General features: G+C 39.9%; 5 protein-coding genes across 9 annotated transcripts; 2 read left to right on the top strand and 3 right to left on the bottom strand.

Annotated features, from left to right (window-relative positions):
- Positions 1-2,681: 2,681 nt before the first annotated feature.
- On the bottom strand, positions 2,682-10,807 carry abi3b (ABI family, member 3b). Of its 4 annotated transcripts, none has more exons than XM_085284095.1 (9): positions 10,684-10,807; positions 7,424-8,719; positions 7,122-7,289; positions 6,760-6,939; positions 6,556-6,623; positions 5,321-6,182; positions 4,205-4,241; positions 3,886-4,117; positions 2,682-3,751 (listed from the first exon to the last, which is right to left on the bottom strand). In XM_085284095.1, exons 2-6 carry the CDS (start codon positions 7,565-7,567, stop codon positions 5,810-5,812), a joined length of 933 nt encoding a protein of 310 aa, XP_085140221.1. In that variant the 5' UTR covers positions 7,568-8,719; positions 10,684-10,807; the 3' UTR covers positions 2,682-3,751; positions 3,886-4,117; positions 4,205-4,241; positions 5,321-5,809. The 4 variants fall into 4 exon arrangements, with proteins under 4 accessions (XP_085140221.1, XP_085140222.1, XP_085140220.1 ...); XM_085284096.1 differs by lacking the exon at positions 10,684-10,807 and having other exon boundaries at positions 7,424-8,077; positions 8,665-8,953; XM_085284094.1 differs by lacking the exon at positions 10,684-10,807 and having other exon boundaries at positions 7,424-8,953.
- A 7,676-nt stretch (positions 10,808-18,483) lies between these two features.
- ace (angiotensin I converting enzyme (peptidyl-dipeptidase A) 1) lies at positions 18,484-34,388 on the top strand. 2 transcript variants are annotated; one of them, XM_085284091.1, is made up of 26 exons: positions 18,484-18,829; positions 18,929-19,164; positions 22,359-22,529; positions 22,619-22,706; positions 23,526-23,669; positions 23,792-23,983; positions 24,369-24,466; positions 24,626-24,795; positions 24,881-25,104; positions 25,381-25,525; positions 25,795-25,893; positions 26,887-27,009; positions 27,110-27,315; positions 27,452-27,588; positions 27,913-28,071; positions 28,447-28,534; positions 28,699-28,842; positions 30,149-30,340; positions 30,745-30,842; positions 30,968-31,140; positions 31,757-31,980; positions 32,072-32,216; positions 32,317-32,415; positions 32,618-32,740; positions 32,900-33,084; positions 33,806-34,388. In XM_085284091.1, the coding sequence occupies exons 1-26, from the start codon at positions 18,805-18,807 to the stop codon at positions 34,006-34,008; spliced, it is 3,891 nt and encodes a 1,296-aa protein (XP_085140217.1). In that variant the 5' UTR covers positions 18,484-18,804; the 3' UTR covers positions 34,009-34,388. The 2 variants fall into 2 exon arrangements, with proteins under 2 accessions (XP_085140217.1, XP_085140218.1); XM_085284092.1 differs by having other exon boundaries at positions 18,485-19,164.
- Positions 34,389-35,760: 1,372 nt separating this feature from the next.
- Positions 35,761-64,809, bottom strand: itga3b (integrin, alpha 3b). The gene is made up of 26 exons (XM_085284093.1): positions 64,487-64,809; positions 48,344-48,471; positions 46,960-47,042; positions 45,836-46,076; positions 45,568-45,660; positions 45,219-45,423; positions 44,635-44,828; positions 44,239-44,327; positions 44,022-44,155; positions 43,421-43,507; positions 43,257-43,324; positions 42,947-43,089; positions 42,636-42,782; positions 42,407-42,507; positions 41,846-42,014; positions 41,591-41,665; positions 41,417-41,496; positions 41,152-41,229; positions 40,647-40,761; positions 40,198-40,374; positions 38,232-38,366; positions 37,846-37,959; positions 37,326-37,424; positions 37,123-37,248; positions 36,891-37,043; positions 35,761-35,900 (listed from the first exon to the last, which is right to left on the bottom strand). Exons 1-25 carry the CDS (start codon positions 64,660-64,662, stop codon positions 36,933-36,935), a joined length of 3,168 nt encoding a protein of 1,055 aa, XP_085140219.1. The 5' UTR covers positions 64,663-64,809; the 3' UTR covers positions 35,761-35,900; positions 36,891-36,932.
- An 18,806-nt stretch (positions 64,810-83,615) lies between these two features.
- dlx3b (distal-less homeobox 3b) lies at positions 83,616-86,410 on the top strand. The gene is made up of 3 exons (XM_085284089.1): positions 83,616-84,121; positions 84,964-85,148; positions 85,430-86,410. Exons 1-3 carry the CDS (start codon positions 83,779-83,781, stop codon positions 85,745-85,747), a joined length of 846 nt encoding a protein of 281 aa, XP_085140215.1. The 5' UTR covers positions 83,616-83,778; the 3' UTR covers positions 85,748-86,410.
- A 5,271-nt stretch (positions 86,411-91,681) lies between these two features.
- dlx4b (distal-less homeobox 4b) lies at positions 91,682-95,419 on the bottom strand. Its single transcript, XM_085284088.1, has 3 exons — positions 94,733-95,419; positions 93,581-93,774; positions 91,682-92,173 (listed from the first exon to the last, which is right to left on the bottom strand). The coding sequence occupies exons 1-3, from the start codon at positions 95,052-95,054 to the stop codon at positions 91,916-91,918; spliced, it is 774 nt and encodes a 257-aa protein (XP_085140214.1). The 5' UTR covers positions 95,055-95,419; the 3' UTR covers positions 91,682-91,915.
- Between the last annotated feature and the right edge of the window lie 5,695 nt (positions 95,420-101,114).

Raw genomic sequence — 101,114 nt, 5'->3', positions numbered from 1 at the left:
GTATAAACTCTAAGCCACCATGCAAAGAAAACCAAAAAAACACTTTAGTTCTCTCAGTAGTTACTTCAATTTGACCTCAGGTTATGACAAAATTATTATTAAAAAAAATAGCTGTAGAGAAATTAACATGATGTAAAAACAAAATACAAATAATGTCAGGCAGCACGGTGGCACGGTGGTTAGCACTGTTGCCTCACAGCAAGAAGGTCCTGAGTTCAATTCCAACATCAGGCCGGGGTCTTTCTGTGTGGAGTGTGCATGTTCTCCCCGTGTTTGCGTGGGTTCCCTCCGGGTACTCCGGCTTCCTCCCACCGTCCAAAGACATGCAGCTTGTGGGGATAGGTTAATTGGAAAATCCAAATTGTCACTAGGTGTGAATGTTCGAATGAATGTGAGTGCGAATGGTTGTCTGTCCCTATGTGTTAGCCCTGCGACAGACTGGCGACCTGTCCAGGGTGTACCCTGCCTCTCGCCCTATGACAGCTGGGATAGGCTCCAGCGCCCCCCGCGACCCTGAAAAGGATAAGCGGAAGCGAATGGATGGATGGATGGAGATGTATAAACACATAGTAAATGAAAAAAGCTCCACACCACAATCCACTCATGTCAAATACAGACTTTCATTAACTGTGATAAATCCTTGAAATAACAATCATTCATGATTTAATCTGTATTTACTTGGTAAAAGAAATACATAAATAAAAAAATGTATAATGTCCGTGCTACTCTACATGATAATAAAACAATAGGAAGGTCTTCCTAACATAAATCATAGAGATAAAGCTAACAAAAAGCATAGCATCATAACGTAATGATGTGTCTCCCTTTACATAATGCTTTATGTGAGCATATAGGAACAGTTACTATATGAGACTTGAAGTACTGACTTTAAGTTGAAGGTCTACCTGTAGTCACTCTATTATTGATGTGTTTGTCAGCAGCCTATAGAAGAAGCAGACAGTATCTCCCTTTGTGCTGCACTGAGTTTTAACAGATCGCACCTGTCATCCCATAAAAATGACACTTAGTACAACTGTAGGTAAAAAAATAAAAACAAAGTTGATTTTACAGAATTTTTACATATGACACACCAATATGAAAACTTGATTTTAAGCCTCATTCTAATATTATAGTAGCATGAGCTTACCGTATTTCAAAATGCAAACATACAGAAAGTGTCATGACCTGTCGCTTGTTATAAAAGATAATATGTCACTTAGGGAGGTGCAGTGTGAAGAGCTTTTACTGCAATATGGTCTTTCTTAAAGACACAGCAACACAGGACTGAATAAAACCATTGTAAATTAAAGCTTTTAACCGCCATTTATAAACCTGTCATATCTTATACAGGAATACATATTTTTAATGGTGCAATGCATCGTGGTCATAGTGTTTCCCTTCACATAGCTATCACAGATAATCTAAGATATCCTCATACAATTCATTTATGGTTTCTCATCATTTTTATGCAATAAATAAATAAATAAATAAATGTTAGAAAGACTGTTACTTCTAACACAATACATTTTGCAGTATTGAGAGGAAAATTCTGTTTGCATATATGATGTTTACCATTTACTAATATCATTCTAACGCCAAAAAACCCACACATGAACAGGTGAGTCTGTAATACTTTGAGTCCTCCATGTCTTATCACTTAAAAGAGTCTAAAAAACAATTTTTTTGTAGATATGTGATATTTACAAATTTGGAAGCACTCAAAATATTTAGATGATTGAAATACCTGAAAATTGTAACTGACCAATATCCTTGCCAGACTGATTGCCCAATCCCTCTGTTGGAATATATTAGTTTTATTTGTAGTGTTTACATGTTAACACCTGTTAAATGACATTATCTGGTTTTCTTTTAATCCCTTTTTCTTGTGGCGGTTGAACTATTAAATGCAAGAGATGTGGACTGTGACATACCAAGTGATGGCCCGTCGTGGCAGATGAACAGGAGCCATTTATCTTAAATATGTCATCTAGGAAGTGACATTCAAAATTTTCTGGGGGAGCAACAGATGTTTAAAAACCCCATTAACCAGAAATCAGTGATGTGAACAACATAAACCTCGCTCAGCAGTAGAATGACAGTTAGTGGTGCCGCGCTAAAATCTCTGGCTTTAGAGACAGCTCCTGCTTATAAAGAAATGTAATCACAATAATGATAATAAAAATTGTAAAATACTATCCAAGAGTAACAAAGTGCATCACTCAAATGCACAATATTGAAAAAATACAAAAGCTTGAAGACCAAAAAAAATTATTTTAACTAAAAATATAAATTAGGGAAATATTTCACATATTCTGAGAATATCTCATTCTAGATTATAATAATAATAATAATAATAACGTAAATGCATGAGTTTGTTGTGCATTTTTTAATGGGAGCTGTTTTGTCTCTGTCTAAATTTGCTTGGTCGTAACATGTAGGACTTATTCGACTGTAGACCCCTGAGTAACCTGATAAATTACTGCTGAGTGGAGAGCAAAGTGATCACCATCAGAAACAAAAAGCTTAAAATTAGTCAGAAACATTTAAACCACTGTACACCCTGATAGAACAAAGAATGTGTATTAAATATCACTGTATTAAAAGCTGAACGTCAGGTACAAAGGTGGAGCCATGTCAGCTGTTAATAAGATAATTATTAACTTAATTATTAAGATGATGTGTTTTTTTTTCTCAAAGATTTATTTATTGCTTTTCCAACAACATTTTAACCAACAGGAAGACAGACTTCAAATAAAATAGAGGAGGAAATTAATAAAAAGAATTGAGTGTATAATAATGTATGTACATCGTGTATGAACAGTGTTGGGGAAACACATAGATATAGTTACACATACTCTCCCATGTAGATCATTCAGATATTATTCCAGAAAAAAAAATTATATATAGATAAGTAAAATAAAATAAAACAAAGCAAAACACCCCCCCCCAAAAGAAATAAATAAATAAAATAAACAGAAAAAACAAGGGGAAGAGACAGTGCTCCATAACACAGTGAGACAATAGGTTTAAGTGCATTATTCCAGGGCTTCGGGCTGAAGTTTAGTCCAAGGGTGTCAAGTTAGTTAGAGAGGCAACAACCTAACGGTTGCAACAATAAGCTGTGTCCTCTTCAGTTCCAGTCCATTTAATAAGATGATGTGTAACTCAAATAGAAACACTCTCAGTACTGTGATGCTGTCTGTGAATATTGCTCTGTCATAATGCCTTGACTTTTATATATGTACGTATATAAATTAAACAGTCATCCTTGGTCTTCCTTTGAAAAACATCAGGTCAGTTTTTTTAAATGTGAATTTGTTGTGAAGCAGGATTATTACAATTAAACAGCAAAAACAAAAAAAAAACTACAAGAAAACTTTTCACCAAAACATATTTTACGTGTAAGTGCATTAGTGCATTTGAGCAAATTCGAAATGAACTATGTCAATACAGGATTCTTTCTCCCACAATGTGGAATTACAACATTTAATCTAAAACAGATACCGAATGTCCCGAATGAAACTTATGACCACATACATGCTCATATTTTGGAAAGGATGGAAGAAGGCATAAATGGTTATGGGCTGAGTTAAGGTGATGATGGTGAACTGATGTAGGGTGGTGGTGCTGGTAGTAGTAGTGATGGTAGTGATGGTAGTGGTGGTGGCGGCGCTGGTGACTGGTTGAGGCAGGGTGGTGGGTTGATGTAGGGTGGTGGTGAAGGTGGGTTGATGTAGGGTGGTGGTTCAAGCTGAAAAACAGGACACATTTGATGAAGGAGCGTGCTTATTACTGGATTAAGAATAGACTCAGTGAGCAACATGAGCATCATCATTGTCATCATCATCATCATCATCATGATGTCATAAATGCATGAATACTTACTATGTATGGAGGAGGAGGACTGTCATTTCTTAAGTTGTACACAGGAGGCTGAAAATACAGTTCGTAAATGTGAATTACTTCCTCCTCGTCCCGCTGCTGCTCGTCCAGTATAGGGATCGTGTACACAGCGGGAGAATTATTGTGACTAGGTGAGCAGTATTGTCCTGGTTCTCTATTATAAGTTAGGCAACAAAATATGCACACAAGGACGAGGACAATCAACCCAGGAACCCTGGGAAGAGAAAGGCAACGTAATCATTAACTAACATTAATAAAATGAGGTGTTTGTATCAATCTTGCCCTGGAAAGAAATACTTACAAAAAAATAAGAAAGTCCATCAGATTTTTCTTTAAACCTAAGTAAGGTTTAAGAAAAAAGAGCACTTGTCAAAAAATAAATACATTTTCAATCTCATTTTTAACTTTATGAACTTAACTCTTCTTTATGGATGTTATGCAATCAGGTGTTCACTATCTAAGTGTTACTAAGGAGAGGTTCAAAGGTAGATTTTTATCTTCTTCTACTGTCAGACTACAACAAAAAAGAAACCTGGAAATACTTTATATAATATGGCCTACAACTTAAGGTATAATTTCCCTGTAACTACAAGGAATTTAATGTATTTTACTTAAAATTACAATGAAATACATTTACCTACAAATACTTAAAGCTGGGTACAGGAAGCACTCATTTCCTGTATTTAGAAAGTTATGTTTAAACAGTGATGACTTGGCTCTATCATTATATGGTCACATAGGCATGTAAAAGAACAGCTGACTTAGAGAACATCCATCATGCACATCAACATATTGAGTATTAAATAAAAATGTAAAAAGGCAATTCAACGCCCCATGAAATAAGGCGTGAGTATAGTGTTTGCTATTCCACAAAATGACAATGAAATTTTACACTACTTTAAATTACTTATGCAGTACATACATTTATTTACCGTAACATTTATTTACCATATAATTTCTTTGTTTCCTGTAAAAACCTGAGTTGTTGCCCGCCTATTTTATTCTGTTATTCCTACCTTTAAGCATTTGAAGCTTGATATAATTACATTATGATTTAAAATAAAAAAACACTGATTTAGTTACAGGAGAATTACACCTTAGTCACAGCACATATTATAAACTCTTGGCGATGGTTGTTTAAGGTAAAGCTAATCAACATTTACGTTAAAACTTCATTTAACACAAACGTTTAATTGTTGCTAACACACTTTATATCACACCTCGGTACAAAATTAAACCTCAACAAAATTTGGATCAAACAAAGTGGAGGACAATTACAAAACATTTATTTTTCATTTTGAATGACATGTAATGACACAGGCTGAGTGTGGCTTCTCCTCGTGATATGGGCCTCGCTAAACAAAATCCATTACTAATAGATTCATCAAATTATTTCCATTTTTAAAATAAAGCTTACCTTCAGCTATATGTAGGTTAAGCAGAATGTTGACTTATATCAATGTACAGCCTTGTTTAAGAAGCAGAAATCACCTAGATTGGAGCTATTGACGCAACTTATCATCAGTTATGCTCTTGCTACACAGTATATTGACAGCTGCGCTGGGCTAAAGTCCACTGCCATTAAAGGTAACAATATGCAGGTGTAATAAGGAAAGGAAATCACATTTTGGGGTGGGGGGGATAAGCAGACAAGGGAGAGCAAGAATCCCTGTTTCAGCTTGTTTTTAAGGAATGCAGTCGAGGTGTTGTTGAGACATGTTGGAGGAATCTGTAGAGCGGCTGTCTGTACCAACAGAACTGCCATTCAACAGGCCGTAAACCACTGCAAGCTCTCAAGCTAAAAAACGAAACAAAATGAATGTTGATCTCACGTCCTTGTTCACAGTCTGAGTAACTGCAAGTAATATGAGAAGTTATTCTACCAAGTACAAGACACACTGTAATGTTACAGTCTTAGGGGAGGTGGGGGCGGCGGTGGCGGCACATTAACAGAGGTGCCAGTGTTGAGATGTGGTGCTGACAGAAGAGGAGGCGGAGGAGGAAGAGGGGAACCTGCAGATACGGGACGAGGTGGCGACGGGAAGGTGCTTGACGGGCTTATAGCTGGTGGAGGGGGAGGTGAAGGGGGAGGCGGGGGGAGATCTGTGAGCGAGGGGAAGGTGGGCGGAGGGGGGAGGTCAGTGTCCATGGAGAAAGAGGGAGGCGGCGGGGGAGCAGGCAGGTCGGGGTCCAAACAGGCTGAAGAGGCCGGAGGAGGAGGAGGCAGGCTGTTGTTGGTGGGGACTGAGGGTGGTGGCACAGCGATGCCGTGACTGGAGCTGTAGACAAGACATAAACACCATGAGCACTACTGATAACCTGACAGCGAAACTGTGTTTTATAATGGAACAGTCCACATTTGTGAAATAAAGACATTTAGAAGAAGTTGGAAACATGAACGCCACTCATGACCATGAAGGAGACTAGTGCTGGTGCACTGGTGCTCACAGAGACCACTCACACTCACACCCAGGACCTCACAGTGAACCCAGGACATTACTGCTGTGATGTGACAGTGCTAACGACCCCACAAACATACCACCTTTTTCCATATCATAATAGTTAATTTTCATTAAGTTAAGGGTGTTAATTAAAACAATTATGTCAGTGTTTCCATAAAAAACTAGCCACAAAGAGGAAGGGTCTACGTACAAAGAGGTGTCTGCAGCGCTCTGTATGCTGTCTGCAGTTCCTGCTCTCTTTCTGGGCGCTTCAGTGACCTGTGGAGTGAAGAAAAATGAAGGCCACAGAACTTCTCCACATATAACATGTACCATACCGGGAAAACAGAGATGATTTTTCTATAAAGCTTTCATCTAATAAGAAGGAAGACAAGCCTATCAGATTTTTCTTTACCTGAAAACTGTGTCCTATGTTGTCCAGTGTGAAGTACGAGATTGGCTCCCTTGAGTAGGCTTCCTTAGGCTCCTTGCCTGAAGCTGGTGGGGTCATAGGCTTGGAAAAAGTCTTATTTTTGGGGGTAGTGAACACACCGATCTCTCTCCTGGCCACCTTTTCACAGTGGATAGCTGCATCCTGCAAAGCACAGTGGAAACAGCTTCAGTCAGAAAGATGCAAAAACTCTCAATCACATCACTTGTTCCTCTGAGAACCTCTGACAAAGTTACTCTGTGGCTTTAAGCAGAAATGTTACATTGTAAATGACCAGTTTCACATACATGCAGCTAGCACTGTACTAAAAATATATGGCTATTTACCAGTGACAGCAGGTTGATGGAGGACTCCATGTCTTTAATCTGCCTGGCCTGTAAGTCCAGCAGTCTCAGCACAGAGCTGGCCACATTGTTAATCTGATAGGTCACACTGGCCAGCGACTGGTTCACCAAAACCTTGATCTCTTCAACCGCCTTGGATTGATCTTCTGCCTGAATTGTTTAAAAATTAATTAAAATGAAGATGATGATGATGATTATAAAAGATCTAAACATGCAAACCTATGAAAACTGTTTTGTTTATATAGCCCTTGTGGCCCTTTTTTGGGAGTGGGGGCATTACTCACCTGAACATAATTGTTATCGCAGTAATCTGCCACTCGGTGGAGGTTGCTGCAGTTATCAACAAGGTCCTTCCTGGCAGCCGGCGCCTCTTGTAATATCTGAGTAATAAGTTCCGAACAATTCTTTTCCTCCGTCATTTCTCCCATGGGTGTCGCTGAAAAAAAGCCTCGTAAAACCTTTAAGTGTACTTGTTAGTATCTGATGAAGATGGAAAAAGTTTTCTGGAAAGAGGCAGCCGAGGCTGGGGAATGTGAGGTCGGTGGGGAACGCGGAAAAATACTGCAGGGTACAGAATTTAGAGCAGCTGGTCCCAGGGCAGGGCTAACAAGTGAGGTCTCGACTAGGACTGCTTAAGCAACATCTGTCTCGCGAGAAACAAACAAACAAACAAAAAAACACACCATTTTTTACATTTATTTTTTGGTGGGGTTAATGTTTTACACGTCCCATAGTTTGCTTGATAAAATAATTTAAAATAATTTTGCAGGTTTTAAGGAGCCCGGATGAAAGTCACTTGTATTATTCGTTAAGTCCACTAGAGGTCAGTGTAGTCTAAATAAAATAACTCAAGGTCTGTCGACGGCGGTTGCCCTCTGCAGTGATAACAACGGTGGGGGTGAGGATGATGATCGTCGCTCCACACGTTTGGATGCAATCTGTGGAAAGCAGGTATTTTTTTAATGATAAATTCAGGTAAGTATAACCAGAGAGATGATGACTTTTGTAATTAGGTTCTTACATAATTGCCAAACGCTTCGCCAAGTTTAAATACATTGCATTGTTTTACATATCCTGTATAAACACATTCAATTCCCCAACATCCTTCTTTGAGTTCTGGGTAAAAGTTCACAAGTCCCTGACTCCAGGTTTCCAACAACTTTGCGTTGGTTTACATGCTTATGCCCTTTTTGGGGCCATGCGATAAACCACAAGAAGAACTGACCTTAACTCCAGTTATTTTGAGTTTGATTACAGCCTTTTATCTAAACAGTAAAGAGAGAGAGTATGAATCATCATAATACTGCAAGATATATGTAAAAACCTTATGTTGTCTTGTTCTGAACACCCATTCACTTCAAATTATTTCTGACACGTCACTTGAAATATTTCCTACTACTGGATTCACTGCTTTAACATTTGTAGACGATCCCTAGAGGCATCATAAGAATCCCCTGACTTTCCCCTAGTGGTACCATGAGTTTGACATTTGGACTGTATTTGAATCTTAATCACGATTACCTACCATGGCGCTTGATACAGTTCCCTGGAGTTCATTGAGGAAAGCTGCAGACCAGCTACTGAGTTAATAAAAACAAAAAAATTACAGTTAACAAGAAACATCAAGAGGCTGTGGAAAGGTGCGTCTGTACCAGGAGCATTTGCTTTACTGCCACCAACACAGGGATGGTTCTAATTTGACAAAACAGCTCTGTGATAATCGAGCTTTCTTGCTGCTAAGGTCTTGTGAGGAGACCCTGACAGACGTAGTTAGAAACCCTTTTGGATGTGGTTCCATGCAGCTTCAAGCCCTAATCACACTTTTATCCTGAAGTAGGAGCCATCGCAAAATAAATGTATTCTTTCTTTATCATTATTTTAACTGGCATCTGCTTTTTTCAGTCTTTCACAGCACATGAGATTATAAATTGAACTATAAACATTTACGGTACTGAAGTTAAAATGATTAATTGTCCCAGAGATATCTTCTTCTTTTTTTTTTATCTGGTTATAAATTTCTTTATCTTTTAACTTGAGCCTAGAATTCAAGTCATGCTTATGTTTGGCTAGTATAATAGATTTTTGCCACAGTGTGTACAGTTATCAGTTTAGCTGATATTACAGAGTTATTAGGAGCAGTGGTGACTGTTAAGACGTTTTTGATAACTTTATTTCTTTATTGGATATTTGTTTCACAAGACTAATACTCAGCGCAATATCAAAGCTATCATATGATTAATGAACTCCATCTTTATCATTTAATTTATTTTAATTTGTCAGACATTTGATCTTATTCCTATCCTTAGCTTGACTTGAGTCTTAAAGGCTATATTTTAATTGATATGTAAATTCCCTCCAAATTTGTTTGATTTTCTGTGTTTCTGCACTCTTTGAAAGGACTTAAAAAAGTAACACAGAAACGTGTTGTCACATGTGCAACACCTTTTGCGTGAATTTTGACGCAACATGTGTAAAAAATGCTTAAAATTACCTTCAAACAACTTTCAAAATAAACACGTGTGTGACAAATCTGACACAACGTGTGTTGTCCCTGAGCTGATGCAACACGTGTTAGCACTTAATGTGTTGTTGTTAATACATCTGTAAGAGTGCAGGACGGGCTTTTTGAGGCTGGCTTTCATAAGCACTATACAAAGAACATTTCTTCCTCTTCTTTTTATTTGGTTATTATATTTGGCAGCGTTTGTGTGCATGCGTGCCATCATTCTGTCTGTAACCACAATAACTTTGAATGATGTTTTGAATGAATTCTGATAAAACGTTTAGGGAAGTAGAGTTAACCATCAAATAAAATTTGCCTTACATCCAGTAAAGTCTACAAGGTCAGCTCATGTATTGGTGGGAAATTGACAAAAAGCCTCAGAAGTTTAGTGTTCATTGGGAATATATAGAAAGCACTGTATGCAGATTTAAAATATGTCCCATTTGACCTCTGACCTGTCTTTAGAAGCCAATAGAATGACCTGAACATAAAGGCATTTGAGGGAATTCTGAAAATCACATTACAATAACAGGTTACAGTCAGGCATAACATTTCAAATATGTGTGCAGTGTTTCTGAATAAGTCTAATTTTTAATAAAATAAAATAGACTGATGATCAAAACCTTTTTTTGCTTGCTAGCATTACTAAACATTTAAACCCATTTACTAAACAGTGAAATGAATGCTACAAATGCATTATATGAACAAAAATACAAATAATAAAAAATAATTATACTTAAAATAATGTCAGGTATAATACAATTGGTTTCAACAGGGCAAATAACAAAGGTCAGATTTTTTAGGCTTTATCTTCAGTTGAGCAGATCTTTCATTTCTTTTGTTTTATTTTTATTGATCGTTTGATGAATGCCAACACCAGTTCTGCAAATTGTGCCTTGTGCTGCAGCAGCACTTTATCTAAGCTCCCCAGTCATGACAAGCAGTAGTGATCCAACACACTATGCCAAGACAAGAAGTTGTGGGCTCACAACATAACATACTACAGAGCAGCCGAGGAAAGGGAAAACACTCTATACTTACCTTTCTGCACTCTCACTGACCTCAGACATTATGTCAACTTAAATGCACAACTGTGGTGTTTTAACCTGTTCATTAATGGTTGTGACTGTGCTTCTTTAGTCCTCTCGGTACTGGAAAAAGAAAAGGTATGTGTGAAGAGTGTTAAGTAATGAACAAGTTTGCTACTTTAGCTTTGACCATCTGATAAGATCTGAACTGTTGCTTTTATCAGTGAACCCCAACCCACTGCAAATGAGTAGTATTCAAATCTAAGTCCAACGTCCATATCGGTCAGGACAGCACAAACTGCTGTTTTATGGTCTTGTTTACACCGTGAAACTATTCAAGTGTGAAGCTGTTTATTTTTTAAAATGGAATTGCTTGTAGTCCCTCAAAATACATCCCATTCACTAGAGGGCATGGAAAAATATATTCTTGGTCATTTTAATTAAATATCAAAGAACCTGGTAGAAGCAAGCCAGGTTCAAATGTGTAGAGCAATGCTGGGACTAATATAACATCAACAAACCCGAAGAAGAAGTCATATAGTTTAGGTTTGTAATAATTGCAAGAAAAGTGAAATCGAGCCTCTTGAACTGAACAAATCTACGGTCCCTGGCGCTGGTTCATGCTGCATACTTATTTGAACAGAAGCAAAAATTTTAAAAATAAATGTTCTGTTGACATTCTATGCCTGGGTGTATTCATGAGGGTTGAAGAAACAGTTTCCATAACATTTAAAAATATTTTCAATTTGACGTTGTTTATATGGAGCAATGTTCTCCTCCGGTGCCTTTTTTTGGGCTATTTTTACTTCTGTTGGCATGTTATCGCTACCAGCTGTTGAAACCATTGCCTGGATGTGGTTCATGTTGCACTCAAGGATTTTTTTTTGTGCAACATTGCTCCGATTAATGCCCTGCTTTGATACTTCTATGAATCTTAATGAAAGGTTATTTTGGCTGGGCCCTTGTTTCCCATGGGGCTGCAGCAGTAGATAGACAACCATGTCTGATTTTTATAACAGATGCTCTTCATGACGCAGCGCTCCTATTTATCTCTGCTTGGGACTGGTACTAGGAGTAAACTAGCCTGAAATCCCCCTGATGCTTTTTTTTGAGTCATGAACTGGAGATCTCCCATTATTCACTTCTTCTGCTTCACTCTCCATGTGTTTATACACTACTTTGCATTTAATCATTAGTTATTAATAATCCCTGGCTCTCTTCCACAGTGTGTTTTCTGTCCTATCTCCCTCCCCTCTTCCCTTCACCAATCATTGCAGATGGCTTCAGCAGAAACTCGAGCCTGATTATGCTGAAGGCTTCTTCCTGTTAAAAGGGAGTTTTACCTCCCCGCTGTTGCCAAGTGCTCGCTGATAGTGAGTTGTTTGATAGTTGGGGTTCTCTCTGTATTATTGTGGGGTCTTTACCTTACAATAAAACGTAATTACTGTTGATTACTGTTGTTTTGATTTGGTGCTATAGAAATAAAATGTAATTGAATGCGTTAACCACTACATCACTGTGAAAATTTGCTGACCATTAAAAAAAAAAAAGAGTTCCTTTTAATGCCAGGATTACACCTACCAAGTTTGGATCAACTGTCTTTGAGACAGATGAAAGAATAACAGACGTATAGAGATTCCTTTATTCATCAATAAGAATAAGTCAGACAAATGTTGATTCATCTGGAATAATAATAATAATACAGATGCCTAAATATAGTTTAGGTTGTTGTAATTGTAAGTGAAGAAACTCCATCCTTGTTTGGCTTAATGTCATCCTATACGCTGCCATACCTGCCTGCATACACTGATACACACATACAGCCCAGCAGCTGACATTTCCAACATATAGCTGCAGGGCCGGCCCGTGGCATAGGCCGTATAGGCAAATGCTAAGGGCGCCGTCCATCAGGGGGCGCCACGCCAGTGCCATAAATGTTGAAAAAAAAAAAAAAAAGTTGGTACTATTATTTCTAAATACAAAAAATAATCCCACGTTAATTAAAATGCAAAGTAAAGCTTATTTAATAGAAACATTATTTGTTACAACATTATGCCCCCCCTCCCCGCACGGTGCGCCCCCTCCCTTCCCGTATCATGGTTCCTTTTGGACGTCACCACATCAAAAAATCAACACAAGATGTCAAAAAGGCCAAAACTGTCAGGTGCCCAGGGAAGAAAAAAGAGAAAAGAAGAGGAGGAGAAACGAGAAAAAGACAGAGGTAGGTAACGTTAGCCTACATGAAATTATTTGTCTGAATGTGATAGTAACCTAAATTTTTAGGATTAAGCTAATGTTACATGATTCGCTAATTGCTAATCAATAAATAGCTAGTTAACTGTTTTAACATCAGTTAATATTGTGGAGGGGGCTAAATTGTTATGGAAAATAATAATGTAACGTTAGGTAATTACAGTACACCCACCTTTCCCACCATTCCTCATTTGTATTCATCTTTTAAGCAGGTGTTTTTTGTTTACATTGTTATTGCCTTCTGGTTAGCTAACGTTTACCCTGCAGGTAATAGTCACTTTTCCACCCCTGTATATATTATAGTTGTAAGCCTAGTTGTTAAAGTGCACATCATTAATGTTAATTAAGCAATATCACATGAGAGGGAATGCTGTTTTTTAATATGAGCACTGCTGTGATTCGGTCAAAGATAATCATAACATAACATTCTCATATGATATTATACTGTTACTTTGCATTCTGCTATTCAGCATTTCACTGTAATGATGACAATAAATTGAATCTAATCTAATTTGCATAAGAGTTAACATCATACATATATCTCTTTGGTTTTTCATTTATATTATATCATTTCATTTTATTCCTGGAATCATATGTTTTTATTATTAGAATTTAATACTCAGTGGTGTCACATACTCCTCTCTTCAGATGCACTGTTGAAGTTTCTAAATCCCACCCCTGGGCCATCTACCACATCTACCGCTGCTGCCTCCACTTCAGCAGCACAACCCACCAGTGATGCAGCATCAGCAGCACAACCCAGCCATGATGCAGCAGCATCAAGCGGTCTTCCTGTTGCCTTATTTATATTGTATTTTTAATTTATTTTATCCAACTTGTTGACACGTTTTATTGTGTTTATGTATGTAAAATTTATTGTATTTCATATATTCATTTTTTATTTTTTGTATTCATTTATTTATTCATATCTTTTTTTATCTTGTTAATTATTCTGATTGTGAATTTGCTTTCTTTAAGTAAAAAAAAAAAAGGTCAAAGACAAAGCTATTCGGTTTCTTGTGAGTACATACACTACACTGCCGATGTAGGGGGGCGCCACCTAAAATCTTGCCTAGGGCGCCAGATTGGTTAGGGCCGGGCCTGTATAGCTGTATGTGAAGATTGGATATTCTGGGCTATCACAGTTTCTCCACACTTCACAGACTTCCATTAAACGAAAAGCCAAATTTAATTATAGTTCTAGGGAGTGCAGGAAGATTGCATTAAAGGGACACATATCACACAGAGACACACACAAAAAAGGCAGCAGTTAACACTCTTTCATTGTCTCTCTGGGTACGCGCAACTGACAACTCAATTCCAGTTAGTCTTCAGGCACCTGCTGCCCTAGTCTTAAACAGTTTTTAGCCTATGAGCCACTGGCTTACAAAAACTCAGAACTTTGCGTTTGATGAATTTCTTTTCTTATCACAGCTGTGTCATTATTTCAGGATACAATAGCTTTCTTTACACTTTATATAGATTGTGGTTTTCTTAAGTACAGTCAGTGTCACAACAAGATGCTATCAGAAACACGTGTGAGGACATGAAAAGTCTCTCACCGTCATACCTGATTAGATTTCCATCAGGAAATCTAATCAGGTATGACGGTGCTAGGAAGTGTTCAGTAAATAAGTGTTCAGGGTCGTTGCACGTGCTCAGCATATGGCGCACGTTTTCAAAGAGGTCAGCAAGTCCAAGCGCAGGAACATTAAAAGCTCTTTCAAGATATCAGCTATGTGGTGTGGTAGATATCTATGACTTCTAGTTGCCTTAGTGAGATCGATGGAGATTCACATGCAGGACAGTACAACCTAAACTGCTGTCACACAGTTGCCCACTTAGCTCCAAAGACAGAATGGCTCTGATTTAACAGTCGGTTCGGCTTTAATTTTCTGTTACAGGGATCATCACTGCGGTTGTCATTTCAATGTTAATTACCTTCACTGGCTAAAGTCATAATAAGCTAGCCAACGTGTTATAGCTCACACAAAGTGCTCAAGAGTTCATTTACCTCGTAAATAAAATGTCAGCATCAACTCAATTACAGCTGTTATCTGCTTCAGAGGGAAGATGTTATCAGCAGGAGTGCAATAATTTCCACCAGCAAAGCCATCTGGCGAGACATTAATTTTATATCCCCCCCCAATCCTCCAACCCCCTTAACATAAAAGGATTAGACATTTTAAAGCCCTAATCTATTAATTTACTGTAGTCATGTTAAAATCAAGGTTAATGACTTTGCTAACTGTCTTTAACAGCTGTTATAAATCAAAGTACATGATGCCGTAGGTTAGTATGAAGAAGTATAAGCTGCAAGCATAAATGACTCTTAAACAAGCAACTGATGCCTTGACCTATAGAAAAATATGATTGATCGAGGTGCCTTATTTAAAACAAAACAGTAAACTAGTGTCTTAAGAAAATGTTGTTCTTCACTCGATCCCTTCCATCTGCAATACAAGATCAGGCGGTTTAGATCAGATGTTTCATGGCCCCATTTAGTCACTGCACTCACTACCTGTGCTACCCAAGTGGCTTAAAGACATAATCCCTCATTTTGTCACAGGACTCTAGAGTGCATATGATAAAACAACAACATCAACAACAACAAATCAAAAACAAAACAAGCAAACAAAAAAAAAAAATCTGATTTCCTTCCTTAAATGTCAGGTTTTCAAACTTAACGCACATTCACATGTGGGCTCAACATCAGCAGCAGCGATGCTTACATCTTAGCTTAAGAAACGCTTTGAAAAGACATCAGATCTTATTGGATATCTATATTGATATGAACTGGATCTCTTCCCAGCTCCTGGACAGTCTGAGGTGCAACCTGGTGGCCATCATTTACCCAGAACGATAATGTTAAAGGCAGCATGTTCTCCACAGCTTCTCCAGAGCCTTTTACATCTGTCATATGTCCTCAAGGTGAACCCGCTCTCATCTGTGAAAATCACAGGGTGACAGTGGTGGACCTGCCAGTTCTGTTTCCTATGACAAATGCCAATAGCGGTGAGCACAGGTCCCTCAGACCACGTTAAAATCTGTTTCTGATTGTTTGGTCAGAGACACTCACATCAGTGGCCTGCTGGAAGCTATTTTTAAGGGCTCTGTCTGTGTCATACAAAATCCCTGTTATTTATGTTCCTCTTTGCACAAAGAAGCAGATACGCATCCTGCTGATGAGTTGAGGACCTTCTTCAGGCCTGTCCAGCTATCCTAGAATCTCCTCCATGCTCTTGAGGCAGTGCTGGGAGACGTAACAAACCTTTTAGCAATGGAACATACTGATGTGCCATCCTGGAGGGGCTGGACTACCTGTGCAACCTCTGTGGGTTCCAGGTATCACCTCATGCTACCAGTAGTAATGCTGACCCATTGCTGTTTTGGGGTTTTTCTCATAGTTATCACTCTGTTGTTAATTTTTATTTACACCAAAGCAACTGAAACAGTTTAAAACCCCCTTGCTGCTTAACTGACCAGATCAATAACCCACAAGTTGAACTGACTTGATACTATACTCTGATTAAAACCGTCCCATTCATTTTTTCCCCCCGTAGCCAACACATATGATATAAAAGTAAGAAGCAGCAACATGCCCTTTTTAACACTATGATTAATTTTCTTCCAAGATCTCATTTAAAGTGTAACTAAAGTCCGGTGAATGATCTGCTGCTTGGTAGCAATAAAGCCAGCTGACATATTTCAGTACTGTCTCAATGTAGCTTCATGTCACATAAAAGTGTGAATGTAACAGCAACATAATTGACCTTTTAAGGGGACTGTTTTGTTTGTGCATACCTGGTGACACAATGAATGCACCTGCTGGTGCAATACGGTGAGTCACATAGCTACAAGCCTGTAACTCTGCGCAGTATAGGAGGGTGACTGCAGTATGCTTGAAACCATGTTGGAGAGCAGTGAATGCAAACATTTATACAAAGCTAAAATGATTCAGTTAGAACAGTTTATTACTTTTGTTTGTTTAAAATTTGAGGTCAGTTTAAAGCTAAAACTGGTGACAATAAATGAAACCGCAAACCAGTGCTTGGAGAAAGTTAAAGAATATGGTGAACAAAGTGGAACATTGGACTCCTGAAGAGACAGCTATCCAAAGCTCTATGAGGTTTTAATCATGAGGTGATGGAAAACATGACTGTTAATGAGTGTCGGCTTATGTTCGTGCAGCTGTTAACTGTTAACATACCTGATTCATACCCCCATCCTCTCCACACCCTCTCACCCAGCATTACCTCTTTGGCTTCTTCAGCCTTGTGTCATGATCCTGTGTTTTGTCATTGTAGTTTTCAGTTTGGATTTTACATTTGCTTAAATTATGTTTTCATTTTGATCTTGTTAGTTATTAAGTTTTTCCTGCCCATCTGTTTCCCCCCCATGCCTAATCTGCATTTCTATGTTATCTCCCGTGTTTAGTCAGTTTTGTCTTTGTAGTTGCTTTTTTCTGTCAAGTTCATGTGTCTTTGTTTCAGTCTCAGTGTGCTGGTCACTTCCTGTTTTATTTTGATAGTCACGTGTGTGCAGTTAGATTATGTTCAGCTGTGTTCCCCAGGTGTTTCCTCTTTGCCACGATTCCCTTTTGTATATAGATAGTCTGTATCAATCTCTTTCTAGTGTCATAATCTCCTTCATCCCTCTACTGTGTGTTCTGTCAGTTTGTATTCCTGAGTTCCTGTTTTTGTCAGTCTCCTGCATGTTGGATCCTACCCCGTCTTCTTCACACAGCATTAAATGACACTTTGAAGGTCTAATAAAGGCAGTGAAAATACATGTATGTATGTATTGGGCTGTAAACAGGGTTAAGAATGCCAAACATAGTTTTTGTCTTGTTTCTTAGGTATTTATAAGCTGTAGATGATTTCACATTACTCTGCTCATTGAATGCTGTGTGTACTGTAATTTTATTCAAATGGCTTTGTCAGGGAATTACTGGGAAGTGAAATACTGTAGCAGCTTGGCTTGGGATGAAGAAAAACTCAGTGAATTTGGTTTGTCTACTCAATTATGGCAGGAACACGTGCACATGGTTCTTATTTTAGAGAAAAGAAATGTCTCAGAATATTTCCCCTTTACTGAATAAGCTTCCACTATTATGGTTTTGCACAAATTGCTCTGACAGTTGCTGTGCAACAGCCAGTGAAATAAGGCTTGTTACATGCTACATTATAGTGGGACTGTACACTTAACTGCAGTTGTGTCGCATAGCCTGAGTGGTGTAAACATCCTCATTCTAGGTAATCTAAACAGTGGCGTTATGAATGTGTGGGAACCAAGAACATAATGATCATGATGCACACTGACCACAATATTCAACTGAAGTTGCTCACCATTTATTTGTTACTTGCTTCCTTTTTCTGCTGATCTCTCAGTCCTTTTCTCCAGAGTCCTGCCATCCCCCCACCCCCCAGCTTCATTCCCTTATCCCCTCTTTCATTTGCCCTGTCTTTATAACTCCCCCTCCTGACTGAGCTAAAGGAGGAAGCTGAGAGCAAAGTATGTGGAGTCCCTCCCAGACACTCCACTGCTGGTTAGTGAGGAGCCACTGCCAAGCAGGGAGGCACACTGCACCAGTGTGTCATAGTCTGTATCTCATCTTGCTCTGTTACCGAAACTTCTGATCAGCCAGCCATCCAAATCCTCTCAGGCTGGTGAACAGAAACGGAAACAAGGGAAGGGAGAAAATTACAGAGGAAGGGGGTGTATGGGGTACTTTGTTCAGTGGTGTAAAGTAGTAAGAGGGAAGGCTGCAGGGAAATGTGGGCTGGGTTACACTGGCACTTAAAAAGAAGCTTGCGTTGACTCCTGTGCATTTCACCAGCAGCCAGGCTGGGAGGCAAAGAAGGGACGAGTGAAGGAGTGGATGAGACAACAGCTTCAGGGGGAAGGTGTACTCTCACTTCATTGAAGCAAGTGTATTTTTAGCCCTTCCACTCAACTACTTCACTTCACAGCTTTTTCTTCCACTGTGTCTTGGTGGGGGCTAGCCATGGGTACTGGTTTGGACAGGTTTCTGTGGTCAGTACTGCTGCTGCTGCCAGTCTTTGGGCAATCTGAGGCTCTGCCAGAAAGCTGGCTGCCTGGGGAATATTCAGACACCATCAGTGATGCACAAAGGTTCCTCAGTGACTACAACAGCACCGCCGAGGAGGTGTTTTTCCACAGTGTCTCTGCCAGCTGGAACTACAACACCAACATAACAGACCACAACTCAAAGCTTCAGGTAAGACATCTGCAGTCTCGAGCTCACAAGACAACTCGGTGGCCAACTCTTGCTCTCATGCTGATGTTTCATTGTCCACTGTACATCACTCTTGTCAGTACTAGCATCTTGTCACCAGAAATGCAGAGTTTTCTGGGGAACTCAGCTCTGCTTGACTTGGAGATTACTACTATTCATCTCTCTCCAGCATTGCATGCTCAGTTTCCTCCCAACGCAGCCAACTCTGCTTGCGCTTTACTGGAAAATAAATGAGATCTGAATGCCTGTGGTGTGAATGTCTTTAAAATATAATTCTAATGGGTCTCGCCTGCTCTTATGTTGGCCTTTTTTCTCGAGTAACTGTTTGCTTTATGATTCTTCTGCTTGAAGTATTTTGTCCTTATGGTAGCACTCTCTACTAAATGTAGTTTTGCACACACCAGTAGTCTTTATAGCCCGTTGTGGCAATATTTGCAGCCAGTAAAATGCCTTTTTAAAGCAATTTCAAAATGTGTTTCTTAGAAGGGAGCTGCGACACGTTAATATCAGATTGCAATTGTTCTAAAACTGCATGTTACCACAGGTTTGAGAGACAGTTGCATTAAAAGCTTAGGGACACGATAAAGCCAGTAAGGCAGCAGAAAAGTACAGTGAGACTGGAGTCAGAAACCAACAAAGCTGCTGCGGTGTGGAAAAATCACACCCATGAAATAGTCAAACATCCAAGTCCTGTTGGACAGCTGTTGAAACAGGAATTTGGTAAACTATCTAGGCTTTGAACACTACTTCCCTGACAAACACACACACAACAGGTGTCCCACACTGAACTCCTTGAACAGGGTCAATCTACAGAATGTGTTTTGTTCCGCAGCCTGCTTTTGTGATGGAAGGTGAAAGACAAGCAGCCTCGCACATGCTGCGCGTGAGCATATTTTCCTCCTCTGAGTTTTTTTTAAAGAAGGATCAAAGTGAATCTGAGCATAGAACTCCATCTAATCTGGTAACCAGTCAGCTTGACAGAGACATTTTGCGATATGGGCTGCTCAGCGAATCTTGTGCAGTTAAATATTTTGAAAAGTTATATTTGCACACTGCTCGTTCACAAAAAGCAAATATGTGCATAAACACACTTTACTTGTTGCTTCAATGGATGCAAAGGTGATTGTCATTGCAAGTTAAACTTTTGTACGTGGAGAGGATCAAATAGGAAAAAAAGTTAGATATCAGCAGATGTCAAAATCAGAGGCTTTGGCATCCATTTCATTACAAACATACAGAGCTTCTTTTTTTCAATGCTACTTGTATGTGTTCATATTATAGAAAATGTTGCATAACTTAGTGCACATTTTTCTTCGACATTAGTGTTTTTTGAGATGCAGATGTTTTAAAAATATCTTTAAAAAAATTGAAATGTAAAGTCTGTATTTCTGTAATCAGTTTAAATGCTAATAATAGGTGAGACAGCTCATTCCAAAAGGTAAAATTGAATTTAAATTTGTAAACTAATTTATTACTAGTAGAAAATATATAAATGTAGCAGAAATTGAGTGCAAGCTTACAGACAGAAAATGATTGCGAAAAATAGAGATTGAGAGGTAGAGCACAAAGATCAGAGTTAATGCTTCTCAGCCACACCATTTCTTTGTTTTTTTCCTTCTCCTGCAGCCTGTTATTTTAGGGAAGGCTGCTAAAGAAGCAGATAAGAAAGGCTTACAGTGGAAACATTACTTGTGAGAAGCTACTGTTCTGTCAGCATGTGTGAGGCGCAAATAATGGTTGCATCAATATGCGTGTGCAATTATTTTGTAATCTTTTTCATACTTATAGAAGCTAGTCTGATTTTCTCTACACCTACTACAAATAATAAAAAGCTGCAACACCATTAAAGGAATTCTTTACCAAAAAAATCAGAGGTGCATATAAGATGCACAGTTTATAGAGGAGCAAATGAGTGTTGAATGGCACAGCGGCCTTGAGTGCATCCATTCTTCTGAGGCTTATTGTTCATGATCTATGTCTTCATGATTGCTATAAAAAGAAGCTCTTGACACTTACTGGAGCAGCAGATAAGCATGTGGACTTGAGTAGCTATAGCATTTTTTTCTTTTTAGAGATGTTATCCTTGAACAAGGGTTATTTCACTTAGCACTTGCTCAGTAGATAGGTAGAGCTCTTTATTGCCACCACGGGGAAGATGTATTGTTACAGCTATCAATAAACCAGCAACTTGAAGACATATTCTAGTTACACAGTTACGGGACAAAGACAGAAGGCTGGTAATGATGACATTAGATGAAAAAGTAGAAATGATAAAGATTAGCTTAAATCCTTGCATCAAACTCAATGTTCAGCCATCCATCAAATTTCAAGAAATCTGCATGATTCTTTAAGGGAGACTAAATGTAGGCTATTGCTCTTATTTTTACATTTAATTATTTATTTCTAATAGATTGTAAACATAAATATTTATTTATTTTATGTGGGAGTCACTTTTTAGTTCAGGCTCAGTAGTTTGACTGCGTATTTCAGTATGCCACTGTAGTTGTGCTGCTTGGGCAATACATTTTTTTCCGAGGACCCACACGAGAAACTGGGACTGTTATGGAGGGCCACACCGATAAGCCAGACTCAGTCCTACTGAGTTGGTGCAGCCCTCCACAACAGTCCCAGTTTCTCGTGTGGGTCCACGGAAAAATGAATTGCAGACTCATGATGCAAGATGAAGAAAGACACCCGCGTTGCATAAGATATGTTTTACACGGATGCTGGCAGTTACATTGCTTTGAAAGTGCACTCTGGTCTATAATAGGAGCTTGTAAAACTGATCCGTCCTTTCATTTTCTGGAGGATGACAGTCTTCACAAAAAACTGGCATGTGTTATAACAAGCTGATAATAAGAGTCCATCCCCGTATGACTTTGTGCCAACAGCTAGTTCCTACAGTACAGCTCAACAGAGACTTTCACCAAGTCTGAGTTTTCTCAAGTGTTCACTTATGCTCTTGACAGATATCAATAATTCAAATATTTACAAAAAAAAAGAAAGGAAAAAAAAGAATGATCCTGCACCTTTGGCTTTTTCATGGTTTAAAAAAACACATGCCATAAACATTATTGATAATTATTATTTATTGCTACCTCTTGAGAGACCTATCAATGCACTGTTTAAAATATTTAGTAGCCGTATCATTTACGTCTACCTTGTTTTGTCTTTAGGTAAGTGCATCTCTTGAAGAACAGGCATTCGTGGAGGCATGGGGGATCAAGGCTAAGCAGGTCTTCTCTTCTGGAGTTCTCGACACCCTTCCTGACCCTAAAGACAAAAAATTGATGGAAAAGATCATGCTACTCGGTGCTGCCAACCTTCTCCCGAAAGAAAGAGAGGAGGTTTGTCTGTCAGATATTTAACAAGTCGGTAACCATGTTTGTGACACTGCTAAACTCTTTTGTATCTTTTTAAAAAAAATTCTCTACAGTATAACACCATTCTGAGCACCATGGACAATATTTATTCGACATCTAAGGTGCACCCACAGCCAAACATCAGCTGGAGTCTGGAACCTGGTGAGTTCACTATAATAAATGCTCAGTTTTGAAGATCAAACAAGACAAGCAAATGATATGATGCAAGAATTTTTAAGATGTTCAAGGCGAAACAAGGCAGTGTTAAAGAATATGAACAAGTCAACGATGCCCGGGGAAGAAAACACTTTTAAGCGATTAAGATCTTATCAGCTTTTAAAAGTAGCAGGATGGGGATATTCACTTCAGGGAGGTCTCCAGGGGAAGTGCTGTGGTTATGTTGAGTGAAAATCTAGAGAAAAAACACATGGGTAGCTTTTAACTTCAGCAGTGTTAATTGTGAACAATAGTCCTTTGTGCTTTGCTGGCAAAAACTTCATAAAGTAACAGTGAGGCAAGAGTGCAAAACCAATCAGTTCTGCTACAATTTTTTTGTTTGTATAAGTAAATGCGTTCATTAAGGTGCAGTCCCTGTTATTGGTTTCTTATTCTTGGAAATCATCCATCTTGGGTTACTCCATGATGCATTCCACTCACAAAAACACTACTGTCTCTATCATAACAAAAACTTCCAGGTGTCGCTTTTCCCTGCCATTTTCTGTGCAGCTCACCTCACCTTTTCCTAACCTTCATTTCCTCTCTCTGGGATTTTGAAGAAAATTGTTGGTTTAAGTAATTGTCAAAATAACACTGAGTTATCACAAGTCTTCCTGCTGTGATAACGCGAGCAGACAGTAATCTAACCACCAGCAAATCACCATGTGTTCAGGAAAACCTGAAGCTTTTGAGTGTAATGCACCGGATTAGCATCTTCCTGATTGTAACACTTTTTCCACATCTTTTTGCATTTCTATTTTAAAGAGCTCACAAAGATCATGGCTAACTCCAGGAGCTACAAGACGCTGCTGTATGCCTGGGAGGGCTGGCACAATGCGTCAGGCGTGCCACTCAAACAGTACTATCCAAGCTTTGTGGGGCTCAGCAACAAAGCCTCGCGAGCTGATGGTAAGTACTCCTTTCTAGCTGTTGATATCGAGCAGGAGATTCCTAATGGAGGGAAGAAGAAGCAAAGCAGAGTGAGGACACAGAAGTAGAAATGACCACATTAACATTTTTGCCCTGTTCAGGATTTCAGGACACTGGAGATGACTGGCGCTCTTGGTATGAGACTGAAACTTTTAGGCAGGACTTGGAAGAAATCTACAAGACCATTGAGCCGCTCTACCTGAATCTGCACGCCTTTGTGCGCCGCCAGCTCTACAACCAGTATGGCCCCAAATACATCAACCTTAAAGGACCTATCCCTGCTCACTTGCTAGGTAAAATGCATGCAGTATCCATCCAATATGAGCTACATGTACATGCATGCATTACTTAGGAGTTGGTTGGCCAAAAAAATATAGCAAAAAATGAGAAAGGGCAGGGTGGTCTTTAATTTGTAATTTATTACGATGTATTTATTTTTAACATTAATGTCTTTAACATAAACAGTAATTTTTAATCATCTGTAGTAAACACATATGCCATGGCCAATATAAGATCAGAGAATTAGGATGCAGGCACACCATGGGAGTAGTATAATGCTCTTATCTCACTGCTGTGCATAAACATGCTGCAGCAGGCATTTCCTACAGTGCTTGTGAGTGGTCCACAACACAGTAAGTCAGAACTGTTGCTTAAGTGTGTTTTCCTCCTCACCCCCAGGAAATATGTGGGCCCAGACCTGGAACAACATTTATGATATGATGATCCCATTTCCTGACAAACCTAACATTGATGTGACTGATGAAATGGTCAGACAAGTAAGTAGGACGGGAAGCTTTTATGGAACTAGATTAGGTTAAAGGAGGAGGGGAAAGAACGTTCTCTGGTTCTTCCAGACCATCAAGCTTTCACTGCAATTCAAATAATTTTGTCAAACAGCATTAATTGCGACTAGCCTGATTGTTTCCACTTCGCAGGGCTATAACGCCACACACATGTTTCGTGTGGCCGAGGAGTTCTTCACCTCTCTGGGTTTGGAGAGGATGCCTGAGGAGTTCTGGGAGGGATCCATGCTGGTTAAGCCTCAGGGTCGAGAGGTGGTGTGCCACGCGTCTGCCTGGGACTTTTACAATCGCAAGGACTTCAGGTAAAATGAATTTTAGTTGTGCTTCACATATTTTTCATTGCTAATAAAACATAAAATTCTATTCACATTGCATTCCCTATTTAAGAATTAAGCAGTGCACCACAGTCACGATGGAACAGCTCTTCACTGTACACCATGAGATGGGACATATTCAGTATTACCTGCAGTACAAGGACAAGCCTATGGGCTTCCGCAGTGGAGCCAACCCTGGTTTTCACGAGGCTATCGGTGATGTTTTGTCCCTTTCGGTTTCTACGCCCAAGCATCTGGAAACCATTAATCTTCTGGAATCTGTGACATCTGACATCGGTAATAGCATGAACACAGAAATAAAACCTTTCCATACCACCAACATCCCTTCTGGTGGGCTTCAGTACCATAAGGCTTCCGTATAAGGGCATCTTTTAGAAGCAACACTGCAACACTGTGTAATTTATCCCCAAGACTCCAATACCAGAAGTGTAATAAAATCCCGATTTTTATACACTCAGACAACTGAGATGAATTCTTATATCAATATCTTTCTTATCCTATTTGTTTGTTTGTTTGTCTGGTTTTACTAAATGACGCTTTGTGTTTCTCTAGAAACTGACACCAACTACCTGCTAAAAATGGCTCTGGAGAAGATAGCCTTCCTTCCCTTTGGCTACCTTATTGACCTCTGGAGATGGGATGTCTTTAGTGGAAAGACCCCTCCGGAGCGTTACAATGCTGACTGGTGGTATCTCAGGTAGGAGGTTATGCATAGAAACTGTTGTACAAGTTAAAAGAATTGCTTGTGAAATATGTTTGGACAGAATGGTTTTCTTGATAAGCCTATAGTCGAGTAACAAAAGGCATCTTTGGGTGCTAGGCAACCAGCATAGACTCAAGAAAGTTAGTGCTTTATTCATCTTGGAGGGAAACGATTGCCAATTACAATGACTGACATGTGACAAACTGGTAATTATTAGAGCAGGGGTCTTGCTGGATTAACCTGTCTCTTATTTCTTTTAACAGAACAAAATATCAAGGCATCTGCCCACCCACCAGGCGTACAGAGGAGCACTTTGATGCTGGGGCAAAATACCACATCCCTGGGAACACGCCGTACATCAGGTAAGCATCCTGTGATGGAGACGATTGATTGGATTATTGATATTTTCAGGACAGCCATCTGTAAAGCACGATAGAGGCTCTGTCATGGTTTGGGGCTGGATTTCAGCCAGTCTGACAAGGAGATCTTGTCAGTATTATTGGAATTATGAAATCTTTAATCCACCGTGTAATATTATGTTATAGATTTGCAATGACTTACATTTTCAGCATGACAGTGATCCCAAACACACTGCCAGTACATTAAAAGTGTACCGGGATAGAAAAAAACCACAACATGGAACAAGATCAGTCATGGATCGGCCTCCCCAGAGTCCGGACATGAACATTATTGAAGCAGAGTAGGATCATCTATACAGAGAACAGAACAAAAGGCGGCCAACATCCAAAAAGGAGCTTTGAATGTCTCTCAAGAAGAAGTTTGGAGAACTATAGAAGACTTCTGTGTTCAGGCTGTGTTGAAGAATAAAGACGATCATATTAAATATTGACTTTCATTGTTCGAATCACACAAACTATGTTTTTGCCTTGTGTGCTGCATTTCCATGTGTGCAGACTTTGCACAGTACTGTATTAGTGCCTTAATAATAGGTATTGTGTGAAGGGCAACTCTGTGGCTGAAGTAAAGGCAGTGAACATGCAACAATGCCTGACAAGCTGAAAGTATGGTATTGTGTGCGGCACTTTCTTGCGGTTTTAAAACAATACTACGGGCCTACAATAGCAGGAAATGTAGCAGAAGCTGGGGTGGTATGAGAAAATCCTCTGACTCCATCTGGTTTCATTTAGGAGATGGAAATAAAAATCACAGACACAGTTACTTTAACAGAAAAAGATTGCAGAGCTTTCATATGTGTGGCCTCAAACACATAATTTACATAATTCGTATCCTCTAAATAGTCATTATTTTCTGTCATTTAATTTTTTTTTCTTTTACCTTGTTTGGTATACGACCTTCATTTGCAAAAGTTAAAGCTTTTCTTTTCCCCCCTGCAGATATTTTGTCAGTTTCATCCTTCAGTTCCAGTTTCATGAAAAACTTTGCGAAGCAGCCAAGCACACAGGTCCCTTGCACACATGTGACATCTACCGGTCTGCGGAGGCGGGAGCCATTTTAAAGTGAGCTGATTATACCTTCAAGTTAAATACCAGGATTATAATTAATGGCTTATGAAGGAAAAAATAAAGATGCAATGCAATTTCACTCTTATCCCTCCAGGAAAGTCCTTCAGGCCGGCTCATCTGAAAGCTGGCCAGTTGTGCTCCAGGATGCTATAGGCACTAATAAATTAAATGCCAGCTCACTCATGAAGTACTTTGAGCCAATTATTGAGTGGTTGAACAAGCAAAATGTGAATGAGACGTTGGGATGGCCAGACTTCAACTGGGTCCCACCTATGCCTGAAGGCTACCCAGAAGATATCGGTAAGTTACCGGATTGAGCACAACAAAGATTATTTACATCTTATAAATGTCATCACAAGTGGCAGCATTAGAAACATATGAAACATTAGTTCGGTGACTTATTTTTAACTGACTTTCTTTTTTCCTGTTTACACAGACAAGAACACAGATGAGCTTGATGCGCAGAAGCTTCTGGAAGAGTACAACAGTACAGCTGAGGTGGTATGGAATGCATACACTGAGGCCTCCTGGAAGTACAACACCGACATCAATGAAGCCAATAAGCAGGCAATGGTGAGGCCCACTGACCAACCAGCTCAAAGGAGATTACCTTAACCATGCTCAAGCACCAGCTCTGCTCAGTTTTGCTGAATCAATAAAATGAATTTTCTTGATCAAACTGTGTCAATGAATCAATAACTGATTGAGTTAATGTGTCACTAATAAATGCATGTGTGCATGATTCTAATTACCTACACACTGGTCCATCCATCCATCTGTCCATCCATCCATCCATCCATCCATCCATCCATCCATCCATCCATCCATCCTGCTTTCATTGGCATATAATGAAAATTGTTTAATATAAAATAAATGCTATTCATTATTCTTCCTTAGCTTGAAAAGAACCTGGAGATGTCAGCACACACCTTGAAGTATGGACTGCAGGCCCGTCAATACGACACCACTGACTTCCAAGATGGCTCGGTCAAACGCATCATTAAAAAACTCAGTGACATCGAGAGGGCTGCGCTCCCCTCTGCAGAACTGGAAGAGGTGTGAAGGAAATTCCTGTGTGAGAGTATTCAGAGCTGCTTGCTTGATGTTTAAAACACCTCTAAGTGTTCCTCAACAACGATGGACATGCAAAAGGGAGGGAGAATATAAGCTACCGCAATCAGAGACTATACATGAAATATATTTAAAGGAATGTCTCTTTGTTTTGACCCCACTTGCACCAATGTGAATATGTTGGCATTGTTTTAGGAAGGTGCAAATAACCCTACTCTATTCTAAAAGAAATGCATTTATCTGATGAGGTCTTGGCTCCAGAGCAGCTGTAGAAATCTGTCAGATACATTTAATAAATGTCACAACCTGCTAATAATTTCACTTGGATCAAAAGTAGTTTTTTTTTTTTTACCTTTTTAGTACAATACACTCCTGTCCAACATGGAGACCAAGTACAGCGTGGCTGAGGTCTGCAGAGAGAATAATGAATGCCTCCCTCTGGATCCAGGTATGACTATGGAAAAAATGCTGCAGATTGACTTCCAGATAAATAATGGCTTTTGGTAGCTGATACACGTGATAAGGCTAAATAGTACAATTATTATCACACTGCCTTAGAGAGTATACAGTGAGCAAAGTTTGCATGATGAAATATTTTAAAATCTGTTTCAGATCTCCAGAAGATCATGGCAGAGTCCAGGGATTACGATGAGCTGCTATTTGCCTGGAAAGGATGGCGAGATGCTGCTGGCAAAGTACTCCGTCAGGATTATAAGAGATATGTTGAACTGGCCAACAAAGCTGCCACACTAAATGGTATGACATTTAAATGTAATTTTACTCCTACTGTGAGATTCTTCATTAATCTGTCCTGCTGGAAAAATTTCAAAAGTTTGGCCTTGATGAAGACAGCAGTTATAGAACAGATTTTTTTCAGATGCATGGCAGTCAAAGTGTGGTTAATATAAATAAGTGGAGTCAAGGAACTGCTTTAGTCAGTCCATCATATTTATACTCACCAGATACTTTGTTAGGTTCCGAGTTCAACCCCCTTTTGCATTCAGAGCTGCCTCCTCGGCAGAGATTCAACAAAGTGCTAGAAACATTCCTCAGAGAGGCATTTCACCCAGAGAACTGCTGCTTTTATTCTCTATAAAACTCAGAGATGGTTGTGTGGGAAATATCCAGTAGGTCAGCAGTTTCATAAATACTACAACATTGAAAACTCACTCATATCACCTCTCTTCTTCATTTAGATGCTCAGTTTAAACTTAAACAGGCCGTCTTGATCATGTCTTTATGAACTGCTGCCATATTTCCCAGAGGAACCCACCCGAGGGATTAATAAAGTTCTATCTAATCTAATCTAATCTAATATGACTGGCTGATGTGATTAAGCGCTTGCATTAATGAGCAGCTGAACAAGTGTGTCTAACAAAGTGTGTGTGTACATATACAGTATCTCCAAAGTGACAGAGCTGTGTGTACACACAGGGTATTTGGCTGATGGTATATCTAAACAATGAGGACATATAAGGATTTGCAGTAAACTGTCGCACACAGATTCACATTTTATCAAGACCAGGAGTTAAATCATTTGCTCCACAGCACTTATCCTCAGCCAGAGTCCTAAGCTTCATCACACCCAAGGTTTTTCTTTTTCTTTACCTAAAAGTTTTAAAATTTTAAACAATTTGTCTTTTAAAATATTGTCCTGTCAGGTATTTTATCAAAGAGATTTTTCCATTTTGCAGTGACACAGCAGAATGTATTATCACACCAGGCGGCTGACGTTATATAGTAATAAAAACACACTTTATCTTATATAGAGTTTAAGATTACACATTACTTGTCAGTGTTTAGGAAATGAAGACCTAATAAAAAGATATCTGCTATACAGTCAGCAGATTTGAACTATATATACTGTTAATTATTTACTAAAAATTGTTGGATTATGCAACATGCTAGGTGAATGTTTTACTCTCAAATAAACAGCAGCCTTTTTCTGACACCCCAGTAATATGAAATAAATCACTTCTCCAAATCAAAACACTTTACATGATGATGTTTAAAGTATTCCTCTGATTAGTATTAAGGTGTTTCTCTCTGGCATTCTCTGTAGGTCACTCTGATAATGGAGCTTTCTGGCGTTCCCTGTATGAAACGCCTACCTTTGAAGAAGATCTGGAGACTCTGTGGAAGGAGCTGGAGCCACTCTATCTAAACTTGCATGCTTATGTTCGAAGGGGTCTATACAATAAGTATGGCTCCAACTATATCAACCTAAAGGGGCCTATTCCTGCTCATTTACTTGGTAAGTAATGCGATTTGACTGCACTCGAGGCTCTATGTGGACTTCAGATATTTAGTTTTTTTGATGATAGCAAGGTCACAGGACAGAACCACTTTTCAGCCAGCGTTTCACTTTGGAATCCCAAGTATTCTAACACTATAGACACAACTCTCCTTTTATGTCTGAGAGTAGCCCCTTCATATTCTGTCGTTGACTGTAGAAGCGTTTGGATTTAGCCAAGATTTAATTTGCTTTCAGGGGCATCAAGCGTGAGATTGTGTGTGACAGTTCCACATGGTCAGGGATTGGAGCGACTCACAGTCCTAAATCCCACTTGGTTAAACACTGGCACAGCCGATGACCTTCTACCTGACTTCTTAAGACTAAAAATATGGAACATGAGTACTGTTTTTTCTCTTTTTCAGGCAACATGTGGGCACAGACGTGGTCTGGCACAATGGATTTGGTCATACCCTACCCAGACGCTACACAGGTTGACGCCACCCCAGCCATGGTGCAGCAGGTGAATCGATGCATGAACCAGCCGTTGCTTTAAAGCCATTACTGCACACTTCCAAATCCAAGGAAGCATGCAGAAAACATATGCAAGCATCTTTTCTTACAGTCTTTCTCATTTCTCTCACTCAGGGATGGGATGCCATCAGAATGTTTCAGGAATCTGACAAATTTTTCACCTCACTTGGTTTGGAGCCAATGCCGCCGGAATTCTGGAACAAATCTATGCTGGAGAAGCCGTCTGATGGACGCCAGGTGGTGTGCCACGCCTCTGCGTGGGACTTCTATAACCGAAAAGACTTCAGGTTGAGCCTAACCTTTTTCCCCTTCAAGCTAGAATCAAGAGACACGTAGCAGCCTGGAAGCCTTACCAAAATCTTACAGAATATCAGTAAAATCTCAGAATCTTTATATGATACTTAACAAAGGCACTCCCTGAAGAAGCCTGATAATGAAATGGGATGGCATGTACGAAAAACTTTTATAGTCTTCTTTTTTTCACGCATGTTCAGCTAATGTAAGAGCCTCATTTGCTTTCTGTTCACTAATATGGTTGGTTTAGAATCAGCAACTGCCCTAACATGCTGCTCCACTGTGGCATCCACCTCAAATCTTCTCCAACCCTTGATCATTTCTAATATAATTTCCAAACTGTTGGAGATTATATTATATGTCTCCTTCCTGTTGGGCTGCCACAGTTTGTCCTCAAAGAAAAACTATTGGCTCTGAGAAGGCAAAGATAGGCATGGCTAAGTAAAAGGGTATTTTTGTATTACTTTGGATATTGTTTTAGCAGAACATATAAACTATATATGTTTACTATGTCTATTATTAGTATTATTTGTGTGAGGTGGAGTCATGAGTTTGTCTTTGAAACATTTTCATAATTTGCTCTAATGATTTCTTTGGTTGCTTCTCCAGGATCAAACAGTGCACTGTTGTCACAATGGATGACCTGATCACCGTGCACCACGAGATGGGCCACATTCAGTATTTCCTGCAGTACAAAAACCAGCCCGTGTCCTTCCGTGACGGAGCCAACCCCGGCTTTCATGAGGCCATTGGAGATGTACTTGCCTTGTCTGTGTCGACACCCAAACATCTGCAGAGCATCGGCCTCCTGGACAAGGTTGAGAACAACTATGGTGAGTGATGTTTGCAACAAAAGCAAAATCTTTGAATGCATGTTGCTGTATTACAGCATATGATTTTGGCATTGATAAACACCTCATTTAGAGAGTGACATCAACTTCCTGATGAGCATTGCACTTGACAAGATTGCCTTCCTACCTTTCGGCTACCTGATGGACCAATGGAGGTGGAAGGTGTTTGATGGACGCATCCCACACACCGAGTACAATAAAGAATGGTGGAACCTCAGGTAAAGTTTATATCACAGAAATTGCATTTATTGCATTCATAGATGATGATTCACTAAGGAATTATAACAAGCATGCATGCCTCTTTTCTTTGTATTGCAGATTGAAGTACCAGGGATTGTGCCCACCTGTAACACGCACTGAGGAGGACTTTGACCCAGGTGCAAAGTTCCACATCCCAGCTAACGTTCCCTACGTCAGGTAAGGCTTTCTGATTCTCAAGAACAAACGCATGTGATATTTTATCACCGATAAGTGATAAATGATTCCATACTCATCACCTCATCATGATTGATAAGATAAATATGCTGTGGAACACAACATGATCTTACTATTGTGCAGTAGCACAACTGTACACTGAGCATAGTGCTGACCCTACTTTTTTTTTATCATCTTCAATCAGGTATTTTGTCAGCTTCGTCATCCAGTTTCAGTTCCACAAAGCTCTGTGTAATGCTGCCAAGCATAATGGACCTTTATACACTTGTGACATCTACCAATCCAAAGAAGCTGGAAAGCTCTTAGGGTTAGTACGCACACTTACACACACGCAAGTGGAGATGCTCATATGTATGCTATTTTTTTGTTTTCAGCACTGGCAGTTTAATTGTTTATCCGAGACATCCTTATTAGTTATCCTAGTCTTCTCTGACCTTCTCTCTAACCTTTCTATTGCTGTTTTCAGTGATGTAATGAAGCTGGGCTTCAGCAAGCCCTGGCCTGAGGCTATGGCTATGATCACTGGCGAGTCCAAAATGAGTGCCCAGCCACTCATGGAGTACTTCCAACCTCTCATTGAATGGCTTGAGAAGGAGAACAGCAAGAACAATGATGTTCGCGGGTGGCCAGATTACGACTGGAAGCCTTTTAGTATGTTAACAGAAACACATACATGTATTCACTCATCAAAACTTTGCTAATAAGTTTTCCATAGTCAAGGCCAAACGTTTCTGAACACCTACTCTGAAAAAAAAAGAAACACACATGGGAATTCTTTGTGTGTGTGTGTTTCTCCTCTGCTGCAGCTGAAATGAATCTCCTACTCATTTTGTTTTACAATGCACACACTCTGACTGAATTGATAAAAACATTACTAAGAAAGTGAAAGAAAGGCCCTGGTAGGGATAGTGGAGAAAAGTGAACGCATCTCTTATTGGAGAGATTAAATTATGAAACCAATAACTAGATGCAAAACTAAATTAATTAGTATGGAAATGATTTTTAATGCTTTTTAAAAGTATTAATTTCATTATTATCTTTCATTATTATTATCTGAAACTAGTACCGACACAGAAATGTTGTTACACATGTGCATTGTTACTCACAGAACAACAGCAGTTTTCTAATTAAGACATATCAACCTGCGCCACCTCTTGGTATGAAGAGGAATAGCTCTTGTAAATACCTAGCTACTGCTGGGCCTCTTGTTGAAGCAGCTTTTACTGATCTCTGTAGATGGAAACGTTTCTTCCCCATTGCTTTCCAAAATAAGCACAAGAAGAAGCCATTTGAAAATAACTGCACACGTACCCTTTATGTTTTAATTGCTGAGTGAAAAACAACCATTTAAACATGTTTGTATCCCCAACAGGTGAATCTCCAACAGGTGAAGCTAAAACAGTGGATTTCCTGGGTTTAAATGTGAACAGGTCGGCTGCCACAGTCGGCCAGTGGATCCTGTTGGCCCTCGGCATGCTGCTATTGGTGGTCACCATCCTTATGGCCTACATGTACAGGAAGGCAAGAAAGCCTGAAAAGTCCTTGTCTACTATGGAGCTGAAGCAAAAAGATTAGCCATGTTTGAAGACTGAACGACGAGAGTGAAGCCTGACTTACTGTAGCTGGCACAATACCAACCTCAATGTGAACATCAGTGTTTTTTGTGTACTGCACAACATCTGAACAAATTTGCTCCTCATGTTTTGTCTGCCTACCAAGTTTTGCATATTTATTGTATACACAAAAACACAAAATTCCTTACTTGCCTATGCAAAAGAACACATGCAATTTGTTTTTGTAATTTATTTGTAAGCTTTGATGTTAAAGAAGGAAGAGTTTTAAAATGAAAAAATGAAAATTTGTAAAGTCATTCATTGTGTAAGTGTTTCTGAATATTAGATTTTTTTCTAATAAGTTGAATCCTCAGCATTTCTACAATAAAGACATTAAATATTTATTCTGCCTCTGGAGACGTGACATGAATGAATTACAAAAGTTATTAAAAACAATTTCATTACAATAAAAAAAATGCACAGTAACATAAAAAAGGCAACACCACACGATGAAAAAAAAAAAAGAGCTTGTGCACTGTTTTCAGCCCTTCCCTCTTTACTCACAGAGTCAATACAACCTGGCTACAGTTGCACAACAGAACACAGTACCTGCAGGCTCTCAGGTAACACAGACTGGAGCAGTAAAGCAACACTTAGTCTCATCAGAGACTGTTTAATAACAGGCTTATAACAGCAGTCTATCATTACAGGTTTACCTTAACGGGGGCCACAGAGGCCTAGAAACAATCCAAGAGAAGGCTTACTGTCTTTTAAAAATACAAAGCTCAGTGACAGTGAGAAAACAAATTCATTAAAACAGTCAATTTAACGCAACTTGTTACTATATACAATTTATACGTACCTATGTATACTGGATCGTAAAGTCTCCACAAAGACATCATCCTACTAAACTAATCCAGTGTTGTGACTCCCTGTATGACATTCTTTAGATATGTATGTTAATGTATTAGCCTAAGATGATGTAATAAATAATACTCCCTGACTAAATCAACACACAGCTATTGCTTTTCAACTTGTTACAAACCTGCTTTCGGCGTACACTGCTGTGGAATTCAATGCAGGAAATTACAGTGCATCCGCTGGGGCTGTTTATGCATTTGAGGCTAGCGCCAAAACCATTCCAACGCAAAGTCAGGGTACATTTGATGTGAACATTCACTCATAAGAGAGCGGCTGCTGGTCATTATGTTCTAAGTGTAGGGGTTGAAAATGATCTATAAATCAGCTTATCTTGAATTAAATCCCTAACAGAGTCACTGACTCCTGACCACAAAGTGATAGAAGCAGAAAGGACATTTACAATCACAGATTAGATATATACACTCAGATTAGATATGGAAATAGGCACGGTGTGAAACAGCACAACAAATGACCAGCAACATTTCTCAGAAATTTTAGGGAAAAAAAAGATATAAAAAAATACACATACAGAAAAAAAAATTCAGTACATTAGCTCCTACAACACAATCAAAACCAGTTACTTTTGTATGCGACACAGCTTCTAATGTACAAAGTACATGCACATTCACAAGCGCTTAACAAGTTACAATCTCTGGAACAAAATGTTCAGTGTATTGCACAAAAAAAGAGTCTATAAAAAATAAAACCATTAAAAAAAATGAATGCACTATCCACAGTTGGTCCATGTTGGTCCACGTGGCTCAGTCTAGCCCAGGGTTTTTTGGCCTCTTGACACTGAGCAGTTCAGGGTTTAAAACAAAGGCCTCAGTAGTAGTAATGCTGCATCTCTGTCCAACTTGTGATCCAATACTTTTTCTGTGGCTCCTCGGGCTGAAACCCCAGATTGAACTGATAACGCTCAGCCCTGCGAATTTTCACTCCCTGGTGTTTTGGCATTATTCTGTAGTAGATGGCTCGCTTGAAGAAGCCAAGCTAGCAGGAAAAAAAAAGAAAGGAAGAAGGTGACATTAAAAAGTTTGAGAGCTGAGTTTTTTAATGGCTTAAGAAGAAGATTTAGGATTTAGAAGCTGAGTAGATTCACGCTGACAGAGACAGAAATACGCACTACCCTGCTGATTAAGGGAGGATTCACATATGTGTGTTCCTTTAAGGTATATCCTCTTATACAGATACCTCGGAAGTCAGATGTCAATCCTTGGGAGTGATGTCACTTCCAAGGTGACTGCATTCCAGTTGTAAAGTTGGAAAAGCACGTAAAAAATGTTTTTGTTCTGCTTCTTAGCAGTAGAGCCATTCATTCATTTATTTAACCAGTCATAAATACACAACGGTGGCAGCAGAGATCAAATGTTTTACATTTTTGCTACTGTTTTTCTTCACTGCCACCATCTTGTCAAGTTAGGGTTGGCTACTTTGGTGTGTGTTCCAGATGAAAATTCTAACTGGGAACTCTGAAATTCCGTCTTCCAACTTAATCTGGAATGCACTAAGAGTTGCTGGTGCAATCATCGATGTGGCATCAACCAATCAGTCCCAAGGCGAGCTAACAGAGCTTGAATGAGCATTTAAACAAGCTAGCTGTCTGTTAGCTCTCTTTGTTCATATGCTACATGGTGATTATTTATAGCAAGCATAAATGTCACCAGTTTCAAGCCAAACAAAAAGCTGTGCAAGCAACTTCCATCTCTCTTAATAACATTATTATTTTTATTATTATAACATTATTTTTCTCAAGTATTCAGCAAAAGCAGCGCAAGGAAAGCCAGGCAGTGTATATATGTATATGTGAATCCTCCCCAAGATGGAAAAGAAGCAGTGAAAAAAAGTTAGCCATACAGAGATCAACAGTGCAGTGTTAGCCTGCAAGGAAAGCAGTCGAAGTGGTTAGTTGAATCACATCCCAAGCTCGGTGCTGTCACTGACAGCATCTACAGAAAAATCCTTTCAAAGGGGTGTTTTTACCCAAAAGCCCCAATGGTGTATGCTGTTGGGAGACATGGGGCCTCAGTAGTCCTCAGTTAGCCTCTCTGTCTCAGAGGGCTGGATCTTCATCTCAGCCTTCTGGGCCTTGGCCTCATACATCTCCCTCCTGCTGGCTCTCTGGAAGAAGCCACACTGGAGGAAGGCGCATGAATTCTGGGGTTAGACTAAGGTGTCAAAACAGAGGTTAAAGCTCAATAAAACACAATCTCACCTTCCATAGTATAAGAATGATGATTCCTAGCAGTGCAATTCCTGCTACAGCTGCAGAGATGATGATCCACAGGGGAAGCTCATAGGGCGTCTCCACCCTTTCCTCTGGTTCTATTTGTACTTTGAACTACAAGAAAAGTGAAGAACTTAATATATTATCATATCATAAGCATCATTTTAATTCCTGCCATCATCATCACATACCAAGGCCGTCTGACTCTCCATCTTGATGTTTGATTGATTATTAATAAGCTTCAGTGTGGCTTGGCCTTTAACTTCAACTACAAATGCATCAGAATAGTCCTGTAGGCACACACAGACACAACATCAGAACATTTTCCCAAATGTCAGGGCATAAACAGTAAAATAGGATTGTTATTTCAATCTGCACTTATTTATATTTGGTCATATAGCTCTTTTCTAGAATAAACTCCTTCCACATGTGTACAAGGAAAGCATGAGTGGGTAGGAAGCACCTTCCTGCCCTTCTATTTGCACACATGGAAATCCTGAGGCACGGACATGCCAGAGAAGAACACAGACAGCAGATATCACAGTGATCAAGAGAGACACAGCATGAATAGAAGACAACGTGTTTAAGTGTGAAGAAGCTTACACAGCACCTTGCCAAGTGAGTTTTTGGCCTACCAGATCTAACAGCACACTTGATATATAATTAAAAAATCTCCATGAATCTACAATATATATTAGCTGGGGAGCTCACCTCTAACATTGTACTATTCCACAACCGGGATCGGACATAAATCGTGGCTGAATTCGAAACATTGAGCAGCGGGCAGGTAAACGTCACACACTTTGCTGTCCCCTTGGAGCAATCCTTTAACAGGCCATAAGAAAGAAACTCTATTAGAGAGTGAACAGATACTGACAGTTAAGACTAGATTTAAAAAGAAAAATCCTATTATCTACAATGGATGACTCAATTTGTATATTAAATGTTAATGCTACTGACGTTGGTATTTGCCACAGTGTGAGGTTGTCAGTCCACTTATTTTGAAAGATATTAAATTCTGTACACAAGACTCCTCACATACAAATGTCACACATATACGCATGATTATGTTAAGGGAATATAAAGCTAGGACTTACCAACTGGTACCTCTTTTTGGGAGTAGAAGACAGTGTGACTGCTTGCTGTGGCTCAATAATATTTGAATGGGTCACGTCATTCTCACCTTTAACTCTAATCTGTCGCTTAGTACGCTTAGGTCTTCTCTCTGACAACTGCAAGATGGGAGAAAAAAAAGAAGAAAGAAAAAGGAAGAAAAAAGAGGAAACAGAGGAGACAGAGACATTACATCAGAGGGTTAATTACTGGTTTGATAAAGACATTATTACATTTTTCTCAGAATAGCATTGTCATTTCAGCTGTCTATATATAGGCTGCATACACTATGGCTTTCTATTTTGGGGCTTTGTGAGGTCTGTGTGTGGCGACAGATGTTTTTTTCCAAAATGTATTTCTGAACAGTGGTTTGGCATTAAGACCATTTTCACACCACTTTTCTAAAATTGACATTTATTCACACTGCGCTGACTTGAGTTCATGCTGACATCGGCTTGAGCAACACTCGTAACAAGTTGATGACCCACCTAGCTTAATGAATTCATGCTAATGAATTTCTCAAAGGTTGATATTTGAGAAATTGTATTTAGAGGTAAGGTTCATGGGTTTAAAATATATCTCACAGTTTATGGTTCAGTACCTGATGTTTGTTTAAAAAATGTAATGATAAGCCTTGGCTGTACTTTCTGTTTAGTGCTAATGAGTAAAAGCTAGCATGCTAATGTGCTAAATAAAGATGGTAAGTGAATTAAACATAAGCACTTTAGCTTATTTGGATGCTGATGGAATTTAACTCAGAGTATATGTCATATATTTACCTTTAAACTGCTGTTTAATTCTCTGCGTCTTTTGACACTGCCAAAGAGACTATGGAGTCCTCCTTGTTTAGATACCGCAGTCGTTGGTCAAACTATTCTTGACACTGTCACTTCTGTTCTAAACTGAAACCTAAACAATGGCTGAATGAAACTGTTCGCAGTGTCAGATGAGACCGCAGGAAAACAGAACATCAATAGCAAAAGGTAAAGTACAACTGTTTTTTGATATTCTTAAGGAAAACTTCACGTTGTTATCAAAGACCTGTAAAAGCTGAAAAAAACCAAGCAGATAATATTTTTAACAACTGTCACAGACGCTTAGTGAAATTAACTCTTTGATTAAAATCCCTCAACTTACTTAACTCATGACATGTTTCAACGAGGTACATCGTTTTTTTTTGTTTTTTTTTTCAGTTTCAGTGATTGCTATGTGGAGTTCCCCAAGGTTCGATTCTGGGGCCAGGCTTGTTTTTTTACCTTTACAATTTACCCCTAGGATCCATTTTAAAAAGACATGGCAGTTCTTTACACTTTTATATTGATGATCATCAAATTTACCTACCCTAAAAAGGTCTTTAAAAAACACAGAGTGTTTCAGGGACATCAAACCCCTTGATGGCTCTATATTTTTAAATATTCAATGACAGTAAAACTGAGGTTGTGATACTTAAACCCAGTGATGCTGGCATTGCCTCAAAATTGGGCTCTGTGGAACCTTATATTAAACCCACTGTAATCAACTTTGGAGTTCAAGTGAACTGTGATTTTAAACTGGATAAACATATATCCATAAATATACAGCTTTATCCATCGTCAGATCACTTAGTGATTTTGAGCGTTATAGAAGTGTTTATTTGTATGTAAAGCGTATATATTTTAATTATGTTCTTACTGTGTGAAATTAATATTTTTGGTCAGTTTTTTTAATGTGTTTTATAAATAAGGTTGCATCAGACTGAACTGGATTGAAAGTACAGCTAGCCTCTCTGTATGGCTTCACAGAGAGGCTAGCACAGATGTTGACTCATTTTTATGTGACGCTCAAGTTTTTGAATGTCTTAAAAGTTTGATTTGTGTATTTTTTGTTGCTGTTAAGTTTTTGTTTTTGGTCTTACTCTGGGTCATCTTCACAGATATCACACGTTTCAAAAAGTGTTAAAAAGAACCTTACAGTTAGGTTAAGCATGTTGACCACATTCCCAGGAGGTTTACACTCCGTTTCAGAATCCCCCTGAACAACAAGCTTCGTCAGGTACAGCAACCACTTGCCGTTTGCTACCTCACAGGGCCACTCAAACTCCACAGCCAGGGTTGCTATGTCTTGCAGCGATTGTCCCATTGTGTTCATCTAGAGGTGGAAGCAGTCAGAAACATTAAAAATAGAAGTGAAATACATCAGATGGTATGAAATAACAACATGGTGACTGTAACTCCTAAACAGTATCCACCCCTGCTCACACTTAAACCACAAACCATGGCTGACACAACAATCCACAGCCGACGCAATATTAAACTTCTGAAGTGCTGGCTTCAAAGACAGGGTGGGGATGATGGAAATGTGGGTGAGTAACACACATTATAGATACAATGTACAATCTCTGAGTGGTGAAGATGACTCACAGTAAAGGTGAACTCCACCAGACTGCCCACGTCACTTGTGTTGACCATGGCTGACTCGCCCATCACTGTCCCACCAAACTTTACTGTTTCCACCTGTGACTTTTCACTGGATAAGCTAAAAGACAGATATGTTTCACACAGTGTAAGTAAACAAACTGTAAGGAGGGTAATATGATGCGCTGACCATTTTATTTATCTACCCTTCATGTACAACAGGGGTTCTCAGATTTTTTGATGACCGAGTACCGATTTAGGGAGATGGTTGATGGAAGGAAGGAAAGAACCCTCCCCCAAAAAACCACATAAAAAAACCTAAAAGTCCTCTAGGGGCACGGGAGACATGCCTAACCTAACAGATGTATAAGAAATATAGTAAATGCAATGCATATACTTCCCATGATGCCTGTGATTACTCTCAGTAATCAGGTGGTTTATGTGCTAAATACCTGCATTACTTTGAATTTGAAATACAGTATGTCATGAAACATTTGCGATTGGGACTTACAAGCTGAAGACTGGATTAATGGTGTTTTCAATCAGCAAGGCCATAGGAACAGGCGTTAGGTCACTCTGCTCACTAAGACTGGAGAAATTACAACAGTGTGCATTATCTTAAAACAGCTTAAGAATTTAAACTTCATTAAAAAAATGCAAAAAGCAGAAAATGAACTTAATTATTATACACAACAGTATTATATTGACTTGTTTTCCCTGTTTAGTATTAAGCAAGAACAAAATACAATGTGCAACCAACATTATAAAGTCCTTACGTTGACAACAGCAGCTGACACTCAATCTTTCGTGTGTGTAGGGTGATTCCTGATGTCTCAAACTTGAGCAGGAAAGACACCTATTAATAAAGCAATGCAAGCACATGAGAACTGTTGCAAACCCAACTGTCCAGTAGAAAAAGATAAAAATAATTGTCACCTGTTCAAACCTACCTTTTCGTTTCTGCTAATTGGATTCCCCACCTCACAAATGACTGTATCAAGAAGAGTGCACTCAACTTTGTTATTCTAAACACAGAAGAAATAAACAGAATTAGTTTTAATTTTTAAGGAACTGACATGACCAGCGATGTGGCTAAACATGACCAAACCAAACCAATACAGTGTGCATCTTGTAAGAAGAGTAGCATTAAAAAACAAAGGAGATTTAAATAAAAATGGGCATCTTCTGCCCTCCAGTGGACCTACCAAAGAACTGACACTGGCATATTTCAGCACATCAGGGATAGTGACATTGAGCACGACTCTGTGGGCGTCTTCAGCTAGCTTCCCTTCAGATTGATAGTTGGTAACGTTTACCGCGAGCCCTATTTTCTTTATGGAGCTGTTGAACTGGAGCACTTGAACTTTGTCCTGACTGTAGAGGGACAACATGTATTAGCTTTGTTATTTAATGATTATTTTGCTTGACTAACACATTCATGACATAGCAATAACAAAAACAAACAACAAATATGGCTAACGATGGCTAAAGTGCTAAAATGGACCTTTCCAATGGGAGTCCATAAGCAAGGGGGAACCCTCACAATTTCACACATTTCACATTTCACTTTGTTTTCTTTGTGCTAAGCTAATGGTAAGCTGGTACTGGTGGTAGCTTCATATGCATTATATATATACATGAGCACTGCAACAATCTTCTAACCTAACTGAGCAAGCTAACTAGTGTATTTTAACCTTTAAAAGTCAGCTTTGTGTCTATACATGAATGACTCAAAGGATGCTTGGTTGCTCACTATATAAATTTACCTGGGATAAGGCTTTTCTTCATTTTCTTCAACAAACTTTGCTGTTAGTTGCAGGTTACTGGTACATTTGTTGTCTGAGCCACACGCCTTTTGAAAGTGAATCTGCAGGAAATAGAATAAGCAACATCATATCAAATCTTACAAGGGGACACTGGACCGTACCATTTCTTTACCATCTCCAAGTTACTGAAAAGGAAACTTGTAAATGAAGTGCATGCAAGACTCCATACCTCAGTCCTTCGGCTGGATTTCTGCTCTGGGCTCAAAATTGGGAAGAAGTCCAGGTTCTGTGGGGCTCGTCTGGCTCTAGGTATTGGTTCGTATAGTGAGAAGTTGAGGAAAAAGACCACTGGTTCCAGTTTGTCCCTCACAGGTTCCTGTGAATTAATTAAAGAGTTTCTTTTTGCTTGTCTCAATAAGCACAGGACTATCAGGTAGCCGCAGTTTATTTGTTCTCTCCAGTCACTCAGCAAGATGATCATTTGCAAATAACACAAACACAGTCAATACAACATCTGCAATAGTTGCGTTGCGCACTTACAACTACAAACAGCTTGAGAGTTTCACACGCAGTTTTGGAAGATGTCATGGTCAGGTTGCCAGTGTAAGTGTTGATGTCATTCTGAAAACGAACACGAGAGCTTCCTCTTCTCTCCCTGTCGGCCTCTACTATATACGTCACCACTTTACAGAGTGAAAACAAACAGAAAAGATTAAAGCAAGCTCATGCAGTAAATATATATATATATATTTTTTCCTTACAATACAAAGAATTTCCATGGTGATGCACTTGTTTGTAAGTTGGAAACACTGTTCATTTGAAAAAGAAAATTGAACACGGAAAAACTTACTGACAGGTTTCTTGAAATTTGTATTTCCGGTGCTTAGAGTGAAAGACATGCACAGAGTAGCTGTAATGCTGTGAAGCACAAAGAGAAAGAGAAGAAGAACTGAGACCTGATAAAACACTCAATAAGCCAGTTTCAGAATGACATAAATTTAGGAGACATCTCACCATGGTTTATCTCCAGAGCACATTTTATCGTCCACAATCTTAGGCTCGACAGTGAAGTCTTGGGTTAAGTGCACAACCGGTCGAGCTCTTATTTAAAAAGCAAAACAGAACAAAACAAATTAATTAATCATTATAATAATAATAATAATAATATGAGAAATAACTCCATGAATACTGAAAAATAATAGATGTCATAAAAATAGTTTGTCGTAACTTATGAGACAAATGTCACTGTAGAAAATTGCTATATATTATATATACACTCACTGGCCACTTTGTTAGGTACATTTGTTCAACTTCTTGTTAATACAAATAATACACAGTCACATGGTAGTGATCAGCCCACAACCTTCCAGCAGAATAACGTACTATGACACTACGTCAGAAAGCTCAACAAAGACTTCGCTGCACTCAAATGATACCGAGATCACAATAAAATTGCCCAAAGAGCACCTCTGTGTTGTGGTGGAACAGCAGGTGAGGATTTACATCATGAATGTGCAGCCGATACATCAGCAGTGTGTGTTATGCTATGATGTCAATAAGGGGGTCCAACTAACATGGAAATATCTTGTTTAACTTTGTTTTTGATTGTGTCTACCTGAGGAGGGCAATGTGATCATCCAGAGAGCCAACTAAGATATCAGGGTAACTGTTATCATCTACGTCCATCCCTCCGCTGATGGAGTAGCCGAAGGTCTGGAATTTTTCACCAAACGTCCTACCCATAATGGTCTGCAGAGGGAGTCATTGACACAGGTTTTCAGAAGAGTACTTTGAATAAAGTTTTTAAATGACCACAGAATGTCATACATTACCTGACTAGGCTCCCTTGATATTCCCTTTTTGCTTCCCATCCATATGTAGACCATTCCTGTCTGGTGGAATGGCGCTCCAACAGCAAAGTCTGGAGACATTAGCATTACAGTTAAACAAGTGCTGGAAGCATGACAAGAAAAGATGCTAGAAAAGAAAACTAGGCACTCTTTGTGTATAGGAAATATTTGTCCTCTAGGTGGCAGCAGAGAATGTTTTCAGGACTCATTTGAAACACGACAAGTTAAATACCTCTTGTTTGCAGCTGAAATGATTTCAAATTACAGAAATATTCCTTTAGCGTGCTTTATGCTCACACCACAGATTGATTTCACTTTTTTTAAACTAGAATATTATCAGATGTAGGTCCAAAAGAGATGCTGGGTTCATGGTCACACCTTGGAATCCGTCTTGGTTGATGTCGCCAATGGCGGCCAGGGCAAGGCCAAAGGCAGAATCAGATGGGCCCTTCAAAACCATTGAGGCGGTCTTCTGGAAAAATCCATTCTCGTTCATGAAAATGTACACTGCTCCCCCCACTTCATTCTTACGGTCAAAGTAAAAGGGGGCACCCACAATCAGGTCATTCCAACTAGAATATGCAAGACAAAAATCCACATATGCATGTAAATACAAAAATACATAATTATAAACATATAAACATACATAATACTAAGTATAGCTAACCATTCAACACAAGTCACCAAAGGTATATTAACTGCATCTCAAAAGAATGTACTACCTAGAATCTTAATGACCAACTAGATTTCTAGATAGAGAAACACCTGATTTCTTCATAATTTCAAAGTGAATCCCTCATCCCTGCCACAGAAAGTCACTATTATCATCTGTGTTCAGACACACACTGCTTCACTGTTATGCACCATATGCATAAAAAAGGCAAATCACGTCCTCATCTATGTAAAAAAAAAAAATCATTGTTCATTTCCCCACAGTTACACTCTCCGGTGTAGAAACGCACCTGTCATTGTTCAGATCTGTCACTGCCAGGCTGTTTCCAAAGTAGGAACCCACTTGTTCCCCAAGGATGATCTGGTCCAACAAAAGCTTTGGTTGAGTTTTATTTGAAAAAATCACAGCACCCTTAGACTCATATCTGGGAGCCCCTGTCACAACTGTCGAGTCATCATAGCTCAGGAGCTTCTTTTCTTCGAGAACTGAATAACCTGTGAATGAAAATGCTTGAGAATCAGAGCTGCTGTTTTTGACAATTGGATGGTTATCTGACGGTAGGGAGATTGAGTGTGAATCTTACTAAGGTTCCCAATGATTTGCCATTTGAAATGTTGTAAAGACACACCAACACTTACCTATATAACTATATGCTTTCTCTAGACTTTCAAAGCGTTTGTCAGCATAGTTCCAGGGGTTTTGTAGATCTATCCGTATCACATGAGCATCTCCTTTAAAACAAAGCAGAATCACATAACAATGTTAAAATCAGCTTAATACACATTTCAAGAGTATCCAAGACATAACACAATCCAATCAAATCCAACAGACTTGCACAGCGTGCAAATAATGAGTAACCCCATTATTTCAGCAGTAGGCAAAACAGGTTAGCTTGACAGTTCCCACCTTGCCAATTGTAGCTGCCTGGAGAGCCTAAATAGACATCAGTTTCCGATATACCGCCTGAGATGCCCATGTTGCACATGCCGTCCAAGTTGTGGTCGTTGTTGGGATTGCAGACGTCATAATTTTCATCCTGCCACTGATCGTCTTGGTCAAAGGTCAGGTCATTACTCCTTACATAACATTTTCCTAACATCCGCCACTGATTCTCTGACATTACCTTCACATATCGATGTCCACATGCCTGGAGACCAGAGAAAGTATTGAAGAAGTGCAGTGTGTCATATCAGAAATTGACAGTGCTCAATTCAGTGACTAGGAAAAACAGCTTCAAGTAAACTGAAGAATCTCAAACATCAATATAATGAAACCAGTGTCGCTGCTTTTTAATTTACACAATGGAAACGGTCCTCCCTTTGAGCGGTTACACAAAATAATCATTTTCTATGGGCCAGATATCAATTTTAGCCTTCTAAAAGAAGTTTAAACAGTCAAAGATGTTTGAAACATGCTAAAATTAATTTCTTCCTGATAAAAGGGAGTTTTTCCGTCCCACGGTCACCAAGTGCCCACTCATAGGGGGGTGTCTGATTGTTGAAGTTTTCTCTGCAGGGTCTTTTCCTCTTACAATATAAAATGACTGCTGTTGTGATCTGGTGTTATTTAAAAATAAATATAAAAAATATATTTAAAAAAATGCATTAATATGTAAGATAGAAAAATAAAAACATGGAGATTACACCAATTAGTGCTTGAACAAAAACTGAAACATATTGACAAAGACAGACTAGGAACAACATGCTGTTAGTTTCCCCTCACTGTAAGTAAAATGTGTTCTCCAGTATATTGTAATTGTCTAAAATGTAAAAGTAATAAAAAAAATCACTTGATCAAAATATAATTTCTCCCTAAACATGAGACATTATTGCATTTTCTCCCTGTGTGTATCATCCTGTCTCAGGTGTGTGTGTGTGTGTCTACAGTAATTAAACATCGCAACAAGTCAAATGTGTCATCTCTTAGACTAAATAATAAAAGAAAACATCCTGTGTGTCAGCTCACCCTGCCTTGTACATAATATCACCGGTAGTAGTGACTCATAGAAAGAAAACAGGAAGTCATCTTACCAACACGCGTCCATCTGGCTGGCCCTTCTGACTGGACACTGTCACACCCAACCACATGCCCTCCACAATCTCAGAGGTAGTTGCTGTGGATGCGTCATAAAGAGGTAGGTCAATTATTAAAGCAACTGTTTTAATTTGTCATCAGGCTGGTGCTGACAGGAAGGTCATTACATACAGAGTAATTACCTTTTTTTCTGCTTTATAATGTTCCCTGTTTTACTTCTTGTTCTTTTATTTCAATAGACCGTTTACAACCAGATTTCTATTTGCCATCATACACTAATCAAATCAAACCAGCATGCAGTACAAAATCAACCATTCCAGACTATTTATTACATTAAAAGAAACATTCAGCATGGCTATGGTGATCACAGTCATCAGAACACCTACTCAAACTGTAAATGCAAACCTTCATGCAGCCTGGATCATGCCCTGACAAATATTAACCACAAAAATGTGCTGAGACTGCAGCAGCACTCATTCTAACCTCAACATGAAAAGTGATTCAGAATCCTCTTATTATACCATTTGCCCCTAGGTTTGGATGGGAGGGGGGTGGGGTCTAACATTTAATAACAGTCTGTTCATGTAAAGGTGGACAAAATAATTCCAAATGCTCCAAAGGATGCTTGATGATTTTACTGAAATGATCTGACACAGTTCTTTAGTCTTTACTGTAAAATGAGGAAGCTAGCTAGTGTTCATTTAAAGGTTATTATTTTTTGTTCCTCACATTAGTTACATCCTTTTGAGGCCCTGTGCAGGGGAAAACCAGTTTTAACACGTGAAGTTCACTGAGGGAGTACAATCCTAAATAGAGCTGAGCTGTGAGTCTCCTATGGCTGTGTGAAGTAAGCGTTGTTGAACAATCATATGAGCGATTCCTAAATTTTAGTTTAAACCCAAACTGGTTCTGAACAGTGTGCTAAGTCAGGAAGGAGGGTTTTAAAAAATGTACGTACAACATGCAGTCTGGGTTTTTTTAAAATTTGCTTCTGTTGGAGATCTCTGCGTTTGCTGTTTCATTTTGCACCACCATCTGTTATGTTTGCATCAAATCTATGGAAGTGCTATACAAACTCAGTTGAGGTGCTTTTAAAGTATTGTGAAAGACGGCTCCTCGCTGGTGCACTGAATATGAAAATCTTCAGAAATGTTCAAAAGCGCTCTCACTCACCATCGATCATCAGAATACCAAATAAGTGAACATCTTTAAGAAGAATGGTGTTCAATCTCATCATTATTTTCCTTACATATATAGAAGTATTTTAAAGGAAACCCCCCTCGAGCTGGCTAAAATCTCTTAATGGAACAGTTCAGAAACAGCTACAACACTGCAACCATGCATTCCCTTCATCACATCAGTGCTTCGCAGTGATCTTACTCGAGGTAACCAGGTCCATTCTGGAGCAGTCAGTGGTGTCGGTGGTAATGGGACAGAAGTAGACGGCGCCTGTTTCATTGACTTTCGGTAGAGATTGTGCTTTTTCTTTGGGCGCACCTATAAGAAGCCTACAAAGGCACAGAGGAACACAGAAAGAACAAAAACACAGAAAAAACAAAGAGAGAAAAACAGAAAGAAAGAGACAAACAATGTATGAAATCACAATGGAAGTGTGGCACAGTGTTAGACAAAGCTATGACACTATCAGCAACGGTTTATCAGATAACCTTCGAGACACAAAAAAAGCACACCATGCAGCTTAACAAGTCAATCATTTATATTTCACCTCTTGAAATTGAGCTATTTGTATATATTACAGCTATTTATTATTTTTCTAAATGTTCTAACATATTGTATTATTTAACTAGTTCAGTCTGTTACTGTTGTTGTCTTGGAGGAACTGTAACACACATTATTTCCTTAAGGATTATGAAAGTATTCTGATTGTGATTAAAGGCACAACTTTTATGCACAGCATTTACCCACTTAGAGTGTGTGACGTGACCTGAGATGTTAAGATTCAGGGTCTAAACACACACAAAAAAGCAGACTCATTTCACAAGAAAAGAAAGAGTGAAGCAGTCGTACCATGACCTGTGACAAGCTTGGGCAGCGTACACACACACACGCACACACCCCCATGCACGCACACACACATATATAGAGAGAAATTTGCTTCTTGGCTCTTTTTGTCCACTCATCGAGACACTCCCTGCATCTGCACCTCTTACCACACCACAGAGCTTTGAAGTAAAGAGATTACTGCTCTCTGAGGCTCTGTGCAGGAACACACCATTTACCGACAGCAGAAGATTTATTAGCTCCACTTTGTGGGCGAAAGGTGTGGACAAGCTAGTTTGCAATATGTGAGCGAGTGACATACGCATGAAATGAAAGCACTCAGTGCTTTGGTCAAAGTGGGTAACACAAGCATGTCATTCTTCTCATTTTAGCGTCCTGAAAATGATTTCAGTGCTGTCAGTGCTGACAATGAGTTATCAGTATTGTGGGAAAGAGTAGAAATAGAAAAATAAGTAAGTCAAGATGTTCACGATTGTTGACCTAACTGCGAGTATAGTGGGAATCCAGCTTTCTCTCTTATTCACACTGACAAGTAAGAATAAATAAAGGTCCCAAATGTAAAGTTAAAAATAAGTCTTCACAGTAAAATCACTGTACTTTCAAATCCCACTTTCTCCCACGAGTCAGCCTGGGATTACTCCAACTTGGGGAGAGATCATTTCTCCTGAAAGATGAATCACAGCAAAAGGCTGTGCTATGCTAAAAACTGGAGGTCTGAAGACAAAGCGGGAAATCACTGAACAGGGTCTGTTAGCACTTGCTCTTGGTTAGTCATACCTGATTAAACACTGCTCACAGGTTTCGTGGTTTTTCAATCTGTTTAAACACAGCGAGCCCATGTACCAGGCTCCACCACTCCACCACAGTCGTCTACATATATACACACATTCACAGTGATATCGACATTAACATGCCCCTATAAACATTTACAATCTTAATCTGACTGCAGGCCTAAGAGCATAGACAAAATTATTGTCTCTTTGATGTCTCACCTGAGCCTGCAGAGAGTCAGACATGTAAATTAGTCACATGGCCCGACTTCCACTGATTTTAGATCAAATTACTCTAAAAAGTATATGAATTGTGGCACATAAGCTGACAAAACACTGAACTCAGATCAGACGCTGTGGCACACATAGCTAATTCCTTGACATTAATCATATATGTTTATAGGTAAGTTGAGACATCATCCCTTTCGTTTTATGAATGCAGTATAACAGCACCGGCACCAGCACAACCACTTCTCAGTATGACGACAACCACAAAGAGACAAGACGGCTGCTGAGGGCCAACAGTTTCCAGGTTAAACTGTCAGAGGAGACTTTGGGTGTGGTAATTATTCAGTAATGTGGACAGTAAATAAGATACAAGATACCACAGAGGTTTGTAGTGGTGGATGGACCTAACAGAAACATGGAAAGGAGTCCTATTCAGTGTGGCGTTGACATTCTTTTGTTTATCGGTGTAGATATCTGTGTGTGTGTGTGTGTGTGTGTGTGTGTGTGTGTGTGTGTGTGTGTGTGTGTGTGTGTGTGTGTGTGTGTGTGTGTGTGGTCTTACACTACAGATTAACTAAGCCGATGAGAAGCGGGCGTGTAAAACTGTTGTGTTTTTGAGCCGCAGGACACAGTGTCCCAAAACACTAACTCAGATATTATTGTAAAGCCACACAAGGCCTCATGGGAGCTTTATCCAAAGCACTCATAAAGGGAATGGCGTCAAGCCGGAGACTGGGCAAACTTGACACACAGATAGCAGTTTGAACTTTTCTCACTCTAAATAGAAATCATGAGGAAGCGGGGTAGGGTACAAAGTCCAGTATTAATCATGCATGCTTTAGGGCATTTGAAGATCTTGGCTAGCAGGGTGCTGATTGCAGAAAACTAGAAAAAAAAATTACTGTCATCATCTTACTATCTCAGTGGTGCCATGTGGGTCATCAGTGTTTGTTGTTGAAATTTAACAAAGCTGTGTGATACCATCACATCTAACACAAGACGGGTTATCAGCTACCTTAGGTCCATGTACGTGCTACATGAACATTTAAGAACAGGTTGACAATTCGGCTAACTGACAAGTGTTAGATGAGAATTCCACGTGTCAGGCAAATATGAACAATCAATAAATATTTTTTTAAATATCATTTATTGTCAATACTGGAGGATAATATATATCATATATTAGGCTATTTGTCATTAGAGAAAAGTGTTGCAGATTGCAAAATACAAAAGGTTTACCAAAAGGCCTTTCTCCATAGCTTCCAGTGTATGCTATGATGTGTATAGGACTACAAAAACAAAAAATTGTACCAGACACACGACACAATGAACCTACCCCTGTTTTTAAAAATAAATGAGACGCAGGGTTAGCTCAAAGGTTCAAAGGGCTATCTTTATAGTCAACCAGTCTAAAACGCTGCACAAGTCACTGTAATAAATAATATCTATGTTTTAGCTTTAGTTTGACTGCTAGAAGATTTTTGAGATGATAGCAATACATGCTCATAATTTTGATATATTGACTAATATATCATGTCCCTGCTTTCATGTCCCTGAAAGCAGGTACATGTGTCATGTCCCTGCTTTCAGGGACATGACACATAAACGGATTTCCCTAGCAACATTTATGCGTAGTTATATACTACAGATGAATTAGACAGGCTCTAGTTTTAGCATCTTTTAGCAACTTTTCTTTTTAGTCTTTTTTTATAATTTTTTGATCGAGTTAAATCCTGCGGTAGAGAATCAGGGAGATGAATGTCCTTCCAAGAGAAGCTTGACGCGTGCATTTATGTTCATATTTGGCCCCTACATGTCAACTCCTGCTTGTTAATGTATCACTGGGCATGTTTGATTGTTTCTGACAGGCCATAATGACCCTAATCCCACTGAGAAATGTCCCAGTGCTCCCAACAATCAGACTGCCACTGTTAATTTTTAATGTAAACACATAAGAGTAGCTACTTTTGGCAAAAAAAAGAAAAAGAAAAAAAAGAATGAGCTTAATTTCCAAAATTCCAAAGTTTCGCTTGAAAAATGACCTTGATATCCTCATGATCATGGATGCATGGAGGACAATAATAACTGAAGGTTTTCACTTTTTCAAGTAATGCAGCACAGAACCATAGACTAAACATCATTACTAGCCCGTCCTTCACATTCCTGATCTTGAGTGAACAACTTGCAAGAAAATGTCAACTTTTTCATTAAAAGCAGATCTTTTTTTTTTTTTTTGATGAACCCACATTTCTCTGTTGCATATGTAACCCTCATAAACTTGGCGTACAACTGATTAACAACGAGGTGACTCGCACGTCATATCCCGTCCTGTCCTAGCTGTGTGCTCTCCTTCTTATCGCCTTTCATGCTCATCACCTCCTCATAAACAGGCTGTCAAAGGCTCGGCTAAATGGAAAGGGAGAAGCAGGCAGCTGCATTCCAACTCCAGGACATGTTGCAATTTGCCCCTTCTGTCTAAGAAGTCATCCAAAAGGCTGGCTAAACCAAACATTTACTGTTTGCACCCAGCTAGGGGTGGGCGATAGTGATGTGTCGGTCGCGAACGAAATGGCTCTTAGAGCCGGGTCTTTGACGTGAACGACGCGAGCCGGCTCCTTATCGCGAGCCGTGTTTTTTTTTTTCTTCTGTCTCTCTCACCCTTTCTCGCACTTTTATTCCGCTTCACTCCGCATGCGAGCCATGTGCTTTGCGCTGGGCAGAGGGGGGAGGGGCAGTAGTTACACTCGCAGTAGCACAGGAACAGAGCGGGAGGGAGAGACGGCGAAAGAGAGCCAAGGACAACAACGCCACATTAGAAAGGTATAGTAATGGTCCACAACTATTTTCAGTTGCGGATGATAAAGGATTCAGAAAGTTTATTCATGCAGGCCCATATGACAGAGAATATGCATCTTCTTTTTGTTTTCATATTTTAATTTATATTTAATTGTGTTGCGGTTTGCAGTGTTTTGTGTTGTTTCACTTTAAATTTGTTTAAATTTAAAGTGAAACAACACAAAAATGTAAATAGTTAAAAGTTGAAATGTAAATGGTTGGTTTTTGTATTATATGATTTCTTTATTACATTTTATGTGGAGTGAATAAACAAAAGTATATTTATGGTGGCTCCTAGAGACAAGGCACATACAAACTTCAAAACACGTAAAAACTACAAAACACGTACAAAACACAACAGAAGTGCTCCAGGATGTGCCCCCCCCCCCCACAGTGTTGAGCTTTTGTTACCTAGTGGCTACACAAGCCGGGAAGTACCAACGACCGGATTTGGTGTGTGGTAGTAACAGGTAAGTGAACTTTTTTTTTATTATTATTATTTGAATATATATGAGTGCTTCTGTATAAATACACAAACAATACACATATGCTTTCAATTGTGTAATTTAACTGATATAGGTAGCTCTGTTTTGGAAGTTCAGTTAACGCTAGAAATGTGTTTTGGAGTTTGTACGTGCTTTGTCTCTAGGGGCCACCCTATATATTTATATATGTATATATTTATATATATACATATATAAATAGGACCAATTTTTTTTACATTAGTAATTCCTTTTGTGCATAATTTTATATTGTTGTTAATAATAAATTAATTAAAGCAACAAAACAACCTGAAGAGCCGGTTTGGAGCCGAAAGAGCCGGCTCTTTTTAGTGAGCAGAGCCAAAAGAGCCGGTTCTCTAAAAAGAGCCGGAATTCCCATCACTAGTGGGCGATATAAACGATATACGATAGAAACTATATAAATTTGGCCAACGATAGAGATTTTGACTATATCGCTCTATCGCGATAGCGCATGTTGATGATGTCATTAAGCTGCGCCTGTTTTGGTCGAAAGCATCGCAGCGGCTAAAACCATTATCATCTGCAAATTATGGCGGGTGACAGTCATAGCAAAGAGATGAAGCACTTTTGAAATATGGGGAAAGACAAAAACTGCGCTTCCTCCACTTCCGTAACATTGATTCATTAATGTTGAATTCTCTCGCAGCTGCTCTATTCCCATGTTGTTGCAGTATATTAATAACTAACCTCGTATTGTGGATGAATAATCTCAGTTGTTCTCCTGACTGAAGTTTGGCCCGTGTATAGCATCCTGCTATGCGATTGCATTTGTCTCTAACCACCAGAATCCGTCACGTTAACTTTTAATGAGTGGAAAAAAAGTTGGCGTTCATCCTCCAGCTTCACTGTGCTAATGTTATGCTAACATAGCTGTGTCGCTAGCAATCACGTAGCACAACATTATATACCAGGTAGTCCAACTTCAGTAACCCTGCAAACACCACTGCTGTTTAGTTTTCTGTCTTCATTTATGTTGGAAGTGGTAGCAGAGCTGTACGTTTTAATTAGTTTCAAAAATCTCTCAGTCAGAAAATGGTATGAAATGTTTAGGTGTAAACTACCGAGCTAACTTCCTGTTAACTTCTAACTCCGTTAAATTTAATAAATTCTGTTTTCATGGATGCCTGGATGTTAAACTTAATTGTTACACCCGATAAAGCAGCAACGCTGATGATTTAATTAAAGATGAAAGAATTTAGATCATTTTTAACTCTTAGTGTTCGTTTGACTTTGGGACCTGAAGCGGACGGAGTTTTGGACCCAGATTACTCTGCGAAGCTCCTCACTATGGCAGCCGTAATGCTCTGACAATCCATCAAGCAGTGCGGCTTACCAAAGTTGTACTAAAACATTTTTTAACAGATTTCTGCACGCCAAAATCGGTTCGAGGTCAGTAAGCACAACCAGAATTCATATATAAGGCACACACTCGATTTTTGAGAAAATTAAAGGATTTTATAGTTTGGAAAATACGTTATACAGAAGAAAAAGAATATATATATATATATATATATATATATATATATATATATATATATATATATATATATATATATATATCGTTACCGCACATGCTTCAAATTATATCGCGATATGAATTTTAGGCCATATCACCCAGCCCTACACCCAGCTAAGGTGAGACTTAGTTAGGCTGCATTCTTGACAACAGGACTAAAAATCTTAGAAGAAGACAGTTTGATGGACTACTGTATATTTGTGTCAGCCATTAAGTTAAACAAACAGTGGTTCATTTATCTAGTCATGTTAGCCGGCACTGCCTCAGAAAAGCCTCTGACTTGAGCAAGAACAGATAGTGGGAAAAGTCTCTCAACAAATGAGGGGAGCTGCAAGGGAAAGGGCTGATTGTAAGCAAATGTCAGAGTCAACACAAACAACTTCTCTTGCAGTTAATTAAAATTAAGCCACGCTCACCTATAATCTTTACCCCCCACATGTCTATTTGCTGCTAAGATAACACCAACAACAGTGAAACCAGGAAATCCAACTTAATTAAACCCTTTTTGGGATGACATTTCCTTTCCAACTCACAGGATTTTGAGAGATTATCAAGACGAGACAAAGCGCGAGTTAGTCACGTTTACAGTCAAACAGGCGTCTCATTAAGAATACACACATCTTCACGTCGATCAAGTCGGAGCCGTTATGAGACATGGGATACAGGTGTTTAACGGGCAAATTTGTATTTGTTTCCCCTTAAAGGCCTTTATCTTATATGTGAAGAACAGGAAACATTTAAAAGTGGGTGAGGGAGAGAAACTGTCACAAAGAGATTCAGATGGCGGAAGGAAAGGTGAGTGACACGAAGCAAAGTGGGAAACTTTCTGCCTCAAGCCTGCTGTTTAATAAATTGTGCCTGCAGAGTGTATGCTGTGGTGTTACAGCTGCCTGTAACATGCGTGATTGATTGCCCTCCGGATATAGCTTAAGGCAACCTGTCTGTCACAGGATTTGAATGCAGCCCTTTTAATAATATTAAAAGTAAACCATGTGCCACCGATGACATGTCAAGTTTGCATAAGTGATACTAATTTTGCACAGCAAACTGAAATTAGCTAAAAAAAAGAGAAGCTATGGGGTGATTGTAGCTCAGTCACCAGTCTGCTTGCCAAAAATCCTCGGGCAAGATACTAACCCCAAGTTGAATGTGTGTAAATGTAAGAGTAGAAGCACTTCCAAAGAAAAGAAAGAACTGCTTTTGTGAATGGGTGTGAGTGAGTGCTCAGAGTAGAAAAGCACTATATAAGAACCAGTCCATTTCAATTGTCATGACACCAGGTAAAGATTATACTATTTCATAATATTATTGTACGTAAAATTATACAGTAGCCACAGCAAAACAGTAGTTTTATGAAATATGTTACTGTTGACCTGGACCAGCACAGCCATTTTTCACACCAGTGCTGTCTGTGGATCGGGGTACAGTATGGTGACACCACACTGTCTCACTCTAACTGCAACACAAGGTGGGTCACTAAATTACCCAAAATGCACAAGCAAAGAAAAATGCAATAAAATATTATTAATCCTCACCCTTTATCTTAAAAACACAACATCAGACACACATATATATAAAAAAACCTGCATGGTCTCATCTACTGCATCCTCATTGTTTTTCAAGGAAACACTGCCACTTCTACTAAAGAAGAAAATAAATACAGATCATGCTAAATAGTGACTCAGTTTGCAGACTGAATTAAGCCTAACAATGAGAAGAGACTAGACGTGAGATCTTTTTATGATTTTCTAATGACATAATGACTTCAGTAGACGATGAGAATCTCTGATCCACCTCTCCCACCAGTCATGAACAAAAACCCTGAAAACTTCCTCCCCAACAGAGAGTGGGCACTCCACCCTTTTCTGGCTGATGACTTGGAGGTGCTAATTCTTATCCCAGCTACTGCACACTTGACTTGTAGAAGCACATCATCTGTGATACATACAGCACGTCATAACCTGTTTGTGACTGACAAAGATGACAAGGGATGAATCATGGCAGCTTTCAAGAAAATGAAGGTGAATGCTGAATGCCGCATATTCCAGGAAAAATGAACAAATTCTTTTTTCTTTTTTGTGAAAGGCAAGCCAGTGTGCTTCCTTTGTGGTGAGGTGCTGGCAATAATGAAAAGGGCAAAGGTTGAGCGCTGCTACAGTTTTGAAACATGCTAAACTTGATGAGTAGAGAGGAGAAATGCACTCATAACTGAAAATGAATCTTCATCTTTTTGAGTTTGAGTGCTCAAAAAGCATCTTTCACACAACAACAGACTGACAGCGAGAATATTACGTGTGCAGGTTTTGTGGTGAGTGCAATTTATAGCCAAGAAGTTGAAATCTAATGGGGCTAAGTAACACAGTAGCTATAGACCTTTTTGTTGGTCTTTCGTTTTTGCATCCCTCGGTATGTGTTCATAATAGTGTGGCCCTCAGACAACTATATAAAAATTTAAATGGCCCTTCACATGAAAAAACAAAACCCAACAATCAAACACATGGAGAGTGAAGTAGAAAACACACAGTGCAACATAGGAAGCCCATCAGCCCATTGGGAACGTTACTTTAAAGTGCAGACTTCACAAAGGCCTGAAATAATTATCCACTGCCAAAAACACACAGCACTTGCAAATTCAGCATTCTAACACAAAGGTAGAGAAGAAACCCAGAGTCAGAGGGAAGTGGAATGTGAGCGGCTCCTGCCACAGCCAATCAGCGTGCAGCCTTTATTCCTACCTGTACCTGTGTCTACTGAGCTGTGCCAGTATATGCACATAATTTAGCCTGTACTTTATAGTCAGTGCTAATTATAAAACAAAGCATTTCAGTCTTTTCAACATTCATGCTGAAAGACTTTCTTCATCGAGTAATTTAATGCCTTAGGAAACGAATAAATGTGTAATAAATTACTTCTTTGAGTAATTACTCAAACAATGAGTAGCTGTGATGAATCCAGGTCACTGTACTTTCAGGAAACAAAGAAACTACATGAGGCGGTGAGCACACACTTCGCTTTCATATCATTCACAGTAAGCACGCCTAGTTCTTAACACACTTAAAGAACATTTGCCTGCATTTACAGAACAAAGTCGATGACTCATCTCTGGTCAAACAGTGATGAAAGAGTGTGCATGAAGTAGAAAACATGGCTCACACAGACTCACCTTCACTTTGCATCTCAGGATTTTCATATATTTATGTCAGGGCAATTTGGATATATATATATATGTTAATGCCAGCATGAACAATAACAGCAAACTACAAAAGCCTAAGCCTTACAACTATCATAATGTCAAATTATCTACTTTAAAGATTTACATTCTTGCAATATGGACTAGACTAAGATTAAATGTCTCTCTATAATGACAAGCATCACTGTTAGTGCATTTAAATGTTTATACAAAAGGGAGAAATGTAGGAATACACTGCAAACCACTTTCACACATAGCAGACTGCTGATAAACTTTGTTCTCTTTTTTTCACCAGGATACTTTTTTAGTGGAAATTAAGTGCAGACGAAAGAGGAGATGACAACAATGTCATACAGTTGAATAAAGAAAAAAGAAAGGACTCCGCACCTGTAGACAGGCACCCACACTAACAGGGTATCTCAGCTGGACAAACATCCTGTTTGAAAACCACCATCTGTCTTTGGTGAAACAGTAACAGGAGACCAAACTAATTTAGAGGCAGCTCAACAAATTAAACATGGCAGGACATCCCCTAGATGATAAAGAAACTCACTTTTTATTGGCAACAAGTGAAACCTAGTCTGAAGCGGGCAAAGAAAGTTCAGCTTGTGGTTGCAGGTTTGTCTCCTGTCACTGGATGAATAATATCGTCAAGTACTGCTGCAGGGTGTAGCCCCCCCTTCCACACACACACACACACACACACACACACACACACACACACACACACACACACGTGTATTTATATCCTTGTGGGGACATCTCGTTGACATAATGCTTTCCCTAGCCACTTACCCTAACCCTAACCATCAAAAATGAATGCCCAACCGTGACCCTTACCCTAAACCTAACCATAACCTAATTGTAACCCTGACACTAAAACCACATTTTGAGTCTCAAAAATGCTTTCAAACTGTTTGTCCTATACTTGTGTTTGTCCCCACAAGTATAGTAAACTACCAATTTTTGGTCCGCATGAAGATGTTAATACCCGTCCACACACACACACATAACTGACAGAGAAATATACCGATCAGGCAAAACATTGTGACCACCGACAGTTAAAGGTAAATAACTGATCTTCTCTTCATCATAGTATCCGTCAGTAGGTAAGATATATTAGGGATTAACTGAACATTTTGTCCTTAAATAGAAATGTGTTAAAAGCAGGAAAAATGGACAAACGTGGGGATTTGAGTGAGTTTGACAAGTGCCAAATTTTGAAGAGCCTGGCCTGTGTTGTCTGATCCAACAGATGAGCTACAGTAGCTCAGATTGATTCAAAAAGTGCATCACGGTTTGTTGTGTATAGGGCTGCATAGTCACAGACCAGTCAGGGTGCCTATGCTGACTCCTGTCCACCACCTAAAGCACCAACAATGGGCACGCAAGCAAGAGAACTGCAACACACAGTAATGGTCCAGTGACCTGGTCTTATGCATCACATTTTCTTTTACATCAATTGGATGACCGGGTTTGTGCGCATCGCTTAACTGTATAACACCTGGCACCAGGTTGCACTATGGGAAGAAACAAGCTAACAGAGCAGGCTTGCCCAAAGCAGTTTGATGCTTTGGGCAATGTAACATCCTTGGCATGTACCATCTAAATGGACTGGTTCTTATATAGTGCTGTTCCATCCTATCAGAGCACTCAAAGTGCTTCACACAACTTACCTCATTCACCCAGCCCTTTTTTCTATGCTCTAAGTGCTTTCTATTTAACATTCACACACATTCACACTCCAATGTCCAAAAGCCACCCCATGGTCTACAATAATACCTAAGCATTGTTGTAGACCATGTACAACCTTTCATGGAAACTGAATGCTGTGAAGGCTGTGGCCTCTTCAGCAGGCCTCAAAGCAAAAATGGTTCAGAAATGGTTTGAGTAGCACAACAATGAGTTTAAAGTGTTGACTTGGCCTCCAAATTCCCCAGATATCAATCCAATCACCCATCTGTGGGATGTGCTGGACACCTTGCAAAACTGCTGCTAACATCTTGGTGCCAGATACCACACTACACCTTGAAGGGTCAAGTGGAGTCCACAACTTGATAGGTCAGGGCTGTTTTGGCACCAACACAATATGAAGCAGGGGTCATAACGTTATGCCTGAACGGTGTACATACAAATGTATACATGTAAACAGGAATACACATACCGCTGGACTAAACCTGACCACATGCTTCTCAGTGACGCCATACCTCAGTAGTGAACCATGAAGCCAGAAATCACAAGAGGCTCACAGTATTAGTAACAGTATTACTATTAAAATGTTGTCCATTGCTGTATGTAAAAGAAGAGAAGTAGCTGTGGGAGACACAGATGGACAGTCAGCCACACAGCTGTAACAGAGCTGACAGCAACCCATGTTGGCGTGCATGTTCAGTGCCAAGTTTCTCTCAGATATTACTCAGCTTATATAAAAGAAGTGCAGGTGTGCATGAAACATCTGCCTTTACCTGCTAATGCCTGGAAATTTTCCAACGCCAGATTTTTTTTTATCTCTCTTTGTTTACATATTCATTTCATACATCTATTTATTTATAAATATTTATTTAGCCTTTTATCAGTAATAAGCGTTGGAACATCCTATATTTATACCAGCACTTATTTGTATTTTACGGACGCACAACAAGTTGCAGCACACGCACACTTCCTAAAAAAAATACCAAGTGTAATCCAATACTTGTGGATCATTTCTCTCTTCAAAGGTGAAAAATGGCATGAAGACAGAGAGGTACTGGAGCATATGGGTTTTTCAAGCTACAGGTAGCTCCCAGTAGCCTGGAGGCTAGCTTCTTTTCTGTGCAGCTGAGGGCATTTATGCAACCGGGGGAGGAAAGAGGGAGGGGATCTCTTACACTTTTGTTAAGATAAAAACAGTCCTCACTGCAGGTATTTCTAATGAAAGCGCCACCATAACCAATCTGCTCTGTGGAGATTAGCAGGAACCCCGAGCCGTGCTGGGATCCATTTCAACATGTTTTTAGAAGCCGTTTTTGTGCTGCTACACAGAATGCAACTCATGTCATTACCAGCTGATTGGATACAGCGAATAACTGCGTTAAGATCAGGGCCCGTAACCATGGTAAAGGGATTTTATACCAACAGCCGTCGCTCAGCATAAAATCACTTTAACCCCATTTTAACCTACTTTTTACTCCAAATTTCTATTTGATCTTCTATTTGAAAAAGATTCTGTGTCAGTGTAAAACCTACTGGCTTGCATGGGATAGACATGAAAGTGTTGCATCGAGGCATGACACTAGCCCTTTGATAGACCTCGTTCAATGACAAAGACCACTATCACATATGTATTAGCAGGAATGTTGGATTACAGTCACGTTTACGGCCCACAGACTTCTATCACTGACCAGTCCAGTGAACAGTTCTATTGACTGTATAAGGCCCTTACAGAGCTTACAACCCATTGCACAATACTGTACTGGAGCACGTAAACGACACAAAAAGCTGTGATAAAAGATTGAAAAAGTAAAATCACCGGGGTGCTTTGAGAAACAGGGTTTGCCAGAAAAGTTTACTTGTATCGAAACATATGACGAAAGGTGACGTATGTTCCTGTGCATGTTCTAACTGAACATCAGATGTGTGTACAGTGGGTGGACCAGTTTAATTTTCACCTCGCAGCAGAAAGGGGAAGGCCCCGTCAAATTAAATCGTTGACTTTCATAGCCTCTGGCTGCTGCAGTCAGACAGGGATGATCCTCGATCCCAGCCACGTCAACTCTGGCGTATTCATCAGTCAAAAGAATGTGTTATTTTTTCAGCTTTCATCTGTAAAATGAAGCAGTTTTTGGATCAGTTTGAGTCAAATATTTGGAGTTTTTATGTGTATTCTCTCTTGGATAATCATTCGCCCTCCTGTCTTGTCTCAACCTGAAACCTGGCAGGTTGTAACTGTGCAGAGAAGAGTAATACATTCCTAAAATACCATAAGGTCAGGGGACTGGAAGAGCCAATAGGTGGCCAGCTGACTGCCCTGTTTCCCCCCCTTCCCTGAAACAACAGAGAAAAAAAAAAAGACCTTCTCGGGGAAAAAAATCTCTCTGAGACCTTAAATGGGTGATCCAAACAGATAGGGGGAGTGGGGAGGTGAATAGTTGGCACAAATTGGCCTCAGGTAGTTCTTGGATTATTTGGGTAAAGCCCATCCCCAACAAGAAGCAATGCTGATCTACTAATTGGATGTGCAACCCATATTCAAAATATATTGTTGAAATTCAGCTCAGCAACCATTTAGTGTAACTGGATAATAACCTGCATCTTAGAAGGTTTCAATTAAAAACAACAACAACAAACAAACTCTTTATTCCAGAAATGGGAGTGGAAGCCATTTGACTCGACTGGTATCCTGAACTCTGACTCACAAGGACAACAAAGAACAGTGTTCTTCTCTGTACATGTCATGACTGGTGCATACGTCTTGGCGTTTTTCAGATATTCACACTGCAGTTCCAGCCAGAGAAAATATGTCGCTAAAAGCTGTGGGGTTCATTGAGACAGATATGCAACCACAAAAGAAACTTATTTTAAAATCCCTTCCTCTAAGACATTGCAGACACCAGCACACTGTTATGTCTTTACAGAGTCATGCACTCTTATCGCCTATTGACTCGGCCAACTATTGTTTTGTGAGCGCCACTATCTCCAAACCACATATCAAAGCGGGTTTCACTTATGTCTCGTAAGATGAAATAGGTGACATCAACAGCATTGTGTTTTTCCCTGCAGATGTGTGCTACACTGCATGCCCACAACATGACATGCCCTGCTGTGTGATGTGAATCTTTAAGCAGAAGACGTATTTTCAGTGTGAGATTTAGGCTACAATTATATTAATATTGCAGTAACGTTAGTTTTTATGGGTTAAACAGAGCTAGCAGCATAGCTAACACTGGCCAATAACCAGCACATATGGACTTACGCTTGGCAGTACAGGAGTATGTTATTCAGGTAATTCATGCAGACATATATTTCTTCCCCTTTCCAGTTTTATGCAGAACCATCTAGGTTTATACTTACAGCTCAGACATGAGAGTGAGTTTGGTCTTCTAATCTAATCTGTCATTGCATGACTTGCAATGAGAAATAAACCTTATATCTAACTTCACTGATGAGAGCACAGAGGAAGTGGGCTCTGATCTGAAACGTTTCTTCATGCTTTACTCTTCAAAGCAGAACGACACTGATAACAGCACATTACAAACATGCTGTGTGATCATGGAAGCGGATGGATGAAGGGGCTGCTCTAATTGACCGAGTGAAATCCTATACTGCACAGTAACACAGTTTGAGGAGCTCTCATTAGAAATGCCACGAAGACAGCAAAGACGCGACATCCCTGAACATCAACAGATACAAAAGCAGTCACTTCCTATGTAAATCCTTGCAAGTGCTCCACACTGGTGTTAAGCTGTGAAGTGTTACAGGCCAGTAAAAGCTTTAACAGGAAACAACCCCAAGTTCTCTCTAGCCGATAGCGGCAACAATAGTTCCACCCAAATTCCAAATACAGAGTGAGTAGATGTGCAAATGTTTACTTTACAAATATTTAATAACTGAATATAATACAGCCACCCACATCATGACTGAAAGTTCAATCACAATGCACTGAAATGCACATCAGGATAAAAATGCTCTTATTGTACCAGGACTGGCTTCCAAACTAGAAGCATACACGTGGTTTACAAACCAGGATTTATCTGTGTTCAGAGAACTGTGAATGCTGGTTAAAAACAAGTGTGTTTGTGAGTGTTTCCACCAACAGCTGGACCAGCAGCAGAAACTATTAAAAATAAATCTCATCTATTCACTTTAAACAATGCGATTTTCAGTTTCGTTCATTATTGTTGCAATAATGAATAAAAAAAGACAAACCGAGCAAGTAAGAAAAAAAACTGACAGTGAGATAAAACAAATTTGTGTAAAAGTCATGTAATATGGTGATCGTGTAAAAAAAACAAAAAAAAACAACAGTTTTGCTTTCAAAACAGGTCACATCAGGCCGAACGTGTTATGAGACACGTTTTCTACACGTTGACAGTGCACGGCAAAGATTTACAACGCCGCCGGGTACGAACTTCGTCGAATTACTTCCAAAGAGCGTAGAGCACCTGTCCTATATTCTCACTGTACTAGAACAAATGTCTGGTTTGGTCTAACTAAATCTGCAGACGTGGTCTCCAGCAAGTTGTTTCTCTCACAGGTAGTATGTAAGTGGAGCAAAGAAACGCTCGACAGGTGACAATAAAGCGTCGTATCCTACTTTTGCGCAGTTAACCGTGCACAGTACGAGGTGAACAGAAAGTGCTGCTTTACCACGACTGTTTGCCTGCCGACATATTACCTCTAAATTAAAAAAAAGAAAATATAAAGCAATTTCTGAAAAATGCATTATCCAACTATACTTACAGATACTGTCTGGAGCCCACCGTCTGCTCATGCAAAGCTACAGAGAACCCAAACAAGCTCCCCCTGGTTTTCCCCTCTTTGATCACAGGAAACCGTTCATCTATATTAAATCCAGTGCAAGTTTGCGTCCAGTGGCACACGGCCAAAACAGCGCAGAGTAAAAGTCTTTCAGACATGTTTCCGTTGTTTTCTCCCTTGTTAGGTGCACTCAGCTCTCGCAGGTCCACGATCAGCGAACGAGCATGGGGTCCGAGTGGCAACTCTGCCGCAATGAGCTCCAACAGGTAGGCTGCTGCTTCGCAGAGACCTGCCCATTAACAGCCCCTCTGTGCAAAGTCACTGCCTAGGTGTCGGCGCCTCATGCTCGCTCCGCTGCCCTGCCCCTAGCGGTGTCCCTCCCTTCCTGTCAGATCTCGACATCCTTCAGAAGCAAGTGCATTAACTACAGGGAGCTGCAGACTCTAGTGGTGTGCGATACAGCGAATTTTAATATCAATCCGAAACCAAGTAAATACATGGACCGTTTTGTTGATACCAATACCGATACTTGTAAAGGCAGCTTATACAGGGAGAAGCAGTGTGCTATGATTTATGAAATGTATCATCAATTTGGAAATCCTCTACACATTTTAATGACCGCGTGATCGGTGCGATTTTCATTTTCCACAATAATTAGTTGATACAACAAAACACACCTTTCAGCTTTTCGTCTCTTTTAATGTAATTTGAAGCTAATTTTTTTAGGAGACCTGAAATGTAGACGTGCCTATCTCTAAAGCACTTTATGTCAACTTCTGTTGTTTAAATGTGCTATAGGCTGTATAGGATTTTTTCATTGTGCACGTTTGAGGTATATTTTTTCATTGCCAAGAAAATTATTTAAATAAATCAGTGCAGTGGGGTGAATACTGAACTTGGGGAAGAGAAATAAAGTATCCTATCCTATCACACTAGTATTGATCCGATACCAGTACCAGCTTTGGTATCAATATATATTTGGACCTCTAGCAGACATTCTGTAACTGTGGTTAATGGTGTGAAAACCTCGTCTGTCACTATAACTACTTGTCACTCTTATAAACCTCCTGTTCCTGCTCTCTATCGCTCTGCTGGCTGACAGAATCAGCAAGTCACTCTACAGAGGAAGACTTGTGAACACTAAACAAAAGCTACGAACGTAAGTAGCTTTTGATTTAAGGACTGCATCTTAAATGGCACCGTACCGAAATGTCTGCTATTTTTGTTACCACACACACACACACACACACACACACACACACACACACACACACACACACACACACTGCTGCAGTGGCGAATGGTTTGCTTTAAAAGAAAAGGAAACAAAACTCAATATGACAGGATTTCCGCTCGTAGCAGACAGCTAATTTGAATCAGGCATTTCACACATCAGGATTACTCTTGAATGCTCTGACTCTAAAAAAAAAGATATTTAACTTTTCCATATGCTTATCAACATCATGAAACCATCAGAGGAGTTTCTTCCAGCTAAATGATCTCTGTTTTAGTATTTTCAGTTTATATTTTGAGTATTTTTAATCTAAGAGTTGCATGATATACATGGCCCGCCCCTCACATGAGCACTCTTGTGACAGCCACCGTTTGCCTCACTCCACTGCCTATTGCTCAAACTTCTGGTGTCCAATGGGAAGTTTATTAAACCCTTAATCTCCTTAGTGAGTTCATGGAACAGGCCAGAGTTTTTAAAGCAGCCTTTCCTTCTCTCAAATCTCCCTCCACCCCAGTTCCTCTCAGGTTTTTTTTGTACTTGCTTCCTTTCTTTATCAAGAAATTGCAGCTCCATCTCCTCCCTATTTTCCTGTACTCCACAGCAATGTGCTATCTTTCATCATGTCTACTTTATTGGCTGACCACTGGCTAAAACCTGGCCTAGCTGACCTTCTCTAATTGATGGAGTAAGCTCCCACTCTCCCCCTTCATCCTTTAGGAGTTGCTCTCTCCCAGAAGTACTCTCTCCTTCATCCCCAGTGAAATAATGCCCCTTGGGGGGTTGTAGTTCACTGTGCACTTTTCACAGGCAAATTGCAAACACTTCATCTACTATTTTTAAAGAAAAAAGTGTGTCTCAGGTATTTAGTGCAGGTTTTTTAGTCATTGCAACTGCTCATAGGTCTTCAACATCACTGTTTGGATATACACAAGAAAAAGTGTGTTGGAAAACAAAGAGAACAGCTGCAACGAGCAGGTTAAGTTGCACTCCACAGATTTTAGTGTAGCATGAAGTCTGCCCTGGAAATTGGTTGGAGGTCATGTGTCTGACACCCTATACTTTTCAATCAGTTGTAGTATAGCAGCATTGGTACATTTGGGGCACTATCTTGCAAATGAATGTTCTTCTTTTACACAGGTGAGTGCACAAAATGTCTGTGTCTACAGTGTCAACATCCTGTTGTGACCTTATCGAGGCACTCATCTGGTACAGCGCTGACGTTAAACAGATACGAGCGTGCTCCAACTCAGCGGAAGACAAATGTCCTGAGAGGAACTTAAAGCGAAAAAAGAACAAGAGATGAGCAGCCTGACCTCCCCCTTTAGACTGGTCTGTGCCATACCATTCCATAGTAAAAGGGCTGCAGAACATCTGATCCTTAACCCCTTTAGCTCTTAGACCTGCCTTTTTATCACCTAAGAAGTGTCCCCTGGGAAGCTGACAGATAATGACAAACCCCGTCTCTATGTATTAGCAATGTGAAATTGCGCTGACAGCCAGCTGTAAATCACTTTTATGACTCTGTTTCTTTTCATAGAATTAATGGGAGTTTAAAAAATACAAAAACTATATCTAAATATCTAAATTAGTCACAAAACAGGAGTTCACTTTAAGACCCTACATACAGGAAGAAAAAAAATGTTCCAACTTTTAAATATGTATTCCCCTGACCCACATGTAAGCTAACACCAGTCTTTGTGAACCATGGGGAAAAAGAGCAAAATACACTTGGTTCCCCTAGAGTCTCTGTTCTGGAACTGTTAACCCACAAGACACACATTGTAATTTGCAATTTATCTGCCGGCTTCCTGTTTTGTTTTTTCTCTACCAAATCAACCACCATCCCATCCCCCATCACCATAGTGCATAACCCACTCAAAAACCTAAATTCAACCCTTCCCCTAATTCAAATTACTACAATGTTTGTCTTTCTGCACCAGAACATCCACTTAATTCATCAGGTTAGGATTATATGCTTATAGCATCTTCATGCTCAGCTTTCCTGCTGCTTTGTGCTTTGTTACATACTCCAAACTGAGCTCTATGAAGGCCTCCATTGACAGAATGCTGAAGGCTGATGGGGTGGATGCTATGTGGAGTTCTGATCTGAATGCCTGATAGTGGAAATGGACTTGTGTATTGTAGAGGGCTGTGGAAAGAGCAGAAATGTGAGGGCATGATTATCCTCCATAACAGTCCCATAATAATTAATCTTCCTGACAGGACTTTGTACTGTACTCCCCTGCCTTGTAAACCTGAAATTACACAGATTTTTTAAAAGCATAACTAGATGGCATCCTCATCTTGAATTTCTATGAATATTAATCCACATTAGCTGAACCGGAGAACAGAACATACAGAGCAGAACATTGACTAAATATGAAACACAGCACGCTCTCACACCGAGCCCTGGCTGCCCGGTGACGGCTGAGCTGCTTGTTGCCATGGAGCTGAGAGTTGCTATGAAGGCAGTATGTTCCGAGCGGCGGTAATGTCTGTCGAGGACACTGTGGTCTGTTTAAACTCCAGCAAGTCCTCTTGCTGGGCTCAAATGACCTTTCGCAGGACAGAACACAATCTATTCAGGAAACCAAAGAGTATTTATGCACAAAGCACACAAATAATGTGTTCTTTATAGCAGTGTGGACACAACTTCTTCTGCACTCTTAGTGTACCTATATAAAGTGAACTTTTGTCCAACCAGCAGGAGATAAAAGACAACAAACTCCATTTTTTCCCTGTTGTGTGACTTGAGCTGTCTGGCCCCAGGGTAATCTATTTTTATAACAAAATATGAATAAAACATGAGCGTAATCTAATAATATGACATTTATTCTCATAAGCGTGAATATTGTAGCTAGTTTTTAAAGAAAAAAGTTGCAGGCAGCACAGCACCACTGTAGGGCAGTCCATAAAGAGGTCATAGTCACATCGCCCCATTATATCTCCCAACAAATGTTCACAACAGTAAGAAACAACTGACAGTTTGGTATGAAGGCAAGAATTTTACCCATTTTATCAACTGAAATCTCATTATTAGACAGATCTTTAGCTTGAGATTGAGGAAGCAAAGGATGGAACCCCCTTAAGGGCCACCACACACATTATGATTATATATGGAACAGTTTGCCTGAGATTTCCATCTTCCTTGTTTCTGCGGTTTTGCCGAATCCTCATTTGGGAGTGGGAGTGTGGCGTTTGAAGTTTTCCATGCATCTGTGCCGTATACAAATGTGTTCATGGTATGTGTCTGTGTAGGTGTAAATATTTGAGAGTATATGCTCACATTTGTTCATATGAGCGTGGGGGGATTTATGTCAGGATTCACATGTCTGTGTTTGGTTTGTGTGTGTAACGGGAAGGAAATGCAGCAGGGGTTTAGGACCCGCGCATGTCTGGGGTGGGGGGTGTAGGGTGGTCCTCTGGTGCTGTAGCATAGGAATGTATAGCCTGAAGAAGAAGGCGTGGCCCTGAACACTCTCCCTACTGTCCAGAAGCACCTGTTTTTCAGCTTAGCTTTCAGATAGAGAGCTGGGAAACAGTGGGATGTAATGACTGCATGACAGCTGCTTCAATTCCACAATTCACACACTCATTTCTAACTCAGTCCCCAGATACCGAACACATTTTATCTTTAAACTTCTTTAAAAACAGTAGTTTTGCATTTGGAGAGTTGACTTAGGGATTGATAGCAATTTCATATCTTTTACATTAAAACTGAAAAAAGGAAAACATAATTTTACCTGCCCAAAACCAACCAGTTATTGGTTAATTTCTCCTTTAGCCAGTTCTGTAAGCTGTAGAAAAGCCAAACTAAAAAAAAAAGAAAAGAAAGAAATGAATGATTTGAGCTTTAACAGGGAGTGCCAGGTTATTTCTGAGGAGTGAACAGTAACTTCCTGGTAACCTCAAGGTGACAAAGACTCTAACAAGACAAATAAATAACATAGTACCCAGTGACCTTTAAAAGTGTCGGCACAGACGGATTTTTGTTCCCCTCAGAGAGGGGAAGCTCACTGGCTGCTTGCTATAGTGTACTACACAGCTACGAGAGAGAAACGCTGAGCCTCCAAATAACCTCTTAAAGGTGCAAAAAGGCACCTTTAAGAGGTTATTTGGCTTGAACCAATCACTGTAATCTCAGGAAGAACTAACAACTGAGATTGTTTTTGCAAATGCTGGGGGTGACAGGAATGTTCTTAATGGACTATATAACCTGCTAGAAATGCACTTAGTGCGATTTGCTGACACGAAAATAAAATAACAAATATTAATCAATTCTAAACTGTCATGAAACATTGCGTTAAAAGTAAGAGAAATGTAAGTTAACGATTGAGGAGCAAAAATGAAATTAAAGCACTGACACCCTCTCAGCAGGGTTTAATCATTAAAACGGAGTGACTGGATGCAGCATTCCTTTCTCTGCTCGTAGAGAAACTTTTGTTTGAAAGAACAATTCAGTGCTGAGGAGTCATAGGTAGGTCTACATAAAGAAATACCCGAGGGGAGGCTGGGTTTGATTTGGCTTAATGCCCAGAGGGCCGATAACCTTGGGCATGAATTCTCAGTCTGAAAGATAGAGAACGAATAACCACAAGAAAAATGTCCAAAACAATACAGTTATTATTCACCCAGTGCAACTTAGTTATATATGACAGTTAGATCTTCAAAGGAGTGGCAGAGTAAAGGAGCTATTTCTCTGGGGAGTGATACCAGCTTGACCTTTAGTCAGAAATCAGTCATAACAAAACTCCCTCTGACCACACCAGTCATTAGGAATAGCTTTTGTATGTGTGTGAGAAAGCTCGGGAAAATATCTCACCCTTCTTCCTCCACCCATGGGGACTCATTAACTTAGAACTTGATACTTAACAACCCTATGAAGCCCACACCGTCACTTGGCTGCAATGTTTACTAAAGGAGCAGCTATCTATCACAGAGACTTAAACAATCCCCTTTCTGTCACAGAGGGCAACATTATGTTTATGGGTACACGGGGCAACATTGTGTGCTGCAACAGTGTAATCGCTGGAGATGAGGCATCATGAAAAGATGGGGAGCTGGCATGCAATTGTCTCTGAAAGTAGCCTCGACAAACCCCCAAAATGATATTCCCATTTAGATTCACCTAATCCAATTGTTAACAACCTCAATATTCTTCACCCTGGATAATAGGTAGATATACAGGGCAGTAAATCTGATGCATGTTGCTGTGACTGGGCGTAATTTTATTCCGTGGACAGACCATTGAGTGATGAGACAATCTGGAGGGCAAACGCAGTAAATCTGAACAGTGTGGTGGCCCATTGCTCCTTCTATCTCTGTGCTGTGGTGAAATGAGTTGCTGTGATTTACAGTGCTGCTTTATAAAGCCTCCTTCCTGTCTGTGCAGCATATACTGTAGGCTGTCTGGTTTCCTGACCCCAGCTTCACTGGTTATCCCTTCGACTTCCTATAAACACTCGCCCTCTTTTGATCGGCTGTTTGCTGTGGATGCTCCGTGACCACATGGTGCCGTTTTGTTTATATCTTGCACGACCTGCAAGTAAACGTTGGGGCATAAAAAGATGTGTTTTTTGATTGGAAACATGTGTTGGTTTTTGACGAGCGGCTCTTGGTTCTCCACGTGTTGAGATTGGCAGATGGTCAAGATTGGATTTGTAATAAAACTGCAGGAAGGTTTCATAAACTGACTGCACAGTTAAGGCAACTGGAGCTACAAAGATTTACATCTGAAAGACTTTCCGTACTGGTAAATTGTGAAAATATTCTTAAAACCTTGTGCGTACCACTCTTGATACAAAACACTGTGCCTGTGCGCTAATCCACTCTGTCCCTCTTTAACTCTGTGTGTGTGAATGCAGAGCTGCCATGCGCATTTTCCACTCAATTGAATGGCCCTCTCAGATCATTAAATATCCATTCATTTGTGAGGGACACTGGGAGGAACTCAGCAGCAAGGCAAATACAGAGAGGCCTGTCTGAGGGGCACCGCACTTCACAATGTGACCTGGAAGAGGATGGGTGGCAATACCACTCAAAAATGCCCACCGACTCAGTACGTAGCCATATATATATATATATATATATATATATAGAGAGAGAGAGAGATAGATAGATAGATAGATAGATAGATAGATAGATAGATAGATAGATAGATAGATAGATAGATAGATAGATAGATAGATAGATAGATAGATAGAGAGAGAGAGAGAGATAGATAGAGAGAGAGATATAGCTATATTTAAAAGTTCAGATTCAGATAAAGTTAATTAGCTAATCTACTCTAAAATCTGTATCTGTAGCAAGTAAATGTACCCCCTGAGGAACAAGTGCTTCTGTTTTTCTGGTCTAGACTTGGTGTTTTTACTTCTCTCCTGGGGACACCAAATCCTGAAAAAAAGGAAAGGGGAAAAAAGAAAACCCGCCAATACAGGAGGGAGTGGTGGTAGGATACTCAACCCCTGCAGCAAAATATTTCTGCATATACTTTCACACTAACGCTCCCAGGCTGGCTTTAGCACCTGATTGTCTCAGATGTGCAACATTTAATTCAAGGGACATGAATTCAAAAACACGGAGATGAGAACACACAGAGTTTGAAAGAGAAATGTGCTGGAATGGGAACTCCCGACTTTCGCCATGCTTAGACATGCCTACGAAAATCTATGCTGTGTTAACAAGCCCACCAGATAAGTAGGTGGATGTCTTACACAAGACCTTTCTGTGATTTTTCTTTCAAGCATTCATTTTCCAGTCAGAGGTAGTCGGTGGGAGCAATTTTAGGCCACAGAAAGGTGCTGAACACTAGCTGATTTTATGTGCCTTAAAATGTGAAACTCTTCGGAATTTAGCATTTTATTATTAACAGTTACGCCACAACTAGAAGTGAATTACTGTTAATGTGTGAGGTCAGATCAGAAGCAGAAATGCCAATACATTTGATAGTGTTTATGGGAAAAAGTGGTGTCACACTGACTGCAGATTTCTTATAGATAGGCTGCTTCCAAGGAAGCACTTTCATCTAATTTGTATGTTTCAGACTAAGCCCGAATAAACATGTCTGGATTTGGGTGGGGCTTCCTGCTGAAATCCTGGGAGAGGGCATCTCAACCCATAGACTCAGGAGAGTGTTGTATATTCACTCTCCAGGGATCAGTGCTAGAAGAGACTATGACAAAAGGGGTGAAGGGTCAAGATGGACTGTCAAAAATTGGTACCGAGAGTCATGAGAGACAGAGACATTTGCAAATATTACACATAGTTTAAATTAAAGTTTAGTGGGAGGTTCTGGATGGCAGCTGGCTGAAGAAGCAGATAGCTTTAAATTACAAATCATGGCAAGTCTAGCCTTGTGAATCCACTTGGCTCATGGCCCATTTAGAGAGTGGCCTCAATGAATGGAAAAGTTTGAGTGGTAGGTGAACAAAGGGGTGGTAATCAAAGAAGTCTCTCTCTTTTGATCACTCCCTGAACAGCTGTTTCTGCGGACCGCTCTTACTCATCCACTCTTGGCAAAGTGGAGCCAGAGAATAGGCGCATTCTTGTCAGGGAAGCTGGGGCTGCCAAGATGGGGACACTTGTACGGATGCATCTGTGCAGCTTCTGGTTTCGGTGCCAGCTGAATCGATGGAGTGGACAGACCATGTGAGGAACACAAAAAGATGTAATACAGCTAAAAAAATTTAAATTAAAAACAAACAAACAAACAAAAAAGGTTAGCAAAGAGGAAGTGGCCAGAGGATGGACAGGATATTGATGTGGACACCTTTTTTTCCCTGTGTATGAAAAGAACACACAAACAGTGCGTTGTTAGGCTGCCTATTGTTCAGCTCAATGGAGTTGGCTCTGCTCTCGCACACCACTCAATTAGTGCAGTGCAGTGTTTCAAATACTGACTGACATGGAATGCTATACAGGTCATAGGCCTGTTGTCTCTATCCAGGAGGCTGTTTGTTTATGTGCCTGCTTTCAAACTGTTAAATAGTGGATACTTGTTGAAGTAGTGTGTCATCACAGTGGGAGGTCTGATTACAGTGGAGTCATACTGGACAGCTTGGTATGATTAAAATGAAAATAACCAGTGATGTTTTTTTAATATGCATATAAGCACCACTTTCTATTACTACAGGCTATTTTATCTATTTAGCTATCCACTGATTTGACCAGTTTATTTTTAGAAACATATTTAAACTGTTTATCAGTCACCTTTAGCCTTTTCAACATTTTAACTACTTCACAGGGTTTTTTTTATTACTTATGGTACTTCAGTTATTGTCTTTAGGCACATATTTGAACTCTGAGTTACTGGCTTGAGTCTTTTATACAGTCATTTGCTCAAATTAGTAACAGTGGTTAGTAAGGTTTTATGGGAAGCCAAAATAATTCATGCACTTGCATATGTAGGTGCATCTGACAGACACAGATAATAATTATTTCTAACAGAAAGTATCACTGTATTTCTAGTCACCAAAACAGTCTTATAGACTGCAAGAGACCTTTAGGATACAGCAGCTGCTCAAGCACCCCAAAATTTCATCACAGCACTCCTAAAAATAACTTTATTACTAGTAATAATAATAGCATATTTAGTATTATTTTCTGACATTGCTTTCTAAATGTTATATATTCCTAACTTGTCTACTGACGACAGTAGAGAATATAATGAAAACAGGTTTTGTAACCTGTGTTGATGTCATGATGTTGCACTGCACTGACGCAGAGGCGCTGTTGCTGTGGCTTGTCATCAATAGCCTAATAAGACTTCCGTTGCCTCAGCAGAAGGAGAATGCAGAGGGAATTTAATGACGCAAATCAGTGATGCAGATTTAAAACACACTTTAACTGAAAAACAAAAGTTCAAACTGTTCTGATAATGTGGGGATATTGCTATGACTTATAAAGTGTCTGCTTATTTTTATTTGATCAAAAATTAGCACCAAAAACATTCGCTTAGCTAATTTTAACCTTCTGATCCACTAGTCTGCTGGTATATCTGCCAGCAAAGGAGCTGATATATATGCAGCAGCCTGTATTTAGTTTGAATATTGCTATATATTATTGCTATATATGCTATATTTATATTGCTATATGAATCAGTTTGCCTTTCATTCTCTGTAAGATTTAACTTTTGGGTGATGGTGCAAAGACTGAGAGAGGAGGACAGAGTAACATATAAGAGTGGACATGTAGTCAAATTCACCCCAAATCATAAAGCTGTAGCTTCTGTTTTACCCACACTCATTGATGTTGATTTCACATAACTAAGTAGTGTGCTGTACTCTTATCATAATTACTATAAGATTATATTTTTGATATTTTATAACAAATACAATTCTAGATGGTTGGAGAGAGGACAGATAGGATAAAAACAGGAAGAACAAGAAAGCAAATTGTGAAGCTAGCTGGAAAAACAATTGTTATTTTTCACAAAGTAGTTTTTCCACATGTTTCATGGATATTTTTGCATGCTTTCCAGCAGCACACTCAAAATAGATTCTAAAAAGAGCATATTGATATGAATGATCGCATTTTACAGGATTTATACCACTCTGAACATGGCTGACACTACATTGATGTGATGACTGCAAATCTGCTGGGGTACATCATGGTCTGTGCTGAGTCTGCATAATAAAGGGAGGGTTTGCATAAATTTAAAAAAAAAACTTTAATATAAAACTTTATTATTAGTTTGTTTTGTGTACAGGTCTGTGGAGTGACAGGGTGATTTTCCAGTGTCGGTACTGAAATTGTGTACAGACACTGTCCTGACACTGTACATTTGATTGTTGGGTTTTTCTCTGTATGTATTATTGTAGGGTCTACCTTACAAAATAAAGCGCCTTGAGGCGACTGTTGTTGTGTTTTGGTGCTATATAAATAAAATTGAATTGAATTGAAAAATGCTACGTTAAGTGATTGATGATTTGCTGGACTGCATCAACTGCATAAACCAGGGATGTCAAACATAAGTCCATGGTAACAAGAATCGGCCTGGCAAAGACTCTAAACCGACCCAGTGGACAACTTCAGAAAATATGATGGATGGCATTCAGTTTTGGATTGTGTGCTGTGTTTTTTCCTGCTGATATGAAATGGGGGAATTTAGCTTCAGAAAATAAAGCTATTTTGGTACTAGGCTATAAACATGTCTATTCCTGCTCTAAAGTTTGGCCTTTTAATGTGGTACTCTGTGGGGACAGAGTCAGTCTCAGAGGTCCACTCAGTAAACCATTTGGCATTTTAATGCTGGCTTCATTTTTCAGCCCCAGAAGTTATCACATGGATTTTAAGAGCTCAGAACTTTTTTACTGAAAAACAAAAAAACAAAAACAAAAACAAAAAAACATTAGTACTTATTTTTGGCCCATTATCTTTTGCTCAAAATTATCCATTAGCACAGTTTGATTATATATCAGCACAATAACAGTGACAAGTAAAATAACAATAAAAAACATAAATTAACAATATGTAACAATGCAGAATAGGAGATGATGCTAGAAGAACAAAGACAGATGTTCAAAGGAAGTGGGTTTCCTCCTTAGCGTGACGGCAGAGAGACAAGTGTCATTAGTGCTCCATTAAAACAAGCAGATGGCCAATAGCTGTGGATCAATTCTGACTTTTAGCCCACAGGAAGAACCCAGTGTGGGTGGAAGACATCCTGCAGAGGAGCATTTAACTTTAGTAGGTGTTTTGGATATGTTGACGCGTGTGTGTGTATTTAGAGAAACGGAGTATGCCCTTTAACTTCTGGCCACATATGTCTTCCATTAGCTCAACGGGCAGCTGTGGACCCCTGGGAACACATACCTGGGCTCTTTCCTCTGGTCCACTTCAGTATACAGCACACACGTGTACACAAATCTTTGCACATAGCACGCTGCTGTGGTGTGAGGAAGCCTGAGAACAGCTTCAGTTCCGTGTAACCAAGCCAACTTACAACACCACTGGGAAGCTGGAGCGATCATTTGTTCCAAAAAAGGTCCCAGATCAAGTCAAGTATTTTAAGCTCAGGGATGGGAGCCCTGAAACTGTCTGCCAGTTTCAGGGGAAGCCAATGATTGTAGTAGCTTTCCGATGACCTTGAGTTTCCCTTTGAGCATTTATACTAAGTCTTGCCCGGGTAATGCATATTGCAGACTATGTATAGTTACCTAGAAGAACTTAGGGAAAACGCTGGCAACCGTTTAATCACAAAAAGAAGTTGAAGTTTAAAGATTCAGGTGATTTTCTCTGCCTGTGTGCACAGCCCTACATCATGTAGATGTCAGAAAGTCCTTGACTTTCCTTTTTATCTCTAATCAGAACTAAAAGAAGATACACGAATGAGATAGCATTTAATAGACTTCCACGTCTCCCACTCATGAGAGTGCTCTGACTCCCTGAGAGAGCTGGCCATTCAGTCAGATCAGCACAAACCGGGCACTTCGTTATCTCCGGGAGCTCTGCGCTGCTGCCTTGAAGTTTTCAAAGGCAGATAAAATTGCGCTGATTGTTGTGGGGGCGTAGGAAGCAATAAGCTTGTTTCTCTGGCGACACAGACTCGGCGTAATTAAGGTCTAAACATCCTCCTCGATGTAGGTGTGTGTACGTAGGACCACGTGCACATTACTGATGGGGGGTCCCTTTGTTTAATTTATGTGTGTAGGCTGTAAATATGACACTCAGAGTTGCTGTAAGAGTTGGTAGTAAGCGCATGCATAAATGTGCCATTTCTGCGTGAAAAGTGCCGTTCTGTTATTCTTTCCGAAATGTCAAAGAAAGAAGGAATGTAAAACATTTGTCCCGAGGGCTTCCTAGTTTTGAGGGACACTCATTTCACTCTGGAGTGCGAAGGTGGTGTTTTGAAAATCAAAAACCAGAGAAGAGGTGGGACAAGACACACAAGGAATGCTTATACTTGGAATTAAACTTTGATAAGTGCAGTACAGCAATCTTTATCTTATCTAGGTGCTGAGAAAAAAAAAGGTCAACTACCTCTGATCCCCGCTTCATGTGTCATATGCGAGGGTCACTGTCTGTAGTATTTGTCCTTTAATCACACTGATGACTCTGTTTTAAAAGTTTAAAATGGGAAAAATTGCTTTCTCTGGGGGAAAATTGCTTCATTTGTAAGGTACAGTACAAAAGGTACTTTTTTTTAAAGGTCGACAACAATCAGGCTGAACCCAGTCGATAATTGCAGGGTTTTCTCCCTGAAAGGTCTGAGCTTTTGTCCTGTGTTGGCCCAAAGCCAGTTGTTCCACTTTTACACACTGCATTAGAAAAGTACAAAACAGGACCCTGAATGCTGTCTCATGTTACCGTGTTGTGAGGGTTTGATCAGCTTACTTGCTGAGAAGTTCATTTGACCAAAAGATTATCGCCTATATTGCACGTTTCCTTTTAAAGTTATTCGAGACACAGACTCTTACACGCATTTATGACTGGCTTCTGCAGCAATATGTGGAACTGGACATGCAAAATGAGAAATGTAGGAATTCTTGGTATGTGGGGGATCAGCACTATCAAGTAACAGTAAAGTCAGTATCACATTCAAAACACAAATGGCTTTTAACAGTCCAGCATCAGTTGTTCTGCACTCAGCCTGAAGCCCTTTTTTCCACTAATATTAGAAGGTCCCATGTCTGATATGACAGAGAGCTTAGCTTAAACTTTAAAAGATAAATCCAGTTCAAATTAATGGAGTCTAATGGGACTTTAATAAAACAGTATTTTGACTGTTTTATTAAACAACTTTGTTTTAAGATGTGTATTAATTCAACTGTGTGGCCATTTTGCTGTTGAAATATGAGGGGAAAAACCCAAACTGACTTTTAGTGTTTTGTCCATTCAAATAATGTAAATACAGGTGAATGGTGAATACAGGCTAAATTGTTAAAGCACCCTTCTGACGAGTGCAAAACAATTTGGCGTCGCTGGTTATTCTCCAAAAATACCATATATTTGAATTCATGAAAAATGGGATTTATTGGAGGACAGTGTTAGCTGGTTATACATAGTACTCTGACAAATGATTGTATATTCAAACGTGCATGTGCCCTGAGATAAAGAAACTAGCTTTAATGACTTTTACAACATTTGCACCATCTACTGGTAACTCTGTAGTATTACAACATCTGTTTCACAACAACACTGGAACTTCCATATGTCAAATGTTGTCGCTTATTAATTTCATTCTATTTCTTTGCTTTCGAAAGGCAAACAAATGACATTTTTCTCAAGGTAAAACTCGTAGAGTCACTTGTTACAAGCAAGGTATGGATAAGAGCATCTATGAACACACATCACATTAAAGAAGATGGGTTACAGCAGCAGAGGAACACACTGGTTGACCACTCCTGCCAGCTGCGAAAAGAAAACTGAGGCTACACTTTGGCTTGGCTCACCAAACAGAACATTGGGAAAATGTGTCCTGGACTGATGATTTCTGCTGCAACATTTACAGGGTCACAATTTGGCATAGACAACACCTGCAATACAGCCATGTGGATCACTTTATGACCACAGAGTACCCATCTTCTGACAGCTGTTTCCAGCAGCGTAATGTGGAATGTGACAACTCTCAGGTCATCTCAAACTGGCTTCTTGAAAATGAGAGTTAGTTCACTGTACTCAAATGGGCACCACTGTCACCAGATCTCAAGCCAGTAAGACACCTGAGGTATGTGATGGACCACAGATGGACTCATCTACTCAAAGATGAGTTGTGACCGGTGAGCATAAATAATGCAAATCAGTAGGTGAAAAATATAAACAGACAACGTGTGAGGTCTGAAAGGGCAAGGACAGAAAATGAGTCTTAATAAAGTAAGTTGGTGGTTGCATAGTACATGCATGTACGCCATACTGAATGCTGTAATGTACTGGTACCAAAGACCTCCATCCCAAAGACCTCAGCAGCTACAGGCCGGTAGCCCTGACATCACATCTGATGAAGACCCTCGAGAGGTTGGTTCTAAGCCATCTGCGCCCCCTGGTGAAGTCTTCATTGGATCCACTGCAGTTTGCTTACCAGCCTGGCATCAGGGTGGAGGACGCCATCATCAGCCTCCTGCACCGAGCTCTGACTCACCCGGAGAAGCCTGGCAGCACTGTGAGGATCATGTTCTTTGATTTCTCCAGTGCTTTCAACACCATCCACCCTCGATTTCTGAGGGCCAAGCTGGAGCTATCAGGAGTGGACCACCACATGTCCCAGTGAATACTGGACTACCTCACAGGATGCCCACAGTACATGAGGACACAGGGCTGTGTCTCTGATATGCTGGTCTGTTGGCACTGTTCTTCTTCACTCTCTACACTGCAGACTTCTCCATCAACTCCCCACGCTGCCACCTACAGAAGTTCTCTGACGACTCTGCCATAGTTGGCCTCATCACAGGTGAGGACGACTCAGATATAGATAGTGGACTGTGGACTTTGTGGACTGGTGCCAGCAGAAACACCTGCTGATCAACGCCAGGAAAACCAAGGAGTTGGTGGTGGACTTCCGGAGACGCAGACCCACCACACTGACACCGGTGAACATCCAGAGAGTGGACATTGAGATAGTGGACTCTTATAGGTATCTGGGTGTTCACCTGAATAATACACTGAACTGGAACCACAACACTAATGCTCTTTACAGGAAGGGTCAGAGCAGACTACCTGCTGAGGCGGTTGAGGTCATTTGGAGTCCAGGGAGCGCTTCTAGAGACATTCTATGACTCTGTGGTGGCATCCGTCATTTTTTACACTGTCGTATGTTGGAGCAGCAGTTTATTGGCAGTTGAGAGGAAGAGGTTGGATAAACTCATTAGGAAGGCCAGCTCTGTTCTGGGATGCACCCTGGATCCAGTGCAGGTGGTGGGAGACAGAAGGACTCTGGACAAAATAACATCTCTGATGGACAGAGTCTCCCACCCCATGCATGTAAATGTTGCTGAACTGCAGAGCTCCTTCAGTGACAGACTGCTGCATCCTAGATGCATGAAGGAATGTTTCCACAGGTCCTTCCTCCTTGCAGCTGTCAGACTGTCAAAACTGCTCCCAACAAACATAGATGTTTACATAAGCGCTGTAATTTGCACTAATCAACTGAACACCTACTACTGTTATAAATTGCACATTACGTTTCTTAGTTTATATATACTAACTCATTGGAAGTTACATGTCTACTTTTTAATAACCAAAACAATACACAATCTGTACTTATTCTAAATATTCTTAACTGTTTAAACATATTTCAGTATCCTGCTCTGTTTGCACACTACAACTCGGTTTTGACACTTATCTGTACTTGAATTTTAATAACTGTACAGTACTGTTTTGGTAACTATTGTCCATGATGTAAATATGTAAAAAAAATTGTGTGCTTCTGTTCTATGTCCTGTTCTGTTTCTGTTTGTGTTTGTATTTTTTTGCTGCTGTTACAACCAAATTTCCGCCAGTGGGACAATTGAAGGATTATTCCATTCTATTCTAAATCAATATTTGATGCTCATGGTCTTGAGACCATCGGGTGACACAGGATTAAAATGCCGTGGAAGTCAGTGAATGAGCTCAGGAACACTTCCAGAAATGACTGTCTTCTGGGCAAAGCTCTTTGTGCCATACCAATACAGGTTAAAGCTCTATCATACAAAGAAGAAGCCACATGTGAGCATGTTCCAGTTATTTCAAATGAACAGAGGCAAAGTAGAAAACTATTCTGTGATCAGACAAAAATTGAAATTTGAAATTCTTTTTGGAAAACACAGATGCTGTGTCTGCTGGACTAAAGAGAAGAGAGACTCTGTAGCTTGTTATCACTGCCCAGTTCAAAAGCATCTCTGACAGTATGGAGCTGCCTATGGAGTTGGCAGCTTGCACATCTGGAAGGGTACCGTTACTGCTGAAAGGCATATTCAGGTTTTACAGCAATATATTCTCCATCCCTGTAAGATTTTTATCAGAGAAGGCTTTGAGTATTTGAGCAAGATGATGTTAAACTCCACACTGCATCTATAACAACAGCACAGCTTAGTGGGAGGAGTTTGGGTGCTGAACTGGTCTGCCTGCAGCCTAGACTTTGCACCAATTGAAAACATCTGGCACATCATGACATGCTATATAGCAGGTGCTGTCCATGCAGTGCTTTATATGTTCAAATGATTTAAAGTGGATTCTGATTTTCACGGGAAGCCAGTGAAGAGATGCGAGAATAGGCGTGATATGTGAGAGATGCAAAGATGAAAGGTCTCTTCATCTTTCATGAAGGGAGAAAATTAAAGCGTGTACTAAAAGTTTCGGATAAATTACAGTAAAGATTTGATTTTTTGCAATTTGCAATATTTATAAGGTGAAGGGAAAAAAAAGACTGGATGGGCTTTGAGATGTGAGATACAAAATCCAGATACTGGTTAAAGATGATACCGAGGTTCTGAGCAGATGTTACGCTTCATGACTGATTTATGTTTATCGAAAGGGTTGGTGTTATTTTAATGTCTCTGAAATTACAATATCAGGTTATAGGCTTCCACAAATGTAGGCAAATATTAGTCAGCCTTTTTTCTCACTTGTCATAAATAATTATTAAAAAGGGTTTACCAAACATTACACTCCCATTAGTGCAAATTAAATAAATCAATTGTGTCATTGCCATTTAAACATTTAGACCTCTTCTTTTAGAGTTCTTTTAACTTTGGTTCTAACACGGGATCAGATTTTAGCACCAACCGGGTATCTCCTTTAAATTTGTCTTATTTAAAATTTCGTGAACAGAACTTTTGAAACTACAGAGCGGCGCTGCAGGAATTTACCTAAAGAGGGCGGCAGTTCACAACACATGAGAATCTAGAGAGTTGCATAAAAGCAAATCAGAAGCTTCACTTGAAAAGTTTTTAAATAATCTTTAATAGTGAGTCTATGAAAGTTGGTCGTTCAAAATTTTAATTTTAAGCTGTAGATAGAAAAACAATCTTCGTACACCTTTAACTGTATGAAGCTCCAGGTTTTCCTTCTTGCAGGAAGAAAATGAAAGATACATTTGCAATCTCGCACAGCAGGGGGCGCTGTGCACTGTGATTTCATCAGGAGGGACCTAAGCCAAGGAAACACAATGAAAATTATAATGAAAAGTTGTATAAGTGAGAAGGGACGGATTTTAATCATTGATAATATTAGAATAAAAAACATTATATAATAAAACTACAGTTTTACCTCTAATATTATCTAAAGACTGTTATGAACTGGTACAGCGCAGTTCTTAACCGTCATCTTAAAAAGTGTTGGTGGAATTTGCATTTACAAAAAGCAAAACACGGACAGTGTGGAGGAATTCAGCCGTAGGCATTATCAGTTGAACGAGTCTTTTATCTATTTGCTGCATCTCTTTCAGGTAAAGTCCGCCGTCCGCCAACACCTTTAAATGACAATAGGAGTCTGTGGGAGACGGGTATGCAGCTTTTCAACATGCTGAGCAATGTCTGATCTCTTGGTACTGTTACGAAAACATTGCATAAAACATTGAGGAGACGACCTGGCTGAAGGATTAGTCTTTAGAAAAGCTCTGGGCTACTTTTGTGTTGAAGCACCACGACCCCACTATGCAGCCTGTAGAGCAATTGGGGAGAAAACTGGGCCTTTGGTTTAAGTTTGAACACAGTCTCTAAATGCAATACTTCACGTTTCACACGTGAACAAGTAAATTCAAATGTAAAGGGAACGAAAAAACTCGGGGCAATGGGCTATGTGTGCACATATGCGCTCTTAGCTAAAGGCTGGCTTTCGCCAAGGCTTCGCCCGGAGCGCAAAGGAGGAGGAGGAGAGGGGGCAGTGGAACCAATAGGAAGCCAGCACTAGCTCAGTTCTTTAAAACTGTGTCACAGGGGCAGAGCAATGCCACAACCAAGTTTCTGCAGCTGGAAGAGTTTCAGTGGACTATAGGCTCGTCACAGTCGTGCGTTCAAAGAGCGCGCACACAGCAGTTCTGCGTCGCGAATTTGCTTTGCACAATCCGCAGAAGAAAGGATCCACCAGTGGACTTTCTTTATTCTGGGGGGGGACTGCTTTCACAATGAGCGCCGGACAGACGTACGAGAAGAAGATTGCGAGTATTTTGACCGATCTCCCAGGATCTATGAGTTGCCATCCGAACTCCAAGGACTCCCCTACTCTGCCCGAGTCGTCCGTGACGGACATGGGCTACTACAGTGGACAGACGGCCCACGGCCATCATGAATATTATCAGAGTCAGCCGTACGGGCAGCCCATGAACTCTTACCATCACCAGTTTAATCTGAACGGAATGGGAGCTGCTGGAGCGTACGCCACCAAATCTGAATACCCATACACGAATGGCTACAGACAGTACGGACATTACAACAGAGATCACCTGCAAGCTTCACCTCCGGGCTCAGGTAAATGAAGAGATAATCACAGGCTGTGTTTTGTTTTGTATATCTCCAGTGTGCATAATGTGATCTACGCCAACTTTAAATCTAATCACTTGTTTCCCTCTTGCATGATCTGGTTGGACATTTTTTAAAAAGAGGTATCCCTCATAGCAAGTTACATTTCATTATAAACTTTATTTCCTATTTGAATGCCAACTTGGCGCACATTTTGTCATTTTGATTTGATAACAATTGGTAGATATCCAAGTAATCCAAACATAAAAGTATTACAAATATAAAAGCAACGTGGTGCTCACTGATTATTTTATTTCTTGTGCAGTCATGCGTAAAAGATAACATTTGTCCAGTGGTAGTGTGCCGTTTTATGCTACTGTAGTGTTATAATTGCCTACCCTGGACTGAAACAACAATTAATAGGTATGCATAAACTGGTAAGGGTTAGATGGTAATATATTCACTTCATAAATTTTAATGTTACCAACGTTTAACCTTTGAAGTGAAATGCAAGTTTAGACAAAAATATTTTTTTGAACCGTGAACAGTTTGGTTTCCTTCTTTGCCTCCGATGTTCTTACTAAAGTGCCATACTTGTGTTTTCAACTGAGGAGATTTTTATTATTATTATTTTGATTTAGGAAAATTATTCTCAGTTGTTGTTTTTCCCCCTCCCTGGCTAAATTCCCATATCGCCAAATGTCTTACTACCGTGAGACTGCTACCGTTTTGTTTGTTTTTTAAATTTTATTTTCCTGGTGTTTCATGTTTAAGCCTTTGAGGCCGTTCGAAGTTCTATTCAGTGATCAATATTTATTTATTTATGTGTGTATATATTTATTTATTTGCAGTGAAAGAGGAGCCAGAACCGGAGGTTCGTATGGTAAATGGAAAGCCGAAAAAGATTCGCAAGCCGAGGACGATCTACTCTAGCTACCAGCTTGCTGCTCTGCAGAGACGCTTCCAGAAGGCACAATACCTCGCCCTGCCTGAAAGAGCGGAGCTGGCGGCTCAGCTTGGCCTCACTCAGACGCAGGTAAGCCACCTGTAAACACCTCACATTTTCCAAATGATCAGCGCTTTAAAGTCACGTGAATTAGGGTTTCCCCAGTATGGCCAATAATGTAACCTTTAATAACACCCTGGTGCGTAATTACGCACAGCATATATGCTTTTTGTGTCTGCACTGGATATCCCTAATTTAGGTAAACGATTAAAAATTAAATGCGCTGCTATCCTGAAGTTAAACACTCTTTGAATAAACTAGAATCACAAACATTTTAACATAACAGTTAATGCTGATCCTCTGATTCGTAGGTCAAGATCTGGTTCCAGAACCGGAGATCCAAGTTCAAGAAGCTGTACAAAAACGGCGAGGTTCCCTTGGAGCACAGCCCCAATGCCAGCGACTCCATGGCCTGCAACTCCCCGCCATCTCCCGCTGTCTGGGACAACAGCAGCACCCCTCAGAACACCCCGATCAGCAGACCTCAGGTGCCGCAGCCGACGCACAGTTCATCGCCGCCGTACCTGGAGGATTATAATAACCACTGGTACCAGCAGGGATCACACCTACAACACCCGGGAGCCGTGCACCACCCAGTCCCGCAGCAAAGCGTGGGAGCTGTTTATTAACACTGACTCAAGAGCAGATTTCTGTCTTCGGTTTTATTTCAAGCGAGGTCTCTCCACAATGACTCTGCAGAGAAAACGATGACTGGACCGGGAGACAAACCTGAGATGAAACATTGCTGTGGTTATTTTTTTGTTTTTTTTTTAGATGATCAAGAATGTTTCAGAACTGGGTTTCCATTCACAAAAGCACATAAGGGATTTCTGATCACTTGTGGCAGCATATTTAACGGACATCTGGCGTGTTTTTAAATTATTTATCGCTTCAGTTTTTTCCTTACCTTCTTTTGTAAATGAATAAATGGTAAATATGCAAGTTTTTTTTAAATAAATAAGATGCCTATACACAAACCGAATAATAGCAAAAAGAAAAACAGAAAAACAAAACAAAAAACAAAACTGTGCGGTTGATCCATGCTACATCAAATCTTGTGGGTTTGTAGAGAGCGCTCAAAACAACTCAGGTCATATTTATATGGATTTGTACAAAATGTCGAAGGCTGTAAATATGTGTTTATATGCAGAACCACTATGATCATATTTGTTCAAACGGAACGACTGCACTGTGGTGCTTTCAAAAACCTTCTTTGTTTTTTGTTTTTTTTATATTCATGTAATTAGTCCACTTGTTGCCTTCCTGTCAACTGAATAAAGGTGTTAATTGTACGTGGTGTGTGAAGCCCCTTTCATAAAGAGCCTGTCGAGAGACGCACTGGAAAACCGTGCACACATCTCAGTGTTTTCAGTTTATGTCACCTTAAACTGCGACGCATTTTCAAACCAGTTTGAACTGGATTGAACTGTGGAAGATTTATTTGCACTGGAAGCAGACATTATAATTACAGCTTATACGGACATTTGTAAAGAACAACAAATATGCAAGCGGTAGCCTATGCTTTAAATGTATATTTAATATATTTACTATATATATTTTACGTAACTTTATTTCAACTTCTAAACTGGCCAGTGCCAACATCTGTGCCGAGAGGCGTCTGCTGTTACAGGCGCAGGTACAGTGCGGCTTTTTTGGGATTTAGTGGCGCGCTGACGTGTAGACACATTGGAGTCACTCAGTTTTATTACGATTCTGCTGCCAGATAACAAGAAAGAGTTCAGTGTGTATGTGTGTTAGTAGGGGAGGGAGCGGGGTGGTTAGGTGAAGCAAGACTGTTCCGAGGGGAATCTCCCACTCACGTATGAACGCGCATAAGAATGGAAGAAAACAGTGCCAAATATTGAAGGTACGACAAAACACAAGCGCGTTTGTGTGTGTGTGGGAGAGCGCGCACCCGTTTAAAGGTTTATTCATTCCCTTTGCGTTGGCAGACTAGTTTTCCTCGCCTTCGCTACCGTCATTCACACAGTGATATAAAAGACACTTTTTTTTTAATCTCACAAAAGGGCTTTCCCAGGTGATAACATAAAACAGGCTGTGTGTGCGCTCACAAAAGCTGGGGGAAAACACCTATGAATCACCTGAGAGACGCTTCATAAACACGACAGCGACTGTTGTGACAGCTACAATAAGGCTGTCACAGGAAAAGAAGAAGAAGAAGAAGAAGAAGAAGAAGAAGAAGAAGAAAAAAAAGCTTTCCCCGCTACACACCACCCCCTTCCCCAGCCTCGACCCTTGCGTCAGCTAATAAATAATGACAGTGGACAATAACCTCGGTTTGGCCACATAAATCTTGCGTTATTAAATATGCAGCCCAAAACTGACATGATGGAGAGCCGCTAATGGCGAGCTTATCCACATGGACCACCAAAGCGCCATTACGCACTGAGCGAAAACGTAGGGTGGGGCAGGGGCTAAGGGTGTGAGAGGTTTATAACCTTTTATACTGCTTCTAGTAACAAGAATGGTATGCCCCCATGAGTGGAGCTGTTAATGTATGAAACTTCACTGCAACATGATATCGGGTTTCCCTAAATAATTTCGCTGATTTCTCAATTCACCTGAGACAGGAATAAAAAAAATATTTCAATAAGGCTTAATACTGATATCAGCTTTAAAAAATAATTCTCGTTTCTAATTAATAAATAGTTTTATGTTAGGAAATTAAACCTTGGATAATTTAGCTATATTAGCCAAACGTAAACCTCAAAGTGCAATATTGGAAAAGAGTACATTAACGCAAATTACAATAAGAAAAGAGCTTTAAACTAAAATAATAATAATCATTATTATTATTAATATTATTATAAATCAGTAATCAGAAAAACTTGTAGGGATAAAACAATAATAATAATAATAATTATTATTATTATTATATTGTTTTTGTTGTTGTTGTTGTTGTTCGATATAAACTATGTTTTCAAATTGTTTAATTATTTTACATTTAATTTTTAATTAAAAAAGAATAAAAAAATACACAGCTATATTGACTCACATAATGCAAATCTGAGGGATATTAAGAAATATAATGGCAGCTATAATAATAAGTATTGGGCTGTAGAAAAATAGTTTATACTTTAAAATATTGGATATATTTCCCACGTTTTTGTCATTAAGCTGTAATAAAAACCAAGTGTTTTTCCACACCCTTTGTAGTGTGTTTAGAGATTACGTTTATCCTCAAAGTTTCTGCCAGACTTCACACACATTCTCTCATAATTCTGCTGTAAACAGTGAAATGTATCACAGCTCCCAGTTCTGTTTCCCTAATGTCTTCTTGGCTTATTTCTCTGAACCCAACACCAGTTGCCTATGGCTTCAGTCATCATGTCGATGCCCTGTGCTGATTTGACAAAAGCAATATTATTACTATTGCCTTTTAATATCAATGAAATCTCATCAAGAACACATGTGACCTCCCTTCAGCGGCTCCCTCAGCGTGTGTGGGCCTCGGCCGTAGCTGTCAGGGGAAACATTTGTGCACTTGTGTGTGTGGGCTGTAGGACATGTCGATGTATGTCATGCCTAAACATCAACAAGTGTAAGTAGCCACGGAGGTGGAGGTGAACTGTTGAACTCTAATGTGATCCTGCATGGCACGACATCACAGCACCCTAAATAGAGCTGTTGCTCAGGCCCCTGTAACCCTTCTTCTCCTTTTTCCCACTGCAACAATCAACAGTGTGGTGTCAGCACTTGTCCCCAGGGTGCAGCAAAACGGGTTGATGCGGAGGTCGGCAACTCAAATGTATCCATGGAAAGACTCTCAGCAGCTGTCCTGCACTGAGTCCCTGCATGGGCTGGGCCTTGGCTGCATTAGGATCACTCATGCTCTCCATTTTGCTGCAAACTTGGACGAAATGATGGGAGAAAGGCATTCTTGACAGCTGTGGACTTGTGAACCCTGCCTGACCTCAGGCCATGGCTGGGCCGGGCTGTGTGTTGATGCTTCACAGCCAGTCGTCATAACCCGATGAAGCCACGAGGAGACCTTTGTGCATCTTACCTTGGCCTATAAATTAAAGCTCAGGATTTAAAGACTGTCAAATGCTGAAAAGGAGAAAAGGAAACTATATTTTCCCACACTTTCATTTATGATAACACAGGCATGCTCGAATTGAATTCACTGAATTATGTGTACATACCTTTCTGCCTGCATTGTGTTTGTAATCCCTCCAGACTCTGTGTGCATCATGCCACAGAGTAAGCCAGGCCTTCCTTCAGACGAAACCAAATCATGCATTCACTCTCTCTAACAGGGAAGCTGCTCACAATTACCCGAGATGTCAGATCACTCAAGTTAATAACAATAATCACCCCAGAGACCTGCTATGCCATTCACCCATTCAAAGCAAGTGGGATTTAATAACAAGCTATTTTCCCTCTTATTGCTATCCTGCAATTAAAACCCATCAGACAGTTCGTATCTGATAACCCAGACCATCCACATCACTGATACAGTCAGACTTGGCTTTATCATTACCCTTCAACCCACCACCCCAGCTTCCACCCCCCTCCTCTTTAGCCTGTCTATTACACCAGGAGTCTTTTCACTTTCTCTTCAATCCGCCTGCATGATAATTGCCCCCCCGTTTGAAAGGTCCTACTCTTCTCTGTCCAACTCCACAAGCCCATTATTCTAATCTGGAGATGTGAAATTGCCTATAATTTTCCCTGATGCCCCGTCACTTGCTTCAGCAATGCTCGCTTCTTCTTCCCTGGGTCCGCATGTTTAACAAGGCACATAATCATCAGGAATGAGGAAAAGGGCACGAGGGTGTATATATATATAAAGAAGGAGATGTTAATGTAACACAATGCTTGTCGTTATGTGAGAAAATCAGCTCGGAGGAGCGAAAACACGGGGCTATGGTGTGGCTTTGTTCTTCACAGGAGCATCACAGAAGGCTTTAGAGCTCCCGAACAAGGTACCACTTCTCTGACTAGGTAAGGCAGGGCTGATTGCATGCTGTGCGACTGAGTGTTCTGGTGACTTGGTGTGGACATGCAGCTAGAAATGGGTGTTATTTTATGTTTTTGTATCTAAAGAGGCTGTTTTGCAACTAAAGCTTGTTTTTACCAGGTGCTCCGCTAGAAGTTCACTTAGCTTTTGTTTAGAATTATGAAAGGTGGCTGTCTGGATTATTATGAATGCATTTTCTGGGAACTTCTCTACTTCAGCATGAGGCATGAAAATCCTTTCACCACACAACTAAAATATGCAGAATTTTCAGCAATGTACTTTATAGCAACACAAGTTTAGGATAAATATTTCCAAAAGGCTTCACTTTATTTTTTTAAACCCTGAGTGTGACATCAGGAAAAAAAGATAACTAATGCTTGCCAGACAGTTTGAAGCAGCAGAGTGATGAATGAAAAAGACAAAAAGAAGTCACTGGCTGTTTCTCTAAGCTTCATTAAGCAGAAATCAACTCTCCATTTAATCAAGAGCATCAGCCCCGATTGTTTGCAAAGGTATAAATAGCTAATTCTCCGTGTTTAAACAGTCTAAGCACTAGAATTAGCAAATCATTTCAAAAGACTATAGACCAGGCGAGGTTTATTGTCGGGACAGAGCAGCCATTTATCATCTGATTATGATAGGGCGAGTTTGCTTTTTGATCTCACTGGAAAATAAGGGAAATATTGTAAAAATGCTTTCTTGCACGTCATCTCCGCTCTCCACTTTGATGATGAAAAAAGATGGATGGTGGATATTCTCTTCAACGTCTTTAAACGCATACAACTGTGTGTTTTTAGACTAAACACATTTTATAACCAACACCCAAAACAAGCAATAAAAATGCAGTGAAATGTTATTTTTGAATAATATTAAAGGTATTTTTAGCTGTAATACTGGCTTTCAGATAAAAGCATTTGAACAGCACGTGTCTTAGAGTTTTTATCCTGTGCAGAAATGTTACGTTAAAACTCAGCCACGGTGCGTAAAGGTGGCCACCCTCTCTTTTTTGTCTCAGCTGGAAACAACTGCTTTCCTGTAAGGCAACAGCCTTCCTTTCGATTTATATCGAACCCAGTCATACTCAAACGGTAAAACCAAAACAGCCTACGAAACCGAAAAAAAGATACCAGGGCCGATATTTGCTTTTTGTCTAACAGAAATCAATCCCCAGGTGTTTTGACAATGGCTGTCGAAATTCAAGCAGGGTCGCAGGTTTTTGTGGATCGCAGTTCAGGAGTGTTGATGGACAAAAGACAGCTTTTATTCTCGCACGGCATTATCACAGGCCGAGCTGTGCAGTGCTCAGAAAGCTCTGAAGAGTTTAAGCTTGTGTTTGTCAGTGTCTCATAGCACCGGTTGTTATTAATCCAGGCTTCTTTAAGGAACCGGCAATTCCATCTTTCTTTTGAAATTACCTGAAAGTGAGGGGAAGATAAAGAAACCTAAGCAAAGACATTTAGTGACAATAAAGTGACAGCTGGTTAACTGCTGGCTAATAAAGCAGACGCACGGACACAGTATATTTGAAAAAAGTTATTTTATCCAGAATGTCTTTTAAACTGCACACACAAACCCACGTTTCACTGATGTCAGACCCTGCAACAAGAGCTTGCAGTGATATAACGCCCCCCCCCTTTTTTTTTCTTTGATGCCTGAATAGTTCTTGTAGTGAGAATTTTAAAATTCAAAACACACACAGAATACAGTGAATATAAACAAGGTCTCCTAAACTCTCAGTTCTGAGAGGAGACCTCTGGAGGCACCAGCAAGTTCAGTGCAGCCCGATGGACTCAAGTGTCCAAAAACTGTCCACTCACATCATCTGAGGCCTGTGCATCGCGTCCTGATGATGAGGGTGATGATTCGGATACCAATGACCGAAAGTGTTCATGTAACTGCTCGGATGGACCGGGGCTCCTTTGTTCGCCATAGAGACCTCCCATAGCTGGGGCAATGCGGGCGAGCAGGGAGAGATGGAGCTGGTGCCGTGGAGATGTTCTCCCTCTGATCCGCTGCCATGCTTCATGATCTTTTTGTACTTGGAGCGCTTATTTTGAAACCATATTTTCACCTAAAGTGGGAGAACAAAAGAGAAAATGGGCATAATTGTCACTGCAGTTAACAATCAGCAGCAATATAAAAGAAATCTCATTGTCGTTTTCTTTTTATTAGCATATTTCCCCCGCATTAAACTCGGTGCTCTTTTCATCATAAACTACCCCGAAGGGAACACTGTGAGCAATAAAGAAAGTAAAACTCATAATAACTCATCTTTTGGGGTTGTTTTTGCAAGTCCCAGGCCTAATCTTGGCGCACAGTTAGCTATTCAGCCTTGCAGATGAGTGCCACTTGTTACCCATTAAAGCTAAGCCCTTTTATTGTTCGCTGTTTTATAAGTCTAGTGATGCATGAGTGTGACAGCAACAAGCCGGGACTGAAAGAATTGTGAAATAAAAGCGGCTCCAAACGCGCCGTGATAGGTCAGCGAAAATGTTTGTGGGTTCAGTTCATGGTGGCTATTTTTATACCCGAGAACAATGGTGTGAATATTCATTTTTAAAAAAAGAAAGCACCAAAGAGCCCGCGGGATATCTAGGCAACAACAACAGCACCAACAACCACACGAATGGCAGAACAACTGGGAGATAATTGTCGGGAGAAGTGTTCAGGGATTAAGAATAAAGTGCAGGAGGCGGCTGAGATGACAGGGTGGATTTCATAATATTGTTTATCTTCTATTTTAAAACTCTGACGACTTAATCGTTTAACTTTAGAACTCAACTGAAACAAAAAAAAGTGATCCAAAGGTCTCATTTTTGTCCCATCCGAGGGGGGTCAGTTGACACGTGCACCTGTTTGTCTTGGAAACGCGTGTAATTATTATAGTGCGTGTGCATGTGTGCTTGTGTGGCCTATAGGTACTAAAAGACTTACAACTACACCGTAAAAAAGTACGTAAAAACGAATAAATACAAGCATATCCCATTGTTAGGGGCTGGTTTAATACTCTATAATAAACTACTGAAAAACATCTGCCAACCACTGCTTTTGCATATATTTTTTCCTCCTTTTGGTAATTTTGTTCCTACTGCAGCCACTGATCACAAAAACTCTTCAAGGACCGCAAATGACAAAAGAGATACAGCCAGTAAATAAGGAATGCATTAAGGGATAGGGGTATGAAATTGCTGTGATCCTCGATAATGCTGCAAGTATTTCTTTTCAATCATATCCAACACTATCCTCTTTCACTAATACATATATTTTATTCAGTCTACCATGAGTCACACTGATTCAAAATTGTTGTATATAAATTATTAGTCTATACAAGGAGTGGAAATGTTGCAAGGGAGTCATTTTAACCATAACATATTGACTATTTCTAGCTTTCACTACATCCTCCTAAATAATCTGTTTATTAGTTAATATAGTGCATAAACGATAGAGAGCCTCGCAAAGTGATGCGTTTAAGGCCTACCTGAGTTTGTGTGAGCCCCAGCTTTGCCGCAAGGTCTGCGCGCTCCGGTAAGGCCAGATACTGTGTCTGCTGGAAGCGCTGGTGCAGAGCCTGCAGCTGCAGACTGGAGTAGATGGTCCGAGGCTTGCGAATTTTCTTCCCTTTTCCATTTAGACGAATGTCTCTGCCTTCAATCACAGAGGACTTGTCGTGGTCTTGAAGATGAAACACAGAGCACAGAGTTTGAGCAGAAGAAGACGTCCGATTTATGAGTTTTCATCATATCCGTCAAACCAAAGCGTAAAAGTCCCATTGGACAAGCTTTGAACGTGGTCTCTGAGCAAAACCTACAGTTGCAACCAACACGAAGACCAGAGGAGTAGTTCGGTTTTACAGCCTTAATGCATACAAATTGTAGTCTCCGGATACTGCATCTGATAGGCCCTGGACGCCAACACAAAACGCCAGGGCCTGAAACGAATTACATTTGCGCATCAGATATTAATCTAATGCTCCCAAATTCTACCTTAATCTGGACGGAACATTTTAGTGCGAGCTTCACGTGGCAATGTTTACACTTCTAAGCTTTCTGGATCAGAAGGCCGTAATGCCAACAACACACGCAGCAAATGATCACACACACAAGGATGAAAGGACGGTTTTATTCCGACACCACTGGGTTAATGTGCATTAACAATAGGGGTACCTGTGGTAGGCCCAGACCATACTCAGAGAATATTATTAATATAATAATTAATATTTAATGCGACTGCATATCTTTCTTATATAACAAGGCAAAGAAAGAACACCCTACCGAGACTTAATCCTTTATTATTTCTGCATTAATAATAATAAAAATACCCCAATGTGAACGTACCTCCACTAAAATTATTTTTTTTAGTAAATCTTTGCAATGAAAAAAAAAAAAAAAAAAAAAAAAATAATAATAATAATATATATATATATATATATATATATATATATATATATATATATATATATATATATATATATATATATATATATACATATATATATATATATATAATCAACTCACTACACATCTAAACGCGCTTTCCCCCCCTCTCCCTTGCCATGTGCGCAAATAGACTTAAGGCATATCAGTTTATGGCCGTTAATGATATACAACAGTTCAGTGACTTTCTCACGTACCTGTGTGCTCTAATCTGCTGTGGGTCACACTGTTGCTGTTGCTGTGATTGCTGTGTTGGTAGGGCATGTAAGCGGACGGGGGATGAGTGTTCACCGTGCCGGGGTAGGCGTAGCCCAAAGAGCGGCCATAGGACGCGGTACCAGGAAAGGGGCTTTCGTGCTGGGAATGGCCAGCAGCTTGCAAGCCGTGAACCGGATAAACGTGAGAGAGTCCGGAGGAGTGCTGCTGGTGCGTCGAGTGTCCGTGTCCGAATTCTAGAAAGGCCGACTTGGAGGGATCTGAGCCATTCAGACTGTCAGGGATAAAACCCACAGACATCATTAGCTAATGCGCAAGTCCACAAACCGTCGCTCTGAAGAGGGTTTCATGAGTTCTGTCGGACAGCCTGGAAGAAATCCACGCGTAACTCCAACGCATCATCAGCGAGAAAAGAGCCCCCAGTGGTTACAAGTTGTGGGGTGCATGCTCATAACTGTCGGGGAGTCAAAAAAAATCAAATAAAAGCGAAAGGATCCGTCTTTACATCACGAACAGAGCTCACATGGTTCTTCAAACACCTCCTGCCTGCAGAACCTCAAACTCACACTGGCTTCCATCTACGAGCGCTCTGATTGGTCTTCGGCAGCCAGCTGTCACTGAAGCTCCGCCATTAACTTCATTAACATATGATAGACCTATACAGGATGCAGCTCTGCAGCCCAGAGGCACCTCCTTCCATAGATTAGCAAATAAATATAATTACTATTTATTCCTTTCTCCATTAAGCAATATAAACAACAACTCCCAGGACAATAATCTCATTTTGAGAATTTGAAAAAGAGAGGAAAAACGAGCCAAACTAAATTTATTTGACTTTATTTACTGAATAATATGTGTTTGTGTGTTTCCATGTGCCCGACGCTCTTTTACAGAACGAATCGGACTCATTCGGGGGTGTAAGCAATTTAGTAACCAGCAGAAAAACATCATGCTAATTTTGCTCATTCTTATGTGGCGTTAATGATCACGATTAAGGTCGGGATTGTGAACGCTGTTTTTTTCCAAAGCTCCAATGTTTTTCTTCTGGTTTTAATAATCGAAATTAAGGCAAACGAAGTTTCTAATAAATTCTTCCTGCATCAAATCTGCGACAAAAAGTTTAATTTCTAAATTTCAGCAGTGTACTCAACGACATTCCTGCACTGTGCTGCCAGAAAAAAAAAGAATAAAAAAAAATATAGTAGTTTACTGCGAATAACCCCTGAACTAACCCTAAAATCGTCGAGAGACATTTTCCAGTATTTGGAAATTCACTTCTTTGATATTGCAACAAACACTTAAAAAATCTTAATAAATGCAAGTACATATACAACTGCTTACAAAGCATGCTTTATTTATTTATTAAAGTGTAACAGGAAATGTTTTTGTTCATTTAATGCTCATTAAAATATCATATTTTCATTATTTTAGCTTGTGTAATGCTTCTACAGTCAATTTAAACGCAGGGAAATGCGGGCAATAATACACAGAGATTCAGTGACACACATTTTTTTTTAAAGTATGTGTCATTTATTAGTCTTAGAAGGTTCTGGCTACTGCAGATGTGTGAATGTGACAAATATTTCCAGACATATTTCCATACCCTGGAAACCAGAGGGAGAAATAGAAGACAAAGAATAACAAAGTCCGGTATTTATTTATTTTGTTCTGTGAAACTAAGGGAAAAAAAAGGTCAGCCCACACGTCACTCATATTGTCACCACACGATAAGGTTTATAAAACAAGGGAAACTTGCCAAAAGAGGGCAGAATTGCAACTGCGTGGTCAGCAAAATCTAGAAGGTGCTCGTGGATGCAGATGGAGAGACAACTGTGGCAAGAGGCCCAAAGTAGTAATAACTGTTTCTATATTTTCAGGCATGCCTGTTTCAGTCTGGAGCTGCAGTCTCAATCGACTACTACGAGAAAGCTACTGCGGCTACCGAGGCTTTTGTTTTCAATAAAACCACGTTTTACAACACAGTTTGATACAGATCTCAGATAAATCACATATAAGCTGCAGCGAAATTATAAACAGAGTGTTTGGTGGGTTGAGTGTGGTGCTGCGCTGCTGTCCAACCCCGTCATTTTGGTCATGTCCCTACCCTGCCTGAAACTACTGGGAATCCAGCGGCATTAAAGGGCCTGCTGGGGGCTGGACTGCTTCCCAAATCTCCCCACAGGCCTCAACCATGCAGCCAGCCAGAACAAAGCCACAAATTATTATCACAGTCAAATTTCAGTCACAATAAACGAAGAAGAAAAAAATCGGCAGTGAGGCCAGTTTCATATTGTGGGCGACACTGGCTTCACACATAAGAGTTGTAAATGGAAATGGTCTCTGGGAAATTAGAGGTGTTACGTCCATTGGCGTTTTACTGCAACATTATTGTGTTACTGCAGCGTGGAGATTGGAGTTGGAGGGAACTGATGTGACTTTTGGAACAGGTGTTGCTTTCACGGCTTAAAACACCATTGCGCACCGCACAACGCACGGCCTCAGTTTAATTCTTTGAAGGCATGGCCTGTATACAGACACAGCTCTGGTCTTAGGCACTTCCTGGATGTGTGTCAGAGCTAAGGGAAGGGAGGAAGCAAGGTGAGGAGGCTCTTTAAGGTTTGTAATTATGCCTGTATTACCGGTAAAGAACAAAGGCGGGCCCTGCAGTCATAGGGCAGGGATGGACGTTGCTCTATTAATACACGCACAGGGATGATGTTAGAAATAGTCACACTCCTGAATGCAGCCCAGACTTACTGGCGTCTTACTGTGCTGCACAATGCGCATGAGCGTCAAATCTGCAGAGGTGTGTTTGACATAGGTGTTCTCTCTCTCTCTCTCTCTCTCTCTCTCTCTCTCTCTCTCTCTCTCTCTCTCTCTCTCTCTCTCTTAAACACACACAAGCACGCAAACCGATCGAGTTTGTCCATCTCTAATGCAGAGTGACAGTGTTCTTTGTGTACACACCAGAAAAAACACACACTCCCAGGCAACTGCCGCCACTGTGATCTTCCCCACTGTGGCACGTCTTGTTCTACAAGTAACCCTGTGCTGCTGGAGCTGAGCCGAGGCCCAGATACAGGATGACAGTCCATGACCCCCGCACACCCCGAGAAGTGGATGCAAGCATTTATTATCACAGGCTCAACTCAGCACATAATAGACCCGAATAAAGACCCACATGTCCAATTTAAGCGGCACAGCCTGATGGCTCTGAAGCCGAGGCGTGCTTTGACACAATTATCCAACTAGGAATGGATCAGAAACAACATCCCAGGATTTTCTTAAATTATTTTGTGAGATTGAGGAATATCTATGTCGCATATGTGCATGCTTTCGTATTTTAGGTGTTAAGATTGAAGAAAGCTTCCTAGTTTGCCGGTAAAAAATAAAAAAATAAAAAATAAGAATGTGTCCGAACGAGGCGGTTGTGTTTCATCTGTGCAGACAATAGGCCTGACATTTTTCTGACTGTTCTTTGCCCCAGGAAAAAAGAAAATAACGAAAGAAGTAGAGAAGAGAGAAGGTTCCAGAGTGGAGCTGAGGATGAACAGCCTTAATCTCACCTCCAGGCGAAGTCATCACACAGAAACACTCATATCTGCACCGGCCGGATCCTCATTCCTTAAGTGCCGTGCCTTTGCTGGCAGCCTGTGAGGGCCCACAGAGTTCAGCTGTGTCACATGATCAGCATCATTCCAGTGCCGGGTACACACAGATCTAATGTGTACTCACTGGTTCCTCTGACTAAAAATAAAACACCTGCTCATTGGATTATTTTTTTCATCACGCAATTTCCTCATGAAATTTGTTTTTGCCAGTCGAACCACAGAGAAGACGGACTGCGGTTTCATGTTTCCCCCACCGCTCATTAATTTAAATGTTATTTATAATTTCACAACAGAACAGCTCACCACTCACCACTTCAAGTTCATGATACTTTTTTTAATAATCTCCTCATTTTCGAATAATAAAACTAAGGTTTTTTTGTTTTAAATTCAAATACAAATATTTCTTTCCTCCTTAAATTCAACATGTTTTCGTTCGTAAATATATAATTTTCAATAAGTTTTGTTTAATAAGGTAGTTTTGTGAAAAAGTTCGTGTCTGCAGTCTAGCTATTATTATTTGCAATTAAATTAAATTAATTCTATTCTGTTTTCACATTTTATTTTATTTTTTTTTACTAAAAAAAGTTTTGGAGCCAATAAATAAATAAATAATTAAAGATGCCAGTGTGCTAGCAATCAATAAAATGGAAAAAGAAAAATGCTAATATGACTATTCAGCATCTTCAAATAATTAAAATGCAGGGAGAAACGATCTTTTTCTTGATGAATTCTTTGCGAAATATTCAGACTAAAATAGCCCAAGGTCCAAATATACATTATTATACCAGTTATAGTTCTTATGACGCATTTTTGTGCAATTACAAAATTTAAATTGTTTTTTAGATTTTAATCCGACCCATTTATTGAGCTATCTGTCAAAATTCGGCACCAAAATAAAGACGAAACGAGAAAAGGGGACACAGGACATAGAGAAAATGGGTAGATAGCCTGAATAGCTCAGAGGAAAAAGACACACGTACAATTAAATCTAAAAGCTAAAGTGACTCGAAGTGAATATTGTTGCGTGGGAAATGCCGGAATGTGCCTGGTTTTCCAATCTTAAGCACTAAATTCATCATTGGCATAATTGTTGCCAGACAGCAGATGACAGCAGCATCGCCCACTGCCGCTCACGGTTAAACTTAAACTTAAAACTGACTGGTTAAATACAGATGTCTAGGCAACTCTGTACAAAAAAGAAAGAAAAGAAAAAAGAAAAAGATATAAATAAAAATCCTTCAGGAAACCGTTAGCCGCAATATGCAGGATGAACCATTCTAGTGCAGCCTGAGCTTGATGGCACACGGGGGCATCTGATTTAAATGGCTTCATTTGCATTTGGCATATGGGTAAATTATGCATTGCTGATTTTTTTTTCTTTCTTCCAGCCTTCTTCTCTGGTTTAGTGGCGGCTCCAAATACCCAGTTGGTATTATTCTGACTGTGGGCGCACTTATCTCTCCATGAAAATGCCACTGTGTCAGCAGGCACTAACCTGTCCGCATGGATACAGTGAGAGCCCAGCTGATGGACAGGCAGTGGGAGTGTATAGAGGTACATCTCCAGGCCTGCTCCACATCTGGAACAAAGAAGCCAGTCTGGGTCTACCCTCGGTGTTTACAGCTCTGTTGTTTTTTCACACTCCTCGCAAAATCTTGCCCAAACACACATTCCAGACTCACCAGCTCAACATGGGGGAAAAAAAATGCTATATTTTTCCACTGTAAATCTTGCCCCCAGTACCAAGGGAGGCAGGCAGAACAACAAAAGCTTGAAGCTGGCATGGATCAGTGGAGGCGACAGGAGGGTGGCAGCGGCTCCAGAGAAAGAGAGAACATCCTGCGTGGCTGGGTGGCTGACATGGCACATGAGTTTAACTGAGGTCAGAAACGGCTGATGGGATGGCATCACAGGCCTTTACAACATTTCTGAAGACACGTGATGCTAGATTCAAGCAGTATTTTTAATTAATATTATTTTTTATCAACACTGATTTTGACAGAGAACATCTTCAGGCCATAAATCTCCTTCTTAAACAATAAAAAGATTCACAGCACTCATTAAGTCACTACAAAGGCCCACAGGTTTAACAAGCTGCATATGTTTAGACAAGTAAGAAATTAAAATGTGCACAGCATCACAATAAAAAAAGCAAAACACCTTTTCTCTCAGTCCAGAGCAGATGAGGTGATGGGAGGTAGAAATGATAAAAACACTGGGCGATGATTTCCCTAGGGGGAATCACAGATGCATACCCGATCAACATACAATGACACAGGGCTCAGGGTTACCAAGTTTAGACACTAGGTCCTGTTAAAGACCGGTTTACCAGGTCCAAGGATTATCCATCTGAAATTACCTGCCCCTCTGGTAACTTGAACTCCTTTTGTGGTCTGCAGGGCAACTGTGTGCAAGACAAGCATCGGTTTGAAATGCCAGAGGTGACGGGGATGACAAACCGTGGAGGATGGGACGCCTGTCTGAGCAGCAGAATGGATCACACGGGCAGCGGCTCCAGGTTGAGAGACACGGCTGTAACCTTTATCTCCCATCGACGAGGATCTTGTGAGAATTTCTGACAAGGAACATGTAAACTAAGTGTCAAAACAAGTTTCCAGTAAAGCAGAAACACCTACAGCAGATCGCCTATTATGTATGACTATCCTTTAATAAGGGAATTAATATTTGGCCCCATATAGATCTTTCACAGCCGTGAGGTCAAAGCCCTTTCTTTATACCTCTTCACTGGGAA

This window comes from Mchenga conophoros, linkage group LG8, assembly GCF_057382185.1.
Source record: "Mchenga conophoros isolate Kocher_MC1m ecotype Shallow Benthic linkage group LG8, M_conophoros_male_GT1.1, whole genome shotgun sequence".
NCBI classification, from domain to species: domain Eukaryota; kingdom Metazoa; phylum Chordata; class Actinopteri; order Cichliformes; family Cichlidae; genus Mchenga; species Mchenga conophoros.
This window is presented reverse-complemented; position numbering and strand designations above follow the sequence as displayed.

Bases quoted from the DNA above. Each gene is read 5' to 3' on its own strand.
- dlx3b (XM_085284089.1), top strand. From the start codon at position 83,779: ATGAGCGCCGGACAGACGTACGAGAAGAAGATTGCGAGTATTTTGACC. The intron at 84,122-84,963 runs GTAAATGAAGAG...ATTTATTTGCAG, and splicing joins AGCTTCACCTCCGGGCTCAG to TGAAAGAGGAGCCAGAACCG. The intron at 85,149-85,429 runs GTAAGCCACCTG...TCTGATTCGTAG, and splicing joins TTGGCCTCACTCAGACGCAG to GTCAAGATCTGGTTCCAGAA.
- abi3b (XM_085284095.1), bottom strand. From the start codon at position 7,567: ATGGGAGAAATGACGGAGGAAAAGAATTGTTCGGAACTTATTACTCAG. The intron at 7,290-7,423 runs GTGAGTAATGCC...TAAACAATTCAG, and splicing joins GCGATAACAATTATGTTCAG to GCAGAAGATCAATCCAAGGC. The intron at 6,624-6,759 runs GTAAAGAAAAAT...TTCACTCCACAG, and splicing joins ACATAGGACACAGTTTTCAG to GTCACTGAAGCGCCCAGAAA.
- ace (XM_085284091.1), top strand. From the start codon at position 18,805: ATGAGACAACAGCTTCAGGGGGAAG. The intron at 28,843-30,148 runs GTATGACATTTA...CATTCTCTGTAG, and splicing joins CAAAGCTGCCACACTAAATG to GTCACTCTGATAATGGAGCT. The intron at 30,341-30,744 runs GTAAGTAATGCG...TCTCTTTTTCAG, and splicing joins TATTCCTGCTCATTTACTTG to GCAACATGTGGGCACAGACG.
- dlx4b (XM_085284088.1), bottom strand. From the start codon at position 95,054: ATGATGTCTGTGGGTTTTATCCCTGACAGTCTGAATGGCTCAGATCCC. The intron at 93,775-94,732 runs GTACGTGAGAAA...TTCATCTTCAAG, and splicing joins CAGCAGATTAGAGCACACAG to ACCACGACAAGTCCTCTGTG. The intron at 92,174-93,580 runs GTAGGCCTTAAA...CTCCCACTTTAG, and splicing joins TGGGGCTCACACAAACTCAG to GTGAAAATATGGTTTCAAAA.
- itga3b (XM_085284093.1), bottom strand. From the start codon at position 64,662: ATGTCTGAAAGACTTTTACTCTGCGCTGTTTTGGCCGTGTGCCACTGG. The intron at 41,497-41,590 runs GTAGGTTTGAAC...CTTTATTAATAG, and splicing joins CAATTAGCAGAAACGAAAAG to GTGTCTTTCCTGCTCAAGTT. The intron at 37,960-38,231 runs GTAAGTCCTAGC...GGCCTGTTAAAG, and splicing joins CCAAAAAGAGGTACCAGTTG to GATTGCTCCAAGGGGACAGC.